At 39.1% G+C, this 144,179-nt stretch overlaps 2 protein-coding genes and 1 pseudogene across 2 annotated transcripts; 2 read left to right on the top strand and 1 right to left on the bottom strand.

Annotated features, from left to right (window-relative positions):
* The first annotated feature begins 68,930 nt into the window (after positions 1-68,930).
* On the top strand, positions 68,931-74,816 carry LOC130420050 (uncharacterized). Its single transcript, XM_056747122.1, has 6 exons — positions 68,931-69,056; positions 69,147-69,192; positions 72,304-72,395; positions 72,525-72,635; positions 74,337-74,604; positions 74,722-74,816. The coding sequence occupies exons 1-6, from the start codon at positions 68,935-68,937 to the stop codon at positions 74,725-74,727; spliced, it is 645 nt and encodes a 214-aa protein (XP_056603100.1). The 5' UTR covers positions 68,931-68,934; the 3' UTR covers positions 74,728-74,816.
* Positions 74,817-76,095: 1,279 nt separating this feature from the next.
* LOC130419740 (putative nuclease HARBI1) lies at positions 76,096-77,491 on the top strand (annotated as a pseudogene).
* A 29,695-nt stretch (positions 77,492-107,186) lies between these two features.
* nol6 (nucleolar protein 6 (RNA-associated)) lies at positions 107,187-139,467 on the bottom strand. The gene is made up of 26 exons (XM_056746897.1): positions 139,331-139,467; positions 137,324-137,545; positions 137,041-137,157; positions 136,734-136,910; positions 136,262-136,430; positions 131,908-132,042; positions 131,664-131,827; positions 131,400-131,520; positions 126,437-126,495; positions 126,256-126,357; positions 126,045-126,160; positions 124,637-124,814; positions 121,443-121,565; positions 121,206-121,354; positions 120,228-120,300; positions 120,015-120,155; positions 116,199-116,316; positions 113,869-114,023; positions 113,583-113,746; positions 113,290-113,442; positions 112,925-113,022; positions 111,021-111,145; positions 108,167-108,256; positions 107,883-108,080; positions 107,674-107,775; positions 107,187-107,575 (listed from the first exon to the last, which is right to left on the bottom strand). The coding sequence occupies exons 1-26, from the start codon at positions 139,379-139,381 to the stop codon at positions 107,426-107,428; spliced, it is 3,450 nt and encodes a 1,149-aa protein (XP_056602875.1). The 5' UTR covers positions 139,382-139,467; the 3' UTR covers positions 107,187-107,425.
* Between the last annotated feature and the right edge of the window lie 4,712 nt (positions 139,468-144,179).

Genomic DNA, 144,179 nt, shown 5'->3' with positions numbered 1-144,179 from the left:
TAGAGAAATTACCACTCATTACAAATTATAAAAACATTTTGTTGTTTTTATATCTAGAGTTACTGCTATTTGCCTGTTTTAACACACATTATGATTAAACATAACATCCTTTTTATGCAGATTAATTTGTGTTTAAAGTATACATTTTTGATGTTACATGTGGAAGAATTATTACATTAATTGTTATCTTATTTATTCATTTTATTTTATCTGTCTTAGCAGTCTTTCTTCCTATGTTAACATACAGGAAAGCTGCTGCATCTTTTAACTGTGGAGGATATAAACATTTAATAGACTGTGTCAGATGCAAGCGCCAGTGCTAACTAGCATGGTACATACCTTTACGACTGGCAGTTTGTCAAGCCGGTTAAGTGTCCCCTTAACAGAATTTACAGTCGTTTGCACAAAAACGTCTACTTTTCTCTCACGCACTAAAACCCTGTCATAAATCTAGCCCCATATTCAGGCAGATGGCTTGTGTTGTCAGATATCACACAGCAACAATGCTTTTTGCCGTCATTGTCATGACAGAAATATGAGACAGAAACTGCAGTGTAACATCACTTAGTGTGGTTTAGCCGAAGTCGCCCGGCGCCATTTTAATCAATCAAATTTGTCACTTTTTTCACTGTAATGATCTTATGGTAGGGAACCAGCATTAAGAGGATGTAGAGAGACTTATCTATGACTTGATTTATGACAGTTCCCTACTGATTTTCTTCTGGGGGCTCAGTTTTCCAGAGGAATGGCATTTTTATCAAATGGACCAGTAAGTTATGTAGTAATTCCTCTAAGTCAACTGGTAATGACACTTTTCTTTTCCGACATAGACTTACTTTTGTAATGAAAAAACAAAAGCCTGTAACATATTCACATACAAATATCAAAGCATGCCCAAACGTTTGTGACAAAAGAAATTCAGATGTAGAACTTGTTTGAATAAGCGTGCTTAAAGATATAAAACTACATAGGTACTCAAGTTTTGACGTACAGCATGGTCTAGTTTTAAATTGAATTCCTTCAAGTAAATGTCACAACCTTTGCATACTTTATAAAATACATCAATATAATATGGACGTCATAATGTCGATGTCTGGGTCGATGTTTGGGTTTTAAAAAGAGAGAATTTAATATAGATCACATTCACAGAAAAGTCAGTACAGACCTATTCCCACACAGCTAGTAATGAACTTTTCTTCTGATGCCAAGTCCATCGTTATTTTTAAGCACTATGTTTATTTCTAACTTAACCTTTAAACTAATTAGAGTTTGACCCTGAAAACCCAGCTAGGGCCTGCCTTCACACTCCCGGTCACGTCTAGACAAAATGATTATGCTTTTATTCCCAGGGAAAGAAATATTGGAATTTCTAAAAGAGCAAACCCACTGGTAACCTATTGCAAAACTATACACAATCAATAGCTAATTTCTCTGCATTGATTACTGCTTGGACATTTAACGTGCGCCCTCTGGCCAGTATTAGTATTTGTGTGTGCTCCCTATTGGCTGTGTGAATATTACATTCATTGATTCTACGAAAAGGACTAAAAATGCCAAGCTGTTCATTAATCTTAATAAAAACTGCTCAAGACCAGAGCTGTCTCACTTTGCTTTTGGCAAGGATGCAATTCATGTGAGAAAAAACACTAGCAACAACAATTTCCTGGGATTCCTGATTCGCAAAACGGAGCTGAAATTATTATCATACAAAAGAGTGCTACAAGTGACATGCAACTCACACCTACACCAATCACACCTACATTGGTTGCCTTAAAAACAGTAAGATATACAGTTTAATGGTTTTTACATAAAATATTTCGTCATGGAAAATACCCGGTCAGGATAAATACAAAAAATAAAAGTGAAGATAAAAGATAAATAGATAAAAAGAAAATTATCAAATTATCAAATTAAAAAGAAAATCATGGTTGGGGGCTAGTAGAGCTTACAGTTTCTGGCAGTCAGCTGTTATTCCATATTGCTCTTTCATAGAGCAATTAAGGAGGTTAATTCAAATAAAATTATTTTTATTTCTATAGTGTTTTTCACAAATTTGAATTGTTGTGAAGCAGTTTTATGGAAAATGCAAGGCAAATGTTAGTGGCATAAAATAGAGACACCCCGAGGCACATTTAGTTTCAGTGAATGGACAAAAAGACTGCATTCTTTAAAATGTTCCTCCTTTGTTCTGTGGAAGAGGTTTGAAACAACAGGAGGGGAGGAAGGATTAACAGCTACATTGCACCATCTAGTGGCTGAACTGATCCAATCCACCTCACAGACATGGTCACCACATGAGGATTTTGGTAGGATACAGTTAAGCCTTTTTGAAATGCAACCGTATTTTTTTGTGTTTCCCCCCTTTTCTGCACAAAAGGGTGACATTAACAGTGAAACCACAGATGGTAGAACCATAAAGTAGCCATAAATTTAGGTGGGGCAGTTTTGTTGACATTTTGTAGGATATACTGTTCATGATGAACTGCTAATAGCCTAATTATTTTATTTAATTGACTAAACATATGCAGAACACTTATGCTTTGTCTTTGGATAATTCATCTTGATGGTGGGGCTCTAATATTTATTGTCAGGCTCTGTAATCAAAAACAGAACACATTGTTTTGCTTTCTGAAATTTAGATATTTTGTTCTTTCCTATTTATTAACAATCATTTTACAAGAGCACATTTCAACTAAGAGATTTGTACTCTTCATAATTCTATGGTGATTAATAAGAATATGTCAGATGCTAGATCTTAACTAAATTTTCAATGACTGCATGAACGCGGGAATTTCATGTGTTAACGCTTTTCAGTTGAAAGCATTGACAATGCATTAGCCATTCGGGGTATATTCTCCTGAAAAACTAACCATTGTTTGCTTTCAAATGAATGAAACGCTGCTTCACTGTGTGACACTTTGGGGAAAGCCTCAGTGTGACAACGTTCTGAGCACGTGTCAAAAACATCCATTAGTGAAACAATACGGCATAGAGCATGATGGACAAGTGCTGTTTAAAGCTGAATATTCTGTCTCTGTGGAGAAGCCTTCTGTTCTTCCCCATTCTTCATGAGGAGGTCTGTAGGTCTTGAAAGCATCCACATTTGGCTCGGGTCTCACGCCACAAACCTCAATGTACTCGAGTATACCGAGGTATAAGGGGTGATGCCATTGGCTCCCACCTTGCCAAGAAAGCCATGCAGGGTGACACCAGAGCTGGAAACCAGGGCCTATGCAGTGGCTGGGCAGATGGGGCCTGCCTACACGCCACGTCGCTCCTGCAGTTGTTCCAGGCTGACACACTGTGGGATCTGGTTACTGTCATCGACAGGTTCCAGAAGACAACAACACAAGCAGCACTCAAAAGCTATTCAAGTGCTGTGGCTGGGTGGGAGCAGTCACGAACATCGGCCAGTGATTTGACACGCCAAAAGGAAAGTGTGGCTTCCCAGGCCCCACCCCAGAAAGTATGGTTGTCGGGGGGCACTCTCGCCTGCAGAGAAGTCGTCATGACAGTAAACCAACTCAGCATAAGGAGCCCGTTCCTCTTCGGTGCCCTCCAGAGATTATGCTGCCAGCTCTGACAGCCGAGGCATGTCAGGCTGCAGTGATCTCCAATGAACCAGAGGCTAAGCGACTAGTTCTGTTATTAGATCACTAAGAAGTGTGGAAACAATGTATCAGAATGGGTCCTGCAAACAGTAGAGACGGTTACAGAATTAAGTTACAATTTAAACCGCAATATTCAAAAGGGTGTTATTCACCAAGATGGACCCCGAGCAGGCTCTGGAGATGGTAAGTGTGAAAACTCTCTTGTGCAAGGAGGTAATAGAGAATGCGCTTCCTCATGAGCTGGAGTCAGGCTTTTACAGTCGTTATTTCATTGATAACAAAATGTTCAATATTAAATGGCAGTGACTCTGCCACTGAATCACTCAGTCACAAATGATAGCGCAATGGTCTAGTATATAAATCACCAGGGGTCACGACCAGTGTTGGGAGTAATACGTTACAAAAGTAATGTATTACAGTAACAATTTATTTTTTGCTGTAACGCAGTAGTGTAAGGCATTACTAATCAATTTTCAGTAATATTTACTCGTTACATGTTCCATAACTCTTGCGTTACAACAAACTTTTCGCCAGCAAGACATTAACAACTCAAAAAACCCGCAAGTAAATTCTATTATCTGTTTGTGAATAGACGCGTGTGGTGTCATTCATCTCCCTCTGGCTGGATTTCAGTCTCTGAGCTAAAAGTCAGAGTCTCTTGGCCCCGACCGGTGCACTGCAAACCTAGCATCGGTGTTGCCAGGGTCGCGGCTTGCCCCACACTCGGGCTGTTATGAAAATGCAGTTCCGGGAAAAATTATGGAGCAGCAGGTTGCGGGTTTTTGGGCTACTTTCATAATGTAGTGCAGCCGCCAAAATGTTTATTTATATTCTAAGGATAAACGTTAAGTGATGAGATTCTTAATGTGTATTCATACTATGATGAATACCTGGCAACTCAAGGACCGGCCCGTTCTCAAAAGTGTGAGGAACGAGTCTGAAAGGCAGGCTACAGTAGGCCTACAGCGTGGGACGTGGGAGCTCAGCTCTACCAAAGAAAAAAATATAGCGGCTGTATTAGACAATGCATGCGAGTTAAGTTTTTACTAATGTTTCGTAAGGTGCATGTCACGTTGCACAATGATAGAAATCACTTGTGAGTGTACAACACTTGATTCTTCCGGCTGCCAAATATCACGTTTGAGCAGCGCTATATTTTCAGGAAGCTAGATAGCAAGATCCCTGTGACCAGCAGCAATGACAATGACAAGGTAAGCTAACGTTTACATGATGACTAACTAGAATTCTACATAATCTAGTTCAGTGATTGGATGGGACTATTTGGTATTGAAATACCTTTAAAACATTTTTTTATTTAGATGTGTTTAATCTTAGTATTTTTGTATTTTCAAACTAAAATACTTGTACCCATACCAACTAAAATACCAATCAACCTCATTAGATTGCAGTGTTTCAAAAAGATCCATTTGAAATACAATATACTATTGATTTGAAAAAAGTGTTTTGTATTTAAATGCGTTTAATCTTAGCATTTTTTTGTACAGCCTAGTTAATAAAAAAAATCAGCAGTCAAATAAAAAGGTTGATTGGCAAAATGTATTTTGTATTTTGAGAATACAAAAATACAAATATTTTTTTTTAATGTTAGGTTCTACTTCTGTAGTTATTTTGGTGAAAGTAACTCAAAAGTAATACAGGAGTCATGTAACGTATTACAATTCTGAGACAGTAATATTGTAAGGTAAGGGATTACTTTTAAATAACAGTAACAAGTAATCTGTAATGTATTACGGTTTGGAAGAATCTTGCACAACACTGGTCACAACCACTTTACAAGTTGCCAGTTCAGGTTCTCCCATAGTTTCAGGGGAAGCTACTCTTCCTGAGGGCAATTCACATCCCTGGGCATGTGAATCAGGGAGCAGACATGCGGTCGACGCAGGGGCTGATGCCCAGGTAATGAAGACGTCACCCCGATGTGGTGGTGAAAATTAGGAGTAGGCTTTGTCAGGCAGAGTCTGCATGCACTGCAGGAGATGTTGCACTGTCCTCTTTGGTTTTGCCTCTCACATCTATCCCTATTTGGATTGGATGCTATGGCACATATGTGGCCGAGGCGCCATCTGTATCTGTTCGGGTTGGGCATCGTTTGGAATATTTATGACACTGGTACCAAATCAATACTTTAAAAAGTAGCCCCAAAATGACTGTGAATGACATTAAAGAACAGCTATTTCATTATAAAAAGTAAATTACTCAAATTGAACTGTATATACAAATATTTTATAGTTTTTATTGGGAATGGAAAAAGAATGGTGCTGTGTTTTTTTATGAATGTCAATTGCATAATATCAAAGCTACACGTAGTTATTAAGCAGTTAATTTTCATATTGTAATTTCAGAAAGTTCTCTGATCATATTTTGTCACTACCAAGACACAATAATACAAAATTTAATAAGAAGAATTATATTAACCTATTAAGAACGTGTTTAAATCTACCTTCTAAATATATTTTACGTTTCCCCCTTTAGGGACATGGTGGGGGGAAAATATGAGAGAAACTTTTGCACTCCCCTGAGAAACATTGCTTTCCCTCGCAAAACCTGTGCGTTCTCTTGCAAACATATTTGCGTTCTTTCGCAAAACATTGTTTGATTTTAGAAAACACGTCCTGTTGTCCCGTTCTGTACATTAACAATGGAGCGGTTTATAGTAGATTCCCGGACCAATAACTCATGAGCTAAACGTTGTTACAACACAAATAACAAATCATTTCTTAGATAAGGATCTACAACCTTATCTTCCTAAAACCGACTCATATGGACATGGACAAGTCCGAAGGAGCCGTCTGCAATTGACTGTTAATCTGAAAAGATTACTAAATTAGTCATTGGCTGAATCTGAAATCACTGTCATACCATATAAAGTAAGCAAAAAGCAGAAGGCAAACGAGTAGTATGTCCGAAACATCAGTTTTTTAATAAAACAGTAGGCGAGAAATTCCCGGCTGGTGCACCATTTCTCACGAGATTTGGACGTGCGTATCCTAATGTTGCGTCCAGTTTACGTCCGTTGAAATCTGGAACAAAGGCAGAGCGTTGTTCACTGCTCTCATAGAGACAAATACCCAGCTAACAATTTTACGTTATAAAAACGTTCCTGTAACGTTTCAATTAAGTTTTAAAAACGTTTATGTTCTAACGTTCTTAGAACGTTCAAAACGTCCAGTTTTTTAGACGTTGTATTAACGTTATTGTTTGGTTATAAGAACGTTATTCAAAACGTTTTTAGAACGGTTCCAATTGAGGTTATATTAATGTTCTAAGAACGTTTTTAAAAACGTTAAAGCTACTCTTTGCCCTCAGGAAGCTACTCTTATAAAAACATTCCATTTGCCATAATAACAATGTTCTAAGAACGTTTTTAAAACGTTCCATTTGCCATTATATGAATGTTCTAAGAACGTTTTCCTAACGTTCACATTAAGTTTTAAAAACGTTTATGTTTTAACGTTCTAAGAACGTTCAAAACGTCCAGTTTTTTAGACGTTGTATTAACGTTATTGTTTGGTTATAAGAACGTTATTCAAAACGTTTTTAGAACGGTTCCACTTGTTGTTATATTAATGTTCTAAGAACGTTTTTAAACACGTTATAAAAACATTCCATTTGCCATTATAACAATGTTCTAAGAACGTTTTTAAAACGTTCCATTTTCCATTATAGTAATGTTCCAAGAACGTTTTTTAAAATGTTATTTAAACGTTCCATTTGCCATTATATTAATATTCTAAGAACGTTTTCCTAACGTTCACATAAAGTTTTAAAAACGTTTATGTTTGAACATTCAAAACGTCCAGTTTTATAAACATTGTATTAACGTTATTGTTTGGTTGTAAGAACGTTATTCAAACGTTCCATTTGCCATCATATTAATGTTCTAAGAACGTTTTCCTACCGTTCACAGTTAATTATAAAAACAATATGTTTAAACATTCTTGGAACGTTCAGAACTACCAGTTTTAAAACATTGTATTAACGTTATTGTTTGGCTATAAGAAAGTTATTAAAATCTTTTAAGAACGTTCCAGTCTCTTGTTATAAAAATGTTCTAAGAACGTTATATAAAACATAAGGAAACTAAAAATACTATTCCGGTTCTTTGTAGCAACAGCAAACAATACATTGTATGGGTCAAATGTATAGATAGTATGGATACAAAATCAATGACATGTACAAAGAATCGGTTCAATGTATACTTTATATTTTAGTTATATTCCGTTTATAATATAATTAACTTGCAGATCAAACAGTATTTCCAGTTCACATCAATATAAAACATGAAAAACAATCAAAACAAAACAAAATTAAGAACTTTAAGAATTTTAAATGGATTGAAATTATTCAAAATATTTAGAACATTCATAAAAAAAGGTAGACATGGCAACATTTTTTCATGAAAACAGCTTAAACACTTAAATCTTAAACATAGACAAAAAACAAAAAAAACAAATATTTAAAGATGCAGATAAATTTTTTAAGATGCAGAGATGTATTATACATGACAACAGTTTTTAAGGATGTCACTGTGACTCCATGTCAGCTTCAATCAACGGGACATCTTAGTGGACCTAAGCTTCAGAGAATGTTGGGAGATACTGGAACGACAAAAAGACAACAGTATTGTAAGTGGAAGTTCAACCACAAATCAATTTTGTGTGATTTTTTACTCACCCAGATGACGTTAAACAGGTTTAGAGAACTTCCAGCTTCTTTGGAGCACAAATGAAGATATTTAGGTGACATCAGAGAGACTTCCAGGCCTCCTCATAGACATCATGGTGTCCATTTTGGCCAAAGTCCAGCAAAGTACTAAATACATTGTTAAATTGGTCCACCCGTGCATAGTGGCTCAGTTGAATTTTTTGAAGCGACAAGAATGCTTTATGTTTGAAAAACAAACCAAACTACCGTTTTGTGTCAGTGTCTGACGAATGGCAGTGTATGCCACGCGTTCACAAGAGCACTTCTTCTGCATGAAGAAACACAGAGTTGCTCTTCCGTGTTATGAGTAAGAATGCCCAATAGGGGCAATCCCCATGCGTTGTTCGGCACACAAACCTAATACGCATGCGTCAATGTGCTCTCATCCAAGAAGAAGAAGAAGTGCTCTTGTGAATACACTGAAAAGACAGAGGAGAATGTATCGATTAAATCAACTTACCTTTCCTTGTCATTGTCAGAGAGACATCTCATGAGTTGTGTGTCCCAATTTCATCACAATACCATGCCTTTTGGTGAGGTGCTGCTGATAGTGCCCTTTGTATGGTTCCCATCAATGCGACACATCGTCAGTTGTGCACCTCAGCCTCATTGGGTGTTTCAGCCCTTTATCACAAGACACCCTCAGCCAAGGTAGGCCCACCGCAGATTAATCAGACCTGGTTGTGTTGCGCATTGTTACAAGGTCATCTGGCAGAAGCAGTGTGCAGCTATCACAGCAGCTCAAAGGCACCACAGTCGTTTCCTGGCGGCCCTGAGAAATCGAACCGGCAATCTTCTAGTCACGATTCCGACTCTCTAACCATTAGGCCAAGACTACCCAAACCGTTAATGCGCGCTCAGTCCCCCACAGTCCTGTATGGCATACCATTACAACACATTACCAAAATGAACGCAACCAAATACACCAAACCATTGGCTAAGGCTGTTATAGCCCCACTGGCTCCGTTAATGTTAGCTCAGAGCCCCTGGTCCCATATGACATCATAAAACAACACTATTTTTTATGTGGTCACTTGGCAGCCCATATTCCGTCATTCTGTTTCAACCAGAGCCAGTGGCCTAACTCGCAACGAGAGTGGCAAGTTCTTTGACTAGTGTTCGTTTGGTCTTTCCTATGATCCCCACTTTCTTAAGCAGCCTTATAGTGGAATTGGAAACACAGCCCCTGTAGCCCACTTCCACCGGGGAACACTTTCGATGTCCAGCTCCGATCTTCAGCCTTCGCTGACAAGTTGGCATTAGATTCTTTCTTTCAAATGCTTTGTTAATGACCTCATCCCAAGGTACAGTCAACTCAACTATGAGGACTGTCCTGGCGCTGCACCACAGAACCAAGTCCGGCTGATTGATGGCACTCATTGCTAATGTTTTTTGAATGTCCCCCTAACAATGCAATTATAGCTTTTGTAATGCTTATCCCAACCGGCAAAAAGTCGTCAAAAAGACGTCTGGTGGTGGGTGTGAAGTTTTTAGAACATTAAATTAAAAACGCAAAGGTAACGTTTTTAATCCTAATGTTTTTAGAACGTTTCGCTAACAATGGAACTATAACGTTTTTAATGCTAACGTTTTAAGAACATTATATTAACAAGGCAAAGGTAACGTTTTCAAAGCAAATGTTTTTGGAACGTTTTGCTAACAATGCAACAATAACGTTTTTAACGCTAACGTTTTAAGTACGTTACATTAAAACCGCAGAGGTAACGTTTTCAAAGCAAATATTTTTAGAACGTTTTGCTAAGAATGCAACTGTAACGTTTTTAATGCTAACGTTTTAAGAACATTACATTAAAACCGCAGAGGTAACGTTTTCAAAGCAAATATTTTTAGAACGTTTTGCTAAGAATGCAACTATAACGTTTTTAATGCTAACGTTTTAAGAACGTTACATCAACAACGCAAAGGTAACATTTCAATGCTAATATTTTTAGAACGTTTTGCTAACAATGCAACTATAACTATTAATGCTAACGTTTTAAGACCGTTACATTAACAACGCAAAGGTAACGTTTTCAAAGCAAATATTTTTAGAACGTTTTGCTAAGAATGCAACTATAACGTTTTTAATGCTAACGTTTTAAGAACATTACATTAACAACGCTAAGGTAACGTTTTCAATGCTAATGTTTTTAGAACGTTTAGCTAACAACGCAACTATAACGTTTTTAATGCTAACGTTTTAAGAACGTTACATTAACAACGCAAAGGTAACGTTTTCAATGCTAATATTTTTAGAACGTTTTGCTAACAATGCAACTATAACGTTTTTAATCTTAACGTTTTAAGAACATTACATTAACAACGCAAAGGTAACGTTTTCAATGCTAATGTTTTTAGAACGTTTTACTAACAATGCAACTATAACGTTTTTAATGCTAACGTTTTAAGAATGTTACATTAACAACGCAATGGTAACGTTTTCAAAGCTAATGTTTTTAGAACGTTTTGGTAACAATGCAACTATAACGTTTTTGATGCTAACGTTTTAAGGCCGTTACATTAACAACGCAAAGGTAACGTTTTCAAAGCAGATGTTTTTTGAACGTTTTGCTAACAATGCAACTATAACGTTTTTGATGCTAACGTTTTAAGAACATTACATTAACAACGCAAAGGTAACGTTTTCAATGCTAATGTTATTAGAACGTTTTGCTAACAATGCAACTATAACGTTTTTAATCTTAACGTTTTAAGAACGTTGCATTAACAACGCAAAGGTAACGTTTTCAATGCTAATGTTTTTAGAACGTTTTGCTAACAATGCAACTATAACGTTTTTAATGCTAACGTTTTAAGAACGTTACATTAACAACGCAATAGCAACGTTGTAGTAGAGTAGCCGGGGCGAGACCGTGGTTCGAGGCCGGTGTGCGCACAGCTGGCGCTAATTCACAATTACTCACCGGACTCTAACCACGGTCTCGCCCCGCCTACTCTACTACAAACGTTTTCAAAGCAAATGTTTTAAGAACGTTTTGCTAACAATGCAACTATAACGTTTTTAATGCTAACGTTTTAAGAACGTTTATAAATTGCAGATAACGTTAAGAAAACGTTCTACAAACGTCATTGCAAGAACGTTTTTGATAACTTTGAGAGAACCTTCAGAGAACGTTAGCCAAAGTTACGGGAACGTTCCCTGTTAGCTGGGTAGATAAACATATTTACTTAAGTAACTAAACAATGTATACATTTTAGTACTGTTGATGAATTCAGGAAAATATGAGTTCGATAAACAGTGAGTTAACACATGTGCAACAACATCCATATTTAAATGCAGTATTGGGCACAAATCACAGAGGTAACTTGGTTTTGTTTGACAGATGAGCACACTCGATAAAATCACATTTATTCTACAAACCACACATAGACAGAAAATAACTTGAAGGCAAAAAAACAATGATTGGTTGTATATATTTGGGTGAGCTTATTATTTAAGACCCTAATCGGCAATTGTTTAAAGTATGAAATCTATGTATGCATTCGTAATCTTAGAGTACTGTGACGTAAACTTTGAAAAATAAGCAGCTTTTTTGACAGATTTGCACATGGTAGGAGAAAATTGTACAGGTCATTATAAACATCATTTAATAGAAGAAATGAAAATAGAAAGTGTTAAACATTTTAACCTGTTGATTTGTTTAAAGGTGGTCATGCTCATGGATGGCAGGCACATGGATGTTTGGAGCAGATTGTCCCGCACTTGTTCTCCCACTTGCAGTTTGAATGTTGTGGGGTTCAGGGGGGGCGCCTTCATCATGGTCTTCCTCATTCTCTGGCTCAACAACGTCCCCATTGAGAAGAGCTACATTGTGAAGCAATGTGAAGCAGGGCTCACCTCTAGGGCCTAGAAGAAAATAGAGCGCCAGCATGTTTTCATCATACTGAAGGCTCGCTCTACCTATGCATCTTGCACGGGAGTGCTTGCTGTTAATGGGATGATGAGGCAAATAGGTGAACTAAGGCAAGGATAGCCACCATCCCCAAGGATGCACTTTCCTGCAGGTGGATATAGGCCCCCAGGATACACAGGGCTCTTTTTCATCACCATGGAATCATGCTCAGACCATATTTATCCCACAAAGACATCACAAATTTCCCCTGGTGATCAGTGATGGCCTGGACTTGGATGGAGTCAAACAGCTTCCTGTTGTAGTAGCAGTTGGAGTTATTTGCTGTAAGTTTATTTCGGACATGACAGCCGTCTATAGGACCAGCTAGTCTTGTGAAAGTTGGTGATCCAGCCAGCTGTGCAAATCCTGCTCCCACTGCCTCCAGGTCATCTCTGGTTGCAAAGCAAATCACCCTCCTCAAAATTCCCATGATTGCCTTGCTGACTCTGTGCACAATGTCATGAACATAGGACTTGGGGATGTCAAATGTCTGTGACACCACTCTGAAGGATGCTGCTTGGGCAAGCCAGTGGAGGAACAAAATCACCTCGATGTTCCTTTCCCATATGGATGTCAGAGTCCGGTCTGACTGCAGCAATGAGGGACATGATGGATTGCAGGCGTAGGTGGCGACGGTGGTCGAAAAATTGCCACAGCTGTGTTGAGATGGCAGTAGGATGTGGGTTTCAATGCCTGCAGATACAAGATAATTCGTTACAACAATAAATTGAAATAAAGTTTCAATTATGTGATGTTTACTTTTATATGTATTTATAATTGTTAAATCAATTTATTTCTTACATCAAATTTACGTATTTTGTATTCATTTTTATTGTATAGTTTTCTGTAAAAAAACATATTACATAACCTCATGCATTATGTCATTGCTTTACTGAAAAAGTATGCATTCAAATTTTTGTAGTCTGTATTAATGCATAGATGGCGCATGGCAATACAATTACATTTAGTAGCCAGTTTTAATACAGTATATAATTTTCAGTAAAAAAAATATTATTATTATTTAAAAAAGTACTTGGTCAGCATTTATCAATAATATTGTGCACAAGTGTAAGTGTGAGCTAGCAATGCATTTCTAGGTTACACTTAATTTATAAGCAATAATACTTATATTCCTTGACCATAAAATGACCAGTGCTTTCCAAAGGCGAGATCTTCGAGCTGCTGCCCGACGTCTCCTTTGCGAAGGCATTACAAACATGTTGCAAATGCCGATAAAACTCATGGAATGTAAAGTTATAGCATTACTGATGATATTGCACCTGTCTCTCATAACATAAAATTGTTGCGCTTGTTATTACGTCGCATAGTTAATCTCTGACCCATGTACACTCCAGTACAGTAAGTGGCGGATATGCACCACAAACGTAATTTGCTCGCCGCCATTAAAAAGGAAAAGATCATCAATATGGCGGACCACAGCCGATTGCATTCATGCTTAACCCATTCAGGGATAACAGTATGTACCCATTTGAGTAAGTGAAATTAAGTATCTATTCTTTAAATATTAAATATCGGATTGACCCATTTACTTAAATGTTACACACTGTACTGTCATCAAATTCTGTTTACACATTGATGCTCTCCTGCTGAAATTGTTCTTAGTCATACTGCAGTATGTACTGTACCTCCACGATCTCTTTCATCTCCCTTGTGTGCTCCTGTGTCTGTCTAACCTGTGATCTGGTGCATTTTCATCCAAGGCCAGCTCCTGGAATCACTGCTAACATGCAACAGAGACATTCAGTTTGTACCATAAGTACCATCCAAGTCTGTCCTTTGAACTTTACTTATCTGTTATTGTCTATCTTAAGTCTGTGCCATATAATTATCATGTTCATCCAATTTTTTATATTCAAATGTAATATAAAAAATAATTAAGAGAAATGAATATTCATAGTGTTTGGAAATTAATATAACTTACAAATCCTATTTCACTTCAGGAGATGGACTATAGTGTACTGCATTTTTTGTACACTATTACTGTGCATTTATATGTATATACTGTACTATTCACACTGCTGTACACAGTGTTGAGAAGGTCAATTAAGAACTGTAAAATAGATTACCAGTCAGGGTTTAATTCCGAGAACCTATCAACTCATAAGACTAAAACGGCAATAGGGATTGGCAAATGCAACCGGTTTGCAGCCGAGTGTGAAGCGGCTGGGATGAGAATCAGCACCTCCAAATCCAAGGCCATGGTTCTCAGTCGGAAAAGGGTGGCTTGCCCACTTCAGGTTGGTGGAGAGTTCCTGCCTCAAGTGGAGGAGTTCAAGTATCTTGTGAGGGAAGGATGGAACGGGAGATTGACAGACGGATTGGTGCAGCTTCTGCAGTAATGCGGTCACTGTACCGGTCCGTCGTGGTGAAGAAGGAGTCAATCTACGTTCCTAATCTCTGATTTCCCGGTCAATCTACGTTCCTACTCTCACCTATGGTCATGAGCTGTGGGTCATGACCGAAAGGACAAGATCCCGGATACAGGCGGCCGAAATGAGCTTTCTCCGCAGGGTGGCTCGGCGATCCCTTAGAGATAGGGTGCGAAGCTCGGTCACTCGGGAGGAGCTCAGAGTAGAGCCGCTGCTCCCCAACATCGAGAGGGGCCAGCTGAGGTGGCTCGGGCATCTTTTCTGGATGCCCCCTGGATGCCTTCCCGGGAAGGTGTTGCGGGCATGTCCCACCGGGAGGAGACCCCGGGGAAGACCTAGGACACGCTGGAGGGACTATGTCTCACGGCTGGCCTGGGAACGCCTCGGTGTCCCCCTGGAAGAGCTGGAGGAAGTGTATAGGGAGAGGGAAGTCTGGGCATCCCTGCTTAGACTGCTGCCCCCGCAACCCGGCCCCGGATAAAGCGGAAGAAAATGGATGGATGGGATTGGCGAATGGTCCGTCCAAGCCAGTCTCCGGGGTGTACATACGGGTATAAATGGAAGATGGCGACGGTCATTTCTCATCCCATGTTCTTCAGAACCTGATGCTGTATTCAAGTATCTTCTCTCTTCGAGGAATAAAAAATACTGCTGGACTTCCACCACTGAGAGCGGACTTCCCCTGGGCGTTTCGGCAGAGAGACACAAAATCTAAAAGAGAAGGCCCTATTCAGGGCCAAATTTTCCCACAGCTGCGGGCATGTCTCGTAGCTGTGTCCTCGGGTGTGACAGACTCAACCCTGACTCAGACGGCCATGATACCTGCCTCGAGTGTTTGGGTGTCAAGCACGCTGAGGCCAGTTTCGTTGATCCCGCATGTTCTGTCTGTGCGAACATGGCGTTCAAGGTGTTGCGGTCACGGTTGGCGGCGTTCTTTGTGAATGCTGTCACCACCCCGTCTACCTCCCAGGCGCGACTTTTAATGCGAGACGCATTTAAGGCTCGAAGGAGGAAGCAGACAGTGAGAGAGAACCAGGCTGGGAAGACACGATACTCGGGAGGTACAGAGACGGTGCGTCCAGGAGATACCCGAGCAGAAAGATTCATCAACAGAAGAGTTGTAGAACGGACAGAGAAAACGGGTCGTTGAACCCGTAAGTGTTATTATTTAGTGTGTATACGGAATTAAACTTACGTGCTTCCCAGCCAAACCGACCCCGCCTCCTTTCTTCCTTCACAACGAACCTTGTTACAGCCGCCTTCACCCAAGCGCTCGCGGCTGGATTCTTGGTTTCTGGGGTCGGGGCGCGACCAAGGGGAGCCCTCCGCCCCTGTGCCATTTTTCCCGGAATTGCATGAGGAGTTATCAAAATCCTGGAACGGGCCCTTTTCGAAGCGTCCAGATTTGGTAGCTCTGTAGCTGTTACTTCCCTGGAGGGCAGGGAGGCTCGAGGCTATGTCGACATCCCCCAGGTGGAGCGTGCTGTCGCGGGACATTGCGCCTCTACCTGGACCGCACGCAGGACCTTAGAACGTCCGAGCAGCTATTTGTCTGTTTTGGGAGACAGCACCAGGGGAGGGCTGTCTCCAAACAGAGACTGGCACACTGGATTGTGGACACCATTTCTTTGGCGTACCGATCCCAAGATCGCCCGTGCCCGCTTGCAGTGGGAGCCCACTCCACGCAGAGTATGGCCTCCTCGTGTGCACTGGCCCAGGGTGCCTCTCTGGAAGACATTTGCCAAGCTGCGGGTTGGGCTATGCCCAGCACCTTCGTGAGGTTCTACAACCTCCGCGTGTAACCAGTGTAAGCCCATGTTTTACACCAAACCGTCTAGGACAGGGATCTGGTCTGGGCATACGCCTGCAAAAGCGGCATCTTACCTCCCCAGGTAAGTACAGTGCGCTATTCCATGCCTCCCTACTTCCCTCCCTTCACCCCACTTGGGTGAATTATAGACATTCCATCCGTGACTAAGCAATTGGTAACGGACCGGGCGGAGCAGTCTGTTGGAACCAAGTCCAGTACTGGTAGAGTCGCCCCCACTCAGGTGGACCCCTATACTAGGACCATTGCCTCATACGTAGTGACTCCCCCGTTGGGTAGACCCGTATGATGATTTCCTCACTCCTGATTCCCCTGTTGGCGAATCTGTGACCTCCCCTCCGGTGGCACACCCACCCGGGCTTGCCCCCTACGGCCGGGAATTTTTTGCATGTGATCTCCTTCGGGGGACCATGTCAGTATTTCCACATGTTACCTCCCGTACGGCAGGGTGTGGTCTCCGTAACACACTCTCCAAGAGGAGAGCAGTGTTTTTTTCCAGTTCGACGGCTCCGGATGGCGCCTCACTTACAAGGCGAATGTCCTGTCTGTGATGACTGTCAGTACAGGCTTCTCAGTATATCCACTACTATTCCACTGGAAGGTTACGTCTCGCTGCAACGCTCACTCGTGACTTGCTAGGCTAGTCAGTATCGCTCAGCTTGAGGTCGTAATACGGCTCAGCGCTGTGGCATCTAGAGATAGGTCCCCAGTCTGTCTCTCAACACAACGTCGAGAGACTTACTGAAGGGGAACGTCTCGGTTACGTCTGTAACCTTCGTTCCCTGATGGAGGTAACAAGACGTTGTGTCTTCATGCCACAGCGCTTTGCCGATCCGCTGCAAGGAGCACCTCTCAGGTTCCTCAGCACAAAGGGTGATGAATGACCGCCACCATCTTCCTTTATACCCGTATGTACGGGGCGGAGACTAGCGTGGGTGGGTTATTCGCCAATCCCCATTGGCGTTTTAGTTTTATCTCGGAGATGATAGGTTCTCAGAATCAAACCCAGTCTGTTTCTCAACACATCAGGGAACGAAGGTTACAGACGTAACCGAGACGTTAAACCACTTTAAAATGTAATAATTTTAGAAACTTAGGTTAGGAAACCAATTAAAATGAATACACTATTTCAATTGGTAATTTTATATAGTTAAACTAAATTTATTCATTAAAGAGACAGTTCACCCAAAAATTAAAATGGTGTCACCATTATTATAGCCTATTTGATGGGGTTGCAACGGTCAAAGAATAATCATATATTTAATTTTGTCGTGTTTCGCGTTCATTATTAATTATCCTCCTCAAGCGTTGGCCTGTGTGGATGCGTGGAAGTTATGAGCCACGACAAAGATTCCGTTCTCTGAACAATACCTTTACTTCTTCAAGAGTATGGTTACACTGGTACATTCCCTAACAGTACAGTAGTCGATATACATAGGTTACATGACAAATCTCACACTGTTCTGTTGTCTCGCTCCGGTACAGGACGGCAGCTTTTCCGACAGTGCGATGGGCATTAGAACAACCATTAGACTAACAAGAAACTCCTCTATTTCCGTAACTACGCTCATGCCCTATGACTGACACATTACAAAGCCAATAGGAATAGAGACAAGATGAACACAGAGGATAGCCTAAAGGGACCGTACCCATTTTCACTACACTATCCCCCCCTTTAACAATACTGAGCACCTTCAGTAAAATGAAAACAGTAATAACAAACAATTTCTAAACTGCAATAACTGTAATGAACAATATAAGGCAATAATAAAACATTAACTGTTGTATCTCACGGGCTTCCGTATTTCCCTTCCTTTAACCGTTCTCTTGATTGTCTCTTTTCCACCTATGTCCGACATGAGTCCAGGTCCACTTCTGTTCTTCCTACGTTGCCGAGCTGCCGGCTGCAGCTTCTTCTCCGTACCTTGGTTTTCCTGGGGTTCAGGGTCAGAGGACTTGGATTCCGTTTCACTACCTTCAGGGGGTGCAGCCGGTTCCGGCTCTTGCAGGGGTTCTAACAGAACAGGGTTTTCAGGGGTATCCTTACTCTTACGCAGGATCTCACTCCTCTAGCGTCGGACCCTCGCTGGAATTATGTCGCAGTCATAACGCTTGAGGCGATCATGATGCATGATTCTCTTTTGCCTTAACCCCTGGACCTCATACAGTACTGGGCCACAGCAGGCAGATATCACGAATGGTCCTTTCCACGGTGGCTGGAGTTTTGGGCTCTGTCCCTTTTTCTTAATATTGTCTCGCATTTACACCAAATCTCCAACAATGTACTTCCTCTCCCAAGCCCTGAGATCATACATCTTCTTTTGTCGTTGTTGGGCTGCATGGAGGTGTTCCCTTGCAACATCATGTGCGTCTCTGAGTCCTTTTTCGAGGTTGTACAGAAAGTCTGGCACTTCCACCCTGTCCAACCTTTGCTCTATGACACCGGACCATAGATCCTGGGATTGGTAAACTTCCCTTCCAAGCATGAGCCTATTCGGTGTGAATCCAGTGACTGCCTGCTGAGAGCCACCGTACACTGCTGTAAGGAGCGGAAGATGCTCATCCCAGTTTTTCTGATCCTGGTTCACATAGCTCGAATCATCTGGAGCAGCATTCGATTGAACCTCTCTACTCGTCCGTTGGAGGCCGGATAGTAAGGGGTTGTCCGCGTTTTTGTTATCTGCAGGAGACAGCATCCAGGTCCAGCATCTTTGCAAGCATTGCAGTGCCCACAGCTCCGTATGTGCAAACGTACGTCTCCACCCATGCCAGTGGAAACTTTGACGGAGTCGCTCTAAGGTCTTTCCTTCTCCCAAATTACCAGACTGTGGGGGATTATGACAGGCTTGCAACACTTCTGTTTGTATTGAGGCCGGTACTAGCAACAGTAGAGAGGGACGGAGTCCTCCAGGCCTTTCCCAACAATAATAGAGGACTCCCTGATGAAGTTTAACTTGCGGCCAACACAGCCAGAATTTTCTTACTGCTGGACTTCTCGAGGCAACGTCATCCTTTGTTGGAAGAACTCCTGCCTGTTTCCACTCATGCAGGATGACTAAATCAGGATCAGCTCTCTGCTCTTGTGCTAGCTTTTCTTTTGGGAAAACTTCCAGCCAGTTCACCCGCGGTGCTCCCAACAACTCTACAGCTGCCCTCTCTTCCTCCCAACAGCTCTGTGTTTGATTTCAAAGTCATACTGACACAGCTCTTCCAGCCAGCGGGAAAGCTGTCCCTCGGGATGTTTGAACCAAACAACCAGGTAAGACTGTTGTGATCAGTTGTTATCTGTTGTGATCAAGATAACTCTTGCCTAGCAGGTAGTGTCGAAATTGGCGGGTGTAGAAAACAACAGCTAGCAATTCTTGTCTCGTTACGCAGTATCTCCTCTGAGCTGGTGTAAGGTGAGCGCTTGCATAAGTGATGAGTCTCTCCTCTCCGCACTGAAGTTGTGACAACACTACACCGATACTGTGATTTAAGGCATCCGTGTCCAAAATGTACTTTCCTTCCACTAGAGGATATCCAAGCACAGGTGCAGAAGTTAACTTTACCTTGAGCTGTCTGAAAGCATTCTGGTGCTCCTCAGTCCACGAGAACGCTGCTTCTTTCCTAAGGAGTTCATTAACAGGACTGGCCAGCTCCGAGAATGACGACACAAACTTCCTGTAGTAGTTACACAGTCCAAGAAAAACTCTCAACTCATGTACAGTTGTGTGGGGGTTCCAAGCTTTCACATCACTAATCAGAGATGGATTGGGCCGTATGCCTTCACCGCTAACCACATGGCCCAGGAACAGGACTTCCTCTTTAAGTAGGTGACATTTGGATGGCTTAAGCTTTAGTCCACAGCTGAAAAGGAGTTGGAATACATCTTCAAGTCGATCCAGGCTCTCATCAACCCCTATTCCCAAGATGATCATGTCATCCAAGTAGATTAAGAGCGTTTCCCACTGAAGTCTTTGAAGAACAAGCTCAATCGCCCTCTGGAAAGTGCTGGGGCCGTTGCACAGCCCGAAGGGCATGCGGGTATACTTGTAGAGGCCTTGGTGAGTAATGAAAGCGGTCTTTGGTCTGTCCATCTCGTCCACCACAACTTGGCAGTAGCCAGACTGGAGATCTAAAGTGGAGAAGACACAAGCTCCCCCAAGGACATCCAGGCATTCCTCAATTTTGGGAAGAGGATAAGCATCTTTGGCTGTCAAACTGTTGAGGCGACGATAATCGACACACCAGTGAGCACCTCCGCAATACAGAACCTGCCAAGCTCGCCGTTTGCGGAAGTCATCCAGGCACTCGCTGGTCTCCACCAGGAGCAACATCAGGCCCTGCTGTCGCAACAGGAAGACCAGGAAGTAAGATTCCAAAGGCTCTTCCAGGCACAGTCGGATGACCGTGAGTTGTTCCGGGGCTGGATTACTTAAGGGGAGACAGCAGCGGCCGCCATCCCTCCGACTCCCGTGCTGCTCCATAAAATGGGGCCCCAGGACGACCCGGAGGCCTTCATAGACCTTTTCGAAAGAGCTGGGCTGTATCGTGAGGGCTGCGCGGCCCGGCTAATCCCACTGTTGTCGGGGAAGGCCCAACTCGCTGCTCAACAACTGCCAGTCCAGAACCTCCTGTATTACATGGACCTTTCGAAAGGCAGTCCTCCAGCGGGTCGGACGAATCCCAGAGCAGCAGCGACTGCGTTTCTGGTCGCTGGAGCTAGGGTACGGTGGCCACCCCTTCGTGTTTGCCCAACAGCTCCGGGACGCCTGCCGCAAATGGCTACTGGACGATGACAGCAACGTCGACACTACGGTGGAAAAGTTAATGCTGGAGCAGTTTGTGGGGAGGCTGCCCGCAGGGACCGCCCAGTGGGTCCACTGCCACCGGCCGACGTCGCTGATACAAGCCGTCTAGCTGGCGGAGGATTACATGACGGCGTGTGGAGAGTTTTAACACGTTTTATTTTCAAATCTTAATCGGATATAGTACCTCCGATATAGGCAATTGGTCACATTTTAGGCTGTACTGTAGCAAATATTAAATTTGAAGTTTATCAAAGGGGCCATTTCATGAAAATCTGACCTTTTCCATGTTTAAGTGCTATAATCAATCAATTTCAGTCAATTTATTTATTTATGAAGCACAAATTTAAAAACAATTTATGTTGACCAAAGTGCTGTACAAAAGTAAAAAACATATATACAATTAATAAAGATCATAACGGTGACCATAGGGGCGTATCTAGGATATAAAACCATCAGGGGCTGAGCCTAAAACATTAGGGGCTAATGTATGGAATTTGGATTAGGTTGTAAGCTTTTTTCAAGGAAAATATACTTTGCATGAACACATTTATGCAACATATTATCAAACACAAAATAATCATTTGTCACTTTAAACATCCGACCCATTGTTATCTACTGTATGTACTTATGACTACTGTACTTCATTCTCTTGTGGACTTTTCAAAGTTCTTTATGATTCTTATATCTATGTATTTTTCCTGTTCATTGTTTTGATGGTGGAATCATCAGAGAGTATCTTCCAGACTTGACTGGGAAAAAAGCATATAGTAATGTTTGTAATGCGTAAATGCTTTCCAGTTTATGAGCTGTGGTGTCCAAAGTCCGTCCTGTAGGGCCTGTGTTCTGCAAAGTTTAGCTTCAACCCTAATCAAACACACCTGAACAGCTAATCAAGGTCTCACAAAGCAGACTTCCAAACAGGTGTGTTGGGCCAAGTTGGAGCTAAACTCTGCAGGACTGTGGCCCCTAAAAGATCTGCCTGTGAGATAAAAACAGTTGAGTACAGTTCCAGAGATGCCAAGTTTGGAGAGAGTGGACAGCAGGATCTGGTGGTTCACAATGTCAAATGCAGGACAGATGACAAGGGGAGACATGAGAGTGGTCTCTGTAGAATGCCTTTTCTTGAAGCCGGCTTGTTGACTGTCCAGTAGGTCCTTCTGTGAGAGATAGGCAGAGATTTAAATTTAGTCTGTAGTTGCCGACCACTGAGGGGTCAAGTGTTGTTTTCTGGAGTAAAGGTGTTACCAGAGCTTGTTTAAATGAGGTGGGGACAGTACCAGTGGAGATGGAGGTGTTTATAATGTGTGCAAATTGAGGCAGTAGAGATGGAGAGATAGCTTGTAGGAGTTGGGAAGGGATCAGGGCGAGGGGACAGATAATTGGCCGGGTGGAAAGGAGAATTTTGGAGACATCAGTCTCCGAGAGGGGAGAGAAAGAAGGGAGTTGAGGATAGCAAGGGGTAAGAGAGAGCAGGGATTCATTGAGCTGAGAATTGCCTGCAAGGTATTGGTGGGCGGCGGAGGGTGACACAGAAGCGAGGAGAAGGTTGAGAAAATTTGACGCAGGTTAGATGCAGTTTGGATTTTGTTCAGAAAGTACTTTTTTGGGGGCTTCAGATATATCGGTAGCGAAGGAGTTGAGAACAAGGTGATACTTGGAGAGATCGGCAGGGTCTCTAGACTTGCGCTACTTCCTCTCCTCAGCCGTCAGCTTGGTCCGCTGATGGTCGCAAAGAGTCTCAGAAGGCCAGGAGCAAGAGGGTGTAGCATGTACAGACCTAGAGGTAAGAGGGCATACACTGTCAAGACAGGATGTTAAGGTTGTACAGAGATTATTGGTAGCTTCCTCGACGTTGAGGGATGAGTAAAGCGTTGTGGTGGGTAGGGAGTAAGACACCATGGATGAAAAGCAGGTGACAGAGATGGAACGAAGATTACGACGGAAAGAAACAGGGTTAGGGTTGGGAGGTGAGATTACAGGGAGTGTTACAGTGAACTTTATAAAGAAATGTCCAGAGACATGCAGGGGAGCAACTAGAATAATATTAACGGTGCAGTTACAATTCAGAACAAGATACATCTGTTGTCCTCCTCTGTGGGTGGGAGGGGTGTTGGCACTGCAAAGGTCAAAAGAGGAGAGGAGAGCTAAGAAGTCGGCTGCTTGTGGTTTGTGTAGGTGGATGTTGAAGTCGGCTAGCATTACCAGTGGGGTGCCGTCTTTAAGGAAAGAGGACAGCAGAGTGTCAAGCTCTTCTGAGAAGTTTCCCAGTTGACCTGGAGGGCGATAGATGACAACACAATGTATGTTTGATGTATAAATGATGGTGATTGTATGGTATTCCAATGAGGAGTTGCTGCAAGGAAAAGACAGAGTAGTCAATTTCCAGGTGTTGGAAAAAAGCAAACCTGCAAACGTGTGAGTGAAGTTGAAGTTGTTGGAGAGGGCCGATGGAATAGCAGTGTTCTCTTTAAAGATCCATGTTTCAGTCAGTCCCAGAACATTGAGATAAGACTGTAAGGCAGAAGGAAAAGTACTAAGAACTGAGTTTGTTTTTGATGCTGGGACACAAAACAATAAAACCCCCTTTGTAGCAAGATCCTGAGGAAATGATATTGTGCTCCCATCAGGGGTTGTTGATGCCCAGGAACTGAACCCCTCTTCTTATCACACCTCTCCCCTTCATCTCCTCAGGCCCTGATCACTGTGAAAATGCCTACACATTTATCATGTGTATATAATTTATTGTCATTTTATGAAGTTTTGATCATCATGTTTTGTATTGTTTTAAAGGTCATGGTGCGATGGGCAAAAGGGTCTATTTCCTTCAAACTCAACAAAGAGTGTATTGGAGCTTTTCCACTTTAGGACATAATCTGCACTTCTCTAACAGGTGTGACTTTCTCAGGGAATCTTGTTTATAGATTGATTAAAATCCCATTTGATGTTCTCCATCATACAAAGGGCTTTATTAGCAGCACTCTCTGATAATGGAAAGAAAAGGTAAGTATGCTATGTATTTCTATAATCAGTCATGCCCAAACACAGAGGATGCCTGTCCGACAAACCAGTGAAACCTCAGACCTCCTTTCCTCTATTCATATTCTTGACTGCTTCCCCCTGCATGAGTTGTGGGAAATGTCCTATTTAGCAATTTCAACTATGATGAAATAATGGTATTATAACAACTAGTCCTATTAAGCAAATTGATTATATCTGAATTCTTGAGAGTCTGTTATTACCGGTAGATTGAAAGGAGCCGTTTTGTTTTACCCCAAAATCAATCATGTCAGGATAGGATGGACTGGAGTTTTAATTTTAAACTACAAATGGGGCACATTTACTTAAGCTCACATGTACCAGAATTCCACTTATCACCGGCCTTAGCATGTTGCATGATCCTGACTAAAATAACTATTGTTATGTTTCTGCGTACTCTTTCAGCGTCCAAAACTACCTCTATTACCTTTCCTATTGGTTTATGGAATTGCCAATCCGCTGTAAACAAGGCAGATTTCATCACAGCTATTGCAAAACATTCTGGTCTTTATCTTTTAGCACTTACTGAAACCTGGATCAAACCGGAGGACACTGCCACACCGGCTGCCCTCTCTAATAATTACACTTTCTCCCACTTTCAACATCCACCTGGAAAAACCACAGGCTGCTGACTTCAACAACCTGACTGCGTCGTTCGACCTCAAGCGGGTCCCAACTTCAGCAACTAATAAATCTGGTAATCAACTTGATCTTATCTACACACGCCATTGCTTCACCCATCACTCCCAGGTCACCCCGCTGCACACGTCAGATCATTTCCTCATAACTCTTGATCTCGACTTAACTTCTCCAGACACTACACATGCCTCCCCACTGGTCACATTCCGACGCAACCTACGATCACTCTCTCCCTCCCGCTTATCCTCTGCAGTCTCTGCTACTCTCCCACCCCCTAAACTGTTCTCTCTCCTTGATGCTAACACCGCCAACCAAACCCTTTGCTCCACATTAACCTCCTGCTTAGACATCTTATGCCCTCTTAGATCTAGGCCATCCCGTGCATCTGATTCTGCCCCCTGGTTATCTGATGTTCTCCGTGAGCATCGCGCCTCTCTCAGGTCTGCTGAGAGAAAGTGGCGCAAATCAAAAGAACCCACTGACCTCTCTCTCTACCAGTCTATTCTCTCTTCCTTCTCTGCGGATGTCTCCTCTGCGAAAACTCAATACTACCACACTAAAATCAACAACTCTCCTGACCCTTGTACGCTCTTTAAAACCTTTTCTGCTCTCCTTTGCCCGCCTACCCCCTCACCTCCATCAGACTTAACAGCTGACGACTTTGCATCGTTCTTTGTAAAGAAAACGATCACCATCAGCAATCAATTCTCTGCGCCACCGCCTATGGACCACAGCAAATCCCCAGACACATGCTTGTTCCCCTCGTTCTCTCTCCTATCTGAAGAGGAAGTTTCCAAGGTAATTTCTTCTAACCACCCGACTACCTGCCCTCTAGATCCCATCCCCACCCATCTCCTCCAGGCCATCTCTCCATCGGTTTTCCCCTCTCTGACTCACATTATCAACTCGTCTCTCACCACTGGCACATTTCCTACACTCTTCGAAGAGGCCCGTATTACCCCACTACTAAAGAAGCCTACTCTTAATCCTGCACTGTTAGAAAACTACAGACCGGTATCCCTACTTCCCTTCGCTGCTAAAACTCTAGAACGTGTTGTATGTAACCAGCTCTCATCCTTCCTCACCCAGAACAACCTCCTGGACAGCAACCAGTCTGGGTTCAAGACCGGTCATTCCACTGAGACTGCGCTGCTCTCTGTTATTGAAGCCCTGAGACTGGAAAGAGCTTCCTCTAACTCATCTGTTCTCATCCTACTGGATCTATCTGCCGCCTTTGACACTGTTAACCACCACATCCTCCTGTCCACTCTCAAGGCTATGGGGGTCTCCGGAATGGTGCTACAATGGTTCAGGTCTTACCTCTCGGGTAGTTCATTTAGAGTATCTTGGAGGGGTGAGGTGTCTGAGTCCCAACATCTCAACACAGGTGTCCCTCAGGGCTCAGTGCTTGGTCCGTTGCTATTCTCTGTATACATGACATTCCTTGACTCTGTCATTAGGAAACATGGCTATTCCTATCACTGCTATGCGGATGATACACAACTCTACCTGTCTTTTCGCCCAGATGATCCGACTGTTTCTGCACGCATCTCGGCCTGCCTAGCCGACATCTCGCTCTGGATGAACGCCCATCACCTGCAGCTGAACCTTCCAAAAACAGAACTGCTTGTAATCCCGGCTGACACGAAGACTTGTCACAACCTTTCCATTCAACTGGGCTCATCAACCATCACACCTTCCAGAAAGGCACGAAACCTGGGAGTGGTGATCGATGATCAGCTCAGCTTCTCGGATCAAGTTGCCAGCACTGCCCGGTCCTGTAGATTCATCCTCTACAATATCAGGAAAATTAGACCCTTCCTATCAGAGCATGCTACGCAAGTCCTAGTGCAGGCTCTAGTTCTGTCCAGACTGGACTACTGCAATGCGCTACTGGGTGGACTTCCAGCATACACAACCAAACTACTACAGATGATCCAGAATGCTGCAGCAAGAGTTATCTTTAATGAACCGAAGAGAGCACACGTCACTCCTCTACTCATTAAGATACATTGGCTCCCTATAGTCGCTCGCATCAAATTCAAGACTCTGCTCCTGGCCTACAAGAACACCACTGGTTCGGCACCACCTTATCTTCACTCCCTAATACAGACATATGTACCCGCCAGATCCCTACGCTCTGCAAACGAACGTCGTCTTGTGGTGCCATCCCATAAAGGTAAAAAAGCTCTCTCGCGCACCTTCTCCGGATCTGTTCCACCTATGTGGAATGATCTGCCCGCTGCTACAAGATCTGCAGATTCTGTAGCCATCTTTAAGAAACACCTGAAAACACATCTCTTCCGCCAACATCTTACTGATCTGTTCTGACTGTATTTTCTTCTCTACTCTTTTCTTCTCTACCCATTAAAAAAAAAAAAGAAGAGAAGAGAAGCAAAACACAAGATCCCTTCAACCACGTCATTGGATTACGTCATTTGGCCAGTTAGTGGTCTTTTACAAGACTGATTGCGTGATGCCAGGATGAAGTTTGCCTTGTTGACAGATTACTGGAACTTCCAGAGCCTTAAATCCAGACAAACAGACTCTGGAGGGCTAGTGCAGAGTGACCGAAGATGGTGCTGAGGTCTCTGCTGTGTACGTTTGTAAGTGGGTCTACGGTTGACGGTCTGAATGTTCTGGAAACATGTTAGTTATAAGAAAAATAGACAATAGGCATATAAGGGAAAGAAAGAAATTGAAGGTCCGATGACCTGTGCTTGTTTATTGTTTTATACTGTTATATGAGGTCTACTTATGATGTTCACACAGTTTTTATATTCCAAATACATCAAAATCAATAAGTAAAAGGCTATTTTCTACCCAGCTTTTGAGGCCAGCTATTCAAACGCTCAGATTAATGGACATGCCGCATTGAAAACACTTGGAAGTGAACGCCGACCGCTTTGATTGGATAGCAGTTTGCGTAGTTGGAGGCTTCTGTGAATTTTGTTCGAGACGTAATGTTAGGTTACACATTAGCACCATTCACAGTTTACGCAAAGCATTAGTTTTATCTGGAGACCTCCTGTGATGATAAATGACCTCCCCACATCAGTATTTCGTTTAATGATATATGACCGTACCTGTCAGCATTTAAGACCAGTGATTCCGATCCGGACAAAAGATCACCGCGAACGCGGGTCTCAAATGTTATGAGAGTGTCCATGATAAATAAACAAACGGGAGACTCCCGGTAACTTATAGATATCACCCAGCACCCGAAATAATACCAAAACACTTCAAAACAGCCTCCATTATTCACCCGCGGTGGATAAAGCCTTGAAAAATTACATATGAGCCAACCAAATCACAAAGATCCCGATTCGCACGGGCTTAAGATCACAGAAAACCTCTGCAATTAATAGAAATTACTAGAGGTCCCAGGTAATACTTATCTAGTGCGAAAAGTGCTCAGGGCACATCAAGCCATCTCTAAGAAAGCATAGTGACGCATAGTACAACATTTTTTTACTCGCATAAGATTGCTGCAACATTTCTATCGGATCCAATATTGAAGTATATACCTATATACCTATGTAAAATGTATAGGATAAAGCAATGTTTTTAGATTAGATTAGATTAGATTCAACTTTATTTTCATTACACATATACAAGTACAGTGTAACGAAATGTAGTTTAGGTCTTACCAGAAGTGCAATTAGCAAGTGCAGGATATACAGTGTGAATAAATACAGAATACAATATTAGGAAAATACTATACAATGGGCATGTACTATGAAAATATGACAGTCGGTATGTACTATGAACAACATAAACAGAAGGCTATATACTGTGAACATTAATGTACAGGTGGTTATGAACAGATAACAATATAGACTATACAATAGTGCAAGTGACTTGAGTGTGCATTAGTTACAGACATTAGCTTTTAAAGTTACAGTGCAGTAGATGAGTTGATGCGGTTATTAAAGGTACGGTGTAGTACATGAGTTAATGCAGTTTTTGAAGTTATAGTGCAATACATGAGTAGATGCAGTTTGGCGCTAATTCACAATTACTCACCGGACTCGAACCACGGTCTCGCCCCGCCTACTCTACTACACAGTTGTACATTTACAGTGCAGTAGATGAGTTAATGCGGTTATTAAGGTTACAGTCCAGTAGATGAGTTAATGCAGTTATTGAAGTTACAGTGCAGAATTTGACAATGTAAGTCGCTTTGGATAAAAGCATCTGCCAAATGCCTAAATGTAAATGTTTTAGCTTTGTTTACATAAGCAGTCATAATACAATAACCGTAAGGTAACAAGTCATTGCTACAGTATCTTATATTGATTGGCTATTCAGTAGTGCTCAAAAGATTTTTTTTTTTTTTATAAGGTTTTATCAACAGAACGCTGTGTTTATTTGAGAGGAATAAAGAACAAAGACAAAAATACTTTTAAATTTGTATTTAACTTTATTTAAAGTTTTACAAATTTACAAAACCCCCTGCCAGCAAATAAACAGCAAATAAATTATGAGTATCTAGGATATGCAATATACAACAATAATACACACCCATATATACATAAGTGTGCGAGTAGTCATACATACATAAAGAAACAATATGGATACATACACATGTACATAGACAGATGTACATAACTTCAAAATAAAACACCTATGTCAATAATCATCCTGATCTTTTCCATGTGTTACACACTACTAAACTCTGTCAGCCGCATCTCAAATTTGGGTACAATCTCTTTATTCCACACCATCAGAATTGCCTTCTTTGCAATTGTCATCCCATATTGTATCATCTGAATTTGATTAAGGCTATAGGCTTCCAAGATGGGGGCCCAACCTAGTATTGCAACCAAAGGGTTATAAGGAAGATCAGTCTTGAATACCTTAGAGTAAAAACAGAAAATATCAGACCAGAATTTACATAATTTTGGGCATGTCCAGAACAGATGTGCCAGTGTGCCCTCCATGGACTTACATTTATTACATAGAGGTGATACCAAGGGATATATAGAATGTTATTTGGTATAAGAATAATGTAATCTATGTACAACTTTGTATTGGATCAGTTGAAAATGATAACTAATGGAACAAGTCTGTATACCTCGGAGAGCCTCAGCCCAGGAATCATCTGGAATATCTATACCCAAATCTTTCTACCATGACATCTTTAAGTGTTCGGTTGGAGGGTCTCTGGAACAATTCAAACATTCAACGCATCTAGAAACAATACCTTTTGTGTCGAGTTCGAGAGTCATGATGTTATATAGATGCTCAGGATGTTTGTAAATTTCAAAACGAGACATATTGACTTTTACATAATTCCGTATTTGTAGATATCTGAAAAAATGCGAGGGGGATATTCCAAATTTTTGTCTAAGCTGATTACAAGTGGTAAATATGTTGTCAATGTATAAATCTCCTATGGTTATAATCCCTTTGTCCTTCCAGGATATAAGTCTTATCTGCTTGCGAGGGAGGGAATGCCTGGTTACAAGCTATAGGGGTAAGAGAGCATATTTGAGGTAGTTTAAAGATCCTTCTTATCTGGTACCAAATCTTTAGAGAGTTTACAATAATGGGATGGCATTTCTTAAAATTTCGAAAGTAGAGCTGGTAATGAAAAACCCTGAATATCTCTTTCAATAGCGAGCCACGCAGGAATGTAAGTGGTCGACTCCACAGGCCCTGTATTGTGCCAATACATTAAGGCCCGTACGTTGGCTGCCCAATAATAGTGCTGAAAGTAAGGGAGGCCTAGGCCTCCTACTACTCTTGCCTTACAAATATGAGCTTTAGATATGCGGGGGGCTTTATACCAAATAAATGGCATAATCACAGAATCAAGTGTCTTAAAGAATAGCTGAGTTAAAAAAATGGAATATTTTGAAACAAATAAAGAAATCTTATTAGGGTGACCATTTCAATTGCATTAACACGGCCAATCATTGTTAACGCGAGTACCCGCCAGGCCTCCACATCACGCCTCAGTCTGTCTACCATAACTTTGTAATTTGTTTCATGTAATTTCTTCCATTTTCTGGGCACAGTGACACCAAGATATTTTAATTCACTCAAATTTTTTAAAGGAAGATTATCGATAAAACCTCTGTCCATAGTATCATATAATGGCATAAATTCACTTTTCTGCCACTTAACGCTGTATCCCGAAAGGATACCAAACTCCTTGATAAGATCAAATAAAAAAAGGCAGAGATCTCTCAGGTTCCGATAGGAAGAGAAGGACATCATCCGCATATAAGGAAATCCGATGTTCCATGCCCCCCAAATCTTGACAGGGGATATCTGCAGATGACCCCTTATACTCACTACCAAAGGTTCCATCGCTATGGCGAAAAGTTTCTTCTTCCCCGATGAAGAAGAAACAAGGCCGATTTATTGCTGTTGTTGAGAACCGAGGCAGAGGGGCAAAAGTACAGCATCTCAACCCACGAGGAGAAGTTTTGTCCCAGACCAAATTCTTCTATGGTCCTCAATATGTAGGCCCACTCAACACTATCAAATACTTTGTAGGCATCTAGGGCTAAAACGGCTATTTCATTTTGCTTTCCATGCCCACTGTATACAATGTTCATGAGTCTGCATACATTATGGAAAGAAAACCTTCCAGGTATAAAACCTGTTTGATCCAAATGTATAATTGAACTAAGACATTTGCATAATCTATTAGCTATTTTCAGATCATTACCGAGGAGGGAGATCGGTCTGTAAGAGGAAGAGTCTGTACTATCTTTGTCAGTCTTTAGGATCATTGCAATATTAGCAGTATAAAGTGTTTCAGGCAATCTTCTATTTTCAATCGAATCCTTAAACATTCTTAACATCAGGGAACCAATCTGATCCGAGAAGGTTTTATAAAGTTCTATACCAAAGCCATCTGGGCCGGCAGCTTTACCATTGGGAAAGCGTCTGATGGCTGTAAGAACTTCTTCAAGTGTTGTGTCACAGTTCAAATTTTTCCTTGCATCCTCACTAATTTTAGGAAGTCCAAGAGAATGAAGAAATTTTGTAATATCTAATGAATCTACCTGACTTATAGATGAGTACTACTCCTGATAAAATTCCTGATTTATTTATGCTGGATAAGTGGTCAAGGCTTGAGCTTTCATAATTTTAGCCAGTGTCACCCTAGATGATGTGCCTTTAAACTGATTTTCCAATACTGCTAACTCTGTCTCTATTTCTAATAGCCTTTTGCCCCTCTGCTTCTTCAATTCCACCTAATGAGCTATAACTTGACCTCTAATGACTACTTTAAGAGCTTCCCATAGGGTTGAGTCTAATACATCTCCCTTATCATTAAACGAAATAAATTCAGCAATATTGGTGGAAGACATTTCTTTGAAATTGTCCTCATTCAGCAAATAGGGTTATAGCGCCACCCATAAGGGGGTCTTTCCATCCCAAATTCCACTGAAATCGACACCGGGGAGTGATCTGATATTAAAATATTGTGATATTTGGGGCGATAGGATCTTAGAGGTTAATTTGAAATCCGTTAAAAAGAAGTCAATCGACGATGACTATACGAATTATCAACATTTGAGAAAAACGAGTAGTCCTTGTCAGTAGGGTGGTGCAGTCTCCAAATATCAAGAATATTCAATGACTGCATGAGATTATTTAAATCCATAGTGGAGTTAGAGGTTTTCTGAGGATCAGGAGAATGCCTATCCAAAAAAGGGACCAATATACTATTGAAATCTCCCCCAACAATCAAGTGAGTGGAGTAGATATCGGGCATAATATTAAAAACAGATTGAAAATACTGGGGGTCATCAAAGTTAGGGGCGTATAAATTATCAAATGTAACATGCTTCTCTAAAATGGTGCCTGTGACAATAAGATAGCGGCCATTATTATCTTGTATAGTAGACAAATGTTGAAAAGGGATATTCTTACGTATTAATATAGATACCCCACGGGCTTTTGATGAGAAAGTGGAGTGGTTCATCTGGCCTATCCCTTTGCATCTTAGTCTGTGAGCACAGGAATGCTTAATATGCGTCTCTTGTAAAAACAATATATCTGCGTGTAAAGAGTTCAAGTGTCCGAAGACTTTAGATCTTTTTACTATATTGTTTAAACCACGCACATTCCAACTTAGAATATTCAGATACTTCTTATGAAAACTCATTAAAGCGCAGCGTGAAATGGACCATGAAATATAATGTGCAATGGATAAATATACACATAGGTATTGCTGGTTGTATCAAACAGAAAAAAAACGAAAACAAAAACATATCCGATTTGTACCTAAGCTGGCATAATTCTAACCCAATAAATGTACTTCTCGAATCCCCACGAGAATCAGAACACACCATTTAAGTGTGGGACCAATTGAACGGAACACAAAGAGAATAGAAAGATAAAAGGAGGTGACCAAAAAAACACCGCAAATAGTCTAAAAAGAACTATAGCACACTTGAAACAATCAAAAAATAATAAACATACGCATACACAGTACATACGTGAACATCTTCTAACATTCCCCATCTGGCAGTCTTTTAATGGAACAGTATAATGATGGCTCGATTAATCCGTTGAAGAATATGCACATGGCTATAAATATAAATAAAAGTTTTCAATCACCAAATCCTTGAGTCAAGTGAGCTGCCAATAGCCAGTAGTAAAATCTTACCACGATGTACCCCAATACTCATCGCGTCCATCACTGTGAAAGATTGTCAATGTACTATTCAGCCTCCTGCGGTGACAAAAATATTTTCTTCGTCTGCCCTTGAGTGAAAATAAGATGGGCAGGGTACAACAGGGCATATTCTAATCCTTTAGCTCTCAGCTTCTCCAGAGCTCTGTCAAACAGCTTGCGTTTGGCAGACACCTCTGCTGGCAAGTCCAGGAAGATGCTGATGCAACCCCCCTCTAAAGAGAGTGGGGCCTGATCACGAGCAAGCCATAATATCTCAGTCTTAACAGTATCATGATGTACTCTGGCAATCATAACTCGCAGTCTGTTATTCACGATGGGGCCAATGCGGTGAGCTCGGTCAACTTTTATACCAGCCGGAAAGTTAGCCTCTCCCAGAAGTGAAGTGCATTAGAGCAGTTACAAATTGTTTAGGGTTACCTTTCTCGATGTTATCAGGAAGACCAGTGATCTTGATATTTTGCCGACGAGATCTGGCTTCCAGGTCCGTTACCTTGGATTTCAATGACGTATTTTCCATTGACAAACTGGAACAGAGCTGTTCTAGACTAGAGATGCGGAACTAGCCTCCTCCAAGTCCGTGAGCTGTTTGAGCCGTTAGCTCTGATTGCACTCCTGATAAGGAAGCTTCCAGTTCGTTAAATCTCACGTTCATAGAGTGCTCTATCTTCTTTATAGCCGAAAGAATGATCCCAGGTGAGGCCTCGCTTTCACCTTCCGACAGCTGAGAAGCATCATTGCCTTTGGGCTGAGCTGATGTCAGCATGACGGTCAGTGTTAGCATCAGTGGACACCCAACTTTGATTTTGGTCATCCTCCACGTGTGATTTATACCGAGTTGTAAATTTTAGCAGGAGTAAGTTTGAAGTTATTTATTTTCACAAGTTCTCCGGAGCCAAGCGAAAATGCGTCTTACTCCATGTGCTGCTCTCTAGCGCCCCCGATGTGAATATTTAATAGTGTAGCCAGGATATATATATGTTTTTTTGAAATTATGTAAACATTGCTCTTTTGCTATAATTTGGGTGCTATAATAAAAGACCCTTTGGTTTGGTTTTGAGACGGACCTTTTGTCTGTGGCATAAGTTTTCTCATAACTGCCAACAACAATGATGCAGAAGCAGTATTGGCATCTACAACTGCCAAAAAGACAATGGAGAATGTCCCCTTGTAGTTGTAGAAAAGTGATTAGGAGTTGTTTGTAGACGGGATCCCTACATGCTTCCCATCTTTTATTGTTTACTGTTACAAACTACACAGTTTGAAAAATTCCAGCGATGATGATTGTGACCTTTTTCTTATGCATTAATTACTAGTATTGGCAACATCATGATTTTACCTTAGTAGACATGTTTTAACTAACTTGTAACTTTATTTGTGATGACCATGGTACATTTTTGAAAGGCGCAATACTCCAGAATATTATAATTAGTATGTTATTATACATAACCGCTTAAAACATATTAATATGATGAATAAAATCTTAAAACATATTAATATGATGAATAGAATCTTAAAACATATTAATATGATGAATGAAATACATTTAAATATAACAAAATAATTAAATACATTACATAAATGGCAAATATGATTACCAAACTTCATTTTCGTCATGTTTAAAGGACTAGGAAAGGGCTCGCATAGGGGTCCTGATCATTATAGAATTAAACAAAATATATAATGCATATAGAAGTCAATGTACATAAATCATTTAAATTATTAACATTAACCGGCTTCATTAAGCACGGTTTATTTATCCAAAACACATTCTGTTTGAATTAAACTAAATATATAATGCACATATAAGTCAATGTATAAACATCAGTCAAAATAATAAACCGTTACGTTATTCCATTCCATTTTTCCATTCCATTTTCTACCGCTTATCCGAACTACCTCGGGTCACAGGGAGCCTGCGCCTATCTCAGGAGTCATTGGGCATCAAGGCAGGATACACCCTGGATGGAGTGCCAACCCATCGCAGAGCACACACACTCACTCATTCACTCATTCACACCCTATGGACAATTTTTTCCAGAGATGCCAATCAACCTACCATGCATGTCTTTGGGCCAGGGGAGGAAACCGGAGTACCCGGAGGAAACCCCCGAGGCACGGGGAGAACATGCAAACTCCACACACACACAAGTCGGAAGCGGGAATCGAACCCCCAACTCTGGAGGTGTGAGGCGAACGTGCTAACCACTAAGCCACCGTGCCCCCCCATTGCGTTATTCATTTAACAAAATAACGTTAGGCCGCTCAACTTAAGCAAATTGCCAGCCATTCACCGGGGGAATGGCGTCTCTTCATATTTATTAACATAGGCACTGTTCGCGTTGATCACCAATCACAATAAGAGATTTGTTGCATTGATATGTAAGGATGGTGCATAGACAATCACTGCTGTTTCAGCTCTGAACACCAGAACACTCAGATCACACGTCACCGGAAGCATATAGACTACAGTAATCAATTCAAATGTTACATTAAATGTTTTTTCTAATTTTTGCATTATTGAATACTTGACTATAATGCCATTATTGAAGTCAATATTGACTTTAAGTGAATTAGCTAACTAAGCAATATACAATAGCTTGTGTGTTTCAAAGCCTTATTTTTGCAGATATGTCTACCTGATCTGCATGGTCATGCTATCAATTGTCAACTTGTTAACAATCCCTTGGACATGGCTTTTTCTGAGAATATCCATGAAAGCTTACACAGGTTTTTTATTGCTTTTCATCTCATTTCAGCAGACATAATCTACTTTTTTGACATTTTGATAAATTCCGAATGGGATTTATCAATGAAGAGGATCAGGTACTGTGCTGTAACAGAACATTCTGGGAGAACAACAATAAAAATCCTTGTTTGATCCAGACCTGCTGGCTGCATTTCCAGCTGACAGCTTCATTGTTGTTGTGGTGAGTTTGCTTTTCACCCCTATATTAATATCAGTCACATTGATGATTATATATTAAAGGGGTCACATGACACGGCTAAAACGGATATTACCGTTTGTTTTAGATGTAATGCAATGTTTATACATGATTTAAGGTTCAAAAACGGTGTATTTTCTACAGACCCTGCATGTTTGTATCTTCTCTTTGCCCCACCTTTCTGAAACAATTTTTTACACAGCTCATCGTTCTGAAAAAAGAGGTGTGCTATGATTCGCCAGTTAACAAGTGCGTAGCGATTGTTCGAATACTGCAAGTGTTTGACGGAAATGTAACGTCTCTTACCATATTTGGAAAATCAGGTTCCAAAGCAATTGTACTGACAGGTACGCCCAACTTATTTCGAGCATTCTGCCAAATGACCTGGACATATGGATCTTCTGACCCTCTGACTCGTACGTCACACTTCAAACATCTATGCATTCGAAAAATCTAAATTGAGGGATGCTTGCATATAGCGGAACTCAGGGCTTTGACAAAATGCTTGACTCTGAAATTTACAGCCTGGTAAAAAAAGCAGCAATTTGTGTATCAGCAAGCAGCACTCAACAATGCTGTAAAAAAGATGTAGTAATAGAGATTCTCTGATTTGTAGGTATTGAAGAACAGTGGACCGCCATCATAAGTTTTGTGATTGGCCGGTCGATGGTAATTGCACTTGTTGCTTTGGGGATAGCAGCATTTGTAGCTTGCAAGGCTAACATAAAAGAGGTGCTGTTTTTATTATGTGTAATAATAACCCAAACCTGATGAAGGGAGGGATGTTTGCTGGTGTCAATGTCACACTTATAGGCCGTTCTGATGAATCTGGACTGTAAAATCCTCCAGGCAGGCAACATCATCATCCATCAGAATAGCCCAGCTGACAGGATGTACTATATCGAGGTTGGATGGGTACTCGAGGAGACCAGGTCCATCCACAGGAGCTCTCATGTGGAAATTACTTTGGAGGTGGTGTATGAGAAACTTCCAGCCTGAAGCCAAGCCTTCCACTGTTCCCCGCTGGTTTTACACAGTGAATCCCCAGGGTCCAAGACTGTTCCCCCTTGTTCGTTCCCACTTGGACTCCCCCCCGATTTTGTTGTTCCCCCATCCCTCCCTAGTATTTTTTTTATTGTGTTTTATTGTGATTGCTTGTATGCCCTTGATAATTTTTACTATGTTCTGTTGTTTCTTGTCTGTGTCCCAGTCTGTTGTTTCTTGTTAGTTGGGTTCCCTTAAATGGATGCAGAGAGACTGTTATGGTTCTGCCATTTCTGTTCAGGCTTTTCCAGCCTTGGGGTAGAACCATGATAGTATCACATGTTTAGTGTGAGATAGACATGGCTGTTTTTATATATCGACATGCCATGTGCTTTCTCGTGTCTCATCTATGGCCCCGCCCCTTCTCGTTTCCTCGTTAGCTTCCCTTTAGTGTTTCATTACCCACACCTGCCTTTTGTTCATTTTCCTTTTTTCGTCTCCCTATTTAATGCCCTTGTATTATCTGTCCTGTGCTCGTTTGTTCTTGTTCTCACTGTACCTGCCTGTTTGGATTCCTTGTTTGGATTCCTTGTTTGAGTGCTGTGTTCCAGTACTCTCATCCTCTCAGTACTCTCAACAACTTCAAGCATCTTCCCAAGACTTTGCGCAAGCATGTCCTTGCAGGCTACAAGTGGCAGCAGAAAAATAACTCCTTCGGCCTCCTGCAAGATTCATTTAAAAAGGCTTCTTGCTTCTTGTTTTCATTATAGAGATTCTAATCCTAAATGTTGTCACTGACCAATCAAAATGTAATGTTTTAGAGAGCCGTGCAATAAATGTGTAAATCCTCTAAAAATGAATTTTGTCTGTCTCGGAGTAAACTAGTATATTCATGACTTCAAAGCTAACAGACATTTCATGTTTCACACTTTAGGATGTTATGCGAGTATTTTATTTTATAACTGTATATACCTCCAGTCTACTTTTTGTTGACTTGCTGACAGACAGGATAGGCAAGTATGTTTGGCTTATACTTGTTTTTTTTTAATCTTTTGATGGAGATATACTGTACTCTGTAGGTCGTGGCTTAAGTTCCTGCAGACTTTTTCCTGTGGACAATCTGCAGGAACTTGAGAAGAATTTTTGAAATATGAGGGAAGTGGTTCAACAGCATCTTCGAAATATCGAGGGTAAGGAGCCTTTTTCGAAGCAGCTAGACTGGGTGTAGTGAAATAAAAGAGTGGTGGCTCTAAAGAAAAAAATTCATGCTTACGGAAAAAAAAGAATTCGAGTCTGTCTTGAGTGATGTTCACATTAAGCAATGCTCAAAACCAACCTCAGAAATTGGAGTAAGCTTCTGCTTATGTTGTTGTATTATGTATGCTTTGACTCCATGCTTAAGTGTTGTGTTTGTGTGCTTTACAGAAGGTGCAGCGGAGTATGGAGAAGCCACCTTGAGTGTTGTCAATTTTATTAAAAAATAATTTACATATATATATATATATATATATATATAACACTCCTGTTTGCCCCTTCCTTGTTTTCCCTATGGACTTCTGTTTGTACACACTCCCTCGTCATTGACTGTCTTCACCTGTTCTTCATTATTAGTTAATCCCCAGCACCTGTTGTTCCCTCGTTCTCTCTGGTATTTAAGTTCTCCCCTTCATTGTATCCCTTGTCGAGTATTGTATTGTAAACCCAGTTGTGTCTCCCATGTTCTCCTGTTCCTGTGTCTGTTATCATTAAACCCCTTGGACTATACCTGTTGCGTCTCCGTTCGTCTTCATCCGTGTGCCATTGTTACAATATATATGTACACAGTATATAATTTACTGCTGTAAAGCATCTTTATATGTTTACAGTTACTTTAACTTTAATAACATAAAGAAAGAAAGAAAGAAAGAAACGTTAATGTTATTAGAGGTTATTATCTTTTCTGTTATCATTTAGTTGTATATATTGCAGTTAAGATCTAAAACAATTCTGAAAGGTCTAAGAATTGTCAACGGGACCTTTCACCAGACACCTTTTCCCTCTCTCCAGCCTCGCCCCTTCTGTGCTTCTCACAGAAAATGGAAGAACTGGTGTATGCTGGAACCAGACTATCCCACTCTTTTGCTGCAAGCCCCCAGATAACAACCAAAAAAAGACAGGCTCCATTACCACCGACTTCGAAGCCTGCAGCAAAGCTTGCGGGCCCAGCTCGCCCTACCGCTCCTGTGAGAATTCTTCGGCCTCTGCCACAACGCCAGGCCCCACACCTTCCTTCATCTGCTCGAGGTGAACCGAAAACAACTGATACCAGCTCTCAGTGATGTGTGTCGGGTCCCCGTTTTGATAACAGTAACTTTCTCAAATGTTTACAGAACAAGCGGGAACCCAGTGTGCCTGCATCTTCCTCTATTGCTGTTCTATTACAAGATAGAAAGTCTAAGGCCTTCAATAGCCGTACTGCAAACCTAACTAATCTGGTGCCTATTACACGTCGAACTAATATTGCTGTGGGGATAAGTAAGACTGTTAAGTTAGCACTCCTTAACATCCGCTCACTTAAAAATAAATCACTTCTAGTCAACGACTTAATAACCACAAACAATCTGGATGTTATGCTTCTGAATGAAACCTGGCTAGAAGACAGCTGCAGTGCAACAATCCTAAATGAAGCAGCCCCCCCTAACTTTACTTTTATGAGTGTTTGCAGAGCTGTTAAGAGAGGTGGGGGTCTAGCTGCTCTTTTTAAAGATATCTATCAATATAAGCAAAAATCATTTGGGAATTATTTGTCTTTCGAATATCTGGGTATTGTGTTAAAAGGTGCTCCACGCATTTTACTTATCATTATTTACAGGCCTCCAAAATACTCTCCAGCCTTTGCTGAGGACTTTACAGAACTGTTATCGACAATTACCTCAGAGTTTAACTGTTTTGCCATTGCTGGAGATTTTAACATCCACATAGATAATGCAGAAACCAATATGGCAAAAGAAATCAATACTGTTTTAAAAACTTTTGATCTTACTCAGCATGTACATGCACCCACACACAATCGTGGGCACACTCTAGATTTACTTATCAGTAAGGGTCTAAACATTTCATCGATTGTTATCAAGGATTTAGCACTGTCTGATCATTTCTGTATTTTCTTTGATATATTGATCTCTCCTGCCACTGAAGCTAGGTCTGTGTCTGTCAAGAAGAGATGCTTAAATGAGAACACTAGTGTACTATTTATGAAGGCTATATCCTTAACACCAAGCATATCTGCAGACTCTGTTGATTTTCTCCTTGATTCCTTTAACTCAAAAGTTAAAACTGTAATTGATGATATTGCTCCTGTGAAAGTCAGGATGAAGAGTGGCAGACAAAAAGCACCTTGGAGAAACTCAACAGCAGTGCAAAATATGAAAAGACAATGCAGAAAAGCAGAACGCATATGGCGGAAGAAAAAACTTGTAGTCCATTATAACATCTACAAAGACAGCCTACATGCTTTTAATATGGAACTAGGCAAAGCTAGACAGACTTTCATCTCAAATATTATAAACAGTAATTTAAACAACACACGCACTCTTTTTGCTACTGTAGAGAGACTGACAAACCCGCCAAACCAGATTCCCAGTGAAATGCTCTCAGACAACAAGTGCAGTGAGTTTGCTTCTTTCTTCTGTGAGAAAATCAATAATATCAGAAAGGTGATCAGCACATCCTTGAGTTGCCCTGGGGTTAGACAGATAATCAAACCACCTGAGAAAGTTGTTACTATGTCTGACTTCAAAGAAATTGATGGCACAATTTTGGAAGAAACCGTACAACACCTTAAAACATCAACCTGTTCTCTTGACACACTTCCCACATCATTTTTCAAAAGTGTGTTTAAACAGCTTAGAAGCAGATCTTCTAGAAGTGGTAAATGCCTCACTTCTCTCTGGGAGTTTTCCAAACTCCCTGAAAACTGCAGTTGTAAAGCCCCTCCTGAAAAAGAACAATCTGGATAAGACCATATTAAGCAGCTATAGACCGATCTCAAATCTTCCTTTCATAGGCAAGATCATTGAAAAAGTTGTCTTCAATCAGCTGAATAAATTCTTATGCGCGAATGGATACTTTGACAATTTTCAATCTGGTTTCCGACCACATCACAGCACAGAGACAGCGCTCATAAAGATAATAAACGATATTCGCTTAAATACTGATTCAGGCAAATTATCAGTGCTGATACTACTCGACCTCAGTGCTGCATTTGACACTGTCGATCATAACATACTTCTTGACAGGCTGGAAAACTGGGTGGGGCTTTCTGGGATAGTCCTAAAATGGTTCAGGTCATACTTAGATGGGAGAGGTTATTATGTGAGTATAGGAGATCATAAGTCTGAGTGGACATCCATGACATGCGGAGTCCCTCAAGGCTCAATTCTTGCGCCAATCCTGTTCAACCTGTATATGCTCCCAATGAGCCAAATAATGAGAAAGAACAAAATTGCTTACCACAGCTATGCAGACGACACACAGATCTACTTAGCTCTTTTACATAACGATTACAGCCCCATTGACTCCCTGTGCCAATGCATCGATGAAGTCAACAATTGGATGTGTCAAAACTTTCTTCAATTAAACAAAGACAAAACTGAAGCAATTGCATTTGGAAACAAAGATGAAGTTCTCAAGGTGAACGCATACCTTCACTCTAGGGGTCAAACAATTAAAAATCAAGTCAGGAATCTTGGTGTGACACTAGAGTCAGACCTTAGTTTCAGTAGTCATGTCAAAGCAATAACCAAATCAGCATACTACCATCTGAAAAATATTGCAAGAATTAGATGCTTTGTTTCCAGACAAGACTTAGAGAAACTTGTTCATGCTTTCATCACCAGCAGGGTGGATTACTGTAACGGACTCCTCACTGGCCTTCCCAAAAAGACCATTAGACAGTTGCAGCTCATACAGAACGCTGCCGCCAGGATTCTGAGCAGAACTAGAAAATATGAACATATCACACCAGTCCTCAGGTCTTTACACTGGCTCCCAGTTAAATTTAGGATTGATTTTAAAGTATTATTACTGGTATATAAATCATTCAATGGCCTAGGACCTCAATACATTGCAGATATGCTCAATGAATATAAACCCAACAGATCACTCAGATCACTAGGATCATATCAGCTAGAAATACCAAGGGTTCACTCAAAGCATGGCGAATCTGCTTTTAGCTATTATGCCAGCCGCAGCTGGAACCAGCTTCCAGAGGAGTTCAGATGTGCTCCTACAATAGTCACTTTCAAATCCAGACTCAAAACGCATCTGTTTAGCTATGCATTTAATGAATGATTACTGTGCCAATGTTCGTCCAACTGTCTGTACTGTACTGTATTTTACTTTTATAAACTGTTTTAATTACTCTTATTTCTTTTTATTATTTTAATTTCTTCTATGTAAAGCACTTTGAATTGCCACTGTGTATGAAATGTGCTATATAAATAAAATTGCCTTGCCTTGCCTTACCTAAGGTTGAAGGGTTCATCTGTGTTGAATGGAGAACACTAGATAGTGTAAAGTAATCAAGTACACTTGCCATGATTGGCAGCACGTTATGTTTTATTAAGCACTAAACTAATCTTTAATTTGTTTATATAAATTAGCATTTTAATGAAAATGGTGCATGTGGGATTTGAGGAATAATTGAAGCACACAAGGATCTGTAATGAGGTGAGTTTTTGTAAGTAAAAAGGCTCGGCACACCTTTCTCTAAATATTCCCAAAAGCTAAAATGTTTTCTTTTTGTTTCACATTTCATATCAAATGTTACTGGAGAGCTGCGTAAAGGCAAAGCACTTTCCTCATGATAGGAAGACCACAGCCTGTGTGTGCATTAAAAGCATTCGACCAGCGTGCAACATGAGCTCATTTCTAGCATGCGCTCACATCCTTATTTAGCATGCTTCAGTTCCATCTCCTCTCACTGGACATGTCAAGGGTCACAAAGAAGGACACAATTTCAAAGGGTGGCGGGAGTTTTGCTTCACAAGCATTGTACTGTGACAGGGCTCATGACAGGAAATATGTTTGTGTATTATAGTTTGATTACTGTAACAGTATTTTAAGGAAACATGTGCTTTTGGATGCTTGCAATATTAAAACCACATAAACTGTTTTTTTCTCTCATAGCAATGAACAAATCCGTGCCTAGTTAAATGGTTTTGGTTTGTACCATATGAACAGGTATCATTTTCTGCTCATCTAAACTTCGAGGCAAAATGACGGTGAGTTGTAAAAAGCCTGTCAAGTATAGTTTATCAGCTCTTTTATGTTATGAGTTATGGTTTCAGTGAGACTTGTTTTTGTTGAATGATCTAAATCAGTTGGGTTATTGGCCAACTGGACATATTTTAGAATACTGTCCTTTTTTGCTATTGGAAACACCATGAATAGAAAAAACTGGATTGCATAACAGCGCGTAGTTCGTGGTAGTCAGCCACATTTCGTAGTAGTAGGCAAATCTAATGGCCATTCAAACAGAAGTATGATAGTGAACAGCACCGAGTGACCGGGGTGTTATGAACTCATAATAACACAGCTCTCAAATGCATGTAGCACGTGCGTGAAAAGGCTCATCGCCATTTTGAACGGCACCCATGTGTAATAATAATCATAACATGTGCTGACTTGGCATGCCGCCATAACAATAGGGGCCCACTCACGTGTGAAAATTAAGCACAAGGTCTGCTCGTGTATGAGAAGCGGCTCATAGTGCGAGAAATGTCTGTACTGCATGGCCTATATAAACTAGGCAAAACCTAAGGGAGATTCTGCTCCTTGTCTGAAAAATGGCTGAATTACAAAGCATATACAAGGCAAGGTGAGGACACTGAAGAGCTCTACGCAAAGCGCGTAGGGGCATCCAACTCCGCTCGCTCCTTCTCGGACTCGGACTGATCCTTTTTGTCCCAGTTGGCAATCAACATGCTCTCTCCTTTCTTCTCATTATTGGTTCATGCCCTACATCTGTAACCTCTTGATTTGTCCCATCATTTAATGCCCCTGTGTCTTCTGTCTTGTGCTGGTTCATTGTTTGTGTCATCTGTGGTGAGTTCCTGTTTTGTGTAGTCTAGTTTATTGTAGTTTAATATCAAGTGTTATTATTAGTCAAGTTAGTCCTTGTTCCCATTGCATGTTTGTTATGTTATGCCCTCATGGGTGTTTGTTTTGTATTTTATTAAATGTCTTACCGCTGTCTGCGTCTGGGTCCCATGTCCTTATCCTCACCATCCACATTCTTGACAGAATGAGTGGGATGTTCTATTGATAACTGTAGAATGCATCCAGTGGTTCACTTATAATTTTCTTTTGAATTAGAGATGCAAGACTTTCACTTATCTTGAAAAGTTGTGCAACTGTTATGAGAGTTTTATGTCGGGTTAAGCATATATTTATTGCCTTTATCAAGTTTTTTTAATCCGAAGGTGAATGAATAACAAAGTTATTGGCTTGGAAAATAGGGAGTCGACTCTGAATCACGCAAACGAATCGCGAACCGCTGCGGATTTATGTCACTTTATATAATCCCCACCTGCATTTTTCTAGAACTGCCCACTACTTCACTCTTCTCCCCCAAACACTGTAGCTTGTGAGCCTCATTCGCTGTAGACCAATCACAACAGACTAGACCATCTGACGAATCACATCAGACTAGACCATCTGACCAATCACATCAGAATAGGCTAATGGAAAGGAAGGGATAAAACAGATGATCGTGAAACGAATCATTTTATAGTCAGTCAAGAAATAAGGTAAGAATAACTGCCTTTTATTATGAAATAAGTCATTTTACACCCATGTACATAAACGTGTTGTTGGACACTCCATAAACCAAAGAAGAACCTTAAAAATCCCAAATTATGTACTCTTTAATCTGAGGGTCACATGCGTTCCGAACCGTAGAGTACGATCCGTATGGATCACGGATCATCCACGATCTGTTTCACCACTATAGCGCAGGGGTGCTTCGGTCCGCTTCGGGCACTAGCATCCTGAACTAATGCCAAAATCTGTGCTCTGATGCCGCTGGGTAAGGGTGGAGGCGCGGGCATCGCGGCCTCCGTGGCCAATGAAAATGCAGGGCATGTCTTTCGGAGAGATAGCATGGAGGGAATGGCTGCAGCTAGGCACATCGTGCGGAGAGATGCTCGCGCTTGCGTCGCTCGTCGTTAGCGGCCGGTTGAGCAGACCTCAGCGAGGGGGCTTCGGCCTGGGACAACGCGTAGAGGTTGTAGAGCTCTGGTTTCAACTTCCGCCTGCTGAAGGGGACGTCCGCGTTGGAAAGGGCCAGACAAAGGCTCTGGGCCGTCATCTTGCGGAATGCTGGTATCTCGGGGCACGCAGAGGCGTATGACGACGCCGGTGAAGGAGATGGATATCGCGCCGGTGGGAGAGATGACAAACTTTTCCACTTAGGTGCACGCCGCTCAGAGAGGTGGAGCTGACGGGCCCGAGGCGAAGCTTGGGAATCTTCTGTATAATCTCACCTTGAGCTGGTGTGCTGGGGTGCGCATGATGGCGCCGAAGGATCTGGGATATCATAAACCATAAAAACGATGGGAGTCTGAAACATCGTAACGAAACTGGAACAATGTTGAACGTGCGAGAAGCATCAGGTAAGACTGCTTGTCTATTTATGATGGAGCTTGCTTAAGCTGATAGGATAAATGCTGTGATTGCTGATGTTGTACCAGCCGAGATGATTGAGATGAGGTCACATGCTCGAGCTATATATGACTGCTGCTGATAGACCAGCGGGCTGATTATATGCTTAGGTTCCTCCCGAACTTTGTTAATAAAACATCATTTAATACAGACTACAAAACTGTGAACGCATACGTTTTGAGTGAAGCAATGACATAATGTATAATGTAATATTTTTTATTTACAAAAAACTATAGAATAAACATGAATAAAAAATACGTAAATTTGATGTATATGTATTTATAATTGTTAAATTCATTCATTTTCTTACAATTAAACATCAAATAAATAAAGCTTTATTACAACTTATTGTTGTAACAAATTATCCTGTGTCTATAGGCTTTGACCCACAAATCCTTCTGCCATGTCAACACAGCTGTGGCAATTCTTCAGTTGTATATGGATGAAGCAGCTGAGCACCATCACAACCTGTGCCTGTTTTTGCCATCCATCATGTGCCTCATTGCTGCAGTCAGATTGGACTCTTACCATGGATGGGAAAAGAAAATCGAGGTGATTGTGTCCCGCTACTGGCTTGCCCATGCAGCATCCTTGAGAGAGGTGTCACAGAAATTTGACATCCCCAAGTCCTCTGTGCATGACATTGTGCATATAGTCAGCAAGGCAATCATGGGAATTTTGAGAAGGGTGATTTGCCTTTCAACCAGAGTTGACCTGAAGGCGGTGGGAGCAGGATTTGCACAGCTGGCTGGATCACAAACTTTCACAAGACTAGTTGGTGCTAAAGACGGCTGTCATGTCCGAAATAAACTTACAGCAAATAACTCCAACGGCTACTACAACAGGAAGCTGTTTCTGCGCCACCGGGAAGCTGCGCCACCGCCTCTTGACCACAGTCAATCCCCTGACACATGCTTGTTCCCCTCGTTCTCTCTCCTATCTGAAGAGGCAGTTTCCAAGATAATTTCTTCCAAACACCCGAATATCTGCCCTTTAGATCCCATCCCCACCCATCTCCTCCAGGCCATCTCTCCATCGGTTGTTCCCTCTCTGACTCACATTATCAACTCGTCTCTCACCACTGGCACATTTCCTACACTCTTCAAAGAGGCCCGTATTACCCCACTACTAAAGAAGCCTACTCTTAATCCTGCACTGTTAGAAAACTATAGACCAGTATCCCTACTCCCCTTCGCTGCTAAAACTCTATAACGTGTTGTTTGTAACCAGCTCTCATCTTTCCTCACCCAGAACAACCTCCTGGACAGCAACCAGTCTGGGTTCAAGACCGGTCATTCCACTGAGACTGCGCTGCTCTCTGTTATTGAAGCCCTGAAACTGGAAAGAGCCTCCTCTAACTCATCTGTTCTTATCCTACTAGATCTATCTGCCGCCTTTGACACCGTTAACCATCACATCCTCCTGTCCACCCTCAAGGCAATGGGGGTCTCTGGAATGGTGCTACAATGGTTCTGGTCTTACCTCTCGGGTAGGTCCTTTAGAGTATCTTGACGAGGTGAGGTGTCGGAGTCCCATCATCTCGACACAGGTGTGCCTCAGGGCTCAGTGCTTGGTCCGTTGCTATTCTCTGTACACATGACATCCCTTGGCTCTGTCATTAGGAAACATGGCTTTTCCTATCACTGATATGCGGATGATACTCAACTCTACATGTCTTTTCGCCCCCTGACGATCCGACTGTCTCTGCACGCATCTCAGCTTGCCTAGCCGACATCTCGCTCTGGATGAACGCCCATCACCTGCAGCTGAACCTTCCAAAAACAGAACTGCTTGTAATCCCGGCTGACACGAAGACTTATCACAACCTTTCCATTCAGCTGGGCTCATCAACCATCACACCTTCCAGAAAGGCAAGAAACCTGGGAGTGGTGATCGATGATCAGCTCAACTTCACGGATCAAGTTGCCAGCACCGCCCGGTCCTGTAGATTCATCCTCTACAATATCAGGAAAATTAGACCCTTCCTATCAGAGCATGCTACACAAATCCTTGTCCAGGCTCTTGTCCTGGCCAGACTGGACTACTGCAATGCACTACTGGGAGGACTTCCAGCTTGCACAACCAAACCTCTACAGATGATCCAGAATGCTGCAGCAAGAGTTATCTTTAATGAACCAAAGAGAGCACACGTCACTCCTCTACTCATTAAGCTACATTGGCTTCCCATAGTCGCTCGCATCAAATTCAAGACTCTGCTCCTGGCCTACAAGAGCACCACTGGTTCGGCACCACCTTATCTTAAATCGCTAATGCAGACATATGTACCCGCCAGATCCCTACGCTCTGCAAACGAACGACATCTTGTGGTGCCATCCCATAAAGGTAAAAAATCTCTCTCGCACACCTTCTCCGGATCTGTTCCACCTATGTGGAATGATCTGCCAAATGCTACAAGATCTGCATATTCTGTAGCCATCTTTAAGAAACGCCTGAAAACACATCTCTTCCGCCAACATCTGACTGATCTGTTCTGACTCTTTTCTTCTCTACTATAAAAAAATAAAAAAAAATGTATGAATGAATGGTTCCGTGTACTGTGTTAGGATATATGAGACTAGTCTTCTTTTTGATTGCACTTATGCTTTTGTTGTACTTATGCAGTCCTAATTGCTTCCATTATCTACCCCACTTGTAAATCGCTTTGGATTAAAGCGTCTGCTAAATGACTAAATGTAAATGTAATGTAAATGTTTCACTCCATCCAAGTCCAGGCCATCACTGATCACCAGGGGAAATTTATTGATGTCTTTGTGGGATAAATAGGGTGTGTGTACGATGTCAGGGTGCTGAAGAACAGTCTGTGTATCCTGGGGTCTATATCCACCTGCAGGAAAGTGCATCCTTGGGGATGGTGGCTATCCTTGCCTTAGTGCACCCATTTGCCTCATTATCCCATTGACAGCAAGCACTCCCGTGCTAGATGCATTGTAGAGCGAGCCTTTAGTATGATGAAAACATGCTGCCGCTCTATTTTCTTCAAGGCCTTAGAGGTGAGCCCTGCTTCACATTGCTTCACAATGTAGCTCTTCTCAATGGGGACGTTGTTGAGCCAGAGAATGAGGAAGACCATGATGAAGGTGCCCCCCCCTGAACCCCACAACATTCAAGCAAGAGTGGGAGAACAAGTGTGGGACAATCTGCTCCAAATATCCATGTGCCTGCCATCCATGAGCATGACTTCCTTTAAACAAATCAACAGGTTAAAATGTTTGACACTTTCTGTTTTCATCTCTTTTATTTAATGATGTCAAATTTATAATGACCTGTATAATTTTCTTCTACCATGTTCAAATCTGTCAATAAAGCTGCTTATTTTTCAAAGTTTACGTCACAGTAATGTAAGATTACGAATGCATTCATACTTTAAACAATTGCTATTTAGGGTCTTAAAGGATAAGCTCACCCAAACATATAAAACCAATCATTATTTTCTTGCCTTCAAGTTATTTTCTCTGTCTATGTGTGGTTTTCAGAATAAATGTGATTTTATCGAGTGTGCTCATCTGTCAAATAAGATACAAGTAAACTCTGTGCTTTGTGCTCAATACTGCATTTAAATATGGATGTAGTTGCACGTGTGTTAACTCACTGTTTATCCAACTCATATATTCCTTAATTTCTTCATCAACTCAACTCAACTTTATTTATATAGCGCATTTTACAATTTCCATTGTTACAAAGCAGCTGTACATGAGACATATTGACTATAAGCAAAACAACTAAAGTCATATACCTGTAAAAACAAGAAAAAGGTGAAAACACTGAAGACAGACATACCCACATACAAACGCTCCACACACACAATATGCACACATATTTTTCCACATCGACATAGACACACACCTACTTAACCCGTATGATTGACGTATGACTGAACACCCTACCTTTGGGTACACCTCTTTCTGAGAGTCTAGAGACGAAAGAAAGATATGGCTACACTACTAGTGAAGCCCTGAATACAAATATCCCTTGATATTTTCGATAAAAGGCTTCTTTACAGACCTGACAATTTGCCTTTACTTTGGGGACAGTATTTTTTATATCCAATTAGGGGGCAAACACAAACTCGTTCAAGTTAAGACATAATTATCTGTAATGTGATGACTCAAACTCCTATGAAATGACACTTTGGGGACTCTGGCCATACACAATCTCCTATGAAATGATACTTTGGGGACTCTGGCCGTACACAATCTCCTATGAAATGATACTTTGGGGACTCTGGCCGTACACAAACTCCTATGAAATGACACTTTGGGGACTCTGGCCATACACAAACTCCTATGAAATGACACTTTGGGGACTCTGGCTGTACACAAACTCCTATGAAATGACACTTTGGGGACTCTGGGTATACACAAACTCCTTTGAAATGACACTTTGGGGAAAAACACCAATCTTGTTTAGACATTTTTAAACTGGTTACTGAAAAAAGTACAAGCTGTTATGACATCCAGCCAATTTCTTTAACATTTCTTTAATACATGCTATATTTGTCTAGGTGCTTGAAGACACTTGCAGATGTATTAAGCAGCATTTAAACTTAAGTGCTCATTATTTAGACAGTAGAACAGTAAGAAATATAAAATTATAAAATGACTAATGAGTCATTTAAATAAACTAGACATTGAAAAACTTAACTTGGCAGAACTTTTCTTCCTTTTTACTTTCACACTTCCCTTTTTCTACTTTGGCTCCCCCATCTTTCTTCCTCTGCTTTCGCTCCTCCATCTACCTTCCTCTTCTTTGACTCCTCCATCTTTCTTCCTCTACTTTGGCTCCTCCATCATTCTTACTCTACTTTGGCTCCTACATCTTTCTTCCTCTACTTTCACCCCTCCATCTTTCTTCCCCTATTTTCGCTCCTCCATCTTTCTTCCTATACTTTGGCTCCTCCATCTTTCTTCCCATATTTTCGCTCCTCCATCATTCTTCCTTTACTTTGGCTCCTCCATCTTTCTTCCCCTACTTTCACTCCTCCATCTTTCTTCCCCTACTTTCCCTCATCCATCTTTCTACGTCGACTTTGGACCCCACATCTTTCTTCCCCTATTTTCGCTCCTCCATATTTCTTCCTCTACTTTCGCTCATCCATCTTTCTTCCTCTACTTTGGCTCCTCCATCTTTCTTCCCCTATTTTCGCTCCTCCATCATTCTTCCTTTACTTTGGCTCCCCCATCTTTCTTCCCCTATTTTCGCTCCTCCATCTTTCTTCCTCTACTTTCGCTCCTCCATCTTTCTTCCTCTTCTTTGACTCCTCCATCTTTCTTCCTCTTCTTTGACTCCTCCATCTTTCTTCCTCTACTTTGGCTCCTCCATCTTTCTTCCTCTACTTTGGCTCCTCCATCTTTCTTCCTCTAATTTAGCTCCTCCACCTTTCTTCCTCTACTTTCACTCCTCCACCTTTCTTCCTCTACTTTCACTCCTCCACCCTTCTTCCTCTACTTTCACTCCTCCACCTTTCTCCCTCTACTTTCCCCACTCCACCTTTCTCCCTCTACTTTCGCTCCTCCACCTTTCTTCCTCTATTTTCGCTCCTACATCTTTCTTTGTCTACTTTCGCACTTTTTTTCTGTTTAATTTTGGTTCCTCTGTCATGCTTCTTTTTAACTTTTGCTCCTCGCTCTTTCTTTCCTTTTATTTTCACTTCTCTTTAAGATCTTCTTGTGTCTACTTGAAGAACTCCAATTAATAAACAAATAAACTATATTGCACAAAAGTGCACATTAGGATAACTCTAAAAGAAAACATGTAACAGGAACATGGAACACTAACAAAATAATGAAAATCAAAATCATGAATAAATGATCAGTGCTTGTCTTCGATGTACTATATTCTCATAATCTATTATTTTAATATTACCTTCACAGGAATTGTGTTTTTAATCTCTTTACCTCAACATTTTCTTTACATTAAATGCAATGATGTATTCTAAATTCCAGCCTTTCTTTTCAAAGTTGTGATCCTGTTTCGGACATAATTCTTAACACCATCCATGTTCGTTCCTTTAAGGCTTCTGGCTCTGCCTGAATGCATCTCTCACAGTCTTGCTTACCAGGAACTCTGCATGTCTGTATTAAGTTCATCATGTGTTTTTCAACTGCTTTTACCTCAGCATTCTCCCATTTTCTTTTCGGATGGGTTGATGAACCTAAAAAAATGAAAATGAAAATCCCCATCACAACTAAAGTCAATGAGTAATAACCAACACTTTCTTGTGTGGATATTTTTAATTCTGAGAAACTGGTCACATTGCAAGTATCTAATGTATTTAGTAATTCATAGTTACTCGGTTAATGCTTTGCTGTTGTTCACAGATTTGTGTACCTTCATCCTTTTGTGAAACACATGCTTGGTCAGTGTATGCAGGTGCTGTTGTTTCTGGAATGCAGCTGCATCTTGCTGCATCTGCTTCCTCCTCATCGGTTGATATAGAATCATCTGGTTTCTCAAGTCACTCTACAACAATAAGACATGTAATAGTTTACTTAATTTGTGGAAGATGATGAAAGACACTGTAAATGTGGGCTGCAAATAAACAGTTTAGACCTAATCTAATTAGAATCATACCATTTGGGTCGATTTCAATATCATCAAGTCTCTGTCCTTCAAAATGGACAGTGTTCCTTTCTCCATTGCCATTAAGACTTAACTAATTTTTGCCAGCTGCAATGTCCCCTCCGGTAACCGATAATACTGTCTGTGGACTCTAATATCGTGACCGAGGAAATCAGCCAGCTGGTCAGCTTCATTCTCATCAAGGTTAAGAATCGTTGACCTGGTTGCTATGTGCTTCCTGAGCCTGGTTGATGAAAGAGCTTCGGGATGCTTAATGCCACATTCATGAGCAGCTCTACATATGCACTCTCCTCCTTTGTGAGAAGACATTGCTCCAGATCTAGCAAACATAAATGGATTCTAAGTTGGAACACCACAAGCCTCACATGTTTCAACAAGCAGCTCCATGGAAGAAACCAATAAAGGCTTGAGGACGGCTTCTCCCCCGTTTACAATGGATTTCTACTCTGGTGAAGTGCTTCCACAGCTTCCTCTCAAACTCAGAAAGACAGATGGCTATGTCTTCATGTAGCTCAGAAGAATCCCGGCTTTGAAAAGCTGACAAAAGCATCCATGACACCTCCCCTTCTCTTCGTCTGTTGAACAGGATGACTTGGGACAGTGTGACTTTGGCAAGAGCAGCATAGTTTTCTGCAGGCGTACTGTTTCTGAGTTTATTTAGGAACTCATCATGTTTTTTTCTAGATGTGAATGCAGAACTTTGACATCCTGAGTGAAAGGAATGTTCTGTGGTGCACTCCACTTTGCTACTTTCAATGTAGTTATAGCACCAGCAGAAATGTATTCATTCCACCTTGCTTGGTGTACTTTTCTGAAGTCTCGAGCATACTCTGCACTCTCCATTCATCATAGCATTGCTTTTAATAATGCTACAGATCTTGTTTAAAGAATGTCCAAGTTTGAGAGCTAAAGAGGGAATGCTGTAAGAGTTTGTCTCTTCGTCAAAGCCAGACACAACTTTCACAGCTGATATGAGATGTTTGAAGTTTGCTGGTATGATGAACTCCGCCATGGAGTAATCTTTCTTGCTTCAAGAAGAAGTCTGCCAACTTCTCTCATCCTCTGTCTGTTCACGAGTTCACCCTCGCAGATAAGCAGCTAAGTTGTAGGATGAACTTGTAATGCATGGATATGGAGGTTATGCGTATTTGCCGTGCTGTGCTAGGAGTGGGCTCCGAGCTCACCGGGTCTATCCGAACCCAAAGCCCTCTACCCTGGTTAGGGCAAGTGCGCCGGGCTCGGAACCGGCTCGAGCCCAGAACATCCCCCCCGTGGTCCTGCGGGGAAAATGAGAGGTGCTGGGGTGGAGGAGAGATGTTAAACTTGCGAGATGCATCAGGTAAGACTGCTTGTCTATTTATGATGGAGCATGCTTGAGCTGATAGGGTAAATACTATGATTGCTGATGTTGTACCAGCCGAGATGATTGTGATGATGTCACATGCTCTAGCTATATTTGATTGCTGATGACAGACCGGCGGGCTGATTATATGCTTAGGTTCCTCCCGAACTTTGTTAATTAAACGTCATATGTAGTCATGTTTGATCACATCAGATCCCATCCTGTTAGAACATGTGCTCTCCCAGTTGCATGATAGACGTGTCACTTGTGTGTGAAACATCTTCTTAGTTCATGAAGGTAAGTATTTTCTTGAACCCTTTGCTAACCTCTAAGCCAACTGGTGTTTTTAGAGCACAAAGAGATCAAACTCTTTTTCTGCCTTGTGAATAGGGATGGGAATTGATAAGAATTTTACGATTCTGATTCCATTATCGATTTGCTTATCGATCCAATTCCTTATCGATTTTCTTATCGATTCTCATTGGGTGAGGGAATAAGTACAAATTTGTTTGTTTGTATTAACTCGCTTTAATATCTGAAAAGAACACAGCACATACTCAGAGTATACACAAATTATGTGTAGCAACCTCAGAACAAAAGTAGGCTACAAAGTAAAGTCCAGGGACCTATAGAATTTTTCTTCACATTCATCATTGGTCCAGACCAAAAATAAAATAAAACTGCCATTTAAGTGCCATAAAAACTAAAAACACAGACTAAACAGTCAAGGAAGAGCTTGTGACAATGTAAATGGAGATTATTATTTATGTAGTAAAAGTTTACACAATGAAATTGCGCTCACATTAACTAAATAGAGAAGTTACCTTCGGCATTAATAGCAGATGACGTCTCGTTAGCTCCGCTGCTGCTTGACTCACTTGTTGTTGCTGTGTCGCTATAGTAGTAGTGTATCAAACACGCGACAGTCCTGCAAATGAATTGCGTGCTGTGTGGCCAAGTGTTTCTGCATATTGGAGGTAGTTCCTCCCTTTGCCGAAATTAAACTTTTATAGTTGTTGCAAATGACCGCATTTGCGTCTTTTCTAGTTAAATATAACCACGCTTTAGATCGCTTCTGCCTCGATTACATGTTTGCTGCGTACCCAAAACAACGTAGCGCGTGTGTGACGTCATGATGATGACACATTTGCAACGAGCGGAACCAATAAGCGGAATCGTTAAGCAGATACGCTAACGGTTCCAAGGAATCGATTCATTGGGCACCGGTTCTAAAGAAGAACCGGTTCTCGGTTCCCATCCCTACTTGTGAATCATCATTTTTAGGTTTGAGTGGACAGTTTTTGATATGTTTCCAAAGGCCATGCTTGTTGGTAAGCCCTTGGCAATAAACACAGTGAATAAAATCTTTGGTGTTATTGGTCTTTTTAGGACAGTAACAAGCAATCATGTCACCATGTCCTTTTCTCACTACATCTGTGTTGTGGGAAAAGTTTCCCTTTTTTTTAAGAAGGTTTATCTGGACTCGCCTTGGTTTAGAATGTTTTGGAAATGCTACAGCCTTTGCAACCTCTACCTCATTGCAATGGAAAAACTCGAGATGTCTTGCCGATTTTGAATAGGGCTTAGAACAATAGATGAAGTACTGTTTTTTGTTATATGATTTGCGTTCCTTCTTTGGTGATGGCATTGCCTGAAAAAAAGTCCTTTTGTCTGTCTCTTTAGTTTGGCATTTCATCCTTTTTGATGACAGTGTTGTCATACGTCTCTCAGATGAACCCCCTGCCTCTGAACAGTTTTCAGGGATGTCATATTCAGAAGCACTACCATCTGATTCATCAGAGCTGATTTGGGGTATGTAGTCAACATCACTGTAGTCCGAAATGTCTGAATCATTTAAGGCACTTCCAGAATACTAAATGAGAGAATTTCACACTTAATCAAATCATACACAATACAAATGATTTATTTAATAAAATGTTTAATCTTGTATAATAGGAAAGACGGCTACCAGTATTTAAATGATTTAGCATTCAACATGTACAACAATACCTCTCTTTTTCTTGATGGCCTTAAGTGCATCTGTAAGAGAAGACAAAACCAATAAACAAATAATACAGCATGTGCAATGATCATTCACCAAACAACACAATGAACACACCTTATTAAAAATGTCTTGCATTACTATAAATCTAAAACAATACATATTTATGCCCTAAGCTAATATGAGAACACACAACAAAATCATAGCTGGATGTTATTTTACACTACTGTGTACTAAGGTGTGCAAGTAAATTAATGCAGATTAAATTTTGACTTGACAGTGCTAAGCTATTTAAAGTAATAATGCTGATGTTCATTTTAACAAGTATGTCTGCATATACAGATAATTCCCTGATCTCCTTTACTCACCTCCCTAAGTGGCAGTGTCTCAGACAACTGTGATGAAGACATCATAGACGTGGATGCTCAGGAGAGGAAGATGCTATTTCCATTTTAGGGTCAGGTGATGAGGGCTGCACAGGAGAGGAAGATGCTGTTTCACTTTTAGGGTCAGGTGAGAGTAATGATGGCAATAGTGGAGACTGGCATGAGGGTGATAAGTCCTTTACAGAGTTCAACTCAGCACAGGATGCCAAAGACGATGCAGGTGTGCATGCTACAGAGAATGACTACAAATAAAATTGGAATAAAGTTATAATCACAAAAGCATGAAGAAACATAAATAATCAATTCTGTATCGAATAATTGTTAGTCAAGTAAAATGATGATCATGTTCACATATTACCAACCGTGCAATCTTCACGTATGGCAGACTTTTTGCATTTCTTTTCTAATTCTGCTCTATTAAAGCTTTTCAAGCTATTGTTGTGGTGTTCTTGGAGTTTAGCCAGTCTTGACTGAAATTTGCAAATAACTTTGACTTCATTCACAAGCAGTGTCAAAAGTAGTGATCGACCGATATTGGTTTTTTAAAACAGATTCAGATACCGATTCTATGCATCTTTATGTGCCCGTTACCCGATATGCAGAACAGATATTTATTTACTATTATGCTTCTGTTTTTGACACACTGATTACGACCAGTGTTGGGTAAGTTACTTTAAAAAAGTAATTAATTACTAATTACATCATCAATGTTGTATTTAAAACACTTTTCTAATTAATCTGTCTGAAAAGTAGTTTAATTACTCTATAAGTTACCTTAAGTTTAACCTTCTTTAGTTAACAGTTATAATATCTCTACAAAATTTCTGACACAGAATATGTAGATTCTACAGTACGCAGCGGTAGCATCTCTTCTACTATGTAACCTGCGATCATTCTTTTAAGCTCCCCTTCAGACACTTTCTGCTCTGCCGATGTAAAATCCAGTTTTGCCTGCTTAGCAGGGGCGGCCGCACTGCTATATGATGGTGGATCACTTAAAAGTGTTTGTCTATGCAGCCTAGTCAGGTGCTTCAGTAAATTACTTGTGCTATTGACAGCGGCCGATAGTTTTTTCTCCCCAGGACATTTTACCGCAATGTTCTTGTCTGTCTGTGTCAAAGTGGAATTTTCCATTTGTTAAAACAGCCAATCGCTTCTGCCGAGTCCTACATCTTCCACTTCAAACAACGACACCGTTACGGAGCAAACTGGCGCGAAATCACATGCAACTCCACTACCGCTAACGATTTTAAAGGGGCAGACTTCACTTTTACCTTTAGATGATAGATTTAGATTTAAGACTAAATAATGATTTATTTAAAAACAGTTCAATTAATTTTATGTAACGCAAGTACATTATAAGTAACTGTAATAAAGTAACCTAAAAACGAACAGTAATGCATTACTCTACATTTTCAGTGGTTAAGTTATTTAATTACAGTAACGCTTTACACCCAACACTGATTACAACTCAACTGAACAAACTATTTTATTTAGAACAATCACTCCCTCCTTGCATACAAATATATTTGCATCTATACACCAATAAATAGAGGGGTCTGAAAGAGTGAAAATAAAGTGCACTGTTACTAAAGTGTCTTTGTTCAAAAATAAATCATTCAAAACAATAAAAAAAATAGAGGGGTCTGAAACACAAACGCAAACACTGCACCAAACTCATTGGTAGGGACCGAGGACTCGCAAACACACGGAGCTCATTGAGAAAGAGCGTCAACTCGCATCAGACAAGTCAGGAAAGAGAGAAGACGCGGAAGCGCTGTTTATCTTTTAGTTAATCGATCACAGATACAGTCAATATCCTTCTCGTTTGGCTCTCAGCGGAGGCGGTCGCATTTTTTTCACTCCCCGTCCTTGCCCTTATTTTTCCCTGCTTTTGTCTCTTGTCTCGTCTCATCTATTGAGAGACTCTCTCTGCACTGCCCTCCAAACTTGGAAAATTATGGATCTGATCAACTGGTCTCTCAACGCAATTGACACCATTTTCTCGACGAGAAAACGGGGTTCTGGGGAACCTGTCTGCCCTGACGGGACGTTTGCAGCTGGCTACACGATGGACGCGTGGGAGAGATGGCGGATCGTGTGTCTGGTGGCCCTTTCCGTGGAGGACGTCGAAGATATCTACCTATTAGGAACCATGATAACAGGTCTTGTGCTGATTGGATTTGCCCTGGGTTATCGAAGAATTCATAAAACGGGAACAGCTGTCCAAAGCCTCATAAGCCTGCCCGTATCGATTGAAGCTGTGGGAAGAGCGGTCAGCATTGAGACGAAATATGATATTAATCGAAATATGGTTGTTATCAGGGAGATCTTAACAGCTATGGAAAGGAAAATTTGTTGGTATAGGAGCGCAGAATTGACAATTGACAATGAGGGTTGCCATGACATCTTGGAATACGGTTTCCCGACTAATCAAATCGCAATCTTATCTTTTTGGCTCGCCGGTCAAGGCAGCTGGAAAATTAACCCTGTGAGAGCACTGCAGTGAGACGCTCTTGCGTCCCTCCCCCACTCTACAGACTCAGAACTATCACACACACACACACACATACAGACATTGACCTCACCCGATCCCACGCCTCCGTAGCTTTAAACCGCCAATCTGACAAGCGGGTCTGTGAGCGGCGCCGTAATGGCACTGGACCGGATGGCTGCTTGCCGGAGCTGGATTATCTTACCCTGTTGCAAGTCTTCTCTGTGGTGTATTATGTGTATCTGTTTTTCTCACCACTTCCCTCATGTTATGCTGTATTTTTCTTCTTAAATCCATATCGTTACACTGTACTTGTTATATGTGTAATGACAATAAATTGAATCCAATCCAATCCAATATCATGGATGGTTAAAAACATTACAAAATGTGACGCCGAATAAGTAAATGCATTGTATGGGAAACACTGATGGAATAATACACTGTCATGAAAGTAACGAAAGTAACATGCAATGAATAATATGCCGTTTTGTTTATCTCAACTGGTATGTTACGTTAATAATATTTTTGTTGGTCTTATTAAATACCTGCGGACAAAGCACTGTTTATATATGCAATTACTAACGTTACATTCAAACTGCTATCGCATGTGGAGATAATAAATAATTATTTATGTATTTATATAAATGTTTATTATTGAAATAATGGTTATATGGTGGATGAAAGTATAACTTAGGGGGTTTAAATAAGTCAATCTTGTTAAAATGTTAGCTACTTGCGGAGGCTATGCTAAAACTTCATGAGCATCAACCCGGTAAGTGAACAACAATATGAATGATCAAAGGTCATTAAATTCAGATCTTTTATTCCCAACATGAATTAAATAAAACAGCCATGAATTAATTCATGTAAAGTTACGTCTTTATTGGGGGAGGAATTGATAGCTTAGACAATGTGACTCTGTGAGTTTATCTCTATTAGCGAAGCTGCATAAACTACATATCAGGCATTAAATGTAAAATCTCATTTGTGCATTAATTGCACTCATGATTAGTTTAAGTGTATCAATAAAGCAAGTGAGTATACATAACCTGTGCACGCTTTCGTTTCTGTCGCTTCTCTCCTCAGAGGCTCTGCTGCAGTGACGGACATGAACGCAATTCTCTAAACGGCCACAAAGATGGCGGAGTTTATCGGTGAATCCGATATTTAAAAACAGATAATCGATGATGGGAAATTTACTAAATATCGGGAAAACGATGTATCGATTGATCTCTAGTCAAAAGTGGCACTGAAATTCTGAACACCAACAACTAGTTAACATCATAAAGCCCATCATTTTGTGCAGTCCCACAACCCAAACATTTGGAGTATATTGTGTGCGCGATTGATCAACCAAAAGTGTCCTCTTGTCATTTCAAACCTGTATGACTAGTTCCACTGAACACAAAAGAAGATATTTTGCAGAATGTGTTTAACTGGCACTGATTGACTTACATTGGTTTTGTGCACATGGCATGTAAGTAAATTGGTGCGGAATTGGTGCGGTTTGGTTTTCCAACATTCTTCTAAAATCTCTTCTTTTGTCTTCTGCAGAGGAAAGTCATAAAGGTTTGAAATGACAAGAGGGTGAGAAAATGATGACAGAAATTTAGCTTTTGGATAAACTGTCCCTTTAACGGTGACAGTTTAAGCTTAAGGAAGAATTTAAACATTTGCATAATTCAGACTTTTCCATCTGTGCTCAAACCCAACCACAAGCGTGCCCGAACCCACCTCTTCAACCAGGCCAGTGCACAGTTGACGCTCACAGTATTCATACAAACCAGACTTTTGCGGGTTAAACGTGCTCGTTCAAGGTTTAGATAGGACAGTGTGAGCAAGCCCTAAAATATCCATTCTATCATAAGAATTAATTCCAAAATATTCAATCCATTATTTTATGAAATCCTGGCCTATGCCTTTTCTAACTTCCTTGTGCTTCTTCTAAACAACACCATTCAGGAAGCTTGCCTACAAATTGTATTTGTTTAGATTTATTGGCATAAGCACTAAAACATGATTAGACAAGACCAAAGCTGGCATTAAATAATAGATTATATTTTAGTTGTTTTATACCAAACAAACACACTAATATGCCTACACTTGAAATATACACAGATGCACAAAGAGTTAATTTATAAAGCTTTTGTGTCTGTTGGAAACTTGAAAAGTACATTAAAAACATGTACATATACTGCCATTGCAAGGAAACATTTAAAATTCTGTTTTGGTTACGTAAATGACGTTTTTACGTTTGTTACGTTCGCGCTGAAATTGTGCTAGGCCACGAGCTAAGTACTGCTCCAAAATACAGCAGAAAACCACATACTCTTCATAAACCTCTTCATATCAATGAATATTACGTCTTAATGCAGTAAAGGGATGTATAAAATATAATGGCATATATCATATAAGAGCGAATACATCTGGTGCTCTGCATTTGTCTGTAGCAGTGTTCGTCTTCATGCTTCTCATTCCCGAGTATAAGAAACTGTTCGATCTCGCGTTGTTCTGACCTCATTATATGTTCGTTCTGAGCAGCACAGATTGAGGTCGAACACACCATGTGTTGTTGTGTCACAGCCAGTGGTTCAGAGTGATCTCTATCTACAAGCCAGATGTTTTCATTTTTTAATAAGTAGTTCTATCACGACTAACATATTATGCTGTATTATATAAATCTGAATGCAAATAAATTGCTGGAATGGTAATAAACCTTTATGGTAAAACAAACCTCATTATATTAAAAAGTGGCTAATTCTAAATTCTAACCAATATGGTTGGAACATTATTAATTTCCATCTTTTTAATAATACACTGGAAATTAACTGGCTTAATTAATTAAAACCGTTTTTATTAACGGATTCACAGATTGGTGGCATATTGTTTATTTTGATGTGTAATTATAAAATTATATTTTACTTAATGGACTCTGCTAGCATAACTTGACCATAGATTTTACATATTCAAGTTCAATTCAAGTTTATTTTTATAGCGCTTTTCACAATGTGTATTGTTTCAAAGCAGCTTTACAGGGGCAAACAGGAAAAACAGAAAAGTTAAAACACAGCACAGTGCATGGTATTTATACAACGAGTAAGATCATTCTAATAAATAATATCTAATTTCTAATTAAATAAATAAATAAATAAATGAATGAATGCAGTCTCCCGGTGAGCAGGCCAACACTGCCCTGCTGTGGCAGGGAACCCAAACTCCAATGATTGATTAATGGAGAAAAAAACCTCGGGAGAAACCAGGCTCAACCGGGAGGGCCAGATCCCCTCTGACGTGTCATAGCTGCACTCAAACTGGTGACATGTGATTTTAGTTCAGCATTTAATACCAAATATTGTAACTTCAGCATTAGTAAGACAAATAGTCCGTCTTTTGCTCTAGGTTGGGGATGTAGTGGTCTGAGCTGGGATGGTCCGATGGTCATATTTCTCTTGGCTGGTGGTGGAACTGCCTTAGATGGAGCTGGGATGGTCAGTCAGTCTGCAGCTGGCGTAATCTCAAATTGGGGATGGGCATCTGTCGGTCGTCTGGACATGGTGGAACTTCTTCCTACCTCGGGATGGGCATCCCGAGGCAGAGGCGGAAAGAGAATAAAGAGAATAATTAGCGTAGCTGCTGTTCATTAACTATGCATTAAGTGAAAGCTTGGCTGAAAAGATGTGTCTTTAATCTAGATTTAAATTTGGAGAGTGTGTCTGACCCTCGAATAGTATCAGGAAGGCTATTTCAGAGTTTAGGTGCTACGTATGAGAAAGCTCGTCCCCCTTTGGTGGATTTTGTTATTCTAGGTGTTGTCAAAAGTCTGAACAAAATAGAACAAAAAGAATAGGAATGGGAAATATATGATATTGTTTTACATGACATTTTATACTATTAAATAATGAATGTTTTCTCTTTAGGTATACAGAATTTAAAGCCTATAAGTTATGTATGTTTTAATGGAGAAAACTGTTTCTGCAATATTAGAATAGCCTTCTTGATCATGTACATAGAAAAAAAAATAATGCAACAAACAAGTTCCTCACAAATAAAGCAAAACAGTTAAGAAAGAATGCTGACACTTAGTCTTTGACAGAATGATATATCTCTCTTCCATCTATTTGACATATGCATTAACATCTGCAAGGCATCTACAATACATAGTTTGAAACCTCTGAATGTCTGTAAAACGTTTGCTAAAGATCTGGAAAACATCTGCTGTCTAAACACATTTACATTTAGACATTTGGCAGATGCTTTTATCCAAAGCGACTTACAAAGAGTTTAGGAGCAATAAGCGATATTTCATACAGGAGCCATAATACCTTAGGTGCCAATACAAAGTTACTGGTTTTCAACAAAAGCTAGACCACTACCTGTTGAGAGTTTTTTTTCATTTGTTTGTCAAGTATTCACAGAAGAGATGGGTTTTAAGTAGTTTTTTAAATGTTGTGAGAGATGTGGTTGAACGGACAGAGTTAGGAAGAATGTTCCACCAGGAGGGAGTTGTGAATGAGAAAGAGCGGGAGAGCGATTTACTGCCCTTATGGGAAGGCAATACAAGACGCCGCTCGTTTGCTGAACGCAGGGATCTTGATGGGGTGTAGGAGTGCAGGAGAGTGTGGAAGTAAGCCGGTGCAGATCCAGTCTGCTAAACATCTTAGAAAGAGCTGTTGTACATGCATTCTAAATCATAAACATATACACACATCTTCTAGATGTCAATATGACGTCTGACAGCAGACACCTCTGAGACATTATGCAGATGAGCAAACTGTGTATAAAGATATCTTGCAGATGTCAAATAGACGTAAGCCAGGTGAATGTATGCTATCAGGGAATAAGGTTAGGGATAGGTTTTGCCATAACGATAATGGTCGTTGGGGGCGGTGTCAATACCCGATCCGTCCCAGAAACTAACTGAAAATTGCACTTAACATCAAAAGACATTAAACAAATTACAATTTGTAATGGTTTGGAGAAATGAGGGATAGCTATGCGATGAATTCCGACTCAAAATGATTAACAAATGCACGCACAGCCATCCGTGAACATGACACACGATACATTTGTATTTTACGATTCACAAACAAATGCCTTATGATTTGATTCTGTGAAATTTAGATTTGAATAAACACGAAGCGATTTGTACAAATAGAGGCAGATTTGTGATTGCAATGTTTTATTTTGTGTTCATGTATATTGATTTTGCGCATACCAATGAGAAGTTGTGCATTTGTGTATCCTGCAACGCGCGTCCATTTATCATGTTCGGTTCATTCGGATTTTGAGACTTTCTTTACGCGGTTTTCGACATTACACCAACATGTACAAACAACTATCGATGAATAAACCGACTCTCATGTGTTATTATCCAAATACAAATGTCTTTCATTTCGTATCGGCAAAATTCGTAATTAAATGAATCTGCTCGGGTTTGTACAAACATAGATATATTTGTGAATAAGGATGTTCTCTCTCGTATTCATTCATCTTAATTTGTGCATGTCAATAAGAATGTGCGCGTTTGTGGATCCTGTGACGCGCGTTCATACATCCTGTTCGGTTCATTTGGATTTTGAGACTTTCTTTACGCGGTTTTGCATTGGACAATCCACACACACGCAACTGCAGATCCATGCGCAACCGTGCAAAAAATAAGAACTACCACTAGATGGCAGGCTTACGGAAACCATAGGTGCTGGTCCTATCATTCGAATATCATCAAAAAGTTGATGCATTTCACTATTTCCATTCAAAAAGTGTAACTTGTAAATTATATTAATTCATTGCACGCAGACTGATATATTTCAAATGTTTATCTATTTTAATTGTGATGATTATAACTGTCAACTAATGAAAATCCCATATTGATAAGGCGTTTTAATTTAAAAGACAAAGCATTTTCTCATAAAGTTAGTAGATGCAGTTATTAAAGTTACAGTGCAGTAGATTTCTGTGCTGTGAAGCGGACGGAAACCAGACTGATAATCGTCCAGATTGTCATTTGAGTTTAGGAATTTGTTCAGCTGATTGAAGACAACCTTTTCAATGATCTTGCCTATGAAGGAAGATTTGTTGATAGACAGTAAGTTTTTGTCTAGATTGCTCTTATTTCAGTAAAGGCTTGACAACTGCAGTTTTAGGGACTCTGGGAAAGTTCCTGAGAGAAATAAAGTTTTTACTATTTTTAAAAGATCTGCTTCTAAACAGTTTTTTGAAAAAGGATGCGGGAAGTGTGTCCAGGTTGCATGTTGAGGACTTAAGATGTGTTAATGTTTTCTCCAAAGTTTTCTGATCAATTGTCTGAAATTCAGATAATGTTGCTAATTTCTTAGATTGTTGTAATCTAAGGTCAGACTGACTTGAGTGCCATGTAGGGCTTTGCTGACTGCCATTCAGAAATTATTTATCTTCTCAAGGAAAAAAAGTTGCAAACTTGTCATCAGAAAGCATTTAGAAGGGGACTTGACTTGGGGGTTTGTTAGTCTCTCTAGAGTAGCAAAAAGCCTGTGACTGTTGTTGCAGTCAATAGAAATAAGTCTGTCTAGCTTTGCCTAATTTGATATTAAAGGCATGCAGGCTGTCTTCATAGATTTTATAGTGAACTTTAAGTTTTGTTTAGTAAACTTCAAGTTTTGTTATTCGCCAAATATGTTCAGCATAAGTTTTTTTCAGTTTGGACAGTTATTTTATTTATTCAGTCTATTCTAATTTCTTTCTGGAAAACCACCCCTAAAACTTTAACATTTTTGCCCTGATGTTGTGCAACAAGAAATCGTGACTGGACAACATCATGTTTCTAGTCACCTTGGTGTGCTGAGACAATCGCCTCTCTTCAAATTGTTTAAATTATTTGAATTTTGTAGATTTTTTCATAAAAGTTCAAAACGAGAAACAATGCAGACTTATTTATATAGCCGCTTTTGCTCATATTTACCAAGGGTGCCAATAGCCTTTAGTAAAATGTTCAATGACTGAGAAATTTTGTTGGTTTAATGTATAATATATACATAATTTTTATCAGCATATATATATAATATTTCTATCATTGGCATATATACAAAATATATCTATAGAAAAAAATCACATATTTAAAACATTTAGCTTTCACAGATGAGGAGTCAAAGTTGAGATTTATTTATAAAATAAAGAAACAGGTTGATTTGTATGCAGAATCAGTTTAATCACACATACGGATAGGCCAACCTGTTTTAAATTTAATGTAGTCGTTTCAACTACACAGTAGAACAAAGGCTGTTCAAAAACAAAGTAAAAACACATAACAATAAAATAGAATAAATAACTTAAAAACAGCAACAGAAAATTGTCAGTCTCCACTGGTTTCTATTACTAAGTGATATAAATTACTCTCATAACCACAAGCAATAAAAGTATATTCTTATTAGCAAAATCAAATTTTATTTAAAAATCACATCAGACGGTTTTGATATTTTAAGTAACAAGTGAGGTATATACCTACATTTTGGGGTGAAACTTGTTACTGGTAACAGCTAGTTCCCTTTTAAACCTATCTAATATAGAATAAAACAGCATATATGTGACATTAAATGGACTTTTATTAGAAAACACACCAGAAAATCCTGATACTGTATAAATGATAATCTATGATGGTGTACTATTATTGTCATGTGTAATTATTTTCTAGAAACAGTTTTTAACATGCATCCAAACATATAGAATAAACCAGCATATGGGACATTAGAAGAGCTTTTATATAAAAAAATATCAGATCAGACAGTACTGATATTTTATGAGTAATAATCTGGGATGGTGTACTATAATTGTGAGGTGGTTTTATTTCCTGGAAACAGGTAGTTTTTTTAACATACATGTGGTAAACTTTACTACATTCAGTGTATTACTGGTTGAGGCGGCCAAGTATGCACCAGATTCCGGTCAAAGAATCAAGAGTGAAGGAGAAAGATCTTTGAAGTATTTAGTATTTATTGGTGGTCCATATATTTCATTTGTCGGTTAACTGTATAATGAAACGTGGTCTACGAGAGAGAAATAATAACAAATAATAATTACAAATGAATAATTGTACAATGTACAATTATGAACACATAAAACAATATTATGGACGCAGGCAGCATAAACAGTCAGCAGTCTTAAATGATGGGTTGCACTTAAAACTGACAATCTAGGAAACAATAAACTTCACTCTAGTTCCTAGGTCCAAACATATCAAATAAAACCGCATTTATGAGACCCTTGGAGAGCTTTTATTTAAAAACATTAAATTAAACCACTAAATTTACTAAATCTAAGCAAAACCACCCTGAACAGCATAGAAACTGTGTAAAAACCTATTTTACATCGTCTTTCACTGCCCTAGCAACATCACTTTCATTCTGAAAAACATTTGTATTAAAAATTAGAAAAAAAGACAATCGCTTTTATTTTGAAAAGATACGTGAGCGCAGGCTTGAGCGGTTTTTTTTAAGTGGAGGCTCAGGCTGACCTGACCGCAGTAAAAGTTGAAGTAAGAAACTGCTGTTGGACGCATCAAATGGACAATGTAGATGTAAACCGCGAAACTGGATGGGTAAGTGACGTTAACCGATTTGCGAGCTTACTTGGAACTAGTTGAGATCAGCAATGTGTGATTTTGAAAATGAACATTGTTATATTAATATATTTGTATTAATTCTCTGTGGCATTATAGTTACGTTATCTGTTACTATCACTGTATTTAAAGACAGTAGATATAGCAAGTTTCTTACCAATGTGCTAAGCCAGATTGTAATAGCAACAAGCTAAATTGCAAAACTAATCAAACACACCTGAACAAGCTAATCAAGGTCTTGCTAGGGATGATACTAGCAACATCCGCACAGGTGTATTGAAACAAGTGTGAACTGAACTCTACAGAACTGTAGGCCACCAAAAGTTTGAACGCCTATGGTTTAGGTATTCATTGAAGGGGCATTTGTAAATATTTCGTCGCTTTGGAATTATAAGGTTTTATCTGCGATTTTTGTCAAAATGTAGTTCTTCACATATTCTTATTCTGTGGCAACTTGTTTACTTATGTGATGTTTTTTCTTCATATTGTGTACATTTTTTTAACTTTTAATAAGAAAATAAAAAGGTTTTATGTTCAAACTCAAAGGAAACGCAAAAAGCTTGTTATCATAAAACTGCTCACAGCAGATAGAACCTTACAATTCCAAGCCGAAGATTTACCACTACATGTATTATTTGTAAACATGGTGTAACTCATGTTCAGCCTGATTCTCATGTTTGTATTAATTTCACATTATTTTCATAAATGTTCTATTATTTTCATGAATTTTCCATTTCTCTGTAGGATTTATTAAAACATTACATACTAGAAAGACTTCTTACACGGGTTACGCATGCTTTTCAACAACCCCGACTGGATATTGACTATTTAGATTTTGTATGCAGGCAAGAAGTTGTATTTCTTGATGCCGTAGCACAGCACATTCATATGTCTCAGGATGTGACAGATCGATTAACTGACCTACATAATGCAATCCAGATTCAAAGAGATGCACAATTGACACATCCAGAAGTTCAAGTGGATAGACAAAGTGTAAGTGGGCATCCAAGGATTGTAATATCCATAGAGCACATTGCTCATCTACTGGAGATTGGACTCCCTGTTACAACGATTTCTAATTTGCTTGGAGTTTCTCGTGCTACACTCTTCAGGAGGATGGCAGATAACCGCCTAACAGTTCGAGGACTGTTCAGTACCTGCACTGATGCAGAACTCGATCAACTTGTTTTACAAGTCAAGGAAAGAATGCCACATGCTGGCTACAGATTGATGAAAGGAGCACTGAAAGCACAAGGTCATCGGCTTCAGTGGAACAGAGTCAAAGCTGCAATGCACCGGATAGATAGTCTTGGGATTCTATCAAGAATGACTCAGTTGGGGTGTGTCATCAGACGGACATATTCTGTGCCAAAGTACTTTGTACATATTGACACAAACCATAAAGTTATCAGGTAACCTCTGTTTGTTACTTTATTTTTAACATGCTTTGTATCTTTATGATGTAATTTCAAACATTGTTTAACATAATTACTTTTCTTTAGGTACAATATTGTGATATTTGCTGGGATTGATGGCTTTTCACGTAAGGTGAGCAACATTTCGAAATATTTCAAGTATTGTTCAAATGAACTTCTGGGCCCGGTTTTTCAAAAGGTTTAATCCGGATAAAATTGATCCGGATTTAGTAATCCTTTTTTTGCGATCCGTGATTACGTAATCCAGTTTACATTTGGAGCCAGTTTTTTAAAGCAACATCGGATTGGATCAATCTGATCCGGATAGGAACTTTTCAGGATCACCAAATCTGGATAACCAGTGCTGGATAACCAGTGCTCAAACAGGATAGGAAATCACAATGTAGAACTATAGATATGTAAAGAGCAACAAGTAGAATAGCCAGTTTGGGGTCAATATAAATTTATTTTTATTTGAAATGAAAACACACACATTTAAAAAAAACTAAAAAGAAGAAAAACCCCATCTTATCGTCTTCCAGTAGTCCGCTCATCTGAGACCTACAACACAAACACTGTACATTGAGGATATTTATAACAAGTATCAAGTATAGATATATTGAATTTAAAAAAAAGACTTACTGTCAAATACTCCACAATAATTTCAGACTTCCTCATCTGATGTGGAGAGACCAGCTTGTCTGAGCGTAGCCTTTAGGAGGCGGATCTCAAGTCTGGCCTTGGTTTGCTGCAGTTTGGTCAGAGTCAGTTGTTCCTCTGCCAGACGAAGCTGTGCTTCTGCCCTTTCAGTCTCTTTTTGCAGAAGTGCCTTGTAATCATCATCTTTGTTTGATGAAGGGCACTTCAAGCTTTCCTCTGAGATCCTGTGGCAACTACCACTGGCTCAACCAATGAGGATCCAGCTTCTTCCTCAGGAACAGAGCTGAGATTAAATATAAATACGCTCTCTGGATCAGCCTCAGGAGGAACTGGCATATTCTCCTCCTCAATCCAAGGCTCGCCATCCCCTACAACACCTTGAATACCATGGAGAGCTTGCGACTTCTCACCTCCAATGATGTCGAGGACCACATCTGTGTAATCTCCCCTCTTAAATGGCTTGTTGCCTGTTTGTGGGTTTTTGGCTTCAGCATGGTCCTTTGTTGCCCTGGCCTTAAGATTCTTCCACCGCCATTTGATTTGGTCTATGGTCCTCCTCTGGCCAGACCCTATGGCATTCACATTTTCTGTGATTAAAATCCAAACATCATTTTTCTTTTTGTTTGTATCCTTAGCAGAATTAAAACTTCCCAATATTGTTCTATAATGGCACCGAACACCCTCTAGTAGTGCATTGGTTTCAGCAGCAGTGAAGTTACAGCTTCTTGAGTCCATGGTTCCGTTGCTTTACTATAGTGAACATTGTTCATCAATTATAGGCCTTGGGTCCAATTGCCTCAATTGAACACAAGGCAAAACTAATCAGTTGGAATAGGTGTGTTTGAAAAGACCATCTACACAGCCAAATAAATCAGCCTTCTCAGAGGATTCACAGAGAGACAGTGAAATGGCAGGTGTTGTCCACCGCCACCACCACTTTGCCAGGAGAGGATACCGTCAAAGGGTGTATGTTGAACGTACCAAGCACCTGGAGCAATACACCACTGACGAGCTATATGTCCGGTTTCGCTTTGGGAAGGCTGATATAGAGTACCTTGTGAACCTTCTCAGGCCAAAACTTCAACACAGAACCCAAAGGAGTCACGGTCTGTCTGTGGAAGACCAGATCCTCATTGCTCTCCGATTTTATGCATGTGGGACTTTCTATCAAGTTGTTGGTGACTATATGGGAGTGGTGAAATCAGCTGTGTGTGATGTGGTGAGAGATGTGTCAATCGCACTGGCCAGCCTGGTCAACGAATTTGTTTCTTTTCCAAAGGACAACCAGATTGCCCAGATCAATGTCCAACTTGTGTGTGATGCTGACCTCATCATCACCAACTGCGTTGTCAAGTGGCCTGGGTCTGTCCATGATGCACGCATCCTGAGGGAGAGCACTCTATATAGAGACCTCCAAACCAACCGACCGGATGGCATAATATTAGGAGACAGTGCCTACCCACTCCTACCATGGCTGATGACTCCTTTTCTAACAGCAAATACACCGGCGCAGGCACACTTCAACACTGCTCATTGCAGAGCAAGATGTGCAATTGAGCGTTTAAATGGAGTTCTTAAGAGGCGCTTTGCATGCCTTAACTACCTGAGAGCGGAACCACAGAAAGCATGCAACATAACCCTTGCCTGTATTGTCCTGCACAACATCGCTACTAAGCGCAATGTCCCTCTCTGTGCTGACAATGATGCACCTGAGCCCCTTGGAGACCCTAACCAACCTCCTGCATTCTGCCAGAACGAGCAAACAGGACGTGCAACAAGGGACGCAATAGTTAGACACTATTTCTGATTTGGATTTGTTTTGGATATCAAAAATTAGTGATTGCCATTCTTTGCATTTTTTTTTTTGGTTATTCTGTTATCATTGCATGCATCACTAATAAATATTCTAAATACAAAAATATTTTCGATTTTGATGAATATATATATCTATTAGTGACCGAATAAAATGTATTGTTTTTGGTCAATTTTGGAGGATTATTTTATGAGGCCAAACTCTTTCTACTTTGCTGTAGGCCTATACTGAAAGGCTGAATATGTTAAAGCCTACCTTATCACTGTAGCCTGACGGATGAACAAATAAAATTAAAACCTTATGAAAAAATAGGATATCTTGTAAGATACTGCATGATCCAAATATAGTATTATTTGATACATTTTTTAAGTTTTCATTACATTTTGGCCATGAAATCCACGCTGAATCCACCCTTGTGATGGGATAAATTTAATCCAGATTTTTTGGATCAAAGTGATCCAAATCCTACAAAAAAGTTCTGAAAAACCCGAACTAAAGGTTTGATCCGGATCAAAACCAAGATTGGATTACGTGATCTAATCCGATTATGCGATCCGTTTTTTCTTTTGAAAAACTCATTTTCAAGATTTGATCCAATCCGTTATCCAAAATCCTAGGAGATTACTTTTGAAAAACTGGGCCCTGAAAATTAGCATCATGACGTATACCTAATTTTATAACTTGGGGGTCATATGTTTACTGGGTAACACATTATCTCTTTGTGCAGATAGGTGCTTTTAAACACATAAAAACATTTGAATGCTTTTTTAGATAATGTATCTGAGAGCTGCAGACAACAACCGATCTGACACAACCCTGTGTTTCTTCAGTCAGGCTGTTGAGGAATTTGGATACCCGCTAAAGTAAAAAAAATCTCAGACAACCTAACTCTATTTCAAAGCAAAACTAATTAATATTACATTGCATATGATCGCAATTATAGATATACACAGTAAAGAGCCAGACAGTTGCATTAATGTTTCATTGTTTAGAGTTCGAGCTGATCAAGGAGGAGTGAATGTTGGAGTGGCTCGTCTGATGTTTACTGTGCGTGGGCCAGACAGTAACTGCTTTATAGCAGGCAAAAGTGTCCACAATCAGAGGTAAGGTTGATTATTTCCTTTAAAGAAATAATTTCATAGTTATTTGATAGACTTGTAATGTACAGTTGTGTTCAAAATTATTCAACCCCCAATGCTGTAAATGGTTTTAGGGAATTTAGTGTACATTTGTAATTGTATTCAGAATGAAATCCTACAAGGACTTCTTAAAGAACCATATGCAACTAAAATGACATCAATTAGTTTTGTAATACAGTAGTAAATGTTTCTTTTGTGAATTCTTCATTGACATAATTATTCAACCCCTTAAAGACTACCACTCTGAAGAACAGAGGTTCAATGAAGTGTTTTCAATCAGGTATTGAAAACACCTGTGGATATCAGGGAGCAGCAATAAAGCCTAATAAGCACCAATTAGGCAGCTTTAAAATGACTGTGATACTCTGCTCCTTCTAGACATTTACTGGTGTGGTTACAAACATGGTGAGGTCAAGAGAATGGTCCAGGAAGACAAGAGAACAGGTGATTACTCTTCACAGGAAGGGCAATGGCTATAAGAAGATTGCAAAGATGTTAAACATACCAAGAGACACCATAGGAAGCATTATTCGCAAATTCAAGGCAAAGGGCACTGTTGAAACGCTACCTGGTCGTGGCAGAAAGAAGATGCTGACTTCGACTGCTGTGCGCTACCTGAAGCGTAGAGTGGAGAAAAGTCCCTGTGTGACTGCTGAGGAACTGAGAAAAGATTTGTCAGATGTGGGTACTGAAGTTTCTGCTCAGACAATATGGCGCACCCTGCGTAATGAAGGCCTCCATGCCAGAACTCCCAGGCGCACCCCCTTGCTGTCCCCAAAGAATAAGAAGAGTCGACTGCAGTATGCCAAAATCATGTGGACAAACAACGGAAGTTTTGGGATAGTGTTCTGTGGACTGATGAAACAAAATTAGAACTGTTTGGGCCCATGGATCAACGCTATGTTTGGAGGAGGAAGAACAAGGCCTATGAAGAAAAGAACACCTTGCCTACTGTGAAGCATGGCGGGGGGTCAATCATGCTTTGGGGCTGATTTGCTTCTGCAGGTACTGGGAAGCTTCAGCGTGTGCAAGGTACCATGAATTCTCTTCAGTACCAGGAGATATTGGATGACAATGTGATGCAGTCCGTCACAAACCTGAGGCTTGGAAGACGTTGGACCTGTCAGGACAATGATCCCAAGCATACCTCCAAGTCCACTAGAGAATGGTTGCAGATTAAAGGCTGGAACATTTTGAAGTGGTCATCGCAGTCACCAGACTTGAATCCGATTGAGAACCTCTGGTGGGACTTAAAGAAAGCAGTTGCAGTGCGCAAGCCTAAGAATGTGACTGAACTGGAGGCTTTTGCCCATGATGAATGGGCGAAGATACTCGTAGATCGCTGCAAGACACTTGTGTCAAGCTATGCTTCACGTTTAAAAGCTGTTATAACTGTAAAAGGATGTTGTACTAAGTACTAAGATTGAATGTCACTTGGGGGTTGAATAAAACTGATAATGATGTGAGCTCAGAAAAGACATTTGTGGTTATTTCATTATAAATGTTATGTTATATTTGTCTGACCTACACGTGCCTCTTTGATTTAATTGTAAGCAGGATGACTGAATGATCATAATCAATGTCAAACCGACCAAAACAATCAATTTCAGTGGGGGTTGAATAATTTTGAACACAACTGTAACTTGTCTTTTTTTTTTTTGAAAGAGTTGAGCGACTCTGGCGTGACGTCTGGATTGGTTTCACCAGCTTGTTCTACCAAATATTGCACACACTTGAGGAAGAGGACATGCTGGATATAAGTAGCACTCTTCACTTGTTTTGCTGCCATTATGTATTTTTGCCCCGACTTCAAGCAAATCTTGATGTGTTCTGTGAAGGATGGGACAACCACCCATTGAGAACAGAGCAAAATCTCACACCAAACCAGCTGTGGGAGATGGGGCAGATGGAGAATCACATAACCAATCCAGAGGTATTGAAGCAATTGTCATTCAGAAAGTTTTGTTATACTGTAGTAACCAGAAATTAACTCCTGATGTTATCTAATGATGTCATGGTTAAATAATTGACCCATTTATCTTATGTTTAGTGCTAGGAGATGAACATTCCTTATATTGACTGGGAGGACAGTGGGTACTCGGAAGATGCGCACACTGTGGTGACTGTTCCACAGTTTGAGAGCCCTCTAACTCTAGAACAAATGGACCAGTTGAGACAACACATCGATCCTTTACAACTCTCTGAGTCCAATGGCATGGACATATTTTTGAGCACAGTTCAATATGTGCAAACTTTACTAATTGAAAGTTAATCTTTTTGGATGTAATGTGCTTTCAACTGTTAATTTGTACCAAAAGATGTCATTGAATAAATAACAGTTGTTGGCCAAACGTTTTATTGAACATGTAACAGTGATATTTTTTACTATGGAACATACAAAAGTCTCAACTCAGGTCTTATCAAATGATATCCAGGGACTATACAATGTCTCAGTAAGGTTCAGGTGAGCTAAATGGAAAAACTGGCGGTGATTGATGACCCCAAACTTACACTTTAAATGAAATAATTATAATGCTGGCATGTTTATAGAAGTCAATAGAAACATTTTAAATCAAAAATTTAATTGAATTTAAACCAGGCCAAAACCACTCTCCACAGACCGTAGACATACCATCATGTCTGCAGTAAATGCTGAAAGAGATGTGTAGTGATCTTGCAGGCGCTCATAACCGGTATATGCCTTTTGGAAACGGATTTTGTCCAGTGGACCGAACAATTTCCAGGTTAAGGGTACGTGGCACAACTTCCCAACCAACCCAAAATTTCATAAGTTTCCTTAAGTTTTTGGCTGATGCTGAGATAAAAAGAAAAAGAGCTTTAATATCTGGGCAGAAAAAGGTTGAGGAAAAATATTTATAAAATACCATGAAATACAAAAATGTTACCATGTTCAACAAAGGTTCTCACAAATCCACTAATAAGGTTTAGTTTTTCAGGCTGTCTTCACTGTCAGCTGAATGTTGTAGTTGTGGTCACTGAATCGCTTGCAAGATCATCTGCAATCCATTCAAACATAAAATGTTTGGCTTATAGTCATGGTATTAGGAAAATTATATTTCTTAAATGAATTCAAATGTTTGCTTTATTGGTCAATTGACCTGAGGTGAGCTTCACTTTCTCTTGGGAACAGCAGGGGTAACACATCAGGGGCCTGTACCATGAAGCCGGTTTAGGTGGCTAGCCAGGTAAGTTTAGGATTACTTTGCGCCAACCCTGGGTTTTAGGTACCATGAAAGTAACTCAGCTTTAATCGGTGTTCATCGCCATGGTAACTTACGCTGCACGGCTAACCTGCTCCGGAGCAGGCTATGATCTAGATTAGAGATCTCAGACTGAAGTTTGACCAATCAGCTGTGAGCAAAGAAACATATAGGTTCCTTCCCAGCGGCTGTTCTCTGTTGCAATGGCTTCACCTTTTCTCCCAAATCCTGTGGACATCTCCGCGCAAATTGTTAGACGAGCACTTCGTAGAGAAAGAGTTTTTAGGGACAGACAAAATCCCCTTGACTTTCCTGATAGTTACTTGTACGAAAGATACAGATTTTCCGCTGAAGGAATGTCTTATCTTTGCGAACTTCTTGAGCCGCACATAACAAATGTGACTCGTAGAAGCCATGCCCTTACTGTACCGCAAATGGTATGTATTGCGTTGCGTTTTTTGCAAGTGGTACATACTTGTACGTGGTCGGTGATTCAGAGAATCTAGGGAAAAACACGGTCTGTCGAACCATTCACAAGGTGGTCCTCGCTCTGCAGGGGTACATAAATAGCTTCATTGTGTTCCCTGGACATTTATCCACCATGTCCATAAAAGAGGGCTTTTATAAAATTGCCGGTAAGATATCTTGATAGGGTGACATCACATGAACAAACTTAACCTTTCACGCTCATTTTTTTGAATGCTCATATTTCACACTCAGAAATCTATTATACAATAGTATGCGGTACCTGTTAGGAATGGTTTTAAATATATATTTTTCATTCCTAGGATAGGATTCCCTAGAGTCATAGGAGCAATAGACTGCACACATGTTGCAATCTCCACAGCGCTAGGAGAACATGAAGCAGATTATGTGAACAGAAAGTCCTTTCACAGCCTTAATGTTCAGGTAGGGCTACTGTACAGCCTATGTGAAATTATTTTTATTTGCATTGAGATCAATCTTTAAATAAATAGTAACTAACAGATAGGACAATTATTTATTGTACATTTCATCTGCAGATGACTTGTGATCATGAATGCATGATCACAAGCTTGGATTCCAAATGGCCTGGCTCAGTGCATGACTGCATCACGCATATTCCGTGAGTCTATTTTGTGTCAGCGCTTTGAGGAAGGCAAGTAAAATTTGGAACAGTACACTTTAAAGTTTAAATTTTAATAGCAAAACTTAGACAATTTTCCCATTTTCTGTTCTATGACAGGGCTTTTTGATGGCCTGTTGGTAGGAGATAGAGGTTATGCATGCCAGAGGTTTTTGCTAACCCCCTATCCTGACCCTCAGACAGGGCCACAAAACCGCTTCAATGTGGCCCTCAGTAAAACCAGGGTCAAGATCGAGATGACCTTTGGCATCCTAAAGGCACGTTTCAACTGCCTTGGGCGTTTAAGAGTGTCACCAGAGCGGGCATCACAGATAGTGGCTGCATGTGCCGTTCTGCACAATATAGCCACTATCAGAAAGGAGCGAGAACCACCACAAAACCAGCTTCTCCCTGATGAAATTGACCCCATCACACTTGACCACCCAGCTGGCGCAGCTGTCAGAGATTCAATCACAACACAATATTTTACTTAATAAAAGCACACTGACACTGCAGATATGTCTCAAACTGTTTTATTGATCATGTGGAGGAAGAAAGAGAGCAAGAGAAAATTACATTAATAAACAATCAAAGTGTTCATCCTAAAGGGTTACTTGGTTAAAAAAAGTTCACATACTGAGATCAGTTTTTTCCAGCTGTTTGATCTCCAATTTAATTTTTTTTAATTTGGAGCCTCCTCAGCTCACAGTCCAGCTCCTTCAGTGAACAGTCTAGTTCCAGACTCCTTTTGTAAAGGGCCCTGACCGAGTCTGTTTCCACCTGAAACAATTCCACCACAAACAATCATTACACGTTTTCTGGAGGTAGATCAAATCACAAAAAGTGGCATGACTTTCTACAAACATAGGACTGACTGTAATTTATGTCAAAGGTTTAAAGCATTACCTTGTTCACATTCCTTCTGTAGCCCATTGAGGTAGAGGCTTCAGTTTCTGGGGCAGTTTGTGAAAAATCCTACAGTAAAAGAGATGTGTAAGGGCCAGTCACTTAATTATGACATTCAAATGTGTGCCATAATAAAAAGCCCAGTGCATTCACCTCAGCAACTGTCTCAGAACACACAGATAGAGTGTCTTCATCATTTGGTTCACCCTAATAAATAAAAGGCCAATGTACAGCATAACTGTTATAAAGCAGTTTATGTTCATTGTGTTCTGTCTTCTGCATACTGACCTCTGTGCAGGAGACTGTGTGCATGTGTGCTGGCTTCAACAGAGACACTGTATTTCCCTCTACTGCTGAACAGAGTCAGCCATATTCAACTCTTTTTAAAACATTAGTAATGCATTGCACACACATACCCAGTGTCACTTGCTTAGAGGAGCCAGCACCAGGGTCAGACTGTACAGCACTTGCAATCCCATCCATAATCGGCCGCCCCTTATTATTACTCAGCGCCAACTCCTCCGCCACAGTGTAATCTTGAGGAGGTGGCCCTCCCCCAGTTTTCCTCATTTCACACTTTTTTCTGTTTGCTGCAAACAAGCGTTTGTGACTAAATGTTCACAAAAATAATAAAAGGTTGTGGTAAATACTCACCACTTTGAATTATATTCTTATATTTTGTCTTGATCTGCTGCCAGGAACGTTTGGAGTTGGGGTTGCATCTAAAAATCAATGAATATCAATCTTTCTTAGGATGTAATAGCTTAGCTGCGCGGAAAAATATATCGCTCTCGCTCTATCCATATTGAACACGATTGGTTGTTCAGTGCCGACGTCACTGTTTTATGTGCACGCGCGCGTGGAGTAATCATCGCTTAAGGATCAAAGCTTGAGTTGACAGAGAAAGTTCATGAGCTGCGTCATGGTACCAATAAAGCCTGATTGCATCAATTTGGTTTTGTCGACTCAAAACCAATCCTGTAACCCAGAGTTTGTTCAACTACCATCATGGTACAGGCCCCCGGTCTAAAGCTGAGAAGAGGCCAAACACCAGTCTCTTTAAATCCCTTTTTAACTGCTTCAGCTGAGCACTGAGTCGACCAAGGACCTGTCATTAAAAAAATTAACAGCAATCAGAAAACACATTAAAATTATTTTATAATACTGAAGATTGTCATGTTTTACTATATATAAAACATTACTGTCTATAATGTAACATGATATTCTCTATAAGATCATTTTGAAAAAATACTTAAGCACACACACACGCGCACACACACACACACAGTCTGTATATATACATGATATATTACAGCATGAGTGAGAAGCTGTTGGAAGAGCAACATCTTGTTAGTCATCTTGTTTGGCACTGTAAAGTACCACTCCAAACACAGGTTGGTCACACGTAAGGTGTCATCCTCAAATATCAATAAACAAATATTTTATGTATTATTAAGGATTAGTTTCCTGTATTTTAATAATTAATAAAAAGTACATACAAAAACAAGCATTTCTGTAACTTGATTGGATATCTGAGGAGATGACGGTGTAATGGACAATGTACTAGTAACAAAATATGTATTTTAAATAGCAGCTCAATTGACCTATGTGTCACACACAGGTCAAATTACCTATTGTTTATGCATGGGTTTTGATGAATTACAAAATCATCTTATCAGATATCCAATTATTGTTACATTTTAGAATTTTATCACAAATAAAATATTTTTTTATTTTCTTGTTCTCACTAGAGCAATTGTCTCCCGATGTTCAATGTCAGGGCAGTCCTCTAAACAGAGCTTTGTGGTGGCTGTGTCCTTGGTCTCACTTGTCAAAGAATATACTATTGCCAGGCTTAGCCCTGCTAAAGCAGGACCTTGATTGATTAATGAGTGGCCAATCATTCTTCCAGCCATAACCAAAAGATCACTCTCAAGAAGTGCAGATGATGCAGTTTGCAAAAGGTGGTAGGTTTCCCCTTCAAACAGAGTAGTCTGTGCTGCATTTCATAATGAGAAAGAATAGACAGTTAAGTTCATAACAAAAGGATCTAATTTTGACTTAACAAGGCCATATCAATTTAAAAAGAACTTTTAAAGAACTTGAAGTATATGAGTTTTATTTTACTGTCTGGTGTTAAAGGTTTTATAATCAGTTAGCTTTACGGAAAATGTACAGATTGTTAGATGTTTATGTAAGGGATAATGTACAAGCAGCTGCTTATATTTCAGAATAATTACACGGCTCATTAAAATACTTGATTTGTATTGACATTTGCAGGTTTGTTATTCCCAGATAACTGCTTAAAACCAATAGCACATAATAACCCAGATTATGCCAATTATTTTGATAGAATTTTCTGTCTGGTTGCTAGTAATAGTTAGAGTCCCTAGATTGATAAAACATCAGTTAGTTAAATAAGAATTATAATATATCATTTATTGAACATAATTTAACTTAAAGGACAATAACAAAAATCTAACAAATAAAGTACTTATTTATGAATGTAAATTTGCAAAATTATGTAATAACTTTAATAATATATCATACCACAGTTTAGTTTGAATCCATGTTATAACTTAGCAATTGTTGTTGACAGGATGTGTCTAGTCACACCAATGCCAATTGCAGCATCCCCTACAAAAATACAAAGTATCCACAAAAATTAGGAAACAAACACCACCACCAACAATCAGTACAATTCATTTCTGTGTTCTATTTAAAAGTACACTCAGTATGTTAATAACTTTAATAAAAATGGTTATTAAAAATAAATGCATATTATTAAATAAATCAGTGATCAATTGTTTGGATTTCACCTGCTGTTTTTATCCTATATTGGATAAAGAAATAATAAAAATATAGATGTGGTTAAATGAGTATATTATATGAGTAATATTTTTTTGAATCATTATCTATTGGTTTTGTTAAATTACCTTGAATATGACAGCGAAGAGGGGCGGCCCACTGGTCCTTTTCACGTCTTTGTTTGTAGAATGAAATGAGGGATCTGTCCCTCTCTTCATCAGTGTCTGTAGCATCTATTGACAACAAAAGTGATGGGTGCCTTTTACCTCCTTCACGCAGTCGCTCAAAGAAGAGTCTGATAGCCTCCTGAGGGTTTTCCACAGTTTTCCAAACTAATAGGAAATATATATTTTTTTTTACACACAGTGAGTTGGTACGGTAAACTGAAAAAAAAAATCTTCAATATCTGTGATTATTTGTGTTAAAAAGAATGTTTACGTTTTATTGTTTAATCGATCAATTACCAAGTAATTACCATATTAAAATTCCATGTAACCTATTATTACAAGACATAACCTATTATTACACAAAAATAAAATTAACATAAAAAATTGACACGCATAATTCACCTTCTGTTGATGGTTCTGAAGATGAGCTGAGCTGAGGTGTATGAGACATAGATGATGGCCCTGGTTGGTCTAAGTAATCTTCCAACAATGTGTCATTACGGAATGATCTGAAATCAAGACAAAACATTTACTTTACAAACACTTTGAATTATGTAAATAAGTCATAAATCTCTGACAAAACTAAAATAAACGGCATATATTATTATTGTAGTGCGTGAGTGAATGAGTGAGTTTGTGTGCCCTGCGATGGGTTGGCACTCCATCCAGGGTGTATCCTGCCTTGATGCGCGATGACTCCTGAGATAGGCGCAGGCTCCCCGTGACCCGAGGTAGTTCGGATAAGCGGTAGAAAATGGATGGATGGATATTATTATTGTACTTAAACACACTTATTGTACTTTCAAAAAACAAGATTATACCTCTCAGCACATAAGCTTCCATGATAAGGTAGAATTGACAATGGCAACTCGTTTTGGCATATAGGGCACATCTGTAATTAACAGAAGATAAATATAAATAAAATATAAGTAGGACAGTAAGTGTTGATTTACATAAAATAACATTAGATTTGAGGAATATGCATTACTCCAAGACTGTCTTCAGATACTTCTCTGTCAGGAGTGTTTGTAACGTTTTCCTCTATGTTGCAATCTTCATTTTCGTCCTCCACAATGACCACATCAGTCTTCTCCTGTAATTTTGAAATGGCTGTATGTTAATCTTTATAGCTGTAATGTATTTTGCTTTAAAACTAAATTAAAACCAGAAAGCAAAAACTGTTCAAAAGAACATACGAGATGCTGTGCTTCATCATAAATAAACCAGCTATTGTTGCAGGCTTTGTGTTGTACCGAACAACACCCTCATTCTTAGCAGTTGCATTTTAATTATATTTTAAAGGCAAATCCAACTAAGCTACATGAGCTACAAGTACCTTACTGCCTTTATAAAACAGTTCCTACACACACAATAAGAATATTAAGGTAAAAAAAAGTATCAATGTAACTTTCATGAAGTAACATCACTTAGAACCTGTCTTGATCAGCTCCCCAGCTTCCGACGTTGTGAATAAGTAGATTATGTGCATGGGTTTGGGCACTGGTAAGAACACTTACACTTACACTTACTTCACATTGGGACACTGTTCCTTGTTTTCCTGTTACGTGACTACTTAAGCCCGTTGTAATATTCACAGCTGGTATTAATCAACAACTGGCAAAATCTACATTTCTCTGACATTGTTTTGTAAATACTGGTTGAAGCACATATGAGACACACTTTATTCTGTTAAATTTGATTTATTATGAAATTCAACTGTTTACTATATTGTGTGCTCTGCCTGTTTAGCAATATATATATATATATATATATATATAAAAAGCTCCATTACATCAAAAAATGCTTCAAAAGTTATATTACACACACACACAATTTGTGGAGATGCAATACAAAAAGTATAGACAACTTACATTTGAATTCAGTTTGCACTCCTCAGCATGTACACTCAAAAATTTTTTGCTGTCAGTTCAATTTACTTAACTTGCTTAAGTTAAAGCAACACAACTTTTGGAAAATATGGTTACAACATGATTGTTTTATGTTTAGTCATATAACTGAATCCATTCATGTTGGGACAACATAAAGGAGTTGTGTTGTGTTAACATAAAATAGTTATAATAGGGCAGAGGACTTATATTTCCCAGCATGCTTTGCGTACACTGCATTTTGAGAGCTATTTTCTTAAATAAGTGTTTTATATCGTGCATTTTTCAGTAAAAATAAACACTTGTTAGTGTTTAATGTTCATTTATCTTAAAAGTTTTAAAGAGTTATTTATATTTTTGAGTTTGGTGGTTACCCTTGTTCAGAAAAGTGTTGCCTTTGGTTAGGTTGGCAGTCTTTAGAGATTACAGAGTTTGTACAAGTTATTCTTGTTGGAAATTTTTTTTTATGTACATGCCTTTGATATTGAAAAGTAAAGGTAGTCTTTAGAGATTACACAAATTATTCTTGTTGGAAAATGTTGTAAAAGTTATTGAAATTATTGAATAAATTCATTGAATAAACAGGAACTGAATGAAACTGTAGAGTTTATTTTGGTTGAACGTAAAAATATACATTTTAGGACAACTGAAGTTAATTAACTCAATAGTTTAACACAAAACAAAGCCTGTTAAATTGATTCAACTAAACAACATTGCTTTTACCTTAAGCAATTAACTTACATTTACTGAAATAAAAAATGTTATTTAATTTCAATGTAATCCAGTTACGTGCAACCAGTTGACATAAAAAAGTTAAGTTAGTCCAACATATTATTTTTTTGAGTGTAGTGCCAACAATTGCAGTGGCATGGTAGTATTACAGGTGACACAGGGCACCTTTGGCATCTTTGCAAATTCAGCTGAATTGTAGGGAAGAGGCTGGGTATCCAATTCCTCTTGAAGAGGCACCAGAAAAATAACATTTTTGCCACTGTTTGAGACAGATCGAAGTTCCGGCCGGAGTAACCCTCCGATTCCATTGAGATTAAAGATAATTTTCTTTGGCCACTTCCTCCTACAACAGAATTTGTAAGTAGATAATTAATGGTATATCTCAAGCAACTAATCTGAACAGTACACAACTTAGCTCTTCAACAAATGATAATCAACAATCAGTTTTACCAGTTGCTTTCTAGAGCATCCACCTGCCTTGAATCTGGTGGAGTTTGGAGAATTCTTCCTCCATAATTGTGACTATCTAGAAATGTATAGAAATATAACATAACAAATAGGCTTTCTCACAAAATATCTATATAAACAGCAGTATTATATCACACACATCTTCATGTTTGCAGTCCTCTAAAACAGACACAACTTTTTTTCCAAGCCCTGCCTGACTCAGCTCCAGTTCATCAGTAGCTTTTGGGGTTACAGTTGTGGGTGCTGTCCGGGCGAATCGACCTTTGCCTTTCTTCGCTTCAGTTTTGGATTTGAACATATTTGGAAACTGCCTAAAAACAAGCAAGACACATAAAACAAAGTAAAAATTTGAGTGAGTTTGTGAAAATAAAGCTGAATTCATTTTTTTTTAGTTCCTGTTTTCTATATAAAGTCAAAACCATTCATAATGTATAGAATATATCCTTATTATCTTTAATATCAACTTAATAAGGATATGTCAAAGATTGAAATCCTAGTGAAATTAATGGTTGAAATCACACTTAGTTGTTGTATAATTTTTAATGATTTGGTCACTTTAAGTTCAAGATTCACGATTTTTATTTGTCACATACACAGTTATATAGAATTACAACCAGTAGTGAAATATAGGTAAATTAATTCTATAAAGTTTAAATTAGCTACATATAAAGTATATGTTCTGCTTGTTGTCAGCATCCTGCCTGTCTGCATCTCATAAACAACTACTAACAGACATTAGTAGTAGTTATCGTTTAGCTTATTGTCATGAAATCATTCTAAAATGTTCATGTTTCAAGACAGACTGCTGTCATTTTAAGATTGTTGCGAGTTGGTCTTTGTGACTTAGAAGTCCTCTTCACTACTCCAACATTTCACAGATTTAGGAGCTAGTTTTAGTGCTAAAACACTTTGTTAAAAAATAAACCATAGGCCCATTTCAATAAGGAAGTTTAACATACTCTAAATTAAAACGTAAACTCTGAGTTGATTTACTCTGTGATGAGAAACTTTGAGTTTTTGGTTTCAGAACAGCTGGTTCAGATCGTCTCTGTGTGATTAAAAGTGTGTGCAAAAAAGAATGTATTTAATAAATGAATAAAAACAAAACTTGTGCTTTAAAAGGGGGAAGAGATCGAAAGAAACTCTGGGTTTACCGAGAAATCTTGCTCCCAACCAGGTTAGGTTCACGGAGTAAGTTACTATGGTTACCGACTCTAAGTTACCTCTCTTATAAAAACAGGCTTAACTTTACCCACATTCTTTGGTTTGCTATACCTTTCATTCTGAAATGGAAAACCCAGATTTTCCCTCATTTCAGGGTTCTGAAACAGGCCTCAGTTGTTAAGACAGTCTTAATTTAGCATCTATCTTTTGGCAACTGGACTCATGGTTGTGCTTTTAGGTACTGCTTTTACTGGTATTATAATATAAATAAAATGTTGTACCTCTTTAAAGCCTCGTTCACTCTGGTAGAAGTATCAGTGATGGTGTTGGAAGTTTGGACAGTACTGTTCCAGGAGGGGGTACTGTTGTTAAGGAGGCCACATGGAGGCCTAGCTGGTGTAGAAACAGGGGTGTTGCGACCAGATGACAACTCCCTAGAGATGGCTGTTACTAGAGCCTGAGCCATACTCTCTACAACATTCTATGAATGAAAGAATATTTCCTTTTAAAGAGAATAAAATTGGTTTTGCTACAGTCACTGGGTTAAGCTATGATTTTTGTAATAAACCATGGATTTGGAATAATAAACATTGTTTATACCAAAATTACTCTTACTTAAAATATAACTTGATTCTGCAAGTAAGTGTACCACAGTCACTACATTAATCAAAAGAGTTTAATATAAATTTGTTTGCTAAGAAGTGTTGCGGCCTGTATTTGAATTAACGTTAGTGGTTACTTTTTCTATCAATAGCAACAAAATAATTTTACTTATAAATAAACATGGAACAATAGATGTACTTCACTTACCGTCGCACCAGTTGGTGGTGGTTGTCCCGCCATGATTTTTTATTCTTCATATGCTGCGATTTCCCTCGATTCGAATAAAGTAACAAATTAACATTGTTTTTACAAACGTTACGTTAGCTGCAGTTGTGATACCAATCTTATAAATCAAAGCACACAATGGTAGCTACAGTTTTTCTACTATATTTTTTGTAAATTAAATTAGTTTTACTTTCTTTGCAGTATCGTCTGGATTGACTGTACAACAGCAGTTTCTTCCTCCAACTTCTATGGTTTCCGTTAGCCTGCCATCTAGTGGTAGTTATTATTTTTTGCACGGTTGCGCATGGATCTGCAGTTGCGTGTGTGTGGATTGTCCAATGCAAAACCGCGTAAAGAAAGTCTCAAAATCCAAATGAACCGAACAGGATGTATGAACGCGCGTCACAGGATCCACAAACGCGCACATTCTTATTGACATGCACAAATTAAGATGAATGAATACGAGAGAGAACATCCTTATTCACAAATTTATCTATGTTTGTACAAACCCGAGCAGATTCATTTAATTACGAATTTTGCCGATACGAAATGAAAGACATTTGTATTTGGATAATAACACATGAGAGTCGGTTTATTCATCGATAGTTGTTTGTACATGTTGGTGTAATGTCGAAAACCGCGTAAAGAAAGTCTCAAAATCCGAATGAACCGAACAGGATAAATGGACGCGCGTTGCAGGATACACAAATGCACAACTTCTCATTGGTATGCGCAAAATCAATATACATGAACACAAAATAAAACATTGCAATCACAAATCTGCCTCTATTTGTACAAATCGCTTCGTGTTTATTCAAATCTAAATTTCACAGAATCAAATCATAAGGCATTTGTTTGTGAATCGTAAAATACAAATGTATCGTGTGTCATGTTCACGGATGGCTGTGCGTGCATTTGTTAATCATTTTGAGTCGGAATTCATCCCATATAGCCCAGTAAACACAAAAACGTTGTAAAAATGTTTTTTTCAAGTTGTGAAAAAGTTGTGATAACGTTTCTCTCCAATGTTTTTAATACGACAAAATGTCGGGTTTTGTTTACGTTATAAATACGTGTTTTCACAACGTGACAGAAAGGGTTTTTTACGTTGCTTTTACGTTGTTAATTCACCCTGGGGCGTTTAATAACGTTATTTTCAAATCTTATGTGGTGCGTTTTGGACCTTTTATTCACCCAAACCTGTGAAGCATCCTTTTTGGCCTGCAATGTCTGTCTTTTATGGTTTCACTGTGAAGTTTCGTAAATATTCAAGATGTAACAATTATTTTTGGACCGATAAGAACATTGAGAAGTCATTGGTAAAGAAACAAAGGCTTTAATAATTTTATAAAGCAATTGATCAATATTTTAAACACAATAACAATGAATGAATGTACAACACAATATGATTGAACATCTCCTTTATATAAACTGTATTTATTCAGGTAGGCTAATAAGATAATAAAATCAGATAAATTTGAAAAAAAATGAAAATAAGGATGATCATTTGATAACAGAAAGAACTAATACAGCTAATATACGGCATACATTTGGATTTGAAATAACTGAATAAAAACATTATGAACAACAAAAAAGAACAAACAATCAACACCTAAACTTGAATCCTCATTTTCAGAGTGGAAGAGGGAAAGAAACTGAAATTCATAAATCGAATAAAATAAACTGTTTGTGTTTAACTAGCGAGATATATTTAATAAGTTATAATTTATACAATACATAAAATGAATGTAGCCTACCTGTCCAAGCTGCGTCTGTCAAAGAAAAAAGCATCCTATGAGCAGACCTTTAAAGTATTGTCCTACAAGATCAGTAACATTTTTTTAATAATTTTTTAGAGCCATGAATACAATACATAGTAAACATTGTTAAATTACGAACTTGTGTTCTAAAACTGATGAGCAAACACTTTGCCTAATGAGCCAGTAGATTGAAAATCGACACCATTTATAATTTTTCTCGGTCGCTGTGGCGCATCCCTGAGATTACACTGAAATTTCTCAAAGCGTCTTGTTTAAGTATGTATTTTCTGTTGTTTCTTGCATTATCGATTTTTTATTCCATGTAGATCTTGAAACCTTAGATTCATAGGCCAACTGATTCTAATTGGTTGATTAATTGGTCGTAGGCCTACTCCCCCCAAAACGTTCCAGGGCTAGATCTGTGGGTGATGCTGGGGTTGGCATGACAAAACAAAAATATTCCATCTGTGAAACCACCTGTAAAAACTTTAAATCCGGGACCCACCTAGACTGGTCTGAAGACTATTTTTAATTCAAAGGTGAGGGGGAATTTTTTTTAAATTAAAAAATAATTTAGTTTCAGGTTGGTGGAGAGTTCCTGCCTCAAGTGGAGGAGTTCAAGTATCTTGGGTCGTGTTCAGGAGTGAGGGAAGGATGGAACGGGAGATTGACAGATGGATCGGTGCAGCTTCTGCAGTAATGCGGTCGCTGTACCGGTCCGTTGTGGTGAAGAAGGAGCTGAGCCGCAAGGCGAAGCTCTCGATTTACCGGTCAATCTACGTTCCTACTCTCACCTATGGTCATGAGCTGTGGGTCATGACCGAAAGGACAAGATCCTGGATACAGGCGGCCGAAATGAGCTTTCTCCGCAGGGTGGCTGGGCGATCCCTTAGAGATAGGGTGAGAAGCTCGGTCACTCGGGAGGAGCTCAGAGTAGAGCCGCTGCTCCTCCACATCGAGAGGGGCCAGCTGAGGTGGCTCGGGCATCTTTTCTGGATGCCCCCTGGAAGCCTTCCCGGCAAGGTGTTCCGGGCATGTCCCACCGGGAGGAGACCCCGGGGAAGACCTAGGACACGCTGGAGGGACTATGTCTCCCGGCTGGCCTGGGAACGCCTCGGTGTCCCCCCGGAAGAGCTGGAGGAAGTGTCTAGGGAGAGGGAAGTCTGGGCATCCCTGCTTAGACTGCTGCCCCCGCGACCCGGCCCCGGATGAAGCGAAAGAAAATGGATGGATGAAAAAAATTGAATTTAATTTCAGTAGTTTCATGAATGAATAGCTTGCTATATTAAATACCGATAGGGCTGCAAGATTATGGCAAAAAGCATAATTCTTATTTATCCCCTTGATATTATAGTAAATGCAGGCAATATTTTCATAAAACATTCAAAACAATTGATAATTAACAAATTGATTACTGTTGTAGTCTCCAGTAACTGTAGTACGTACTTATTTTGTTCAAATATAAATTATTAAAAACGTAATTTCGGAAATTAAATTTTGTACTTTGGAGTAGGGATAGAACGATTCACTGCGAGCCGGTTAAAATTTGATAATAAAATGTGACGACTGAAGCTGATTGTATTTGAATCGCAATATATGTTTTGAACAGCAGAGGCTCAGAGGCCGCTGTTTACTGCAAACTTGCGTTTATATTCTGGCCTCTTATGGCTCTACACATCATGCTTGATTAATGAATTACGTACTGAATTTCGTCTTATGTCAATTTTATTACAATAAATAATTAACAATTTTTAATTATAATATACACACTATATTATGTTTATTTGACACAGAAGACTGTGGTAAGGATGCTGAAAAGAAAACATAAACTAAAAAAATATTAAAATATTAACTAGTTTTGTTACTGTTGTTTGCTGAGAAATGATCCAAAGTGTAATTTTTATCGAAATGCTGTAGTTAATAAAACGAATACAATGTGAATAAGTATTAAACTAGTCAAACAAACAGAAATAAAACAAACAATCACGATTTTTTATTTTTAAAGGAACCACCAAATGAGTTTATGGCTCACAAGCAATATGTTTCTGATCCTGGTCTAACAGTATTAAATTGAAAGGAAGAAAAATAATTTTATTACCTCATCGTCATCATCAGCTGGCACATGAGTCTTAAAAAGGAACACATAAGTCATTGTACAAAAGTTGATTTCTTGATTACTAATACTTAAGACTTTATAATGTAGAGCACAAAAACGCACACATACTATTCCAATTAATATTACATGATAAATACCACAAGGTTCTTAGGCCGTCCTCGTTTATGTGGGGCATGCTTCAGATCTCTGCTATTTCTCCCTAAACCTCGGGTATCTTTGCATGTTTATATGCTCAAGGGCAAGCTCCGGAAAATAATAAATAAGACATATAACATAAGCAATAAAAATACAAAAAAATATATATTTTTTTGTTTATTAAATGCTTTTTAATGCTTTACATTTTTTCATTATTTTCTGAGTTATGAATTTGTCTGGCAAGCAAGTAATATTACTATCCTGACGTCCTCAGAATAATCTCTATTATGAACTACATTACATAATTACATTACATGAATATTACACAAAAATTGTATTTGTTTTAATTAAATAAATGGTACATTTGTTCAATTATTTATTTTGTGTAAATCGTGATTTGTAAAAGCCATAGCATTGGTAAAATATAAAACCATGGTTTTGACAATAATGCTCAACACTCAAAATAAAAGTGGTTACTACACTTTTACCACAAAAAAACATTGTTAGATTGACTAGGGCATGTGCTCCGTACTTAACAACAAGAGGCCAAAGTGTAATTGTTTGTTTTTGGATTTTTTTTCTTCATTTTAATATTACACACTGCAACAGCAAGTGACTTTGCGGGCCTCTTTATGGCCCAGAGTTTGTGGAGCCCTGATATAAATTACTCTTTTGAAGACTAATGAAGGTATAATATGAGATTAGTGTAGAGGGTTTCGGCATGATACAATTTGGGTTAAGGGTTCACTTATTCAGAATTCAATACAATATCCAGGGTTGTATTTAGTTTGCAATGTGGTTTATAGTTAATTTATTGGTTCTAATAAATGCAATTTCTTCAAGCGACGATATCCATTCATTCAGCACCACAGCAATGTACAGCACCTGGTAACGTGGTGCGTATGAAAGTAACCTCCTAAGGTAGGCTATTTCGGTGAACACGCCTAAAAAATGTGTACCTGTAGTTAAGGTGTACATTGAGAGCATTCGTAGCAGGCCAATAGACAAGAAATTGGGAAACGCAGCCCAGCTCATTAGCAGAGACTCAATGAACTGAGATGGATGTGGCAGAAAAAGAAAAACTAAGGGTATTTTTCCTGTAGATGGCATTAGCAATACAAAGCTTGCTTCTCGTTTCCTCGCCTCTTCGTCATTCAGGCAGTGACCCCGGAACATATCGAGCCATCTTGCACGACAGCAAGGATTTGAATATCTATAATGAAAACAAGAAGCAAGAAGACTTTTTAAATGAATCTTGCAGGAGCCCGAGGGATTTCTTTTTCTGCTGCCACTTGTAGCCTGCAATGACACGCTTGCGCAAAGTCTTGGGCAGATCCTTGAAGTTGTTCAGCTACAGATGTAACTTAGCGAATATGGCATTTTAGTATCTGACGTACCTTTCAGTTCATTTAAAAAAAAAAGCACATATTACAAAACAGCACCTCTTTTATGTTAGCCTTGCAAGCTACAAATGCTGCTATCCCCAAAGCAACAAGTGCAATTAACATCGACCGGCCAATCACAAAACTTATGGTGGCGGTCCACTGTTCTTCAATACCTACAAATCAGAGAATCTTATTACTACATCTTTTTAACAGCATTGTTGAGGGCTGCTTGCTGATACACAAAAATGCTGCTTTCTTTTACCTGGCTGTACATTTCAGAGTTAAGCATTTTGTCAAAGCCCTGAGTTCGCCTATATGCAAGCATCCCTCAATTTAGGTTTTTTCGAATGCATAAATGTTTCAAGCGTGACGTACGAGTCCGAGGGTCAGAAGATCCATATGTCCAGGTCATTAGGCAGAATGCTCGAAATAAAGAAGAGGATTACTTCTCTCCAATTGGGGCATTCTTGCGAAAAAAGGCAAAAAAATAACAAAGCCAGACAAAAACCATTCAATTCACATGACTTCTCACCATATTAAATACCTAGTCAGCAAAAACATTGAGCCGAGAAGTACCATGAGGTTTTCTTGCGTGACCCAGCTATCAGGTGGAAATTCACGCATCGCAGGGATGAAGAACTGGATGCAGGCGCGTTCCAGTGCGTAATTACAAAGAGAAGAACTATGCACATAGATCTAAGGATCCTTCTGACTGCTGCGAGCTGGATATGTGAAACCTACGATCATGTAAGAAAACACAATGCAATTGTGACAGGGCCAACAAAAGATATTAATTGGAGCCCTTGTAGTCCCTCAATTACCAGGATCTACCACAAAAATCAGTGACCGGTCATCAAAATCAATGGAAGAAACAAGCAGAGGTGTATGTATCCAACTTTATTTTTGACACTGTTTTTATCTCTATAGCTGGTCAATATTTTGCGTCAGCAGAATTTCTCAAAGCACTACAATGCACAAGTAACAGACATACCACACAGTGGCCCACTAGCCCAACATATCACCATATCATCAATTTCGGGGTTTCACAGGAAATACAATGTCAGGAGAGGAAAAAAAACACAACTTTTAAGAATTCCAACCCAAATACGCTCACCCCAAACCAACCTTACACAAAGTGAAGCAAAACAAATTATATGTTTATACATAAAAATAACCCTGCCAACAGGTACATCCACGAACACCACAAAAAGATGGGGCACCAGAGAACATTGAGACTGTGGTAGGCACCTGTGGTATGATAAGCGCAAAGAAAAAAAGTTAAACAAACAATTCAAAATCAAAAGAACAAACAAATTAAAAACTCAACTCACTACCATCCACATTCACTTAAAGAAAGGGAAATTTCTCCGCACACACACGCTGCATACACGTCGTGAAAAGATTGAAGACTCCTCCACAGCACAGCAACAGAGAGGTACAAATGTTGAACCGCCACAAAGCGGAAAACAGAAACTGACAGACTCCTGCAGCGCCCTTTAAATAAGATCCCACCAGACTAGCATATGTAGATCGTTTCCTGGTCTGCTCTGCTATGAGCTTAACGCTTAATACTCAACAGAGGTAAGGATAATCTTAGCACCACATGCTCCAAACATGCCGCCATGACGGCGGGGAGAACGTAAGTAAAAGGAAATTGCCGCCTTTTAAAGGGGCTGTAAAATCAACATCCACACGGCTCCATACACAAGACAAATGACTCTCCCCCAAGGAATCACCCCGTTACTGTAACACCCGCAGTATCAGCTCCGACCATCCCCCTTGCAAAAGCGCCTCCTCAAACACCTCCCCGCACTCTCTCACCGGACTCTTAGTTATGGATTCCACTTCCCAGAACTCTGTGCACTCACTCATCATCATTGATTAAATTCCCACCTGCACGCCATCATCCACACCACATATAATCAGCACTCACCCATGCATCTTTGTCAGGTCTAGTTGTTTCAATGTTAAAAAGATACTTACATCTGACGCCTGTGGACATTACCTGTTTAGTGTACCCGTGGACGTTACCTGTTTAGTGTACCCGTGGACATTACCTGTTTAGTGTACCCTTGGACGTTCCCTGTTTAGTGTACCCGTGGACGTTACCGGTTTATTGTACCCGTGGAAGTTACCAGTTTATTGTACCCGTGGATGTTACCTGTTTAGTGTACCTGTGGACATTACCTGTTTAGTGTACTTGTGGAGGTTCCTTGTTTAGTGTACCCGTGGACGTTTTCTGTTTATTGTACCTGTGGACGTTACCTGTTTATTATACCCGTGGACGTTACCGGTTTATTGTACCCGTGGACGTTACCTGTTTATTGTACCCGTGGACGTTACCTGTTTATTGTACCTGTGGACGTTACCTGTTTATTGTACCCGTGGACGTTACCTGTTTATTGTACCCGTGGACGTTACCTGTTTATTGTACCCGTGGACGTTACCTGTTTATTGTACCCGTGGACGTTACCGGTTTAATGTACCTGTGGATATTTCCTGTTCCAAGTTATTGTGGTTTTCAGTTACCTTATGAAGTTTGAGTTACGTTGGTGTTCCTTGTGTTTGTCTTCAGTATATATGTTGTTACAGCTACACAACCATTAAAATCAGTCACCATACAACAACAAAAATGACTTTTGTCAAAGAAACAGGCTATTCCTTACGCTTTCAAGTTCCAAGAAAAACCTGGCGAGCTTTGAAACACGGAGCAGACGTACCGAACCTGATGTTCCAAATATGGTAAGAGGCGTTACATTTCCGTCACACACTTGCAGTTTTCGAACAATCACTACACAGTTGTAAACTGGCGAATCATAACACACCTCGCTTTTCAGAGCGATAAGCTGTGTAAAAAATTTTGCATTTCAGAAAGGTGGGGCAAAGAGAAGATACAAACATGCAGGGTATGTGGAAAATACAGCGTTTTTGAACCTTAAATCATGTATACACATTGAATTACATCTAAAACAAACGGTAATATTCCTTTCAGCCGTGTCATGTGACCCCTTTAATATATAATCATCAATGTAACTGATATTAATATAGGGCTGAAAAGCAAACTCACCACAACAACAATGAAGCTGTCAGCCGGAAATGCAACCAGCAGAGGGGTATTGCACAAAACCAAGGGAGCCGGGATATGTTGGTCATCCTAGCTGAACTTAGCCTCAAGTCGGTTGCATGAAAGCAGCTCAAACTTAACCCGGCCAAGTTACTATGGTGATTTATTTTCTGCAGCTAGCTTGCTCCAGACCAGGCTAACAGTCAGGCTAAGATTAATCCTTGTGATTCACCCGTGTTTGCATGCAGCAAACACATTGTTACGACCCTCCTATGCCTCGTACCCGTCTAGGGTTTTTAGGAGGGGAACATATGTAACCAGCTCCGACACACATCAACGTGTAACACTGAGTGACTAGAGAAAACACGAGAGACCACTGAATAAAGTAAATATGAGTTTAATAAATATAATGAAAATTATATACAAGACCAAAAACCCAACCACAAAAGGAAAGAAAAGGGGAAAAACGGATTGTGCCAAACAAACGAAAATAAAATAAGCAAAAAGTTACCTAACACATTTCACCTCTAATACTAAACTAAAAAGAAAAGATCAAAGGAAAAGACTTCAACGTCCGTGACGTCGTAACTAAACTACACTAACTAATAAACATAAATACAGTGGGAGGCACCAATCCCTAACTAGTGTTCTAATACAATAAATTAACTACATGTGTACAATGTACGTCACGTGACCTCTTACCTAGCCCCTTCTCCTCTCTCTCTCTCTCTCTCTAAACAAGCAATGGTTCTACCAAAAATTCTCTCCCAAACTGGAAGCAGCACGGTCTTTAAATATCCGCTTCACCAGGTGTCGCTCATCATGATAAAACCGCTCCCGCCTCCCAAAGCACGGCCGCTCATCTCAGTCTTAACTGACAAGCAAGATAGCCAATCAGCAACAACCTAAGAAAGTGAAAGTAAGAGAAACAGACAGGACGGAAAAACAATACAACACACACACAATACTATAAACGTCCTGAAGGAAGTAACACCCCCAGATTTAAGATTTTAAACTCAACGTTTAAATAAAACACCAAAACGTCATACCGTTCATTTTTTTTTTTCAAACCCTAGAAAGAGTATCTGCGAGGATATTTTCAGATTCTTTCTTATGATGAATCTCTATCTGAAAGTTCTGTATGAATAATGCCCAACGCATTAGTCGTTGGTTTGCATTGTACATACGAGACAAAAATACGAGGGGTTGGTGATCTGTAAACACAACAATAGGCAAATTAGAAGAACCCAGATAAACTTCAAAGAACTGTAACGCTAGTAACAATGCTAAGGTTTCCTTCTCGATGGTAGAATAGTTTGCCTGATACTTGTTGAACTTACGCGAAAAGAAACACACCGGATGGTCCACTCCATCCTGAGTTTCCTGAATCAGAACTGCACCAGCGCCGACTGCGCTCGCATCAACCTCTAACTTGAACGCCCGCTCAAATTGAGGAGCGGTCAAAACGGGACTGGTACACATCAATGCTTTCGCATTTCCAAAGGCTACTTGACACTCTTCTGACCACACAAATGTTTTCTTAGGGCTGAGGAGATCCGTAAGAGGGCTTACCACTGTAGCAAAATTCTTGCAAAAACTTCGGTAATACCCAATCATACCTAAAAAAACGCCTCAACTCTCGCCTTGTACTGGGTACAGGAAAGTCAGTAATAGCCGCTATTTTCTCTTCCACCGGCTTTACTTGTCCATTTCCTACACATTTTCCTAAATAAGTCACAGTTGCTTGACCAAACACGCATTTCGCGAGGTTAATGGTTAACGACACACGTTCTAAACGTTTAAACACTGTGTGCAGCAAAGACATATGTTCAGTCCAGTCATTGGAAAAGATCACTAAATCATCCAAATATGCTCTACAATTCGGTACACCAGCGAGAACAGTATCAACCGCTGGAACGTAGCAGGTGCGTTTCGTAACCCGAATGACATAACTCAATATTGTAGGAAAGAATCTGGAGTTACGAAAGCAGATATGTCAGATGCACGTGGGGTTAATGGTACCTGCCAATACCCTTTCAGTAAATCAAGTTTACTAACGAACTTTGCTGAACCAACACTATCAACGCAATCCTCCATTCTCGGTAGTGGATAACAATCAGGTACGGTGACAGCATTAACCTTCCGGTAGTCCGTACAAAACCGAAAGGAACCATCTGGTTTCTTTACCAGAAGACATGGGGAACTCCACGGACTTGAACTATGACGAGCTAAATCATTCTGCAACAAGTAGTCGATTTCGGACTTCATTGCGGACCTCTTAATTTCGTTAACACGATAGGGATGTTGCTTTATCGGTTTTGCATCTTTAACTTCAATGTCATGTTCTAGTACTCTAGTCTGAGATGGTACATCAGAAAATAGGGCTGGAAAGGACATGATAAGCGCCATCACATCACCTCTTTTCTCATTAGGTACAGAAGACAAGTGAGAAGACAAATTAGAAAGTATAGCAGAATTTTCAAACTGACTACACTGTTGCGGAGTATTCTCACCATCAATCCATCCTCATCAGCATCCCCGTCACCTTCAACAACAGCCAAAACTTGTGACGTTACTAATACCACTGTATTGTCAGTGTCCTGCTTCACAGGTTCACCTTCGTCACGTTCGTGATATGCTTTAAGCATGTTAATGTGGCACACGCGTGTCTTGCGCCGTCTGTCAGGAGTGCAAATTACATAGTCCGTATCACTAAGTTTCTTAACAATATTATACGGACCTGAAAATTTAGCAGATAAAGCAGACCCTGGTATCGGTAATAATACCACCACTTTATTATCAGGCCGAAAAGACCGTGCGACAGCATGTCTATCAAATCGTTCCTTCATCCCGGATTGCGCGTTTGTCAAAAACATACGCGCAAGATCACATGCGCTATGCAATTTTCCTCGGAATTGACTAACGTAATCAAGAACGTTCGTTCGTTTCACGGTTTTATCCTCCAACATCTGATCTTTTAGAACTTTTAACGGTCCCCGAAGTGTATGTCCAAAAACCAATTCGGCTGGACTAAATCCAAGTGATTCTTGTACACTTTCCCGCACAGCAAATAACACTAACGGAATACCTTCATCCCAATCTTTACTTGTATCCATACAAAATTTTCGAAGCATGGCTTTTAAAGTTTGATGAAATCTTTCGATCGCACCTTGACTTTCTGGATGATATGCACTAGATATTCGATGTTCGATAGACAAAGACTTCAGTGTTTGCGTAAAAACTCGTGACAAAAAGTTTGTACCTTGGTCTGTTTGGACGACTTTAGGAAGTCCAAACGTAGAAAAGAACTTGACCAACGCCTTCAAAACAACAGGAGCCGTAATCTTCCGTAACGGAATAGCTTCGGGAAATCTGGTCACTCTACACATAATAGTACAGAGATATTGATTACCTGCTTTCGTTTTCGGTAACGGTCCGACACAGTCAATCAGTACCTCCTCAAACGCTTCTCCTAAAACCGGAATTGGAGACAGTGGAGCAGGCGAGATACCCTGATTTGGCTTTCCTGCAATTTGACACGTGTGACATGTACGACAAAACTTGGTTACGTCACGTTTCAACCCAGGCCAAAAAAAATGCTGCAAAATGCGATGGTAAGTTTTAGTTACCCCTAAATGTCCAGAGAGCACATGTTCATGCGCTACACACAATACATGAGAACGATATTTGAGTGGAACTACCACTTGATATACCACGTTCCAATCTAATTCCTCCTCAACTTTAGAACACCACTTTCGCACAAGCAAATCATTGTCTCTGAAATATGCAGTATTTCTTTTCTTAGCGGCCTAATAACTTATCACAGCTGACAAACATTTCTTCAAAGAGGGATCGTCGTTTTGTGCTATCACGATCTGAGAACGAGTAAGCGGTAGGTTTAACAAAGCAAAACTTTCTAACACGTTCTCCGAATTTTTTACCTTAGGAACGTTTTCAGAAACTTTCTTCGTTTCCGAAACTTCCTCACGCTCCGCTAAGACATTTCCTACCAGTGATTCAGCCAAGTCAACTTCGCCCACGGTTTTAGCTGACTGAGCGCGCGTCACTGCACAAGAAGAAAACACTTCTGGGTGCTGACTACCAACATCACCTACTAAACAAACCCGTGGAACATCAATCACTTCTGGAACTGGCAAAACTTTGCTTCCAGCTAAGTCGTTTCCTAAAATGAGAGTTATTCCTTTAACAGGAAGCGAGCTCCGAAATCCAACTCGCACAACACCCGAAAACAAAGAACAGCGTAAGTGTACATTATGCAAAGGCAAGCATAGTTGACTGCATAGCCCCTGTATCTCGGAGAATGCAGATTTCTTTCCGATCCTCCTCCTTTCCAGATAAGGAAACAAACCCTGGCATAACGAAAGGGTTATAATTTGTGTCACAAACATCAGTACAACATGATAATTCAGAAGGTAGTACGGTCTTCATTAATGCAACACTCTTCGGGTTCTTAGACTGCGATTTACGCATAAGCCCTGGACAATCGGCAATCAAATGCCCCGGTTTATGGCAGTAAAAACAATCCCTTAACTCTTTCAATTTCGGCATTCCAGCTTTCTCTCGAAAATCTTGAGTTTGGGACGGACTAGTAACCACGCTCTTTTCAGTGCGAGTCACGAAAAATACCCCCTTATGAGTGAGCATGAATTCGTCTGCTAACACAGCAGCTTGCGCTAATGAACTAACCTTCTGTTCGTTCAGATAGACAACTACTCTGTCAGATAAACACGCCTTAAATACCTCCAGCAGAACTAGTTCTCTTAAAGAATTGAAATCATCAATCTTAGTTGCACTACACCATTTATCAAAGAGAAGAGCTTTCTCTCGAGAAAATTCCACAAATGTTCGTGACGAGTTCTTCTTCTTATTAATTTTGTCGATATGCTTCTGGAACTAACTCATAAGCACGTAAAATTGCCAATTTTACGGCATCATAATTCAAACTATCCTCTAAGGAAAGAGTAGAGAACACCTCTAAGGCTTTACCCATTAAACGACATTGCAACAACAAAGACCAGCAATCCTTTGGCCACCGAAAAGACATAGCAATGCGCTCAAAGGCACTAAAGTAGGAATCAACCTCTGCTTCACGAAAATGTGGCACTATTGTAATTTTTTTTTCCAACATCGAATGACTCGGTTGCTATGGACGAAACAGACGTCGCGGCAACAGTGGGAGGAGACACTACGACGGGAGCACGATCAACAGTGGCAGCGGCAATGACACGAGGGAGATCTGGTAAAGCAGCGGAGCCTCCCACAATTCGCATTGCGTCAAGCTCCAACTGTCGCATTTTTACCTGTTTCTCCGCCTCGATCTCAAATTTACGAACCTGTAATCGCAAATCCATTTCCGCGTGCCGAGCCTGTATCTTCTCCTGTGATTCCAGCTGCAAACGAGCCAACCGGACTTTAAGTCTCGCTTCGCCTTTTGAGCAAACAGACATAGGAGAGAATGGTTCAAACGAGGGTAAGCCCGCCCTAGCCTCAGCCTCAACCTCCGCCGTAGGCGCTAGCTCCTCCTCGCTCACCTCCTCAATCCTCTCAGACGCCTCCATCTCCACACTGTTCCTAACTGTTGGTTTCTCCTGCAACAAAAGTACATTCAACTCCACCAAACGATCAAATACCACAGACTTAATCTCTTCCTTACGTGACTGCTTATTTACTGAAATCTGAAAATGACTTGCTATATTTAACAAATCCTCCTTCCCACAACCATCTAATTCCTCTTGCGAGGGACTATCAAGAAACCTTTCTAATAAGAACATCCTAGCGACCTAGAACCACACGCACAAATTCTCCACACACGCAGTGATACAAGAGACGGTGTCATGAACTGGTTAACTATTAATTCAGTTAGAATCCCGGATGAGCCCCCATTATGTTACGACCCTCCTATGCCTCGTACCCGTCTAGGGTTTTTAGGAGGGGAACATATGTAACCAGCTCCGACACACATCAACGTGTAACACTGAGTGACTAGAGAAAACACGAGAGATCACTGAATAAAGTAAATATGAGTTTAATAAATATAATGAAAATTATATACAAGACCAAAAACCCAACCACAAAAGGAAAGAAAAGGGGAAAACGGATTGTGCCAAACAAACGAAAATAAAATAAGCAAAAAGTTACCTAACACATTTCACCTCTAATACTAAACTAAAAAGAAAAGATCAAAGGAAAAGACTTCAACGTCCGTGACGTCGTAACTAAACTACACTAACTAATAAACATAAATACAGCGGGAGGCACCAATCCCTAACTAGTGTTCTAATACAATAAATTAACTACATGTGTACAATGTACGTCACCTGACCTCTTACCTATCCCCTTCTCCTCTCTCTCTCTCTCTCTAAACAAGCAATGGTTCTACCAAAAATTCTCTCCCAAACTGGAAGCAGCACGGTCTTTAAATATCCGCTTCACCAGGTGTCGCTCATCATGATAAAACCGCTCCCGCCTCCCAAAGCACGGCCGCTCATCTCAGTCTTAGCTGACAAGCAAGATAGCCAATCAGCAACAACCTAAGAAAGTGAAAGTAAGAGAAACAGACAGGACGGAAAAACAATACAACACACACACAATACTATAAACGTCCTGACGGACGTAACACATAAATTCCCCACAGGATTGATTGCAGCATGTCCATGGTCTTTCTAAGTATGTTGCATCATTTTAGTTATCCTGTAATAAAATATAACATATATAGTAATTTCTCATTTCATATAAATCTGTTGGCTGTTATTTATTGCAACAGTCTTTTTATATTGATTCAAGTTGTAGTATTATTACTCAGGCCAAGTGTTATATTGCTATGCTAATGAAGACTGCTTGTCAAACTGCCATCAGAGGTTTCATAAATATGTGTTTTATTGCAGTAATTGAGATAACAAATAGATTTACTGGTGGGCCGCCCCCTGTGCCAGTTCTATGGGCTTTTTTTTAACTGCTACAATCATACAGACATTCAACAAGTCAGCAGACACCGAATCTATTAACCTCATTTATTCACTGTTATCTACTTAAAGTCACTTACCAGCCTGCAAAATGTTTGTAAATATAAAATATGTAAATATTTAAATTGAATTTGCTGCCAGGTCCTTTTATGGCCAAACAAGTTTGTTCTTTATGAAGGATAGAAAGATGAAATTGATAAAAACGTAACATGAGAAAAATAGATAATTGTTTGCATTAGTTGATTAGTGGACTTCAAGAGTAATTCCTTTACTCCTTTATTTATTGCCTAATTATGACAGATCAAGTGGAGCACTTTTTATTAACTGTAACTGTTTAATTAGTTTTGGACTTCTTACACATTAAGCTGGTCCGCTATTGTCTGGCAGGCTTTCTCGCGTCCTCCACCATTGATGATTTATCTCGTCATTTAAAAAAACGGTTCCCCCGCCAAAGACGAGTTATTACGGCAATCAGTGTTTGTTCTGTTGTACAGCAGGTGGCGCTGTTACACACCTTTGGGAAAAAGAACATAATCCCAGAACCTAGAACGGATATGTTTTAGCGGTATTTAATGATTGTTCTGAGTGTAATCTGGGCGGAATCTTTGACCAAAAACGTTAATTATATCAGCTGTTTAATCAAAGTGATGCATTTTTGAAGAAACCTACCCACATCTACAGTGTGATAAAAAACGGACAAAGGAAGATTGAAGAATACGGTTTCTTTTGTTTAAAAGCTGAGACTCAGTTCTCTCATTGGACATATTGTTTGTCCATATATTCTTTACAGAAAATATACTGTGAGCCATTAAAATTTGGTGAAAATGTTAAAAACGTTGGCGTAGGTTGGCAACTTTTTAAAAAAAGGCTGGCGGGGAATGAATTAATTTTGGCATTGGTATTGCCTTTTTTTCTTAGGGTATCTTTCACCTGTTCATAGAACTCCATCAGGATCTGTTGTTCACCGGCCGTGAAGTATGAAGCGCGAATTTTAAAAATGTTCCCTTCCGTGAATCTGTGAGCCATCGCGAGGTCTATTTAAGAATGCCGTGAACATGCACTCATCCAAGCTATCAACACCTGGCTTGATTTAGCTTTGCGTTGGCATCCTGGTTTAGCAAACGTGCAACCAATTAAGCCAGGATGCGCCGAGCAGACTAGGTCAAGCCGCGCTTGCTCAATTATCCTGGATTTCTTTATTCTACTTTTGTGCAATACCCCTCAGGTCTGGATCAAACAAGGATTTTTATTGTTTTTCTCCCAGAATGCTCTGTTACAGCACAGTACCTGATCCTCTTCATTGATCCCATTCGGAATTCATCAAAATGTCAAAAAAGTAGATAATGTCTGCTGAGATGACATTAAAAGCTATCCAAAACCTGTGTAAGCTTTCATGGATATTCTAAGAAAAAGCCATGTCCAAGGGGATAGTTAACAAGTTGACAAATGATAGCATGACCATGCAGATCAGGTAGACATATCTGCAAAAATAAGGCTTTGAAACACAAAATCTATTGTATATTGCTCAGTTAGCTAATTCACTTAAAGTCCCGCTGTATTCAATAATGCAAAAATTTAAAAAACATTTAATGTAACATTTGAATTGATTACTGTACCCTATATGCTTCCGGTGACGTGTGATCTGAGTGTGCTGGTGTTCAGAGCTGAAACAGCAGTGATTGTCTATGCGTCTATGCACCATCCTTAAATATCTATGCCACAAATATGCCACAGACTATTTCTCGTGAGATTTGGACGTTCGAAAACTTATGATACTGGAGCAGTGACAGAGCTAGAGTTTTTGACATAGGTTGTCCTGGGGGTGGCCAAGGCAACTTCAGGGGATCCATAGACCATGATAGAAAGTCAGTGTGTAATAATGATGCTCGGATGGCGGTTAAATACGCGGGAACTGCGGATGATCCGTGGGACGGGTGTGTCGGGTAATAAAAAAATACATTTTTTTATTACCCGACTGTCGATTATTAGCCTGTCGATTTGAACAGTTTCACTATAAAAAAGTTTAAAAAAATGATTAAAAACTTATTCTAGTCGACATAGTCAATGTGGCTGACAACTCCACTAACGAATTTGAACAGTCAAAATGAAGGGCGTCCCAATCAGGTGCATCAGTTTTTGGGGTCCCCCGGAAACTTCCGTTGTCGTCTGTGCAGCGCGTTTCTTTGTTTGTTTGGGTTGCGAAAATTTGCAGAGCGTTTCTGTGTTTGTTTGTGTTTCGAGTATTTGCAGGGCATGTGTCGCCAAACTAATGGAGATGCTTTCTGAATTTGCTTGTGGTTTTTTGAGTTTGCATGTGTTTTCTTCTGTTGCAGCGCAGTGACACCTAGCGGCCACCGTAGTTTATAATCAACATGTCTCACGTAGCGCTATATAAATAAAGTTGAGTTGATGATGAATTCAGGAATATATGAGTTGGATAAACAGCGAGTTAACACATGTGCAACTACATCCATATTTAAATGCAGTATTGAGCACAAATCACAGAGGTAACTTGGATCTTGTTTGACAGATGAGCACACCCGATAAAATCACATTTATTCTGAAAACCACACATAGACAGAGAAAATAACTTGAAGGCAAGAAAACAATGATTGGTTGTATATGTTTGGGTGAGCTTATCCTTTAAGACCCTAAATAGCAATTGTTTAAAGTATGAATGGATTCGTAATCTTACAGTACTGTGACGTAAACTTTGAAAAATAAGCAGCTTTATTAACAGATTTGCACATGGTAGAAGAAAATTATACAGGTCATTATAAACTTGACATCATTAAATAAAAGAGATGAAAACAGAAAGTGTCAAACATTTTAACCTGTTGATTTGTTTAAAGGTAGTCATGCTCATGGATGGCAGGCACATGGATGTTTGGAGCAGATTGTCCCGCACTTGTTCTCCCACTTGCAGTTTGAATGTTGTGGGGTTCAGGGGGGGCGCCTTCATCATGGTCTTCCTCATTCTCTGGCTCAACAACGTCCCCATTGAGAAGAGCTACATTGTGAAGCAATGTGAAGCAGGGCTCACCTCTAGGGCCTAGAAGAAAATAGAGCGCCAGCATGTTTTCATCATACGGAAGGCTCGCTCTACAATGCATCTAGCACGGGAGTGCTTGCTGTCAATGGGATGATGAGGCAAATGGGTGCACTAAGGCAAGGATAGCCACCATCCCCAACGATGCACTTTCCTGCAGGTGGATATAGACCCCAGGATACACAGACTGTTTTTAAGCACCCTGACATCGTTCACAGACCCCATTTATCCCACAAAGACATCAATAAATTTCCCATGGTGATCAGTGATGGCCTGGACTTGGATGGAGTGAAACAGCTTCCTGTTGTAATAGCCGTTGGAGTTATTTGCTGGAGGTTTAATTCGGACATGACAACACGTTTATGTACATATTTCTTAATAAAAGTCAGTTATTCTTACCTTACTTCTTGACTGACTATAAAATGATTCGTTCCGGGATTGATCTGTCAAATCCCTTTCTTATATATAAAACAGTCAATGGTAATGCTACTAGCTTTACTATAATTAACAACATGTTTATTTGTACATGAAAGTCAGCTGAGACAGTTTTGCTGGCTATGTGTGGTATTCTGTCCTGTGGGCTCATGGAATAGATAAGTATCTCCAGTATCCGTCACGGAGTGCTTCAGAATCTGGGCATAACCAGTAATCCTTACGGGAATTTCTCGCCTTCTATTTTATGAATGCTTACGATTCGGACAGGTGCATCTCAATAAATTAGAATGTCGAGGAAAAGTTCCTTTATTTTTTAGTAATTCAACTCAAATTGTGAAACATCATCAGTTTTCGCACGTCCAAATCTCACGAGAAAAAGTCCACTTGCCAAAACGTATTTGATGCGTATCTTTGCCAAACTTTTGTGTTGGTACATCATCGCAGTCATGACTTGGGGTAACATGCATAGTTTCGGTACATTGTCAACTAATGGTCCAGAGATATTAAAATGACTATTTTTGCTGATAACTTGAAAACTTTGGTGTGAAATCATAAGAGTGCTCTTGTTTGATTTCTTGAGGCATGGGGAGTCGTCCATTTAGGGTGTCGCCCATTTTGAATTTTGTAATAAAATTATGTATTTTACGAACACAATAACGTATCGCTTTGAAACTTGGCATGGTTCATCAAGGTCAAGTTCTGAGAAGACTCAGCGTTATAGAGCTGTAGCATTGGTATTTAGTGCGGTCAAACAATCATTTAAAACCAGGCTGTTTAGACATTTTAACATGGTGGACAGCTGCTGTGCGCCAGGATGCCAGAACAGACGGGGGAAAGCAAAGGGCAGATCATTTGATCATATTCTTTAGGATCCCGAATCCCAGATAGACGATTAAATGGTTAACTGCAATAAAAAGTGCTAACTAACACGTCACCGCCATGTTTAAGATTTTGCAGCATAACAACAGAAGGAACACAAGACACATAAGAGAAGTGTTTGCCTATTCCAGCTGTGCAAGATGTTGATTTGGCCGCTCTTAATGGATCTTTCTGATGGATTTGTTGTGTTTTTGAAATCCAACTATGGTCTGTTTCACTTGCATGGAGTTCTCCCTGAACCGCATGTGGGTCGACAGCAACAGCTTCCAAATGCAAACACCACATGTAGAATCAACTTTAGACCTTTAACATGTTTAATTTATGAAAAAGCTATTTGACGAAAGCCCATATCTGCCCATAAAACTTATTTGATTCAACTTTTGATTTGACTGTCCAATTACTTTGGTCTCTTGAAAACAAGGAGGGCTACATATATTGAAGAACTGTAATCCCTTAACCCTTTAGATAATCTGGATGTGAATACACTCAAAGATGAGTGTGTTCACTTTAAGACCATATTCATTATATAACTGTAACTTGAATACATTTTGGTAAACAACTAAATTAACATAAAATGGGGCTCTGTCCTAATATTTATGGATTTAACGTGGTTACAAAGGGATGTCACGCGACCAAATGAAGACTAAGTGGAGTCGTCTTCATGATGTACTCCGTTAACCGAGTTACCAATTACATTACCCATAGGTCATGAAATTAACATAACAGTACAAATATAGAATGTAACTGGTTATCTTGTAATATCTGAAAATGGTAAAGGCGACATTGTGAATTGGTCATTAAATGGAAATGAAATGATCTGCCTGGGACGTGCCAGTAACATTGCCAAACTCATGAATTTACCAAAAGTACCAATACATTACATAACTGGTATCATCATATGTTATCTGGACTGTAGCCTACAGTCAACCACAGCACACAGATCTAACAACAAACAAAAGGCAAATTATCTGTGAAATAACTTTCTATTTTTGGAGAGCATGAAAACAATTGGGAAACCGTTGTAATGAACTGTCCAGATAAAAAAAACAATATAAATGAAAGTGAAGGCAGGAAACATACAGTGGTGAACAGCTACACAGGCTTGAGGGTTAAACTAAGAAATCCCAAATGTAATAATATGTTTAAAAACAAATTGAATAATTGCCAATGCCAACTTGCAATCTGATCTTTTTTATAGCTTTTGTAAATTGACACACTGTTCCATACAGTATGTCACCTGGTGGATATTGAGTAAAGAACAACAAACTTATAAAATATAAGACGCCTGCAAGTATCTACTTGACGAATCATATGATGCTGTTTAAAAATGTGCATTCTTAATGAACAGTGTGATACTAGATGGCTGTAATGAAAAATCTTACACGTGACAATCCCTCTACCCACAAAAAAGATCAAACAGAATGTTTATCATTCTATTATTTATTTCAATATTGACAATTATGTAAAGATGCAACAAGCAATAATGGTCGTAGGCTTGTTCTTACTTTTAACTTGTAATTGTAGGGTAGGACATTCTTGCCAGATTGTGAGACTGATTTTAGGCCAAGGAACCCAAACTGGGTTACTCATACTTAATGGATTAAAGGTTCAATGAAACCTTGTGTTAATAATAATAACAACAATACAGTTATACGGTCACATCTTAGATAACCCATTTTTCTGTCCTTAACTCCACTGTTTTGACAAGACCCTCTCCGATTAACTGGAAATCCTGCAAGATGGCCTCTACGTTGGGCACAGTGGAGACCACGTCATTATGTACCTCCACTTTGCGGGCATTCATCAAAGTTGTCTGAGGTCAAGGAGAAAATCATGAGTCAGAAGGTGGCATAAAGCATAATATTGTTGGCAGAATTTATTGACAATTAAGACCCAAAGCAAATAAAAAACCTTAAAGGACTGAGCTTCAAAGGCTTTTGGTTTCCACAGCACAGCAATCACTGTTCCGCCAAATGGGTCATAGAAAAACAGAGCTAGATCTCCAAATGCCTCCTAAACATAATAATAAAAAATGTAAATTAAGCTGGCCTACATTTATGAGAAATTGTAATGAGGAAAAATTAGGAAAAGTAATTTGATTAAATAAAAAACAATCGTACCCTTAGTTCAGACAGATACAGTCTAACTGGATCATAGTCAATGATTGGCAGAGCTCTTTCTGTGCTGGCTGATCCTTTAAAGAAACCCTGATGGAAAGTGGCAAGCGGAGGGTCCACTGCCTTAGCTAACAAAGGCACCTGCTTTGGAATGAGATGAATTAGAACATCAAAAGCTTCCAGAGAAGGCCGAAATACCACCTAAAAAGAAAGCCAGGAAACAGAGTTAAAAAATAAGATATTTGAAATTTCAAATCTAAAATCAAAATTGAAATTGAAAAACTTACCCGGATATCTTGTTTTAGGCTGGAGTTAACAAGCTGTGCCTGTACAACTTGCAGGCTCTTTGCTGCCAACATAACAGCATGCTGGAGCATCTGTAAAGTAGACAGTAGCAGTTATATACTGCAGACATGAATAAATTGATGTTTTTGGTAATGAAAAACATTTTACAATATATCTCTAAATATTTGATAAATTGAATCGAATCTCTCAAAATCTATTTTGAAGAGGCGCGATTCTTTTCTAAGCCATCAGTATATGTGCATACAAAAGTAATTTCCCTTTATAAATACAGCCCAAAAAGGAAAACATGGACAATAAAAAGGTCACTATGTACACACAAAGGAGGGGCTGTTATGATCAAAATCTTTTCACCCTACGTCATGTAATACTTTTTCTGAATTTTAAATATGCTAATATGCTGTTATTAAAAGGGTCATGACATCAGGGATCAAATTCTCTTGATCTTTGGAAATAAAAAAGGTATGTAGGAATTGGTATCATTTATATCATCCAAACACGTATAATATGTCATGATATTCTCATAAATAACAAAATTAGGTAAGTGTTGTCTGAATAAACGCGAATGAGAAATGTCTGGATAAATGACTAAAGTCACTAAATAGATTCATTTTCATATAATCTACCTATAAGATAACAACACTTTTACTTTTACATCATCGCATCGTTGGCTCTGTCCATTGGCATTCAGTCTGAGGAGCGCGTGGATCTGAACCAGGACTTGTTTACATACATGAGTTTTTAACCTCAATTTTTCAGTTTCTTTTTAAAACATGATACATTTGCAGATGTACAAACATTGGCTAGAATACCTCATCTTAAAATTTCATATATATTCCTAGAAAGGCAACCGAACCTTTATTTTATTTATAGCTTACTTTGGAAGGATTTACTGGTTTTACCACGGTGAGTCGCTGTCAAGACTTTGCTTCATTGATATGTGGACATTATTTTGCGTTTATGAATTGTACATTATTATGCTGGTGTCTGTGCCATAAAATAAATGCATCTGTGTTTATATCATTTTTGAGTAGTCGTTTTGTGAATTTTATAATGAAAGCCGCATCCACCGCACCCGTCTCGGTTTACGTTTATGCTGAAATATGAATCCGCATATCACTTCTAAAGTTTGGTATTAGCTGTTGGTAAACATTCTTTTTTATTATTGTTGCCTGCAGATGCACTGTTGGGTCTTGGTAGATCCGTCATGGTTTTACCATGGTAAAAACATGATGTATGTTTACCGTTTGTTCAAAAATTGTGCCACTTGTAAAATAAAATATACATGACATGTGCTTTAAAGAAGCCATTCTTTTGAGGATTTTGAAGCTTTATGTTTTTTGGGTGTTTAACAACAAGATGTTCATGTTTCTAGTTTCAAAAACACTTCATATTTCAGATATTTGAAGTCTATTGTTCAATGCTGTGCCTATTCTAACAAAACCACCGGGATTCTTCTAGTGTATATAAAATCCATCCATCGGAGACGGCCTGATTGGTAAAGCTGACCAGGTCTGTCGTGGTTGGTTCCCCACTTAGAGAGTGTCCCACCCATACCATATCAACAAGCTTCCGCTTCTCATTTTTCTCAATTCTCAACATATTTTGCATCCCACTGTGCACCCTGTTCATGCAAACACCATTCATCATCAGCACGGTCACATTCGCTGTGCAGACATAGTGGAAGAATGGCAGGTAAACAGCTGGAACCTTACTTCCCCTTGTCAAATGTGACAAGTGTCGCTTGCAACGGACAAACAAAAAGAAAGACCATCCTTTAAATGAACACAACTAACAACTTCTAATCAGCCAGTAGGTGAAAGCGGAATTCCATTCGCGAACGCATTCTGGTCCCTGTTGGTCGGTTCCAGTTGGTTATCCTGGTACGTGAAAATCCTGGCCAAAACAGGAGTGTTACCGCATATGATTATAATCAGTGTTGCTTTCCACGCTGAGAGTAGCTACGGGAGTCAATACCATGGCATTCAAAGATGATGCCATGGTAACTTCTGGACAGGACATGTTATGATTAGGTTTTGATTATGTCGCTTAGTTTGTGGACCTTTATGCTCAACGACATCGTTACCCAGCACCCAACGGGAACTATGCTGCATCTAATCCCATTTTACTCTGTTTACATTAGCTGTTTTCGCTATTGTAGCAACATTATTTACTTTGTACTGTATCGTGTTTTCACTGGTGAAAGAGACATGATTTTATTGGAATTGATCCAAGAGCTTCTGGCTTGTGCATGTTCATGTGTTTTGGAAGAGAAGTGGCTTTGGACGGCGATTTGCACAGAGGGTGGGATCATGATTTCAAAACTTTAACAATTTGTTTTGTTTCTAGTACTGTCACTTTTTTCTTTAAATGTTAATCAGACATGACCACGTGCATCTCCCTTTGTGCTCTTATAGCAGTGGTTCCCAACACTGGTCCTTAGAATGTTTTAGATGTCTCCCTATATAGAACACCTGATTCTACTCGTCAGCCCTGTTCCGAACATTGGTTAGTGTGCTAATTAATCTTCCTAATTAGTACACTAACCAGCTGATGAATTAATAATTGAATAGCTTTATGAGGTAGTGGGGGGCTGATTAGTAGTGGACAAATATAAATAATGAGTTAATGACCCTAAACAGGAGGCTAGAGCTTTCTATACCGTTTATATGCAGATACAGTGACAGATTTAAAAATAATTAAATCAGGTGTTTCAGAACCCTCATGCTATCCGTATATCACTTTCCTTACAATTTAGGATGTTTCCTGTAAATCTGCTTTAAAACAACGCACATTTGAAAAGCACACTTAAAATGAAAGTGAACTGAATCTACAAACCTGAACTGAAGGGGCTTCTTTAGTCCAAACAGAAGCGGTCTTGTCATTGGGTGTGGCAATGAACATGGCGGGAAGAGATTCTCTAGAGGCCACAAAGTCATTCTTTAACTGTGCATAGTCAGCAGCTAGAACAAAATAATCAAGCATATGTAATATAGGCTTTATTGGAATGCCACATGAAAAAATAGGTCTCATTCCATCCTTTTGTAAGGTCTGTATGTGATTCACTACAAATAGAGCTGTTTTCAGATCTAATAACTAAAAATTCTTTATTTTTATTCTTGTCAGTGATATTTAAAAATTTAAAAGAGGTTCAGTCAAAAATTGTACTGCAAAAATAAAGACTCACACAAACAAATTGTCCAACCAATAAAGTCATATGTATTGCTTTTGATGATGCATGGATTCACTTTTTGGAGATTTAAACATGGGGTAATCCAATGCCGTTACAAAGCTAGAAAGAGCAGGGATTTGTTGTGATTGGCTGAAGAAAGAATGTCACATACACCCATGAAGGCATAACGGTGAGTAAACTCTGAAAGAATGGGGTGAACCATTCTTCTAAAATAGTATAAAACACCAAAAATGAACACAACTGGAAAGGTTGGCTTATTACCTTAAAAGTCTATAGATATCACTGTCAGTTCTGTGCTATAATGTGAATGATGTCGTGCATTTCTGCTGTGATTATATTCACAATATAGCACAACCTCAATTGTAATGTTTTATAAAGCAGTTATCACAAAAAAGATCCTGTCCTTAAAGAATAGTTCATAGGCAAACAAAATTTCACCATGTCGTAATCACCTTCAATGCATTCTAGGTGTATACAGTGTTGGGAAGTAGGTAACTACAAGTAGCGATGCTACTAACCTAACTACATTTTCAGTAGCTTGGCGGTAGCTCAACTACTTTTAAAAACCGTGTACCTTTTCCAGCAGTTAATAACTTTTTTAAGAAAGTAGGGGTGTAGCGTGACCAAAAGCTACATTCTGTTCTGCCATCAGAGAAGCGCTGTGTAAAGTCATCATCTTACTGTATCACAAAGTGAAACGGTTCATTATCACCATCTACTGCATTAACTATGTATTGTGGCTTTGCACTTAACTTAGAAGAGATCGTAAATGAAATACATAAGTGGTTAAAAATGTACAGTTTGGAACATCTATCCTATTAAGTATTAAATATGAATCTTATGTAATAATAAAAATAATAAATCAACAATACAACAATAATGATATTGTATTACATTGTTTTAAACTTCTCTATCTATTTAAAACATTAGAAAATGACATGTGTATCACAGAAGATAAAAATATAGTATACTTTAGTATTTACTTTAATAAACTGTGGTATATTACAGCTGGAGAACTTTATCACAATCTATTAACATATACGACAGTATACTGTATTATCTAGCTATAGCTGTAACTTAACTACTTGTATTACTGAGTATCTATTAGGTTATCTAACTACAATTTAAAAGTAGCTTCCCCAACACAGGGTGTATATGACTTTCCATTAAAAAAATAAAACGTTGCGTTGTCACAGGTACTTACGACAATCTCACCATCCATTCACTCCCATAAATATGGAACAGCCAAGATAAATATAAATTATTAAATAAATGATTCATATGAAAGAATGTAATAAACATCTAGGATGACACGAAGGTGAGTAAAACATGGTTTGATGTTTTTTAGCATCTGAACTATCCCTTTAATATTTTAGTAAATCATCCTACAAATAGAAGATACGGTCACAAAAAAGCTGTGATTTAACATAAATACACAAAGGCCACTAAACAATCAGCATAAAGAACAACCCATTTCATAATGCACATTAAATAACTACATGATATTTCTTCTCAAATAGGTTCGTAAAATACCAAAGATAAAACCCACCTGTAAGTTTCTGGTTTAGGTTGACTATCAGTGGATTGTTTCGCCAGTCAAAAGTGGAAAGCACATAGAGGAAGCGAAGGAACCCCACCTGAGGTGAGCTGAAAATGGAACAGAGTTACTAACCGACTGGTGCTGCAGCATACTTAATAACAACTGTCAACTGTAGAAAGCACCCATTTCAAGTTGGTGCTTCAAGTTGCACAGCTATTGCTGTTTTTTGCAACTGTCTAATAAAAGAATGACTATAATTGGGTTTCTTCCCAATGTAGATGGGAAGAAAGATAGAAAAGTAATATTTCTAAATAAAATTATCAAATTACCTATTAACTACATTCAGAACATACAGCTACAATAAGAGATGTTACCTTGGTGGATCGAAGGGAGCAGAATGTAGGAACAGTGAAGCCACCAGCAGGTCAGCTGGTTCCTCTTGGATGTCTTCCAACAAAAACTGAGATGCCAACCAGCGTTTAGACAGACGAGACACTGCACCAAAACAAGCATGCTGCTGCTGAAGGCTGAAATACAGCAAAATCTCACACTTATTACTTATCAAGCTTATCACCAAAATAATACATTTTACATAACGTGCTTTGTTAAGAACAGTTATAAGAAGTAGCACTGAATTTAATTGGTGTTTTGCATAAGTGGGCTTTACCCATGCAGGGTGCTTGTAAGGTAAGGTTTATGTTGTGTTTCCAGTTCCAAGGACTGGGCCTCAGGGTTGTCCCTATAGATCAGCATTCCCTCTGGAGTAAGAGCTTCCCTCAAGATCTGTGGTTCCCTGTGATATGCTACATGGATGCGGAAGGCTAGACCATCCTGAACAGACATGTAAAGAAAAACACAAAACAAATGCACATTCATAAATGACCATCCTAAATATGGCAATTTGGACAAATGGCTGAAAGTTTGCACACACATTAGAATGCAAAATAAACTACCTTCCACACATCCAGGTAGGTGGGTTTGGCATGATATCTGTATTTGTGGTGCTTGTTAAGCAGCTCTCCTAAGCAGACATGAAATGCTGCTTTAATGTGATGTATTGCCAAACGGTTGCTGGGCCATTTTCCACTCCCCTCCATATGAACAATGACTAGAGACAAAAATGGTAACAAGATAACAGCAGACTCAAATGAATAATTCATAAGATTATGTGTAGAGCTGAATTTCATACATTAAACTTCAAAGGTAAACATCTTTTTTATAGAAAGTCCCAGCTTGCCACATTTGAAGCCACTGTAAAAATTATTTTTCATTTACAGGAATGGTCTACCAAAAAAATAAAATCCTGTCATCATTTACTTACCCTCATGTTCTTCCAAACCTGTATAAATATATTTGTTACGCTGAACACAAAGGAAGATATTTGAAAGAATGTCAATAACCAAACAGATCTCATCACCCTATTGACTCCCATATATATTTTACTTCATATTTCAGTAAATGGGGGGTGAGATCAATCCGTGTATCATTCGTTCTTTTCATATTCAATTGAGATTCCAAAATCGGAAAATTAAAAAACAGTTTGTTATTCGTTTATAAATGTAATACAAAGAAACAAATAAAGGGTCATTTTTCGTACTTTTGATTTAATGCTAAGATCAAAAATAGGAAATGAAATAAAGGGGGCACGACAGATTTTGATATTTAATTTGTTCGATTTGCGTGAACTGGAAGTTATCTTCGTGTCTGTGTGTGTATGTGTGTTGCACTTGGAAGTTTGCCACAATTGCAAAAAGTTAAAAGAAGCCTGAAAAACCTCAATCTTGCAGTGATTGACTCAGTATTTTTTTTTAGTAATTTCGTATAGACACCATGGCCGCACTGGAATCATATGCTGATTTAATTAAAGACTTATTTGAAACTGTCAAGACACAAAGAGATTTCCACTACGCTTCTGAAATGAGTGTGAGAAGATTCTGTGTTCAGCACAACCTTAAGCGAAAAAGAAATGTATCGGACACAGAACTGGAGAGGGCTGTGGTTGGATCAATATATGAAGTAAGATTTTTATTTAGGTTTTCACATTTTATATCCTGCCCGTCTTTCAAATGTTAGGGCTGGGTGATATATCGCATGAAATGCGCATCTCGTCAGTAAAGCCGGTACCATGATTAGTAGTAAATCGCCATCACCTGCTTTCAAATGGAGCGGCATTTACTACACAGAGCCCTAGTTCACTGACAAGCTGAGCCATATCGCATTAATTATCACGGATGTACCGCCTGCGATAATTAATGCGATACTAGATAAGCGATAATGAGTCAATCACTGCAAGATTGAGGATTTTTCAGGCTTCTTTTAACTTTTTGAATTGCGGCAAACTTCCAAGTGCAACACACACACACACGAAGATAACTTCTGATTCACGCAAATCTAACAAATTAAATATCAAAATCAAAATCTGTCGTGCCCCCTTTATTTCATTTCCTATTTTTGAGCATTAAATCAAAAGTATGAAAAATGACCTGTTATTTGTTTTTTGGTATTACATTTACAAACGAATAACAAAATAACAAACCATTTTTTAATTTTCCGATTTTGGAATCTCAATTGAATATGAAAAGAACAGATGATACACGAATAAAGATCTGTTTGGTTTCTGTCATTCTTCCAAATGTCTTCCTTTGTGTTCAGCAGAACAAAGATATTTATACAGGTTTGGAACAATCTAAGGGTGAATTAAGGATGACAGAATTTTCATTTTTGGGTCAACTATCCCTTTGCAGGGCAACTTAGAAAACCAATAAAAAAGTTACATGAAAATCTGTATTATTTATTAATATATCTGTTATGTATTTTTGCAACTCCTGGTAAGTGTTCTGCTTTTTCTTTATTTATCCATCAGCTTACTATCATGTGCCAAGACGGATCAGGCGCCATCATGAATAATTAGGGGAAATGTCTTATCATTGGCAAAAAAGAAAACACAGTCTCATAAACAGTTGTGAGACACTGATGCGTCACTGATGTACGATACATCACAACCTGTGACGATGGCCAGATGAGGATTTTAAACCCGGAAAGCAAAATTTAAGCAACAAAGCTCAAAATTAACTAGTTTTCTCTACTGTAATAACTTACAGTTTCTAACATTATTTTCTGTGATATGGAACACAAACAACGTTAACATCTAAACAATGTTGTTTAGTGTTTTGTGACGTTTTAAACAAGTCAACAGTGAGTTAATATTATAAACTTCTAAAAGTTAAAAATGTATAAGGTATGTATTTAAATGAACTTTCTAAACAAGGTTTTGAAACACTACCTTTAATAGGGGTGATGTAATAAGGACAGGGTTTGTCTGCTTTTGGCATTAATCCAACAGGATTCTTCTCTCCATCAAAAAACGAATAATCCAGTTTTACAGGAACTGGTGGGAAAACCTGCAGACGACATCAAGAAAAATGAGATAACCATAAATTCACCAGAAAACTTGGTTGCCAGTAAACAATTATAAGCAGTGCTTCTAAAACATTGACTACACTTGGGCAGGACGGACACCAAGTTATAAAAATGGCTGCCCAAGTATATCTGGTGTCACATTTAGTATTTTTTATCCATATTTCTGAGCTTGTGCCAAACTGACTGCTCTATATGCTATCAGTGATTTACATTCAGTCATTAAGCTGCAGACACTTATCAAAGCGACTTACAGAGAGTTTAGGAAGCAATAAAGCCATATGTCACACAGGGGCGAAAAAACAATAAGTGCTAACACCAGGTTACTAGTTTTTACAAAAGTCTGAACAATACCTGTTGATTGAGAGAAAGACAGAGACTTAGTTTTTATCATTTACCTGTCAAGTATTCAAAAAAGAGGGATAGGTTTTAGGTTGTTTTTGAATGTTGTGACAGATGTGGTTGACCGGACTGAGATTAGAAGAATGTTCCACCAATTAGGAGAATGAGCGAGAAAGCGATATACTGCCCTTTTCGAGATGTTACTACAAGATGCCGTTTATTTGCTGAACACAGGGTTCTTGATGGGGTGTAAGAGTGAAGGAGGGTGCGAAAGTATGCCGGTGCAGATCCAGTGATAGTTCCGTGGGCAAGCATTAGTGACTTGAATCGGATACAGGCTTCAACCGGTTGCCAGTGGAGAGATATTAAAAGGGGTGTCACATGAGCCCTTTTGGGCTCTTTGAAGACAAGGCGTGCTTCCTCTTGCATCAGCTGGAGTAGTTTGATTGCCTTTCCAGTGAGACCAGCAAGGAGAGGATTGCAGTAGTCCAACCTTGAGATTACATCGGCATGACCTTGTCTTTGGTTTGATCTCTGGGGTCCCTCAGGGATCTGTGCTTCAGAGTAAACCCCTCATTTCATCAGACCCTCTCCTGGCATTATTATTTGTAAAATAGGGGCTTTATGGAGAGTATGTTTAGCCTACGTGATTATAAGCATGACAGTAAAAAATAGTGTCTTGGCCCTCAAGGGACTATTTTGTCAACCATCTTATTTCTCCTTGAAAAGCAAAATGTTACAGTGTAGTTCTATTTTAAAAAATATAATCTTTGCAACACGTGTGATTGTTGGATCACCCAACCCTATAATTATATAATGTCTGATCATCTGACATCTCCAAAATATTTCCCTGGGGGCTCTGGTTGGCCTTGACACCGTAATTCCTGCTTGCAGCTATATTTATGATGATGCTTCTGCTGCTGCTTCTACCATTGAAGTCTATGTGAGGGATCAATTGTGTCATGTTCTTTGTGAACAGTTTCAGTGACTTGCATCTGTGAAATAGTTTTAATACAATAAACATGATCAGGTGCGGTTTGTATTCCATTCTCACGGAGTCAGGTAGGGATAGCTCCCAGCATGGAGAGAGTGTAGCCGTTTCATGTCAAAAGAGGCAATAAATTATTTTTCTACCAACTGCCAAGACAAAATTGTTTTAGTCCCCAAAAGGGAAGGATGACAGTGAGGGCAATGTCCATGACAGTTTATACAGCTTTCACAAAAGACTGTTAAAGACTAAAAGGGTTTAATAACAAGTAAACAAACACGCAAACTGCTATGTTGATTCATCAAATAATTAGGGATGGGAATCGAGGTTCCCTGTGAATCGATTCCTTGGAATCGTTAGCGTACCTGCTTAACGATTCCGCTTATCGGTTCCGCTCGTTGCAAATGTGACATCATCATAATCACACACACGTATTTTTTTGAGAAAATTTGTTAATATTGTATATGATATCATCCACCCGCAATTAATCAGAATGTATTTTTTTATTACCCGACCCACCCGACCCGCGGATCATCCGCAGCGCCCGCGGATTTAACCGCCATCCGCGCAACACTATTGAGCGCCATTTCATTGTGCATGTCAGTTGAGTTGAATTTTGTTTCTTCCTTGACTGATTAGTCTTTGTTTTTATGGCACTTAAAGGCACTTAAATGGCAGTTTTATTTTATTTTTTTGTCTGGACCAATGATGAATGTGAAAAATTCTATAGCTCCTTGGACTTTACTTTGAAGCCTACTTTTAGGTTTGTTCTGAGGTTGCTACACATAATTTGTGCATACTCTGAGTATGTGCTGTGTTCTTATCAGATATTAAAGCGAGTTAATACAAACAAACAAATTTATACTTATTCCCTCACCCAATGAGAATCGATAAGAGAATCGATAAGGAATCGGATCGATAAGCAATATCGATAATGGAATCGTTAAATTCTTATCAATTCCCATCCCTACAAATAATGTTTTAAAACCTATCGATTGTCGCTTTCTTTAATCATCTAATTATTACAGCATTTGAAATATGTGCAATTGATAACTGTGCAATAATAATTAAGTGCAATATTAATTATATCCTCTAGATAATATACTATTTTTATACCACTTTTTCTGGACATTATATTTCATTCATTCTGCTGTATATAGCACATACCTTGTACTACAATAGTCTATTCTTATTTATTACTTGTACATACTGTATTTACATACACACATAGCTTTACTCTCTATTTCTTTATCTTATGTTTATTGTATTCCATTTCTTAACTTTTTATACCCATAGGCCCATATTTAAATCATCTCTACTGTATTCTATTGTGTTATGGTCTCCGTGTACTGTTGTTGCTGTTTCGGTGTACTGGATGTTCCGGTCACCAAAACAAATTCCTTGTATGTGCAAACATACTTGGCAATAAAGCTCCTTCTGATCATGATATGTTGTTTCATTTGGTGATATGTGGTGATCGATGATCAGCTCAACTTCTCGGATCAAGTTGCCAGCACCGCCCGGTCCTGTAGATTCATCCTCTACAATATCAGGAAAATAAGACCCTTCCTATCAGAGCATGCTACGCAAGTCCTAGTGCAGGCTCTAGTCCTGTCCAGACTGGACTACTGCAATGCGCTACTGGGTGGACTTCCAGCTTGCACAACCAAACCTCTACAGATGATCGAGAATGCTGCAGCAAGAGTTATCTTTAATGAATCGAAGAGAGCACATGTCACTCCTCTACTCATTAAGATACATTGGCTCCCTATAGTCGCTCGCATCAAATTCAAAACTCTGCTCCTGGCCTACAAGACCACCACTGGTTTGGCACCACCTTATCTTCACTCCCTAATACAGACATATGTACCCGCCAGATCCCTACGCTCTGCAAACGGACGGCGTCTTATGGTGCCATCCCATAAAGGTAAAAAACTCTCTCGCGAAACTTCTCCGGATCTGTCACACCTATGTGGAATGATCTGCCTGCTGTTACAAGATCTGCAGATTCTGTAGCCATCTTTAAGAAACGCCTGAAAACACATATCTTCCGTCAACATCTTACTGATCTGTTCGGACTTTATTTTCGTCTCTACTCTTTTCTTCTCTACCCATAAAAAAAAGTATGAATGAATGATTCTGTATACTGTGTTAGGCTATATGAGACTATATGAGGTCTTCTTTTTGATTGAACTTATGCTTTTGTTGTACTTGTGCTGTCCCAATTGCTTCCATTACCTACCCCACTTGTAAGTCGCTTTGGATAAAAGCGTTTAGTTCAAACTGATGAATAAAAGTATCTGCCAAATGCATAAATGTGAAACAAGCAAATATAGAAGTTAGAGTAGTGACCTGTGTGCATCTTATGACTTGGTGGGCTCCTTGGACTGACGTTATAGACAGTGGTAGACCCTCCAACTGCCAGAGCTTCCTGCTCAGATCCTCATAGGCCTGAATCACTTTCAGACTCTCCTCCTCTCCTGTAGTAGGGTTCTAAAGAACAAAAATGCACTGTGGACTGTGGAAGGTGTTACACATTAAAACTGTAAAAAATCTATAAATTACCTCTTTGTCAACTGTGATGAGGCTGTCAAGCTGTCCGACAAATCTGACACTCGACCCAGGAATGTCTGCATGACTAAATCAAGACAAATGACGGGTAAATTAAAAGGTTTGACATTGATGGTGTTACTGTATGGTATAGAATAGCTGCAGAAATGATGTATTTTTGTATACACAACCTGGAAACGTGTTAGAATTTTAGCCTGGTTCCCGTTCAATCGTCCCACAGTAAAACACTGCTTTTACGTTTCTTTGAAATAGCAGTAGCTACTAAGTTGCTAAAAGAGACGTTGATTTAAACGTCATGGCGCTGATGCAGTGTGTAATAACTTTTCACTTCTGGTGATTTCATTTAAGGCTCAGAATTCATAAATGTTGAATCAATTTGTATTTTCAAAACTTGCAAGTATCATAAACCTTGGTTAATCACAGACCTTCTATTTTGTGATCTTCCAAAGCCTATGGGGAAAAATCCATAGGGTCTTGGACCAGGAAACCAGTGCAAAGCTAATTTCCAGGTTGGTATACAAAAATACATCATCCCTATGGCACTCTATTCCTGTTCAGTGCATTACTATTATATTTAAAAGTTTTATTTTTAGCCTTTTCACCAATGAAATACAACAATATCCCTTCTATTGAGCAGTGGTGCAGTACGGGAGTAGATGAGGATGAATACATGTCTCGTATCACTCCTGACATAAATTAATTAATTGTCTGTTAGGTCGATATAAGTATGTAACACAATAAAGAGGTCCTCACTTTTGTATATACAGTATTGTAATTAAAATTGGGTTAACATTAACAATACCTTACCTTATCTGGGGACGTAAATGTTGGAATTGAATGACTTACTCAATATAAATGATTTTCCTAAATTCTCTCACTGAGTACAGCTTAGCAAAACCTTCTAATTTTTTGGAGCATATCCTTCACAAAAATTTCAGTTAAATTCAGTAAATGAATGGAGCAGAGACATACAGCTGTAGCAGGTGAGAAATAATCTCCCTTAAAATGAGTCTCTTCTGACAGACAGATCCTCCAGACCACAGCACTGCTTCAGTGATGGCTCCATCCTGAAAGCGTCGCAACTCTGATCGAGAACCCCACATCTGCCTAAACTCCGTGGCCTGAAAACAACAACAACATTAATGGTTTCAAAATATTCTGCAGAATAGACATAAACTCTCATTTCTGTCCATATATGGGTTAATTTACCTTGGGACTGTCTGCTGGTGGTCCTCTCTCCAGATTAGAAAGAGCATGTTGAAGGTTTAGTAGCAGGCCAATGCATAATGGTGGTTGGTTCTTGTGCTTTGGAGGTGCACTATCTACGGACCACTGAAAATCAATGACAAAGTTAACATTAAACAACAATAATAGGCCCAATCCCTACAGTGCCATGCAGTGGCTCATGGAAAACAACGCTGCTCAAGCAAATCAATTTAATGGATCCATTTAATCCACTTCCAGTGCATATATTTTATTTTATTTTCCCCTAGTATTATTTTACTTATTATTATGATGCATGTAAAGCTGCTTTGCAACAATGAAAATTGTGAAAAGCGCTATATACATAAAATTGAATTTGCAATTACTAGAGTGCCTGTAGAATATTTATGATAAACAAAAGAAACCGTGAAGAACAGTTCTCGGCTAAACTAGTCTCTCTGAAACTAGAATTTGTACTGCAATATCAAGCTTAACCTCTAGATGCAGGGTGTCTACAGATATAGGCAAGTTACATTGAAGATGTTTTTTACACCGTTTTAATGCCACTTTAATATGAAATTTCATATAACGCTCTAAAAATTTAGAGACCAATAAAATTACTTTCAGTTTTTCGGCATGCTGTTTTTTTCTGTGAACTACTGATAGAATTACCTAAATTCACCGTTTTATATTTGCATTTATTTGCACAAAATTAAAATGGAAAACAGTTTTTCGGAATACTTAAGTATTTTTTAAACGTATTAAGATGTTTGTAAAAATACATTTATGTGACTCAGTCTGAGAAAACCAGGCTAAAGTCTCTAAATATAATTACGAGATAGCAAGCATCAAATTAGTTTTCAAGCATTAATTTCCCTATGATTACAATCGTTGACATGTCCTTAAACAGTCCAAGATATCAAGAAGATAAAGATATCAAGGTTATATGTCAGAATGTTCTTTACTTTACATGAGATGGTTTTATGTAGAAACAGCAAATCACAAACAATACTTTAGATTAGAGGGTTTTCACAGACTGGGTCACATATGATGAAATAAGCCAGATTTTTTGAGCTTTCATTCATTATACACTTTAATGTGTCACTCCCGAGGTTTGTTTCTGTTGAAATTCAAGATACACTGCACTGGAATACATGTAGAATGTTAATTAAAAGCAAAGCTGGCGTGATCTCTTCATTTTTTCCATGGCTATGAATAACAGTACACATGTTTAAGTGCTCTTTATAAACTAACACAGGGTCTTACAGGTGCTGCGAGTCATCTTGACGGGTTTAGTTAAATATTCACCAATAGAAATGCGAATAGAAATGCCTAATTAATAACACATGAGATTATATTTATAAATGATTTAACCAAATTGCATGTTCGTCTTGTTTGAACATCGCATTGGGTTAAAGCCATTAGGATTAGTCATTATTTTATTGTTACAAATAAAATATTTAAAATAAATTTTTTGGGTCCAATAATTTGCTTGTGTTAGTAATGTTATCCATTCAATATGCACATGCAGCCAATTGTAACGTTAACCCTGCTTCGTGTAAGCCACCTGTCGGGTTTTACTCTGCGATATCAAGCGGATGTACATCGATGTACAATGTACAAAGAGTGGAAAAGAAACCTTTTAACCTGCTGGAGGTCTTTCACTTGCTTCCCTCTGTGCCTGTGCGATTCCACCACCTCGATGCTCACACAGAGTTTAAAACATCTCCGACAAACGGCAAAATTTGCCTCCTAGACATTTCCCGACACCAGCTTTACCCACCACGAGAACTGTGTTCATCTAAAGCCGTGTGATGTACTTGTTCATATTTGCTTTCAGTGAGTGGCCCTAGTTTATCAAACGAACATACAAATGAAGTGTACATCCTATCAAAACAATCAGATTACGACACGCTCATGTGTGATTCATTAAACTTTCATATGTGGCTAATTCCGTTGTACGAATAATAATCATACCATGATAAATTTGGCGGCTGAAATCGATCGTAATTTACATATGAGGCCTCTATAAATTCAGGGTGTTTTTGTTTTAAAGGAAATAAAGCTTAATCATGTGTTATAGTTGGGTTTTGACTTTGTTTCATGAATGACACGCATCGCAATAAATATGAGCACACATGCGCAGAGTTTTGCAAAAGCACTCTATACTGACCTCACTCGCTGTATTTCTCAATTTGCACAAAACACAAAGCAAATACAAACATTAAGCTGTGTATGCAACCCAGCAATAACTGAAAAAAGCAAAAGCCCTTCCTATACTCTATTTACATATTGAAAGTGATTTAAACCGAATAAAGTGGAATGAAGGGAACAATTTTTTTTTTCTTATCCGTTTTCTATTACATTATGTATTTATGACTTGTATCAAATATAATTATTTATGCCTGTGGATTTAAATTCTTTTAACTTTGATATAGTAAACCTGTCTTTTTATGCCTGAATCATTTAACTCTAGCCCATCGTCTGAGTGAGGAGCTCATTAAGACAATCAGGGTTTTTCCTGCACAGAGAAATTTGAGGCGGCCACCTCCGTCAAATGTCGTGCCGCCTCAGGCTCTCGCCATAGTTATGTAGGGAGTCTTCACAAGAAATGCTGCGTGCAGTAACAGACTGTCATTTGTAACTGCAGTTGCAACATTACGCCACAGTGTAGGCGCGGTTTCGTTATCAGCACACTATGGCTTATCATGTACGAACCAGTGGGCGGGGCTACATTTGAGACCCGCTATTGCGGTGATCTTTTGTCCGGTTCCTGATCACGGGTCTCAAATGCTGACAAGTACGGTCATATATCATTAAACACCATACAACTATAGGCTATACAAACTATACGAAAATGCCTTGCCATCACATCCGGAAAATAAGTCAGTAAATTTGAGTAAAATCACAGGCTTAATTTATCCCTTGCGAATGCGCCACATGAAATACAGATGTGGGGAGACCATTTATAAATCACACGAGGTCCCCAGATAATACTAATCCTGTGCGAATAGGGCGAATGTGTAACCTAAACGTTACATCTCTAACCAAATTCACAGAAGGCTCCAACTAAGTTTACTACGCAAATCTGCTATCCAATCACAATAACAATCTCAGTGGGTGTTTACTTCAAAGTCTTCCAAATTTTGCAATCACATTTAGGAACCTTTTTTGTGTTGAAAACTTTAAATTGTATCTACCTCTGGGTCAGGAGGCAGTGAATGTGCCAGAAGGTGGATTCTTTCTCCAAGTCCTTTTTGCAAGAGGGACAAAATGAAAGGAAATGCAGCGAGGACATAGTTCCCGCTGTGGTCCATGAGCTCATTCAGCAATGAAAGCTTCTTACAGGAAGCCTGCAACTTGACCAGCTCACTGAGGCTAAGAGAGAGGAACAGTGAAAAAACCTGATGATCAACTGTATGTCTGTGCACAGCAAAAACATGCAAAGCATGTTTGTCTTGTTTACTAGTGAAAATATCTAAAACTTCTTAAATCAATATATATTTTCTTGACGAGAAAAGTGACTTGACTCTTATATTTTTAAACAAGACTAAATATCTTCTGTAAACTTGTGGGCGTCTGGGGTGAGAAAAATATACTCTAATTACTTTTTCTTAAGAACCTAATTTAAATACATTTTCTCACCCCATTGGCAGATTTTTTTGCAAATTTTAAACAAAAAATATCCCCAATTCATATATTTTATTTCATAAAACCAGACAAAATATCTTCACTTTTCTGATCAAGAAAATGTATCATGATTTAAGAATGATAAGATATTTGTGCTATAAAACAAAACAAAAATGTTTAGTAAGAATGTTTTTTTAGGTGTGTGACACTAGGGTTCGGTTTCACAGGAAGGGATTATCCTTAAATATGACTAGGCCGAACACAGTGTGACAATAAAGACAATAAAACGCATTAGAACCCATTATAATTGTACATTTTGTCCACACTGGCGTAGTGTTCCAGTCCCATTAGAACAAGCCGTGTGTGTTACCAGTGTAGACACCGTGTTAGTTGAAGTTGGAAATTTAAGCAGCTTTTATAAAATTACCTAAAAAACATTACAGGAGTGAAGCTCAATCAGGGTTGGGCATGTTTACATTTGATCAATGTCCATTTCGATTCCTAGTTTCAATTCCAAAGTGGTGAAAAGGCAAAGTTATTTTGTGGCATTACTTACAGCTGAACACAAAAAACTGCTGTATTACACAACACCTGATGGCTTCAATAAAATAAAGAAGAATAAAGAGTGCTCAGCTTTTGTTATCAGTTGTTTGCTCAGTTATAAAGTTAGCCTTTCCTAACATGTAGCATGAAGGTATTAAAACATGCTGTCACTGGAAGGGGGCGTGTACTTTGGACTCAGGACCCTGGCAATATCTCAGAGATAATACCCAACCCTAGTCTTTTGACAAAATGTCACTTACATATTTTAAGATATGTCAGTGCAAGTGTTTTTTCAGGTAAAACAGATCAAACATGCATTTTAGTCAGGGATTAGCCTTGTCTGTAAAACCGAACATTGATTTTCAGTAGAAGCAGAGAGAAAAAAAAAGACTAAAGGAAAAAGCAAATAGCTGATTTCAGGTAGCAAATACTTACTAGAAAACATTATCATATGTTCTGATCATGGATTTGGTCGTCATAAACAATGCCTGAAAGCAGTCTACTGTAGGATCATCCCATATTTTAAGTGAAAGCAACGCCTCATGTTGGATCTGACAAATACATCAAAAATATTTAGAATGAATTATGCTAATAAACTGCTTAGTTAATGAATATCACATTCACATAGATGTCAAGAAGTACCCACTTGTTTGTAGGTAAAAGTTGTCATGTCTGCAAACAGATTAAGGTGTCCAGAAGGGTCCACAAAAACCACAGAGAATGCCATATGGAATTCAGGTACTGAGGGCTAAAGCAGAATAAAAATCATATTTAATAATGCAATCAGAACAAAACATTAAGTAACAACAGATTTCAGTTCTACTCACAGCTTTTGTGTCAGCATTCTTAGCCAAGGTGATACCGTTCTTGGTCAGATCTGTGGAAGCTGAAAACAAAAGTATACCTGAAAAAATGCAGCCAGAAAACACAATTGCGGCAATTGTGTTTAACCTTAAAGTGGCCATCTAATCATAGACTTTCACTAAAGATATCTTATACGTTAAATGTCATTGTATCCTAAAGGCAGGAGATGCTGTATCACCTCGCCAATGATATCGAATTGATAGATTAAGGCTTACTTCTTAACTATTGACGGATTTTCCATGAAACCCTTGTTGTTAGCTAGGAATCTGGACATTTTATTCAATAGTAATCTTTCTTTCTTCACTGTTGTCATACGCCAAGTTATAATAAAATATTTAGTAAAATGTGAGGGATATACTTACTTCTGTGAGATATTGTATTTCTGAACATGAATGTACAATGATTGTGAGCAAATATTTAGGTGTATATATATATACACATTAGTGGTGGGCCGTTAACGGCGTTAACGGCGTTAACGCAGTGAGACTATTATCGCGCGTAAAAAAAATTGTCGCCGTTAATCTATTCTCAAAGTTGGGTTGGGAGCTGGGTCTATACTACGCAAGCTATGATGACTTTCACCTTGATATTTTAGCGCGGATGTATACCAGCTTAACTGCACTGTACGGAGCGAGAACGAGATTTTTCAACTCGCGTGATTCGCGTCATTCGCAGAAGCGGAAGCAGAAGCCGCCTCATCATCTCATAAGCAGGGCTTCATTCGCGCGATTCGCGCAGCAAGTAGGTCTATTGGCTCTTTGCATTAACATATAAATCACTCGCGCTTGACACGCCATTCGCGTTTGGTCTGAACACAACATAACGTTACTGTGAAATTACCACATCAAACGTGACGTGCTAACATGGATGCAGCTATGAAGCCGCCGGGTTTGCTTCAGGGAATATTAATTTTAAAAAAGCTTCCCAATGGAAACATCGACAAGACTAAGGTTGTTTGCACCTTGTGCAATGCGGAATTGGTTTAAAAAAAACACTTTCTCTCAACAGGTAGTGGTCTAGCTTTAGTTAAAATCAGTAACTTTGTATTGAGATCTAATGTATTATGGCTCCTGTATGACATATCGCTTGTTGCTCCCTCACTCTTTGTAAGTCGCTTTGGATAAAAGCGTCTGCTAAATGACTAAATGTAAATGTACTGTAGGAGCTCTTCCAGTCTCAAGTACCACCTAAACGCAAAGAATCCCTTAGCTAATGCGGAAGTAAACACAAGTTCATTTTCCATCCATCCATTTTCTACCGCTTATCCGAACTACCTCGGGTCACGGGGAGCCTGCGCCTATCTCAGGAGTCACAAGTTCATTTTATTGAACATAATTTAATTTTCATCACCAATTATCATAGTAGAACAGCTTTCTCAAGCAGTTTGTGATGCATTTTGGAAACAGGAGATGAGCCCCTGGTCTAATGCGCCACCTGGCTTTAGACACCCGTTCTCAAAGACTTACTTTTAGTCATTATTTGGGTAGCACACATTCTGAATGCCTTCGGCAGAATTCAAATGAGCCATTTTAATCTAGATTAATCTAGATTAATCTTGGAATTAATCTAGATTAAAAAAGTTAATCTATGCCCACCACTAATACACATATATATATACATATATACACATATATATACACATATACATATACACATATACATATACACATATATATACATATACACATATATATACACATATATACATATACACATATATATACATATACACATATATACATATACACATATATATACATATACACATATATACATATACACATATATATATATATATATATAAACATATATATACTAGTGGTGGGCCGTTAACGGCGTTAACGCAGTGAGATTCTTATCGCGCGATAAAAAAAATGTTGCCGTTAATCTATTCTCAAAGTTGGGTTGGGAGCTGGGTCTATACTACGCAAGCTATGATGACTTTCACCTTGATATTTTAGCGCGGATGTATACCAGTTTAACTGCACTGTACGGGGCGAGAACGAGATTTTTCAACTCGCGTGATTCGCGTCATTCGCGGAAGCAGAGGCCGCCTCATCATCTCATAACCAGGGCTTCATTCGCGCAGCAAGTAGGTCTATTGGCTCTTTGCGTTAACATTACTGTGAAATTACCGCATCAAATGTGATGTGCTAACATGGATGCAGCTATGAAGCCGCCGGGTTTGCTTCAGGGAATATAAAATTTTAAGAAGCTTCCCAATAGAATCATCGACAAGACTAAGGTTGTTTGCACCTTGTGCAATGCGGAATTGGTTTAAAAAAAACACTTTCTCTAAACAGGTAGTGGTCTAGCTTTAGTTGAAACCAGTAACTTTGTATTGAGATCTAATGTATTATGGCTCCTGTATGACAGGTCGCTTGTTGCTCCCTCACTCTTTGTAAGTCGCTTTGGATAAAAGCGTCTGCTAAATGACTAAATGTAAATGTACTGTAGGATAGGGGTGTGCGATATGACGATATTAGATCGCGAACGATTAAAATGACTGCACGATCCACTTTTTCGGGAAAATCGTTAAATCGTCATATATAGTGCTGTTCTATAGAATTCGTCAACATACTTGCGATAGATTGCGCCATGTAAACAAGCTCGTATACGTTGCTTGTGAATTCAGTAAGATTAAGTGACGCGGTCAGTGAAGATGGAGGGAAACACGGAGGACTTGGTCCCTAAAAAAAATTCTACATCAGTAATATTGAAATGGTTTGGGTTTTCTCCAACTGACACGGCCCAAACAACAGTTATTTGCAAATGTGGCAATGATAAGATTCGAGCGTCGTAAGGGAACACAACGAACCTTTTTAACCACCTCAAAATAAAAGGGACTGAAAGAGTATGCCGACAGTCAAATTATAGAGGGATCCCACGCGAGTAAATCAGGTACAACCAAGCATACGGAAACTAAAAGGCCTAAACAACGACTTTACCGAAAGAACCGTTTGAGAAAAAAAACACGTATCCGTATGACAGAACAAGCAAGCGCTGGAAAGATGTCACTGACGCGGTCGCATTTTACCTGGCCAAAGACATGATTCCCATAAAGACTGTGGAAAATGAGGGCTTTAAAAAACTGCTCAAAGTCGTAGATCCACGTTACGAAATACCCAGCCAAAAATATTTATCCTCCACGCCCATTCCACAGCTTTACTCCGAGTGCCGCAACAAGATGAAAAACAAAATTCAATATGTAAAGTTTTTTGCTAACAGCTGATTTATGGTCTTGCACTTGCATTAAATATTAACTTGATTAAAATATTCTTCAAAATATAAATGGTAAAGAGTATATTTTTATATGGGGACTTAGTTTGGATGTATTGAAGCCCCTTTAATTTGCAAAATAGTCTTAAAACCAACTTGAAGAAGAACCGCGATAAAATCGTGATCTATCTGGAAAAAATCGTGATTTGAATTTTTTTTCTAGATCGCCCACCCCTACTGTAGGAGCTCTTCCAGTCTCAAGTACCACCTAAACGCAAATCATCCCTTAGCTAATGCGGAAGTAAACACAAGTTCATCTTATTGAACATAATTTAATTTTCATCACCAATTATCATAGTAGAACAGCTTTCTCAAGCAGTTTGTGATGCATTTTGGAAACAGGAGATGAGCCCCTGGTCTAATGCGCCACCTGGCTTGAGAAACCCGTTCTCAAAGACTTACTTTTAGTCATTATTTGGGTAGCACACATATTCTGAATGCCTTCGGCAGAATTCAAATGAGCCATTTTAATCTAGATTAATCTAGATTAATCTTGGAATTAATCTAGATTAATCTAGATTAAAAAAATTAATCTATGCCCACCACTAATATATACATACATATATACATATAAACATATATATACATATACACATATATATACATATATATATATACATACATACATATATATATATATATATATGATAATGAAAATAATAAATAAATATCTATTCTACTGTAAAAACATAACTTGATATTAAGGGTATTCTCTCACTACTCAATCTGAACTGCGCCCGAGCACGTTTGAGCCCCCAAAGCCTGGTTCATTTGACTAGTGTGATCGCTCCGTATCGCGCCGGGCATGGTTCGTTTAGCGGTCCCTGGCTCGCTTGGAAGAGGTGGGCCAGAGCAGTGAAATTGGGCACGGGGGCGGTACATATGCAGTGTGAGTGCAAATCGTGTCGGAGCGCAGAACTGAAAGCATGACGTAAATTATGCGACTGTTTAAATTCTTCCGCAAGATTCAACTGTCACCGTAAAAAAACTCATAAACCGCGCACTAACACTTGCAGGCGTGTGTCATCGTAGGCAATACTACTCCAGGTTTGTCAAACATAATCCAACGTGTGTAACTGTAGGCTTTACCATAATACGTACGAGAGAGTGGTTTAAAAGCATAAAGATCCGTTTACTCTCGTATCGCTCTCGTATGACAATGACATCATTTAAGAAGATCGGTCTGTGCAGCGCACTCATGAAGTTAAACACCTCAAATAAACCGCAAACTGAACATTGCGATGGATTCTGTTGTGCTGAGAGGGATCAGTTTGTTTACGTTTGCTTAGAAGTAGAGATGCACCGATTGCAATTTTCTTTGCCGATTTCTGATTTTATCATAAGTGAAACCTGCCGAAACCTTCGAATCGGCAAGACATGAGACTCACCGGCCGGTCATGACCGATCATGCGAAAACCGCCGATTCCGGTTTCTGACCTTTTAATCGGTGCACCTCTACTTCGAAGCAGTCACATCGTAATGATGAAAGCGTGCCCAGGTGTGGATGGTAAAGAGCAATGTGAGCGCAGGTCAGCGGGGGAGTGGGGACATGGCACTCAGGCATAGTTGAGAGCAATCGGGATAAGTGAGAGTACATCCTAACATACTGGACCCTGACAAAATGTGATGTGATATGATCTTCCTTACCCAAGAAGTGCAGAACATTCCTGAACAGCTGGTAGGCATTCATGCTTTTGCCAACTTTGTGCGTGGACAGAAGATAAGCCAATAACATGGAAGCATGGAACCCACAGAAACATCCTGCACCCTGTTGAGACATTAACCGTTGTTAAAAACAATTCATTGTGAAATTGTGTATTTCAGATTATTATGCTCCTCGACAAACAATTCATATTTTATATTAAAAGACTATACGATTATACCTTAATTAAGGAACAAGATTCTGTTTACCTGGTCCAGTCCTCTCTGTCTCAGCCAAACTTTGAGAAGGGCCACAACATCTCTAAATGCAGGACACTGTGTGCTATTAGCTGAAAGGAACTGTAAGTGTGAGAGAGGGAGGTGATCTCCAAGAATCGTGCTGTTATAATGGGGTGTAGGAGGCTCACTGCGTTCTGCATTAGAAAAACAATATGACATTTTTGTAACATGAAATAATCTCATTAAAAGAGACATATTTGAAATTCTTGATTACCTTGTTGATTATTGGCAACACCAGTAAACCACTCTGTCCTGACGTTGTTCTTCTGAGGATGAAAGCGACTGGGTTTGAGGAAGTTTGGAGGGGGCACAGCATGAACCCGCAATGTAACACCGCTGCTGTCTTTACCTGAGGATCATATGCAGACACACTTGGGTTACTTGACAAATTTTGGACAAACTGCTCTTCTATTTAAACATCTTCAACAATATCCCCTTTCACAAATGACTTGAATGACTTGTGTAAATACACCATTGTGGTGTTCGGCATTCCATCTTTTTGTTGGTAAAACAGCATTCACAAAGAAGTCCCAAAATACCAGTAATGTGATGTAAAGGTGCATCTAAAAAAAAAATGAATATTATGGCAAGTTATTTTTTGTGATTTCATGCAAAAAAAAATCAAACTCAAATATTCTAGACTCATAGCACACGAAGTGAAATTTCAACAATTTAATTTCTAACTGATGGTTTTGACCTAAAGCTTAGGAAAACATTCTAATCTCAAAGAATTTGAATATACATTTTTTATCTTAAATTGATTGAGAATAAATGCGGGGTAACTCATGGGGCTAGTTCAGTGCACATGTTTTGTAAATATCACAGCAAATTATTATTAATAATATTTTTACCTAAAGTATTGTTGATTTAAATTACTTTGTTTGTGTAGTGCATTTAAACCCAATTCCAATTTGACTTCAGTCTGTAAGTACTTTGAGTTACCCTACATCAATGTGTTAATGTAAAAACGAATGTAGATGTAAATTATTTATAATTTTTGCGGTGCAATTGTAGAATAATGTTTATATGTAAACGTTTTCCAAATAAAAAATTATTAAAAGCATGCGTGTCGTCTGTTAACATTAGAATGCATAATGGTCAAACAAAGAAGCTGTCACCTTGCAAATAGATAAACTTACCCATTGCTTGTAATTAAATTGATTATTGCAGTTTTAATGTTTTACTTTTAATAGTGAATTTTAATTGTCATAAATTATCTGAGAAGTAGCCTAAAATCTCATCAGTTTTGTACACCAAAGCACCCGTTAACCTTGTAATTTCAAACAATTGAAGGTTCATATAATTAGGCAGGAAGAGAGAATTCTTTATTAACCTTTTTAACCTCTGCAACCATTTGTGATATCAAAACAATTTTGAATTGCTTCTAAAAGTAGACAAACTGTGCTTATGAGGATATATATTTGTCATTATTCCTTTTCAGTTATCAAAAGGGTAAAGCGTACAACTTGCGCACACGAGTTGTGACCTGTGGTGAGATTTGACCATAGCAACCACTCCATATGGATAAATGACAAGTTTTGCGTGGAAGCAAGGGTAAACTCAGATTTCTGGCACACGACCGTTTGATAAATGAGGGCCATTGTGTTTGTTAACAGCAGGAGTTCGTCATCATGATTCAATAATCACTATATGAATCCAATAATTATCTTAATAACTGTGGCTGTTTTGTTGACTCTGTAGTCTGGACACTGTGCAGTGTTTATTTGGGGGATTTAAGGGGTTTAATGTGTCATGTGAAATTAAGAATAATTTAACAGTAAGAAACTGTAAATTAATTTTACGGCATGACACTCTAAAAAAAAGAGTACAATCCTGGCAACTGCAGCTGTCTGTAGTTTACTGTTAACTCTTTCACCGCCATTGACGTGTTATCTTGTCATTAAAAAAAAACGCTTCCCCGCCAAAGACGAGTTATTACAGCAATCAGTGTTTGTACTGTTGTACAGCAGGTGGCACTATTACACACCTTTGGGAAAAAGTACAGAATCCCAGAACCTAGAACGGATATGTTTTAGCGGTTTTTAATGATTGAGTGTAATCTGGGCGGAAGACAAAAACGTTAATTATCTCAGCTGTTTAATTAAAATGATGCATTTTTGAAGAGACCTACCCACATCTACAGAGTGATGAAAAACTAACAAATGAAGATAGAAGAATCAGGTTTCTTTTGTTTAAAAGCTGAGACTCTGTTCTTTCATTTGACATATTGTTTGTTCATATATTCCTTACAGAAAATTTAATGTGAGCCATTAAAGTTGGGTGAAAATGTTAAAACATTTTTTACAGAAAATTTACTGTGAGCCATGTAAATTGGGTGAAAATGTTAAAAACGCTGGCGTAGGCTGGCAACTTTTTTTTAAAGAGGCTAGCGGCGAATGAGTTAAATTACAAAGAAATGAAGGGGAAAACAGCAAAATGCTGTAAAACATAAGAGTCAGATTAACAACCAAAACAGGATAATTTCACTCAAATATTAGTGAAAGCTTGTTACACATAAGGGAAATTCATTCTGAAAACACTTTTCTGAATCCATACGTATGATTGGGGGTGTATCGAGCTCAGAAATACAACGTCATACGTCCAACTCGTTTTTTGACAAGTTGACCATATCAAGCATGAGAAGACAGCATATTTAACATTGTAAAGATGTATGAATCCATGAAACACTGTGGCATATAACCTTTGAAAATATTTGGAAAAAGACTTGGGTGAAATAAGTTCTCACACTGTGTAAAGTGCGTGTAGAATGGTTTGAGGAGAGGTTTTATAAAGAAGATTTAACTTTCAATTAGGGCTGAACGATTTTGAAGAATAATTAACTGCGATTGCGATTCTTTTTTTTAAGCACCTTATCTTCTGCATTATTTAATAAAGAAATCCATGTACGCGGATGTCTGAGTGTTTCCTTGCAACAGCGCCAGCACTCAGACGATCAGAGGTGGCGACTGAGGAAGGCTATAAACATGACGAAACGAAAACAAGTTTTTAAAAAGTAACGTTTATCCATAACTGGTTTATTGAAATTGTAAATTCTTGAAAAGATGTAATTAATCATTGTAATAATTTTGTAATGAAGAAGAATGCAAAAATGTAAGAAAAAATATATTTGCTCTCATTATTTCCATGCAGGGTATGCCATTTATGCCGTAAACATGTTATTTATGTTCATGTTAAGTATGTGCCCCAGTAGACCTTTGGGTCTAGCAAAGCACCTGGCAGCTGGTTCACGTAAAATGTTTTAAATTAATATTTGTTAATTTTAACAATTTGTTAATCCATCTGTAATATGACAAGTTTAAGCAGTGTCCATTGGATATCCATATTCAAGTCTTTAGGTTTCAAAAATACTTGTTCAGATATTTGCCTATAGCAGATTTTGTCAAAAAAGTAATCCCTGCGGCACCTGAGGATATATTAATGTGTTATGAAGCAAAATGAACAGTCCATGCAATAATGATTTAAAATCATCGGTAGGATTAATCGATACGTTAATGTATTGCTGTCCTTCCTTGTGAGATAAGAGAAAATCATCGCTTAATCTAACCCTTTTCTTGTTACAGTGGCCCTGAACCGCAAGATTAAAAAAATAAAAATAAAAAAAATAAATAAAAAAAATCGCACTGGGGAATGCTTTTTTAAATAGTGTTTTCGATCTGTCCTGAGGCGAAGTCTGACAATTCTCTTTTTCTCTCTCCGTCTTATTGTCTTACTCTTTCATTGAAACATTTTTTTTCACTGTTTCACTGTTACTTTTCCTCCAAGAGCAACACAAGTGAGAAAAAAATGGCTAGCTAGCTAACATTAGCATGTGATATCAACATCGGCCAACAGGTGTCACTATCAGTATGCATGAAATCCAATGCTTTACCGCTTTAAACCTTGAATGAAAAAATTACGTGAATAAATGTTATGGTTAATAAAGTCTATGGTTACATTTTATACAAAACCAAATACTATCATCATGCGATTATGAAAATTAATGAAAACATATGAAAATCTTGGAAAGAGAAACGTCCTGACCATCACTGTACACACGCATGCTGACTTAGGACTGACAGATGACCACACCAGTGGAGGCCAGAGTTTCTAAATTATGCTATATTGGTTTATTCCTTGCATAAAGCTTTCGAATGACATAAAAATTGCATGACTTTTACGATGGTTTCATGATAGTTAGTCCTTTTTGAAGCTTAAGAGTAACTTCTATGTTTCATACAGATTGTGGCTACCAGAATATAAAATGAATGGCCTGATAAACAATGATTGATTGATTAAATATTTATTTAAAAAAAGTATTGTCCGGACCTCTTTGTCCCCTTCAGAAGTGCCTGAAAGTTTGGAAAACGTGTGGGCCGATTGCGTGATGCTATGAAGTTGCCTGTATCAGCGTTTTAAATTTTCTAAATATGACCCCCACTAGTCACAAGAATGATATATTTTGATTCAAAATAAAAAAAAAATATGCTTCACCTGCAAACGTGTTTAAATCTAATAAATATTACTGTGGTATGCGTTTCCTGTAAATGCATTTATTATACCAATCATACCTTTGGGTTTGATCAATAGTATTGGTCGAAGACGATTGCCATGTAGACAAGAGAAGCGCAGTGAACCCACAGTCTTTGAAGACATGAGGTGCTGCACCAGACCAGCCAGATACAGCGCTCTCTTCTGAGGATACTTCTGGTTTATGGCATCCATCGGGTGTAAAATACTCTTCAAAAAATAAAATGCATTGCCATAAAACTCATTTTAAATTAGTTTCCAATTAATAAACAGATAAACTTCATTCATCTCAGGAATATTTATGAAGCCGCAGGCTAAACAGTACTCGTTTTATTTTAAATTCTTTTAAATTCATATCTGTTGCTCAATGAGTAGTAGTAAAATGCAATATTTCTGACAATATGTGCCCTCAACATCTACTGTCAGTTTCTATATGAAATGGTATTTGTGATTTATTTATTAATATGTTGCATACACAAAACAGGAACTTTAGAAGTGTAATAGTTAACTCACAGCTGGAATGGTGACTGCCAAATCCACAGAGACTTGGGGTTTGATACACGTGCCTAGGGGATAACTGCCCACCAGGTTGACTGATTCAGGAGGCTCCATGTGAAACTTTCCTTTTGCAACTTTTGGGATGAAGAGGAATGGGACTTCAACACCTGACAACCATGAAAGGTCTTCCAACTAGCAGAAGAGAATTACAGAATTTTTTGTAAGTTTTTGTATGAATAAGCATACAAATAAATAAGCATTTTACAATTCATTGCAGCCCCAGCCAGTGTCAGCTCCTGCAAATGCTCCACTAATGTCTAACCTCTACAACTTCAGATGTAGGCACACTATGCAAAAGTTGTGTGATCTGCTGCACAAAAGAATCCAGAAGGTTTTTCCTGTGCTCACTTAGGGCCACTTCCTTCAAGAGTTCATCCATCTGAACACATACAAATATGCAATGTGAAAAAATATTGTTATACAGTTATAATCATGCATTACTGAATCAACACGTTAACATGTAGATACAGCGTGTGCCATAATACAAATAAAGCTAAGAAATACAAATGTAGTAAAACGTGATAGATGGATTAGGACACAATTACCTGCATTTTTAACAAATTGCAGTGGAAAAGATTTTCAGCTTCCTTAAGTTGGTTGAATTCTTCCACTGTGGGGGCTTTATACAGCTCCTGTTTGGACATCTTGAGTGGCTGTAAGACTCCATTTTCTGAGACTTTGCTTTCTGCTTGACGTTTAGGCCCCTTGGTCATTTTCACACTCTTCTCCTCTTGCTCTTCAATTTGAGATGGATCTGGTGATTCCATCTGAGGGAAGAAATGCTAGGATGGTAATTATTCCTCAAAGTCTTCACCACCAAGTAAAGAACAAGTTTCTTTCGTACATGAAAAAGACAAAACCCCTAAATGTATTCCAAATGCAAAATACTGAAATACCCTCAAATTTGTAAATGGGGATTTCTGGAACACATCAAATGAATATGCAGAAAGAGCCTTTAATTAGGGCGATACTGTATGGCAAGTGCATTAGACAGAGCTACGTGTTTGTGTGAAGTTGGTTTGTTACCAAAGCTAAACAAGGTAGACACTGACCATGAAACGACTAAGAAAACAATATTTATATGCGGTGGAGATCCTAAGAACAATAAGAGTGGCTGCATTAGACAGAGCCGCGTGTTCGTGTGAATAGCCTTTGTCGTCATTGTGACCTATCTGACCTTTTAACTGAAAATAAGCCCATTGTTTCTCTTCAGTCATCCAACCAGTTTACTGTGCATCCCAAAGTCTAGGTTAAGTTCTAGGGGTGATCGTGCTTTTTCTAGACTTTGGAATGCATTGCCCCTTTCCATTAGAACAGCATCTTCACTTTCCATTTTTAAGTCTCTTCTGAAAACATACTTTTACTTGGCTTTCTGTAATTGATTTTGTGTATGTGCATGTTTGTGTATGTATGCTGTCATTTTTGTATTTATTTTAAATCGGTTAAAATTTTTGCAGCACATTGGCCAATCAAAGTAGTCTGTGCATCCCTGCAACGAGTGCACCATCTGAGAGAACAGTCAGCTTTTGTGGGCCGAGTTAGGAGAGAAGTGAACTAATCTGGTTGTCAGTCAGCATCAGTCAGAATTGCTTGCATTGGATGTTTTTTTTTTTCTTCAAATCATTTTGCAGAACTCTGTCAAATGCCGTGACAGCTCACATGAGCTTAAAGGGGAGATGTGGGAAGCTGGCGTTTGATAAGTCTGTGCTTTGCCAGATCCTGTGTGGAATAGATTTTAAATAAGTATATTTAAAATCGGACCAAAACATGTCCTTAGGAAAGACATTCGTGTCTGTTTTTTCCTATAATTCAGGCTGTGCATGTTCAAATGGCATGATGTTCTTTTAAACCTGAACCACTCTGGCACTCCGTTCACCTAATTAAAGTAACTGGAGTTTCATCACTGTGTAAGATTCAATGCAAATAAGAAAGGAAACAGGGTTTGGCATGGACAATAGGAGCAGAGTGCCATACACACACTGCCTATTGTTGATCTGGTATTAATCAGGAAATGTAATGGTTTTAATTATGTCTAATAAAATTAATAATAAAGCCTCGGAAAATAGTTGCCAATAACAACACAGGATTCATATATGGGCTCAAATGTACAGCATTTATGATGGTGACATAACTTCTGATTTGTTTTTAATTTAGATGCTGTCATCAGCACATACAACACAACGAGTTATGTCCAATAACTTGGACACTATGTTCAAAATCGACACTTAATTCAACGCTGATGGTTTATACCATAATTCACCCAAGTTGAAACCTAAGAAGTTAAAACAACGTCAGTATTTCAACGTTGTTTCAGTTTTCAAACTCAAAACAAAATCCAATGGTCATTCAACGTTGACGTATTCAACAGTGAATATACGTTAAAATGCCCGATGGGACAGTTACCTTAACCATACCATATCACTAGTAGTACTTTATATTTTAAAAGTATAATTAGGTTTCTGCTTTAAATGTTCAAAATGACTAGCTCAATTGGTTCATTTTAATGATACTATAGGCTATGTTATACAGTTCTAAAAACAACGGCAACATACCTTGTTGTCTTGAGCTTCTGGTAATACCGATTTCTTTCTCATTTTCTTCATTGTAACAAAATAACGGTAGGATTAACGATGAAATTCTTCTGCTCGTAAAGTTTGTTGCAAATGCTAAGGAAGGCAACACGTGGGAAACCCACTCAATCTTCTTCTTTTGATTTTAAATATCGGTTGGCAAACCTGCTTTCGACGCATTTCCGCCACCTACTGGGAAGGCGTGTGAAGACCAAGGAGGAGGTAAAGGAAAACCATAACTTAACTGTTAAGAATACTGTAATAAAACTATTAAATGCAAGTAGTGCAGACAGGTGTTGAAAATGTTCTGTCCAGCTTTAACAGCTTTAAACAGAAGTGCAAGTTAATATGCTCTGAGACTGTGCTTTATAAACATGTACTTCTCTTCACGGACATACTGAGCTCATCAAGAGTTAGAGAAGATGGTCCATTTACAGTCAGTGTGAAAAGACAAGCGTATTTATTGGATTTGTTAAATGTGTGGTGGATGCATAATTATATCTGCATTGTGTGTGTAAACAAAGCTTTTGCTTTTATGTATGCAGAATATTTAATGTCATTCCACAGCTCTAGACTTCATCCGTCCTTTTTTTATGAAGTCTGCAAAGTTTGAGACAAGAAACGAATGTGATTAAGTTGACCAATGACATCACCTGAGGGGCGGGACTTTCGCTTAGGAAGTCTCTTTAAGAATCCCCTGGTTGGGCCTGGGTTCTCCTGAGTTTTTTTTTCTCGATTGGAGTTTTGGGTTCCTCGCCACCGTTTGCATATTGTTTTGCACTATTTGTCTGGCCGGGGGGGCTGCTTTAGAATTTAGAAGTTAGACATAATTATTATTGCATATAAAAATTTCTAGTCCGTTTAATATTTGACCTGTGGTTCTCTCTCCTTTATCTCAAATGTGTGCTTTCACTGTGCGTGTGTGCGTCTATTTCAATGTGTATAAGTATGTATGCATATTGTGTGTGTGGAGCATTTGTATGTCTGTCTTTTGTTGTTTTCACCTTTTTATTGTTTTTACAGGTATATGCCTTTAGTTGTTTTTCTTGTATTCAATGTGTCTCATGTACAGCTGCTTTGTAACAATGAAAATTGTAAAAAGCGCTTTATAAATAAAGTTGAGTTGAGTTGAGTTAAAGAGGAGTCAATTCCTTTAATGGAATTCTCGATTCTCAACGCCTCGGAATCGAGGGATTGATTCTTTTTGCCCTAGCTTTACCCAATCGCTGTCTTAACAGAAGAAGTGACCTACAAACGTTTCACACAGAATCAATACTGCTAAACATTATTTAAATAAATATAAAAAAGATATAGCCTAGATGAGAATTGTAGCTTTTTGTACTTTTTTTAATGGATGTCAATGGAATCGAAGCTTCAGTACACTGAATATATCTCTTTTGTGAGGAAACAGCTATTCATTTAAGTAATCGAATGCCTGTCAATTAATGTTCAACATTTTTTAGACCGAACACAAATTTCTTTGGGAACGGTATTTAATATTTTTTAAAAGTAGGCATCAATTGCTGCGACAAGCAGAACTCACAGCATTATCATAGAATTTAACAGTAAAGATGGAATTCCGGTTTTGCAATAACTAAAACTGCATGTATGCATATGACACTGATGCAATTTTATGAAAAAAGGACATGAATAACGTAAAATATTATATTGTACCTATATTTGTTGTTGAAGGAATTAAATGTGCTAAAAATGTTTATGGTAAGCTAAGAAAAATAGGCAACAAAGCAGAAATGGCACCTTAAGGATATAAACGTCAAAGGCTGTGTGTTTTGGCAAACCCCCGAGGAGGCACAAGTTCTCACGTTGGTTTATGGGGCTGATTTTCTGAAACATCAATAAATATTAAAACCATCAGTCAAGTCTCTTACCATCTTTCAGAGAGTATGTCACAGTGAGAACCTTACCCAGCAAGGGACCAGTGACAACTTTACCACATGCAACACCATTCTGGCTGTGAACTTCATGATCAAAACGGCACGGTAAGGCACAGAGCAGCGCTGGTGCATCGTATGTATGGTAAAATGATGGTCAAGGAATGGCAAGGAACACGATAACAGTAAAAATGGATGCCTTAAATGAACAGATCAATAAACTACAGACAGAAATTGAAGAAAGTAGGGGCTTAAATCAAGGGGATATAAGGGTTGTCAAGGCAGGAATTAAAGGAGCTGATTGAAACCAAAATAAAACAACTACTTAAGCTTCAGCAGGAAATTCATGACAATGAGAAATTAAAGACATTCAGATCGCAAAATTGTACCCACAGAGAAATTTCTAGTTTATCTAAAGGAGGAACAAAGTAAAAATGAAAGGAGACTGCTTAATCTTTAGGAACAATGGAAAGTTCAAATCAGAACAACCAAAGAATACCTGCATCAGATATGGAACTGGCTGAAATGGTAGAAGTCATTGAAAAGGGTAAAGATGACATCATGAAAGTTTAAAATGAAATAAGACAGGGTGCCACACCATCCACTGATCTAAGACGCAAAATAGAGGCTTTCACCTAAGACATTATGAAAATAATCAATGAACGCTAACCCTAAAAGACAGTGACTGTGATGAAGAGCATGAAAAGCGCAAACTCCGTGAGCTACATGCTCATGCCCACTCCAAATATGGAACTGCTTCTCGGTCAGCTTACAGTCACTTCTCTGAAACAACAGTCATGGCTGAAAAAATGATGGAAGCAGCCACAGAGCTCGCAACAAAGAAGGCTCAATATAAACTAATGGAGAAAAAAAGAACACAGACAGGAAACTGAAAATCAAACCTCACAGCAAACGAACAATACACCCAACAGGCAGAACCCTGCTATCTCATTTGTGTATCATCAGAACCCCTCCATCGTCCCACTAAATCCCTCCATTTACGTCTCCTCTTTAGCCTACTCAATACAAGACAGCATAGCCATTAACAGATTCCCCATGCCAATGCCTACAGTGTTTAGCGGGGAGTCTATCCACTAAATTGAATATAGAGCTTCTTTCATGTCGCTGAAAGAGAGAAAAAGATATCTCATTAGCCGACAAACTTTAGTATCTAAAGAAATATGTCAGTGGCCCTGCTCACAAATGTACTAAAGGGAACCTTCTATCGAGAAGATGATGAAGCATACAGAGATGCATGAAATAAGCTCAACCAACCTTCAGAGACAAGCTGTCAAAATGGCCAAAAGTACAGGCCAAAGATGCTGAAGGGTTGAGGGCCTACTCTGATTTCTTAAATGCCTTCCACCAAGCCATGTCTCATGTGAAAGGTTTAGAAGTATTGAATGATTGTGAAGAGAACCAAAACCTGACACAGAAAGTTCCAGATTGACTAGCAGCCTGAGACTTCCCCGCTTTTGAAGATTTTGCTAAATTTGTGTCGATAGAAGCATCTCTGCATGTACGCCAATCACTTCCCTGCATGCTCTGCACTCATCTAGCTCATCCTATATTAAAAGAAGCACAAATGAAACAAAGGGAAGTAAAGTAAGCGTCTTCAGCACTCAAACTGATGCAAACACTGAAAACTTAAGGTCAAACAATGGAAAAGAAAAACCTCCCTGCATGTGGTTCAAAGACGACAAGCATCAACTGTCCAAGTGGACAAATTTCAAGGAAAGGTCTCTTAAGGAACGACAGACATTCATAAAAGACAATAAGCTGTGTTATGGATCTGTCAAACCAGGTCACAGTGCCAAGGACTGTCATGACCGTCACACTTGTGAGCTATGTAAGGGAAGGCATCTCACCTGTCTACATGATAAAAATTACAAAAAGGCATGAAGAGAAAGACAGACCTGTAGTCATGTAGAGAAAGAAATCTACAACTGAGGTGAACGCAGCTTCAAACCGTGCAAACTAAATAGTGACAGCCAGCCCACTCTGTGTCACTAAAGAGGGTCAGTCCTGCAGTACATCCATGATCGTCCCTGTGTGGGTCTCTTCAGCCACACAACCATCCAAAGACCAGCTCATCTTGCCGACTCCCATTGGGGATCGGCGAATCTTAAACCGCAGGTTGGTCGGGACTTTATTTAGATGGACACACCATGCAGCCAATCACGGGAGGACAGATTTGGATAGTAACATTATGTGAAAGAAGGATCCGATGATAGTGAGTGTAGTGGTACAGGCCAGGTACAGAGTGACAAAGTGAGGCGGGGGAGCCGGATATAAGTATAAGCGTGTTGTAAGAAATGAGCGAAAAAACTAAAAGAAGATATCAGCCCATCCAGGCTGAGGCATCTAATATTTCTTAATCCCAACCTGCACTAAAGAAGTGACTTAAAGGGATAGTTCGCTCATAAATGAAAATTCTGTTATCATTTACTCACCCTCAGGTTGTTTCAAAAGAAATATATTTGTAAGAATGTTAGCAATTTTCAGATCTGTGACATGATCCACTTCAATAGTAGGAAAGAAATATTGTATATTTTTTTGTTCTGTTGAACACAAAGAGGGATATTTTGAGGAATTTGGGAACACAAACAGTTCTGGGGACCTTTGACTACCTTCAACTATTGTTCCTACTATGGCAGTCAATGATGTCACAGAATTGATCATTCCTAACATTCTTACAAATATATTTCTAATTTATACAGGTAGAAGATGACATGAGGCTGGGCAAATTATGCAAAAATGTTCATTTGTGGGGGGAACTGTGTCCGTCTCAGAGGCTTTAATTCAGGCGTTTACATCAACCTTCCTCCTTCATACATGAAAGACTGCATCCCCATGAACCGGGATCACTTACCTACCCATCAAACAGCAAAACAATGGCCTCATTCAGCAGCAATCGCAGATCAGATGCCACCTCTCCT

The sequence above is a fragment of the Triplophysa dalaica genome, chromosome 4 (genome assembly GCF_015846415.1).
Source record: "Triplophysa dalaica isolate WHDGS20190420 chromosome 4, ASM1584641v1, whole genome shotgun sequence".
Classification (NCBI taxonomy): Eukaryota; Metazoa; Chordata; class Actinopteri; order Cypriniformes; family Nemacheilidae; genus Triplophysa; species Triplophysa dalaica.
The sequence above is the reverse complement of the archived record's forward strand: the minus strand, read 5'-3'. Positions and strand labels throughout refer to the sequence as shown.

What these genes read in the sequence shown, in the direction of transcription:
- nol6 (XM_056746897.1), bottom strand. Translation starts at nt 139,381, where the DNA reads ATGAAGAAAATGAGAAAGAAATCGGTATTACCAGAAGCTCAAGACAAC. An exon ending in AGAATGCTGACACAAAAGCT is followed by an intron (nt 126,358 to 126,436) that starts GTGAGTAGAACT and finishes ATTCTGCTTTAG; the next exon opens with CCCTCAGTACCTGAATTCCA. An exon ending in ATTTCTCACCTGCTACAGCT is followed by an intron (nt 120,301 to 121,205) that starts GTATGTCTCTGC and finishes GTCTTGATTTAG; the next exon opens with TCATGCAGACATTCCTGGGT.
- LOC130420050 (XM_056747122.1), top strand. Translation starts at nt 68,935, where the DNA reads ATGCACCGGATAGATAGTCTTGGGATTCTATCAAGAATGACTCAGTTG. An exon ending in GAATTTGGATACCCGCTAAA is followed by an intron (nt 72,396 to 72,524) that starts GTAAAAAAAATC and finishes TTCATTGTTTAG; the next exon opens with AGTTCGAGCTGATCAAGGAG. An exon ending in AAAAGTGTCCACAATCAGAG is followed by an intron (nt 72,636 to 74,336) that starts GTAAGGTTGATT and finishes TTTTTTTGAAAG; the next exon opens with AGTTGAGCGACTCTGGCGTG.